The sequence below is a fragment of the Anomalospiza imberbis genome, chromosome Z (genome assembly GCF_031753505.1).
Source record: "Anomalospiza imberbis isolate Cuckoo-Finch-1a 21T00152 chromosome Z, ASM3175350v1, whole genome shotgun sequence".
Lineage (NCBI taxonomy): Eukaryota > Metazoa > Chordata > Aves > Passeriformes > Viduidae > Anomalospiza > Anomalospiza imberbis.
Genome location: NC_089721.1, coordinates 27,487,215 through 27,631,393, shown reverse-complemented (window position 1 = coordinate 27,631,393; position 144,179 = coordinate 27,487,215). Strand labels below are relative to the sequence as shown.

Sequence of the window (144,179 nt, the reverse complement as noted above, 5' to 3'; positions counted from 1 at the left end):
AGTATCTACTATCAGTAGTGGCAATACCAAAAATTATCAAGTATTTGTTGCAAAGGTGTCAAGCATCTCCTGAACAGCACTGTTAAAACTTTTTTTGCAGACTGAAGAAATGTCTACATGTTGATAGGGATGAGTCCTGTAGAGGGCTAATACACTTTAGAACAGCTAGAAAGGATTTACTTAGGCCACCCATAAAGTGAAAAAGTGTAAAAGTAGTTTTTATCTTGTCATTTAGCCTGAGGTCTAAAAATATTTCGTGATGAGGTTATGACACGTGTCCTACAAGCAGAAGCTCACTTCTTTACAGGGGAAGTACCTGGCTGTTATTAAAGCTGGATGGATTGTTAACAACACAGGTGCCCCTGTAATTTCACAGCTGCCTGGAGGGTTCATCAGGTATCTCTTCATTTAAACATCAGCGAGTGCCTGGAGGCAAAACCATATGGGATGAAAAAGGCTGTCTCAGTAAAGCAATTTCTTACTTGTAAATCCTACTAATTTATGACCCTGTGTTAATTCCTTGAGCTCTTTGAAGAACTATTATATAAATCTTTTTAACTGCATTATCATCTCTTGCACACAAATCATAATTTATTCTAAGGACTTCAAAGGTCATCAGTTATCCTGACTGCAGCTCCAGACTGACATGGCAATCCATTAAAAACAGACTTTTACCAACAAAGTTTTTCACTTTAAATTGCCAGATGACTGAAACTGTTAAGAGGTCACTTTCAGACAAATAGTCATCATATTTTTATCATCTTTAAAATCCTCTGTTAAATTCTACAGTCTATTAAGACAGTAGCCATCTTCCCCATGGCCTCTATTATTCAAGAATTATTCAACAACCTCATTATGATATGTAAATGTATATTTGACCTTGGTGAGTTCCATCCTCAGTATTATCCCAAACAAACTCTTAGAATGGAGCACGCATCAAAGAATAAGTTCCTGGTTTGTAAATATATTCAGAAGAAAGGCACCCTTTTTAATGTATTTCAAGCAACATTTCTTTGTTGTTCAAAAAAGATCTTCCTGCTTCATATCTGTTTATACCCCTGGTTTGAATATGCTCTCTGTATCAAAAGGGCAAAATGTCTATAAAAATATTTTGAGTGTTTATCATACAAAGTCCGAAACATACCTCCAAAGGAACTGGAAAAATGTAACAATAAAAAAAAATCCCAAACAACAACAACCACCAACCAGAAAAACCCAAAAATGAAAAAAGAAAAAAAAAAAAAAACCCAACAACAACAGAAAACCACCAAACAAACAAAACCGAAAAACCTAAACAATAAAAAAAACCCCAAAAAATTAAAAAGGCTTCAAATCTAATCAAACAAAGAGGGATTTACCAAATGGAAAAGGCAGCTGTAATGGCTGAACTATTTTTATCAGTATTCTAACAAATAACACCTCCTGTGCTTTAAATATTTAATGTGAAATCCATGGATTTATATAGCTTACAAAATGCCAGAGGCTTATTATCTTTACAGATTGCATGACAGGAATATTCATATAATTTGATTCCACTTTTTAAGACAACAGGAATTCCTCCAGGTGCTAATGGTAGATAACTTGTGTGCTGCTTCAATAATCTACTAATTATAGAATCCCTCAGGTAGAACAATGTCATTAATCTGATTAAATTATTTATATTTCTGGAAAGCAAAATCTTATTAGGTCCTTGGCATTTGACTGTGTATATTATGCAGCTGTGTTTGCAGTTTATGGTGTGGAGAAAAAAGATCTATATTTTACCTAACCATCAATGTAGCTGGAAAAAGACCAGAGTCTCTTATATCCTAATTTACATTGCTGTTCATAAATTCCAGCGCATACCCTGCATTGCATAGGTTGTCCATTTAGAGCACTATAACACTTCAGAGAATGAAGGTTTGTTGTAGGCATTTATTAGGCACCTTATCTTCTCAAGAGTAAAATAACAACAGACATGGATGGATTCTCATCCACCCACTTCATGGTAAGCACGCTAACACTAGTGAAATTATCAGACACTGTAATGTAAGATCAGGATCAACCAACTGCCAGAATTAAAGCGAGGGTTTTAGTTTTCTACTAAATATAGGAGGACCAACAAAAGCAACATATGTTTGCAGAAAGCACAGTCTGATCTCACTTCAGTAGCCTTGATTTTAAAACAGGAAGGAGTGTAGGGGATTGAGAGCTGGTATTAACTTGTAATTTAGCACATAATAATGACACTGAAACTAGATTAATTTTAACTTAGGGAAAACAGAAATTTTGATTAGTTCTTGTAGCAGATACTTTCTGCTGCAAGCATCATCACAACACATGGGATAGATAATGTGTTTTTTTATAGAGAAGCAAAAATTTCCACTGTCATCTCTGTACACCATTGTGCAATATATCTAACTTCTACTCTGCCGCATGCCTCCATTTGAAACTTATCTTCCTAAATTTCCATGACAATTAGACAAGTATAACCAACATAAATATGTTCCCATAGTAAAGCAATAAAAAACAACAGTAGATTTTAGTAATTTAAATATTAATATATTTAGAGATTTCTTAAGGATATGGTTTGGTGTTGCACCTGTTTTAGCTGCTTTATCATACAACTTACATGTACAATAATTTACTGAATAATATAAAGCTGTCTCAGTAGGTCTTTATTCTGCTAACATTTATTTACAATCAACATAAATTCACATCCATTCACAGCTACAGACAGGCTTAAATGTTAGCAGTATCCCTTCAAGCAACAGATTGCTGTTCTGCTTTTATGAAAAACATCAACTCATGATCATTTATCTTCTTGCCCTTCTAAACTTCTAGAATATTTAAGTACAAAATAAACTCTATAGAAAAAAGTTGAGAACACTGCTGTCCCATTTGGTGACTATTAAAATAAATGATCTAACAGTTCCTTCTTGCTTTAAAAATATATGAACTTCTACATTTCAGATTTTGCCAAGAATTCTATTTTTGATATTGGAAATAACTTGTACAGTACATACTCTATGTAGGCAGCCATTCTAAATATTGTAAAGCATTATTATAAAACATTGCAAGTCCTAACATTACCGAATAAACTAGAGGGTTTTATTCCTTTATATGAATTACCAAGGATTCTTGCCAGTGCATTACTGTCCATCTATCAGACTTCTGAAAAGGGATTAGAAGAAGCATCTTCACATATTCAGCTGCCTCTTCTAGCAAAAAATAGTTTCAGTTTGTGAGTCATCTCACTTTCTGGCAACAATAACCCAAAAAAAGTGTGATGACATATTTCACCTCTGTACTACACAAATCTGGTCATATAAAATGTAGGATGTTCATCACAGCAAAAGTGAGAAAGAGTCCTCTTCACCCTTCTATAGCAACTCCTGCAATGTGTCATAGCAAAAGGTCGCCTTGCATAAAGCACAGTCTTTGTCTCAGTCCAAATTCACTTCTAGTTGATCTGGCACAGTATAACTGAGATTAAATAAGCATCAACCATTTGTACCATAAGAAAGTTCAGTGCTCTTTTTATCAACAAGTTTCTGATGTGCTTCTTTAGAACAGACTTTCCCAGGGGAAGGCAGTTTGCATGGCCCAGATCTGAATGATCTGGGTACCCTAACTAGCACGCTCCTGTTGATTATGTTGGCAGATTTCCTTAAAATCTCTTAAGTGACATAAATGCCTGTTTTTCAGACACGTCCTCTTGAGTGATTGCCAGAGGAAATTTACAAGCCATCCTGAAAAATGCTAAAGTGATGAGTCTTCCATCTGCCTTAAATCACAGGGGTACTAAGCATGTTCCCACAATCAGTTCACTGCTCAGTTGGACAACATTCTCAAGGTTTGATGCTTTCTTATGCATAAGAAAGTCCTCTGCAAAGAATGAGATATGTAGATACAAGCACATTATTTTTGTGATCATCTTCACCATTCCTCAGGCCAAGTATGTCTGATTCATGTTTGCTAGATAGGGCATGCATCTGTTAAATAGGCAACTTTATAGAGAAGATAAAAAGCATGCAATATCTCAACTTCAAGTTTAAAGACCTCATTTTCTCCTTCTCTACAGCTACTGTCGTATCACAAGGCTTTGTCCAGCATATGAAATGTTTCTGCAAAATCTACTGCTACATGTAGTGATAAAGATCCAAGTGGGTAGAAAAACAAGATTATTCAATGCTGAATGAGTAATAAAGGCCTGTTAAAAGCTCTCTGCTGAAGGATTTGAGAGTCTGCTCTAGCAAATACTCTTGTTTTCCTAGGTCCACTAGCCATCAAATTCCAAAGCAATGACTTTCTTCTACCTCTAAGATGTTATATCACACATCAGAAGACATATTGAGATTCAGAAGGCACTAAAACTAGCATTGGTTCCTGTAGCTGTTAGTGGGAAGGAGAAGATTATAAGAAATGACAGAATCACCTGTAGATAATGCTGCCACATTATTCATAGTTCTCAGGGCAAAAAGGATTTTGGCTTAAGTTATCATGCCTTCTTATCTAATTTGAATGGCTCTATTTCAGTCTTTTTGTAGGAAAGATAATGAACTTCACCAGGAAGATAAATACAAGAACCGTGTTATTTCAAAAAAATTCTAAGGCTCCACTTACAAAATTAAATTTGCTTTTGCCCTACACAAAGGGCCATTTCTGCTTATCCTCAAAAAAAGAAAACTAGTAATAGAATTTTTTTAAGATTTAATTAACACATAATATTGTTTTTCTTTCACTACAATTTAAATAGATCCTAAGTTCTCATGCATGTGTACTCCATTACTGAAAGTTAAACTGCAAAAAGCAGACCAACAGTTCTTCTCACCTGAATACAAATAGAAATACTAATACACCTCCTAGGGGACAAAAAACTGAAGGAATGCAAGACAGAATAGCAAGGGCGGGACTAATAGATAATCTATTTTAACATGCAGAAATTTCTTTGGCTCCAGTACACTACAATGGCTTGCACAGCTGAGAGGTCTCCTGGGATGAGAGATGGGAAAGAGGGATTGGACAGAATGAGGCATCACAATGCCTTGTCAAAACTAGATTTCAGGTGTTAACCTTTAGTGAGATATCTTTGATCTTCTGGTGATCCATGATGTTAGTTCAGTGGTGGTGACTAGAAAGGTGAGCACTCAAAAATATCTGCCAGGCCAGAAATACCTGCAGTATAAAACATCTACTCACAATGGGTATTACAGTTACATTGTTTGTAGGAGGATTACTATTGCAAAAGGTTAGTATTTTGCTTTTTTTCTATATCACTATGTACTTGACTATGTATTATTTTTTGGCAGATTAAATAATTGTGTGTAAATGGAAGATATATAGAGTTGTGAATTTTAGAAATAACTATTCTTGCAACATCAGCAACACATACAAAATGCTTGTTCCTCCTATTCATTAAAAGTTACAACCTCAGGTACAAAATCATTCACATTTTAGTCACTGAAAAAAAATCTAAAATCTGATTATCAGAATTTAAATATGCTCAGGCAGGTCTAGTGCCTTCAGCACAATGACACCTGATGTCCTTTATAGGATTTAACAACAAATATCAGCAAACGTATATGAATGCATTAGATGTCTGACTGTTCTTTTTGTGTCCATCATTCTTAAGGCTTCTTTTCCATCCAGTAAAACAATGATATCAGCATCACTCAAATTCACTCTTGGCTTTCTGCAAGTTTTTTAATCCATAATGAATATTGTCCCTCTGTCTACTTCATTCTCCTGATTAAACTGGTATGAAAATCAGTAAAACAACAAGTACTAGAAGCCCTGACTAAAGAAAGCTGTCATCTCAGATAACTATAGCCCATTGCCTAAGAATCCACTGGATTATAAATTCAATAACCATTTACTATAAAAATCACTATATCACAGAACTACAGAATTCATGTAATTCAGAGACAATGCAAAACAATATAAATTGTAAGTGTACTTGTGTATAGTGGGTAAGATAGGGACATTTAATTTCATTCTAAAAACTCATCTCAAATGTATATTTTTATTACTTGATTTAGTCCTCACATGCTAGCTGAATGCAATGCTTATTAGGTTTTGGGAAAAGAGGGGCTAGTCAGCCATATCTGCCAAAGGAAAAAGAAAATTCAATAGTAGTAGGAATGTGGACTATGTATATTTTTATTACTTTTTCTGTCTCTATCTTTCATGGTTGTATAATCAACTATTTATAAATATTGTCTTTTCTCAGAATGCCTTCAGCAACATGTAAATACAATTTCAATGTTACAATTCATTCTTGGTGCGTCAGATGATTCTGTAATACTCTAAGCCCCGACCATTCTTGTGTTGCTCAGAAATATCCACCAATACATATATACAACATAGAACTATTCAGGTTAGAAAAACCTTTAAGATTGTTATGTTCAACTATTGTGCCAGCACTACCAAGTTCACCACTAAACCATGTTCCTAAGCACCATGACTATAAGTCTTTTAAATACCTCCAGGGATGAGGTGACTCAGCCGCCTACCTGGGCAGCCTGTTCCATCGCTTGACAACCCTTTCTGAGAAGGAATTTTTCCTGATATCCAATTTAAAACTTCCTTGTGGCACCTTGTGTCCATTGTCTCTTATCTAGTTGCTTCCTACTTGAGAGTAGAGACTACCCTCACCTCACTACACCCTCCTTTCAGGTAGTTTTAGAGAGTGATATGATCTCATGTCAGTCTCCTTTTCTCTAGACTCAACAATCCCAGCTCCCTCAGCCACTCCTCAGAGGACTTGTGCTCCAGACCCTTCACCAGCTCAGTTGTTCTGCTCTGAACACACTTCACCACCTCAATGTCTTCCTTGTCATGAGAGGCTCTAAACTGGATTCAAGGTGTGGCATCACCAGTGCTGGGTACAGAGTGACAATCCCTTCCCTAGTCCTGCTAGCCACATAATTTTTAATACAAACCAGGATGTTGCTGACCTTTTTGGCCACCTGGGCATACACTGGATCATGTTCAACTCTGTCAGCAAGCACCCCTAGGTCCTTTTCCCCTAGGCAGAAATCTGTAGGGCTGCCTGGGGCTGTTGTGACTCAAGTGCAGACCCCACACTTGCCTTGTTGAACCCCATAGTGTTGTTCTCAGTTTCAGTCCATATCCTTCTGCAGGACCTTCCTACACAACAGCAGGTCAACACTCCCACCCAGCTTAATGCCAAGCTGACTGAAGGGGCACTCATCCAGGTTGTTGATAAAGATATTAAACAGAACTGGCCCCGACACCAAGTTCTCAGAAACCCCACTAGTGACTGGCCACCAACAGGATGTGGCACCATTCACCAACCCTCTCTGGACCAGGGGGTTTTTAAATCAGTGAAGAGTGCACTGGTCTAAGCCATGACCAGCCAGTTTCTCCAGGACAGTGCTGTGGGAAACTGTATCAATGACTTTACTGAAGTCCGTGTAGACAGATCCACATGAACATGGCTCAGTGAGTGCTTTCACCAGCTCCCTTAGTAGCCTCAGGTGGATCTATTCTGCCCCCATAGATTTGAGAGTGTATGTGGGCAAGCAGGGTGCTGACCATTTCCTCCTGGACTGTGGGGCCTTTATTTTACTCCCCATCACTGTCTTCCAGCTTGGGGGGCTGGGTGCCCTAACTAGGCAAAGAAAGCATTACAAGCCTTAGCCTTTTTTCCATCTTTAGTCGCTGATATGGTAATGGAATCATCTTCCTACATGGCATCCTGTAAAAGCTGATCACCCTGTGCTACAACCACACACAAAGGCTATACCTCACCACATGAGTTATTTTCTAATACTTCAATTGAAGTGAAGAAGCATAAAAAAGGATAGCAAAGAAAGCTCAGAAGTAGATAAGAAGCTAGCTAAGAAGCTAGCTCAGAAGTAGATGAGAAGTAGCTCCTAGATAAGAAGGGAGGTTTAATTCTCTGACATTACTGTCCCCAGTGGTGCACTTAATACAGGTGTAATTAATTCTAATTCTAATCCTGCTCAGTATTTGCATATTAGGGACAGGCCTAAATCTTCTCTAAAAAAATGTAAAATGCTATATATCTTTATGTCTAGTATTCATCACATTCATGTTTATTTTTCAGGAGTATTTGCACTGTTTGGGATCATTTCTGAATGAAGACTGTGTGGTAGGTTTAGTTCAGAAATTTCCTGATAAATTTTCTGCTCCATAAACCACCAAAAGATCTAAAAGTTTTCTTGCCACTTATTTAAACTGATGGCCATTTCTGAATGCTTCTCAATATCCACCTAAAGGACTAGAGAATGGAGCTCCCAGCCTTAAGATCCCCTTGAATTTTCACTGAATGTACTGACTAAAAACTTCCTTCCTGGAATGGAAAAAAATATGACCCTCTTCCCTCCGAATTATTAAAACTTTAAAATTATGGGGTTTTTAGGCAAAGATATGGGAAAAGGAATACCAGTTATTTGCTAGTGTATGTCTGTGTAACCAGGCAACAGCAATGCTAGCACAGCAAACGAGAGCAGAAATCCCAGTGAAGTTTCTTCCTGCTCTTTGAGCACTTTTGGTGCAGTTCTGGGCACAGCCGGCAGGGGGCGCTGCTGGCTCCCGGTGGGCAGAGCAGGTGCGGCGATTCCCCCGCGCCTGCAGGGGGCGCTGTGGCGCGGGTCCGGCCCGGCTCCCTCAGGCAGTAATGGCAGCTCAGGTGAGGGGAGATGGTTTCCCTTGTGAAACTCATGGGGAGTAGCCAGTCTCAATGCCACTTCGGGTGATGACCTGGACTGTAGCAGGAACCTTGGAGCAACGGGCTGGAACAGCAGAGGCGAACAGATCCAAGGGCAGCAAATCAAAGTGTAGCAATATTGTCATCACAGCAGCAGGAACAGCAGTTGGGTAGACCCTGGGGGGTGGGGTGGAACTAAAGTGTAGTGAAAACCTTGGTGCAACAGCAGGAAACAGCGAAGGCCAGATGTGGAGGGAAGTCGAGCTAAGTGTAGCAAATGACCCCAGAGCAGCGGCAGGAAACAGCAGGGACAAGCAGATCCAATTGGGCATCAATGGACCTTGGCGTCACTCATTGGCAACTGGCAGCAATGGTGAAGGCAGGCAGGTCCAATCAAGCAGCAGTTAATGCCAGAAGCCAGTAGAAACAGAAAAAATAAGAAGACAGACCCCGGGAGCAAATCACAGGTCAGCCCCATCAAGGCACCTGCTCCCCACACCACATATGGCTGCTCTCCCCTCTGATTGCAGAGAGGAGAAAGGGCTGAGCCCAGCCCCTAACCCCCGGCCAAGTCTCGGTTAGTCTCCGACATCTCATGATATCACTGCACTTCCCAAGAGAAACCCCACAGTCAGAGAGCTCAATCCCCAGCTAAGAGACTGCTGCAACCACACCCCTTCCCCTCTCCACCCCCAGGACCATCTCAGTGGAATTTGAAGATGCCCAGCCATGTTTTTGTCTCTTAATACTGTCCGTTCATGATCTCCAGGGCAACAAATGGGAAGAAAAATTCCCTGAGAGAAAGGAAAAAAAAGAAAAAAGCCTAACCCCCAGCATGAAAATATTTACTTTTCCTTTCTGTAGTAAAGTTTGGAATTTCCATTTTTGTTTCAGAAAGCTAGAATTTTGACTTTAGGACCAGCTTTACCATCTTATGCCTGAAGCAGACAAATCATTATCACAAGAAAAGGAACACCGTGGAAGAGTATTTTCTCTGCAATTCACCTTTCTGAATTCTCCCATGGGTCTATTTGGTGTTATTAAAATTAGAATTTTAACATAGTGGTCAGACCACACCCTTGCCACATTCTTTGCCTCCTTCTCAAGGCTGTCTGAATGGTGCAGGCAGCTAAGATGTGAGTAGGCACCTGATGCAAGGGGGAACTGGGATCTGTTGACCCGTTGTCCTAGATTGTAAGGCAAGTTGTATAGTATTTGCCATCTGTTAGAGGTGTGGCAGTCATCTTCTGTTAATTGGGCAGTTTTCTTTATCTCTTCCACAAACCAATCCTCCCTCTGGGAAGACATCTGCTGTTAATGGCCTATTGAATGTCACTGCATGACTGATAAAAGTTACAGCATCCCACTATGAGATGATCCACCCAGAGGGAGGAGCTAAGCATTCCTACCTGGATATCATCTGAGATTTCAGGACAGCAGAGCAGCTTTTCCACTGGATTCCCAGAGGAACAGCTGGGTTTTACCACTGGACCTTCAAAGGAAGACTACACCCTTCTACAGGATCACTGTTCCAACAGAACCACATCTGTCACTCCAGGAGGACTGCAGCCGTTCCAGTTTGGACTGCTACCAACGCCCTGACCAACAGGGTGTCAGGTTGTATTGTGACTCTGTCAGTGGTTTTTCTTTTGGAGTACTGAATGTATTTTTGGGGTTTTTTTTCCCTTTTCCTATTAAACTGTATTTATGTCTTGGAGTCTCTCACTAGTTTTGCTTTCAAACCAGAACACCTGTCACCCTGAGTGCTAATGCAGGTCTTGACCAGGCAAGTTGGCTCAAGCAAGTCCAGCAGCAGCACCAGCTGCAGCTCAGGCAGCCAGCACTGAGTCTGCCAGCAGCACCATCATGAACAGGGGGGACCTGTAGGGACTTGCACAGCTCAGCTCTCAAAAAAGGAAATATCTAGCTCATCTGGCTATACTACTGACTCCCCCTTAGCAAAAAGAGAGCACCCTTCCTCAAGGCTTTTCACAACTGCTCACAAAAATCTGATGTAATCAGTACAGGAACCTTGAGAAGGGGTGTTTTTGGCAGCAGTCACCTCATGCATGGGGTCACCTTGCCGTGAGGCAGAGACACCCAGTTACATACTCTGGTCCCAGTTTATTTTCTGCAAAAGCAAAGCATTATGCTGCTCCACTGCTGTTTGTCTATTGTGCATCCAAGAGGGGACAAGACAGCTGCCAACTGGCACTAAACTGATTTACATCCAGTGGTGGACATGAATGAGAAGATGAGAAGATTCAGGGCTAACTAGATTCAGTCATAAGATTATGTTGGTGCTTATGATCATATGTCTGTGATAGGCATTACTCAGAGATACAAGTTGTGGCAAAAGGAGAGAGATCAAGATTATTGCAAAGCCCCAAACAATAAAAATAAATCCATGTTTGAGGAGGGAGATGCACACATTTCATCCTTGCCTAGACTTGACTCATCAGTACTCCTCACTCTGTGCAGCCTGAGGAACTACCCCAGAGCTTCCCTCCCTCTCCTTCACTTACAAACCATGTTGGCCATGGATTTACAGCTATATCACTTTCCCTGCACATGTATAGGCATATTGTGAATAGAAATTCAAGGACTATTGTTAAATAACTTTTTGTCAGCAAATACGGATGCAATCAGATTAGCTATCACCGCCTGACCTTACAGCCACACTACCCACCACTTAGAAACATTGCTTCTTTTTCATCATATCATTGATGCAACGAGGAATTATTATAACCATTTTATAGAGACACTGTGATTAGGCTGTTTGCTCACAGTCATCAGCAGATTCCACAGCCAAAGTCATGAAACTTAAAATCCCACAACTTGAAAAGTACAGAGTCATCCGTCATCTGTTTCCTTGTTTACTCTAATGCTACATGAGAGAGTTTCCATGGACAGTCATGTCCCACTGCTTTCTAAGCTCAATGACCATTTTCAAAATTTGCAAATAATGGAATAAGAGAAGGAAGACATTATAGGACAGGTTTATCTTTAAGCTTATGAACCACATGCAGATTAATTGCACAATAACACCTCAGGGGATTATACAAACAAGTATACAAACATTGTATACATTAAAGCAGAAAGGAAATCAGCCTTGTACAAAAGAAAAATACTTTAAAACTACAGCTATGGTCAAAGAACTACAAATACATTTATTTAGAAGTTTCTACTGGAAATCTTAATGAAACATCTTGGTCACCCTGGACAGAGCCTCCTAGGAGGAGTCTTCATGCTGCTCTAGCCTTTAAAAGCAACTGTATTACCAATGCTTCAAATTCCCCCACCTCTCACTCCTGCCCTTGACAGTACATGTAGTTCTATAAGACATTTCACAGATCAGAAGAACAAGATGTCAACTCACTGTATAACTTCCCTCTTAAAAGACCTAATTTAAGTATTAAGACATCTAGTTTCCAAACAGAATCTTAACCCTGAAGAAGGTATTTCCTAAAGAGAAAGGTGTAAAAATTAAGCCAGAAACTTGCTTTTCCAGATATACATGACCTAACTTGAAGACTTCCGCTGTTATACCGCATCAAAGGAAAAACACTACCTCCCGTTCAGTTCACAATTAGAAACCATGTGAAATGAGAAGGAGCTACATAATTTCAAAGTAAGTGTAAGTTAAGAAAGAGTTTCAATGCTCTTCTCCTGCCTTATATTGCATACAGATATTTAAAATCCAAATAATTTTCCTTTTATTTTTAAGGGGCTAAACTTTTGCTTTGTTTCAATGTAACAAGTACTTTGAAATATTATTAAAAGTTTGCACCATTTTTAATTGTTGCATAGCTACTTGATAGAAAAATAGTCTTTTGACCATTTATAAATTCTTCCTGCCCCTCTACTCTACTCTGGTGAGATCCCACCTGAAGTGCTGCATCCAGCTTGGGGATCCCCAGCAAAGGAATGACATGGATCTATTGGAATGAGTCCAGAGAAGGCCACCAAGATGATTAGAGGGATGGAGCATCTCTCCTATGAGGAAAGGCTGAGACAATTGAGATGGTTCAGCCTGGAGAAAAGAAGACTTTAGCATGACTTAATTGTGGCTTTCGAGTGCTAAGGAAGCTGGACAGGGGCTTTTTGCAAGAGCATATAGTGAACAGGACAAGGAGGAATGGCTCCACACTAAAAGTGAGTAGGTTTAGATCATATATTAGGAAAAAAATTATTTACTGTAAGCGTGGTGAGGCACTGGAACAGGTTGCCCAAAGAAGCTGTGGATGTCTCAGCCCTGGAAATATTTGAGACCAGGCTGGATGGAGCTTTGAACAACCTGGTCTGGTGGAAGGGGTCTGTACCCCTGACAGGGTGGTTGGAACTATATGATCTTTAAGATCTCTTCCAACCTAAGATATTCTATGATAAAAATAAGTAAATTATACTGGTAGAGCTGTCCTTTTTACATACTTACTATTGCTCTTGGTTTGTATAATAAGGACACATTTCATTTAAACATTGGGTTACAGTGAATAGTGTTGGGTGAACTTTAATGAAAGAGTTTAGCCTGGCTGATCTCTAGTGATTCATGAAGATAAGCTCATTATAACTTCAATAAGGAAACCATATTTCACACAAAGGAGCAAAAACCAAATGAAGATGTAGCTGGAGTGTCAGGGAAAATTACTGTAAGTACGCAGAATAACTACATCACATGATTCAGAGGAAAAAAAACACCAAAGAAAAAATACTTTTCTCATTTAAAAAACCCCACAATTTTTAGGACATTTTCAGGTGTTACAAGCTAGAGAAAAAAAAAAAAAAAAAAGGGAAAAAGATAGATAGAATGAAAAGAGAGAGAGATAAATCACCTATTTCAAGGCTAAGTGAAATTTTGGCAAATAGGATAAAGATTAATTATCTCCCTCTCCCTGCTTCTTTGTAGTTATTCTCTATGTAGACAACTTTTAATTGTTTGTGATCTGGAACCCAGAAACCTTTTTCTGCATCTAGATATCTACAGAGAACAGCAGTTTCTGGAAAAATACTTCACAGTAGAATAACCCAGGAAAAACAATGGAAAAGATACCGTAATCACTGTCCTTTTAGTGAAGCTTCTTATATTGTTTTTGCTGGGAGATGAAAAGTATCAGTGTATGAGATTTATGCTGGGAAAGGAACCCTCTTTCTGCACAGTTCAACCACATTCCAAATGAGCCCCACATGGTATAACATACACATCCCTATTCTAAGCTTCCCTCTTTTGCTGTGTTAAAAAGCTTTCTCTGTACTCTTTTCCAGCAGTTATGCACAAACCATGTTTTAACCTCCAAATCCAACATATTATAGCTGAGACCCTGCCTTGTTGTTTGCAGACTGCTCACACACCTCTTGTCTTTCTCTTTTTTCCCACCCTCCCGTGCTTGTTCTGCAGCTGCACGATATTACCATCACCCCAAGCACCTTTTACTATCATACAAGGGCCTTTCACCTTCTTGGAGTCACTAGTACTAGCAAGGTACTTGTTTGTTCAGTAATTCCTCAGGACATGGTTGACATCTTGCACTTTCTTCTATTTTGACATCAGGCTTTTCATTACTTTAACATGCTCCACATGGAAATCCCATTGATAAAAGTAATTTGAAGATAATGCAGTTTTGCTTTTTCTGTCTCTCTCATTTTTAAATGAAGAATTCCAAATCCCTGCAATTGTAATTTCTTTCACTTGGCACTGATGGGGCCACCTTTCAGCACTATTGTGTACAGAACTTCCCACTCTAACCAAAAAAAGGACATCATTCTAATAGCAGGTCATCTGAAGAACAGTTATCTCTTCCTCCCTCAGATTGGCTTCCTCATCACATTGGGATCTTTTGTGTCCATGACACAGACTTGTCAGGAAAATCTCATTAAGAGGGATGCTCACAAATGAAGTTGTGCTAATGCATAGGTCCTGGTGCTTGTTTATTAGCTTATTTATTTTCCCATGGGGAGATCCACCTATTCTTACCCTACAATTTCCTTCACCTTGTCTGGAGAATAAGAAATATTTGCAGATTTCAAATATATGCATAGCATTTCTGCCCTAACCTCTTTTAAAACAAGAATTCATCATTTAACCTTGAATCATTAATGTAACATTTTAATTTTTCAGGTAAAAGCAGCCTGAGATGCTCAGGTAAAAGTAAAATGAGATGTTGTAACCACAGACCCCAGATGTCCTTAGGAAATTCGAAGTGCTTTAGCTAAGCTGTTCTCAGTTTCAAGATTGTGGGTGTTTGGAATTAGCACTTGTCACATTTATCTTATGTTAGAGTTGTTACAAATGCATCACCATGACAAGCTGCCACTATAGATTAGCACTACCTAGCTTTTACATGGCATTTTAGATGTGAATCTCAAGCACAATACAGAAGATGGTAAGCAACGTGTCATTAAGCAGACAAATAAAAGTGAGAGACAGTGTGGTTAAAAAGCCTGCATGAGGCTGCTCAGGAAAGCCATTCCTGACAGCTTACAAAGGGGTCAGTAACATCCTGAGCCAGAATGGTCTCTCCCTGCCTGCCAGAAAACTTCAGAAACAACTTGGAGATATGGGTCCAGTAACATCCTGAGCCAGAATGGTCTCTCCCTGCCTGCCAGCAAAACTTCAGAAACAACTTGGAGATATGGGTCCAAAGAGTAGGGTTTCCATGCCATGCTATGGATCTTGAACCCTTGATGCTGCAAAAGAGTAAGGGCAAGGCACAAGGCATCTTGCAAGATTCCACTTCCACAGGCTGGCCTTCTCCTAAAATGCATTCTCAGTTTTTTTTCACTAGGAGTGCTTTTTCTGTTCTAGCATGCTCCAGTGGCATATTTTCAGACTCTATTCAAACCAGATCCTCTGCTGAAACCACTTGAAACCTTCCCAATTTATACTTGAAAAGCAAAGAAAGACATTAATCAAAACATGCTTCCATATGAAAATGTAAGTAACCGTCTAAAACTGCAATGTATGTCTTTAGCAGATGATTAAAAACAAGCTGGCTCTTAGCCAGCCACTCTACTCTGCTGTGCTGTACCGTATCTTTCTTCACTAAAGAACACTGAAGCTTTTTTACTAATCTCTAACACTGATAAAAAACAAGTTAAGCAGCAGACAGAAAAAAGAAAAAAAAAACATATTCAACCACCGTTTTGATAGAACAAAACAAAGGTACTTTATGCCAATTTAGAAACCTGGTGGTAAAAATAGCAAATTCCTAGTTTTTAAAAGCCAAAAGTTTTTAAAAGTATTTATTTTAAAACATCCATGGGAAAAGTCTTTGTCTTGAATAAACAAAATTCCAACTACATCATTCAAGAAAGAGAAATCTGTGAAGCAGAGCTGGATATCCAAACCTGAATTTCTTAGTTACTTGCGGAAGGAAGCAGATGAATCACATGCATAGAGGACCATGCTTAAACATCTCTGATTCTCTTTATGTCTGACATGTTTTAAGACTACTCAGAAGACATCTCAGAGAGGACTGCAGCACTAACATTGTTTACACTTGTGTGTGCCTCACCACTGCATCTTCTCAGTGACAACTAAACATTTGCCAATGCTAGCAAAGGGATTGATGTGACACATCATAAGTTTTCTGCTGTTTATCCTCTCTAAATCTTTTTCAACACTTTGAAGAGTGGATTCATGCTACTTCAGCCATAGGATATGGTTTAAAAGTATGGAATGAGAATAAATTGTAATTTGCGTACCTTGAGTGCAGCACTCAGAATGGAAAGCACTTTGAGACCTACTTTTGAGTTGTAGGACTTGCATGGCAACTTCAAGCTTCAAAAGAAGACTTATGTTTCCCATTTAAAATTATTCAAAGTATTATGAAGAAAGGGGCAAGATGGAGATGAACTTTCAAGGGACAAAAACAAAGTTTTAAAAATATGTTTCATAATCTTATTACACGGGGCTTCTAATTTGAAGATTTCATGTCCATATTCTTCGTGTAGATAAATCTGCCCATTTAACCCATGTTCTCTTGTGATGCATTACTTGTATTCAGAGTGGTTGTATTTAGTCCAAAATCCCCACAATGAAACCCGCTCAGGAATTTTGAGCACTAGGAGAAAGAGGAACCTGAGGACACAAAAGACTGCAGCATCTGACAACAGAAGGAATTACATTTTCAACAACAGAAATATATTTTCTATGGAAAAGATAACATGATTCTTGAAAAGAAATCAGATTTTCAATTAGCCTTAGTTACAAATAGAAACCCCCTTTTTATTGGTAGAGGGGCAGCAGATATTCAATGGAATTTCTGCAATTAATCATTACAACAACAAGTAACAAATTACCTAGTTAGATAGTGGTATAGAAATAATACACACTTCTAAAGGAATTACTTTTCAAATGAGCCGATTAATATTTTTCTTGTACTATGATTTTCAATTTGCTAGCCTCATAAATAATGCACTGAGTGAAAATGATGAATTTTAATGTCCAAGCAATTCTCTCACAACCTTGACATTTAGTGTATATACACACAAGGGCATGGACGAAATGGAATAATTCACTAAATCACACTTATATTTATAGACAGGATATTCAGTGTGTTGTATTAAGCAGTAGCTGTAAAAATAGTAAAGATACCTATCGATATTTCTATGTATGCATTGGTAAGTTTATACATTTGTTCCTGGGTGAAGGGCTTTTTGTTTTGATTTAATAATGTAATTTATTTTTTTCAAAATGAAGAAACTGGCAATAATACCATAGGTTTTGGTTAAGAAAGGAACTCTGTATTGTTTAGAGGAAGAGCTGAAAATAAACAAAATATAAAAGCAAGAATGTGATATTCAAAACCTTTAATGGTACATAAGGGGGTACTCAAACCATCCCACTCAACTTTTTTTTTTTTTTTAAAGGGAATGGGAAAAACAACAAAAGTATTCACAAGGACAGTGTAGGATTATTTATATCAGCAAACATGGGCATTCACAGTCGTCTTATTCCCTGAGCCAATATTTGGAAAACACTGTATTCTAGAAGCAGTTTCTAAAGCCTCCTACATCTTAGCAAGGCAGAAGAGGGTAAGGAAATTTCAGTCAGTATTATGACCTATATAAAAGAAATACAGTAAGTAAAATTACTTAAATGATACCCAAGGGATTACTATACTGAATAGATGTTAGATTTTTTGTCTTAGAGGATGATGGTTAAGGAAAATAAGTTTCAAGCTCACAGGGTAGCATTCTTGCTACTCTCTCAGTTACAAGCTTCATTTTTATTTCTGTGCCCTAAATCTTATTCTATAGATATGCTCAGTTTTTCACTCCTAGTTTCTTCTTTGTAGTGTCAAGGCTGCTTTCCTCCTTCTCAATTTTTTTTTACTTAACAGGTTCTTCAGCTATTGTTAAAGATCATCAGAAAGAAATTATTTTTCTGCTGAACTGAAAGTTGGAAACATTATTCCATAGAGAAATGACAAATTTACGCTTCAACACAAAAAAAAAAAAAAACCAAAACATAATTATGTGCACTTTGCTTGTCAAAAATAGCTTTTGTCCTGTGCTCTCTTAAAAAAAAATCAGTGCATGTTTTCCATTGAAGTCTAGCCTTTCAAAAAATTCAGTAATTTTCTACCAATCCTAAAAATTCTCAATGCACAAGAGATTAAAAAAGTTTCAATGCACAAAAAACTAAAAAAAGAGTATAACACAAATCCCACAAAAAACCCACATGAATCAAAAACTTGCCTTCATGAGAACATAACCGTCTAAAAGAGCAAGGTGGCCAGCATCACTGTTCTTCAGTTTCTTCCCACTGCCTGCATAAAGAAACTGAGTCCTCTGCCTAGTCTTTCTTCTTCTCTGGCTGTCTTCCCATAGTCTTTCTTTTCCAAAGCCATTCAGTTCTAGTTCAAATCTGTTTAACCAAAGCTTGGGGCAGGCTGCAGAGAGTCACATCTGGGGCTCACTGTCTCCTAAAATGTAGACAGGATAAGGCAAGCCTCCTTCATGTTCAAAATTATTTTCAAAGCCGTAACTTTTAGATGGAAGTGAGGATGGGTGGCAACAATAAAGGTGACCCTTTATTCATATTTTCTCCCTTTTTAAGCCCTTACCCAGCCTTGTGAAGGGATGCATATGGGTAAGGAGGCTTTGTGCCACATGTCTATGCTCTCGGGGTAGGCAGTGGCTCAAAACCAACACAAAAGTGGAAGAGATTGTATTTTGGCTTTCTGGCCTCTGGGAAGGGATTCAGCAGGACTGTGGTAATTTCCATGTGCCCTACTCCTTGGCCATTTTTAGGCAAGCTCTTCCTGTTTGCAGAAGAACAGTTTCTAGATCTGGGAAATTCCTCCTGTTCCTTCATCTCCCACTGTAGCAGTAGTCACATAACGAGTATATTAAAAACAATTTTCATATTAGGAAGAGTTAATCAAAGTATTTACACAATCCACACTCCTATTGATGTGGAACCCTCATAGCTGGCTGTCACATAGTACTAAATACAACCCATCAGGTAATTTCTGCTGTTGTTGTACAATGAAATTTTAATATGTATTTTCATTATTCAAATAGCCTATGTATTTCGGGCGTTACTTAGCCTTGGTTTTGTCAAATGCACCTGAAATAACATACAAAATCGCTATCACATCCTTGTCCCCCAATTATCACATATTTAATTCACAATTAAGTTCTTGCCTTTTGCCTTATGTTATCTTCAAATAGCAGTAGAGTTGCAATTAGTAAAATCTTGTAAAAGCACAGCCATACCCATTCAGCTTTGGCAACACAGAGCTAAAGTTGTACTGATGTGATTCAGCTTCCATTCTGGAAGCTGACAGCTGTGTAAGATGCCTTTCAGCACTGAGAACAAGGATTTCCCCTCCTCACTCGTACTGAGTAACCTGGAGATGTAATTTATGATGAATTCATACACAAAATAGTCAGTGGTTCAGTACAAACGAAACATAAGCAGACACATTTCTAAACCCATCCGTCATGCTGCTTACACAATCTGTTGATCCATTGAACAAATATATGTTGAAAGATTAGGCAGGAGTTGACTGCCATTCAGTAAAATAAATGTGGACTAGACTAATTTTCTGCCCGACTTGACACTTAAGGATTTGTATTAAAGGGGATGGGGAGGGAATTCCAGCCACCTAGATTTTTGGAATGAGATTACCCTTCCAAGAACCTCACACAGAGGTCCCTACCAGCCCTCTTTCACATACTGAATCATCTGTTTTTTGAATACATTTGCTACGCAAGCAATGAACTAGTATTAAAGGAGCACTAATTCTGGCTATTTAGTTGTTTTTTTTTTCTTGGCAGAAGAGAAGCAAAGCAGAAGGATGAAGCTGTATGGTGTACAGTTGTAAGTTAAAAGCACTAGCTGTGCTGCCATGGTCTTTGTTATACTGCTGTTTCACAGCACTCATGCTGCCTAGGGCCATCCCCTGGCATGCACTAAACCTAGTATTTACTCAGCTTCTTTTTGGTGACAGTCCCTCTAAAAGCAGCAGCTTTCCTAGAGGGAGACTCGTTGGGTTTTGTAAGAAAAATCCTTCACCAAAAGATATACTGGTTTTTGGAAATTGTGCCCAAAAGCTGCATTTAAATCATGATTTGTTGAGATTAGAAGTAGTGCCTAGAGGGAAACAAGCTTGTTTTATGATTCAAGTTTCCCAGAAGACTTGGGAAATACTGGCATCCACAGCAAGAAGGGCTACTGAAAGTTTAGGTGGGTGAGCTGACAAGAGCTCCAACAGGCTTAAACCACCTCAGGTAATTCATCATCAGAAAGCATTACCTTTTCTGACAAACAAACAAACAAACAAACAAAAAGAAATCCAATAAAAGAAGAAAGTTTCTCATGTGTTTTTACACAACTCTGAAATGCAATTTTGAATATTTCCACTAGGTCTTCAACGGACCCCTGAAAAAATATTGAAAATAAAATAGATACAGCTGTTTTGTCAGGCAGACCCAGCTTTTAGAAACATGGCACAGAAAAATGTGATACAATTCCAGATTCACAGCAGTCAATGTCAGCATTTCTACAAGTTTGAATGTCTGTATGCTTTCAAAAGCTTACCCAAAACCCCCTCCACTTTCCATTGTGAGTCTGAAGTTTGAATCCCACATGCTTCTGGGAATGTGTCTTACTGTAATGATTCCATCAGCTTGTACCAGGTGTATGTCTTGTGGTCCTAGGTCTCCTGGCAGCATCTCAGAGCCTTCTATCCCATGATACCTGAAATCGGTTTGTAAAGATATTGGAACAGGTGACAATTTTCTAAGCATCTTGATTCCAACCTCTAACTCTTGCTGCATTCTCACAGAAGACAAAATTTACCAGGCTGGATATGACTATCATTACACAACCCCTTGTCGTGCAATACTGTCTTGGACCAACACTCACATATTACCTTGAATGTTTTGCTACTTCACAAATCAAAACACCTTGCAAGCATCAGTGCTTGTTTCTCTTGTGTTATAAAAAAAGCTACCCCTTCCATTTATTTCTTTTGTTCTCCAGTAAAAAACCCAAAACCTGGTCTACCACTCCATCTTTCTGCCAGTTTGTTTAATTTACTAAGATTTACGCAGATCTTATAGTCTTATAGCACAAGATGCCTTTTTGGTTTGCTTGTTTCATCGAATAGAGCCTAATGAAATGCTGATTCCTACTGGACAGCATTGCTTTCAATACTGAAAGCAGCATGTCAGCAAAATAAGTAAGCCCATTGTTCCAGGTACAGCAAAAACTGTCCAAACATTACTATGGTTGATTGCATCTTACTGACTCATGTGCAAACACTATACTCTGAATAATAAAGTTCAAGTTCACTGCAGGGATGGAAGCATCTTAGAAAACAGAAAAGGCTTCACTTAATAATTGCCTAATATATATGATAAAAAACCCAGGCATACTTATTCATTACTGCTAGTAGTTTTGTATTTTCTTGGGGTCTTTTATTCAGATGGAATTTTTTCCTCCACTAGTAGTAGCTAATAGATTGTCTTTAAAGATTTAATTCTACCAGAATCAATTCACATAAAAACATTTTATTTAGTTTCTCAGAACTACTTCAGCTTTAGCCTATTTGATTAAACAAGATTAAATAAGACTAAATTTAAATTAAGTGATTAAATAAGAACTTCTGTCCCAAATTTTGGGTACTTTTAGCAAATCTTTGAAATAAGTTAGAAGGAAATCCAAAATAACAAAAAGGTATAGGAAGAAAGAATCAGGAAGCATGGGTAAAGACATCTATCTTATTTAGGACCAATGATTTTTATTCAATAAACTGATCCAGCCATAGGTAGGAACAAGGCAGCAACATTGGCTGAATACATTACAATTACAACTCCATAGTATTCAAATATCTAGATTAATCCCAGACAAAACATAATGTATTAGCTATCTCAAGATATCCTAAGCCAATAATTCAGAGTTGTACACTGATGTACTTAGAAAAATAGAAAAGGGAAAGAAAAACTAGACAAGAAAAAGAGGGGGGGCAAGAAAAAGAAAAGTTGAATAGTTTAAATCCTTCAAAAATAAAATAATCAGGCTCTTGAGATTAGTTTGGCAGACCAAGGCTTTTTAACCTAGCTGCTAAAATTATACTAGAAAAGAAAGCTACAATATGGTTCTAATTAATTCACTGGAGACAGTTTGCATTTTAAAGAAAACATAAATTTGACCATCTGGATTAAGTTATGGCAGATTGCTGAGTAGTTTTCTTCCTCCAGTCCCACATATATGACTAGCAACATCATATTTGGCACAGCAGTAATCTGTGATAGGCTCCATGGCTCTTTAGAAAGCCTGCTGATACCTGCTCTAAAATTGTGTAATTGAATGGCATTCATCATGACAAATGACAAACAAGGAAAACCTCTTTTGGTAGCTTCCTTTCCTTCAGACAGCCACTATTAATTATCTTTCTTTTCATGATGTCATAATATATACTCAGCAAGTACCATCTACAGATGGTAATAAGTCTGACCTAAGTCAGTTTATGAAGCCATTAATAACTAAAATGAGTATTTTGCACACATGTGAACACACACACACAAAATTAGCACCTGCTTATAAGATATATGTTATTCATGAGCTCCTAGGAGTGCAAAATATGCCTAGTTCAGAATAACTTTAAATTTATCACTCCTTCTCCATTCTCAAGATAGATGAATGTTCCACTTTTTCTCCCTACTCACCTAAAAGGAAGAACAGACAAGCTATACTTGTTATATTAGGGTCAGCAGACAACAATGCAGAAACCAACAAATAAAAGTACACGGACAGCACATAAGAAATTCTGAACTAGGAGAAACTGTTCAACAGCTACTGAAGTAGCCCAGTTCTCCATTCAGCACAATGTACTTGCTCTTCACAAAGCACAACAAAATTATATACAACTGATACCCAGGTCAGGCTCATCTCTAAAACTTTTAAATTTTCTGTCCTGGAACTTAGAGATGAATTTTCCAGCTGCTAAACCCAAGAATTTTACAACCATTTTCTTAAACAAAGACTGAAGTTTCAAACACACTTAAATTAAAATTTGCAAGGATAACAAAATGAAATCCTGTTTGAAAGACAGGAAGATGAGACTTGGAGTTTTACTCAAAGAGAGAATCCCATAGTGTATTAAAATACCTGACCCAGCAAAAGGTAAGCAGTAGCAAGAAGAATGTATTTATTATGTCCTAAGAATATAGGACAGGTCACCCCTGATTTCTGTTTGCACTGCAGTTAACCTTGAATTTCCTGGCGCAATTTGTTCATCTGTGTCTGCAAGCCACATTATTCATTGTGTTTCATCTGATAGGGCAAATTTTACATTAGCACCATTATCCTCACATATGTTTTGTTCTATGCTTATTACACTGGGTAAACAGTGTTTCTGCATCATAGGAACTGTAACTTACACTTGACAACTAGCAGTCATAATCTGTACATCTCAATGCCATTGTAGAGTACATGGTATCTAACTGGACAATTACACAATGGATTTTATAATAGCTGAAGCTACAAAGAGCTGAATAAGGAGCAGAAAAGTCTCTTAGGATCTCCTCTGGTCCATCATATTGCGCCCTGGACACATGTGCATATCTGACAGGACCAACAGGAGTGCTGAGTACTCCCAGCTCTTCTCCATTCAGTATGCCTATGAAAAGACTGCTATCCTTTTGAATCTACACTTTGCATTATTATCATTAGCTAAGCTCATTCCAGTGTTCCAAGTTCATTTTAATGTTCCAGTGACAGCTCAAGTTATACAAAGACCTTTTAGGACAACTTGAGCACAATAAGAGCTTTCTAATGCTTTTGCTGTTCACCTGCAAAAGAATAAGTCCTTCTCCGTAAAGTCAATGCTGTGTGCAAGTGCTATGTTTGAAGTTAAGGTAGAGTCATCTCAGCTGCTGCATGGGAGGGAGTGATTTATAAACAGAAGTGTTTTAACATTTCTCAAGGATGGAAACCACAATGGCATTTTTAAGATAAAAATTCCTTCTTCATATAATGAAAGGGAAAAAACCACAACATGATTTTACAGCCCACTCAAGACTGAGTCATAACCATGGAGGAGTTAAAATTACCATTTTTTCTCCCTACTTAAGAGAAAGAATGGTCCACAAATCATTTTTCCCATCAAGCTATTTCTGTTGGACAGGACAAGGCACATCTCTTTGGTCTGCACAACAAATGGAAAAGAGGCAGCAGTTCTTACTCCAAAAGTATTTTGAAAAAACCCCCCAAAAAAAACCCAAGCAAAAAATCCTCCCCAGAAAGCAGAGAAACCATAATGTGAATATCTAGGCACTGAAACAAGTTGTCCAGAAAACATTTGGTATCTCTATTCTCAGAGTTAAGCAAAATCCAACTGGACTTCAGATGGCCACTATTATTGCTCTTTCTTTTCATGATGTCATAACATGTACTCAACAACATATACTCATGCTTAAGACTTTCAAGTCTTAAGCAACTCAGCTTTGAAAAGGAGCTGGCAGGAGGTGAGAAGCCTTTAAGATAAACATCAGCATAAGGATTATGTTTCCTCCTTGGTTTTATTGAAGTAATTAATAGACACTAGGGAGCAAGAAAAATATATGGAGATAGGAGCCTACACTAAATAAATTAGGTAGTTTTATGGGACAAATACAAGATAATTGGCTGAAAAATAAATAGATTTTAGCAAAGACTGGCATAGATGTATAATAGAGGATACCTACAGTGGCTGTGAAATGTGTCATCCTCCCTTTGGTGGAGCAAGTAGGTCTACAGAGAAAGGCTTTTTTCCAGTCCATTGTTTGGTTTGGTTGTGGTGGTTTTGTTGTGGTTTTTCCCAACAAATTTCCTGCTGGATGCTTGAATTGGTAGTTATGAGATTACCTCCCTCCACTCACCGCAGGAAATCAAGCACATATTGATTGCACAAAATGACATTCATTGCAAAGCTAGCAGAAATGACAAAAAAGCTCCTTCTGCCAGTACAAGCAGATACTACCCACTGTGGCCTCCTAAGCTGCCAACACCCGGCAGATTGAGATTTAAAACCATTTACCTTGTTGCATTTAAAGAGGGTAGTCCTAATTTACCCATTCATACAGAATAGTCCAGCAGCCCAACCCATAACACTCACTACACAGATTCCTCAGGACTGGATATTTTGCTTATGTGCAACCCCAAGACAAACAGACATCAAGGAGAAAAAAAAAGAGTAGAGGAGTTACAGATGTTATAGAGTTCCTTCAAATCTCCATTAGAGACACTGGAAAAAGGAAACGTTTCCTTTTAAAAGCTCAAAACTGAAGCAGAAAATAAATCAGTGAAAGTAAGATCAAATTAAAGCTGTTCTTCTAGAAGGGAAAAGTTGATTGCTGTGGAATACTCAGACAATTGCTCAGAGCTGAAGTCGCTCTTAGTGTTTAATTTCTGTTTTCTTTCATTTTGCTTTTGTAATATGAATTTCTTCACATTGGCGTAGCAGCAAACTACCTCCCAGGGAGCTGGACAGACAGTCAAATAGCTAGCAATGTTTTCCTTTTGATTGAATGTCTTGCTCGAGGCATATTTTCAGGCTTTGGATGAAAGCATGGGAAATTGCTATTATAAGACTTTGACTTTTAAAAGCAGTGTAGTAGGGAAGACACTGCTATAGTACATATTGTGAAATGTTTCAAAGCAACATGGCAGAACACTATTCTGTCACTACACATGAGCATAACAAGTCGCATAAATATAAAACCCACTTTCAAGGATTTCTATGGTAGCAGACCTAGCAAAGCTAGAATGATTTTGAACAATACCTGTGTTTTTTTGTATCATTTGCCAGATTTCAAAAAATTAAAGAGCAAAGAATTTTCAGTAATATTACCAAAGGATAATTTTTTTAATTCTTGGAAGTAAATGCCATACAATGTTCAGCACTTAGTGACATGGGCCTGTATTACATCAAAACAGGAGCTTGTAATGTCATACTATACTTACGTCATGCAAAAAAGGCAGAGTCTTCATCTGGACAAATATCTGATCTGTTTCTTGCTGTATATTTTCATGTTTCAAAGTCTCCAGCTTGACTGACCAAGAGTTAATAATCAACATACTTGTGCTGGGTGTTTTCAGTCTTTTCTGTATACTGTGCTCCTGAACAGGATGGTGAAATTCCTTAAAAGTAAGGTGCTTTCCTGGGAACAGAGAGGACACCTGATGGTACTTACATAAAACTTGTTTTCATTAGAACAATTGCAACCAAGCTGTCTCAAACAAGAATGCTAAAATCTCTGCCAAAAGCACATTATACTTTACCCCGATTGGTAGCCATTGCCTGGTTGGATAAGACCATTTCTCAGGAACATCAAACACACAGATAAACATTTGCTTGGTTATTTACTCTTCCACTGCATTCTTTCCTGAGGGTATTAATAAAAACTCAGAACAACCAATAGTGTGTTCCAGCTTTGCTGCATTTTGTTCAACACAAATGTAATATGTCACCCAAATATCTTCAATCAAGTAAAGAGTCTTGACTTACCTTTTTGATGTTGCATCTTCATTGCTGCTCAAGTGTGGTATTTCTAATGTATCTCCATTTCTTCTGTAAATGGAAGTCTTCCCTGCTGGCAGAAAAACAATGTTCTCTTCCAATCCAATCCACAGTTACCTTCTTTTCCAGTAAACAAGCCCCAGATAAAGTCCTTTGCCCTGGTTGGAGAAAGGCAGCAGAGCCAGAGTGTGCAATTCCTTCCCCTCAGGTGCTTCAAATCCACTGCACAGCAGCTGGCTGCAGGGAGGTGAGGGAGATGAGAAGTTCACTATTAAATTAGTGGACACCCCCTGGGTGGAAGAGGCTGTGACCAGCCGAAGACTTGGTATCACCCCACAGACCCCTTCACTTCTGTTTTTTTCTTCACTTGTCGCTGGATCATCTTGGGCAAGCCCAGATCCCCCAAAAATACTTGATGATGGGGCTGTAAATTATTTATTTAGCATTTTTGGGGCTTATCCTCATTCACACGAGATTTATGCACAGTCTTTTGATCCCAATTTCCCGACTGCTGATACTCTCCTCACTTGAATTTCTCCCAGCAACCCTTTCAGCAGTCCTCAAACATTACTTCCTTTTCTGCACCTCCCCATCCCTCAGCTTCTTGCCCAGTACTCCAGCCCCAGCCCTATCTCTAGCAGCACTGGGGTTGCCTAGGCAAAACGGAGGCCAAACTACAGCTACCACCCTGTATGCATACTGTTGCTTACATTTCTCCATGCCCAACCTTATGAGGGGTCCACCAGAACATGGCACCTCTGCTCGTCCAAAACCTTGTTAGCCCTATCTTGGAGGCCACTGGTCTCTCCCAGCTTCTGGTCCAATTGGTTCAAAGGGGAGGCTTTGCTCTTCATCTTCATTTCCTCCACCCTATTTCAACCTACCCCAACACCATCCCAGCATGAAAAGCCTTAAGAAGGGCTATAGTTATGCTATATGCTTTCTTAGTGCCTTTTCATAGCAGAAAATTGAATCTTTGATAGAATATAAAATAAAAATGTTGTGAGAGTTCACAGAAATAAAGGCTTTTTTGCTAAATGGACCAAGCAATTTTGGATTTTTTTCACAGTGTCAGATTCTTAAGAGAAAATTATTTCTTCAGAGAAAATTCTTCTTCAGTTTACTCTTAGCTAGAGTATCAGAAAGGTATGGTACAGGAGAAAGGATATTATCAGAGTTCAAGAATACTCAGATACAATTTTTTCATAAAAATTAAACACCCAGCAAATGCCATTGATGAAGAACTTGAAAAAAGTTGTGAATTGTTTCAATGAATAACCATGAATATGATGCCGGGTACAATGAATTGTTGAAAAAAAAAAAGGTAAAAATTTTTGCTGAGGCTAGAAAAAAATGACACTAGCACAAAAATAAATGTTCACCAGCATGCTGTTGTAAATTAGGATAATTTCATGGTTCTGCACTTGGAATATTGGAAATTTGAACAGAAATGGTTAAGAAAAAGCTGCATTTTCCTAGTGTGGCAAGTGAGAGGCATTACCCAGAATGGCATAATTAAAAAATAAAATCAGCCTGATTAAAGAACTTGGATTTTGTTTTTCTGATGTGTTCTTGGCTGTAATAATGCATTATGAAAAACATGCTCTGACCAAAGTAGGACTGACCAGAACCTAGACTGACAACAAACTCTCTTTCAACTAACTACAGGAAATGAAAGCAAGCACAATTTAGTGTCCTTGTCTTTTGCTGGAGCTCATCAGCTGTTACAGGATAAAGGGTGCTATTTATTGCACAACTTTTCCAGTCATTAAGCATTGGCCGAGAACTAGTTTGTCAGGAGCTGTTTTTTTTCCCCTGCCAGTCCTCTTTTAAACTAACCAACTGTCCAGAGCAGCTTTTGGTGTACTCCAAATTCCTCACAGCACAGTGAATTTTGGTCCTTTCCACAGGAAAGCAAGAGCTTGCAGCTTTGAATTTATGGAAAGAAAGCTTCTGCCTTTCATACAGAATGATTAGTTACCTCCTTGCTCTGTACAGAATAACAGGTTTGGCCTCAGAGTATGCATGCAGGTAACAGTGCACATAGTGCCATCAGCCAGAAGAAATTAAATTCTGAATACTGTATCACTCAATGTAGTTTGTTTGTTACAAGAGAAGGCATATTCAGTGCTTAGACAGGGAAGATTTTCTGTGTCCTCTAAATGTTCTTTGCTCATCCAACATATGTATTGAACTGTACAAAAAACTCAGTTTGTTATTAAATGGCAAGGTTTATTTTGAGAATGCAATTAATATGTAATACCTTGGAAGATGAATCGCTATTGTAAATACAGAATAAAGGCTGAAGCACCACAGCTCTTTTGTTCCTGTATTTGTGTTTTACAAGAAAAGACACACAGCACTAAACTGCATAACTCCCATAAAAGGTGCTATAACTAATTTAGAAAATCAATGCCTCAACGAATTAGCATTTCAGACTGACATATGTGTGCATTCATGATCATAAGAATTCAAAACAGCAGTCCAGAGAGCCCCACAACATGAAGTTCTCTTGATCCCCTTTCAGCTACACTTTGAACTATGTGCAATACCTTTTTTGTCCTGCTGCCTCTGCCTCAGCTCAATAAGGCAGGCCACTAATTTTCTCTAATCAGCAGTGTGAGTGTTCGTAAGCCCTGCTAGCTCATTTACAACAGTGGACACTAATACAACAGGAAATGAACCTATTGGTTTCACTTAGATCCCTGGGCAGCTGCCAGTTACCAAGAGATCTCATCTGAGTTTGAAAACAGCAATGCTCTTGACTGCAAAATGAGTTTTTCCCTGCTGCTGCTGCCCTCCTCATATTCGCTTCCGATCAATACACCATTCTGATTCACAACCACATCTTCCTCAGGAGGCTTTGAATCAACTAAGTACAATTGCAAGCTCAAAGAAAATACTGACATTTATTTTTATGCTTCAAAAAAACCTAACCCTACATACCCCCTCTCTCAGAATTCACAGAAAAGTTGAGTCTTTTATTGAAAGGCCCTATAAAACTGAGGTAAAGTACAAAATTAGAAAGGTAGCTATAGTGGAAATGTCAGAGGATGAAACTCATATATCACACCATAAAAAACACATGGGAATTGGTGTAAACATGGCAGAAGTAAGCTTTCTAGCAGCGAGGAATTTAATGCTAAAATCTACGATAAGTAATGTGTATCTCATGGCATTTTACAGTTCACAGTTACAGAACAAATCAGATCCTTTTCATTGTAACTGCTCCAAAATCAAATGTATAATACGTATACACAAATAGAATTAAATAGCCAAAAAGTTGTTCCTAGTCTGATCAAGACTTGACTGAGAAGAGGTATCTATTAATTTTTTTGCAATTAGCTTCATAAATTACCTTTCAGCTTTGTCACTAAACTTTTGAATTTGATATATACTAACATCATTTAAATACATAATGGGTTTTTTGCCCATCTGTACAATGAAATTTTTATACAGCGCTCCAAAATGTCTTCTCCCATCTTCAATGAGAATGAGCTCTGCTGCTTATGCTTAAGCTTCCTGGAACAGGCTGACTACAAGCATAGCTAGGATAATAATTCCTTTCCTCCTTCAACCACACATAATACAGTCTTTATTCAGCAAAGTCGTTTCACACCATGCCAAAGGTCAGCTTTTGCTGTATTAATAGCTGCTCTGGGAGGATCAGTGTTGTGCTATCCTACATTTTTTCCTGGGTCTGGAGATGCAATTTCCTACAATCTGCAGGCAATTTCCCACCAATTTTCTTGGGGAGCTAATAGGCTGTGACAGGAGATGGAGCTAGCTAGCAGCAGGAGGCTTCAGAAAAGATAAATTGCATCTCTGCCACCTAACTGGGCAATCTAGAAAGACAAAGTTTATAGCTTTGTAGTGTTATTGGGCCCCATGCTAACAGTAAATCGTTCAAGCTGCTATCTGAATTTCATATTCTTTTCCTTCTGAATTGTTACCACCACATATCTCTTTGTTGCATTTTTTCTACAAATGACAGTTAGACATAGATCATGTGTGATTTCTATTTTAACTGCCTTTTAACTAGACAAGCCCTGCTAAATGGTATCCACATAAGAAAGAGACATATACAGTGTCTCTATCAAACAGCAATATTTTGATTATTTTCATACTTGTTAAGGTTCAAAGCAGACACCTATGGAAAGGGATTAATTTTTAAGCTAAATTCAAATGAAACAGATGGAGCAAACTATGGGAACATTAAAACTGAGCACACTTACTGTCGTAAGAAAGTCCCACTGATACATAGTACAAAATGAAATCAATAAAAAAAATCCCCAAATATAACTGGTACTTTCTCCCTCTACTCTAGCAGGTTTTGAAAACTAAGAAGTTAACCTGAACAGTCAAATCAGTTCAAAACCATCCATGCAACCATTTACTTTGCAGATTTAAAATTAGTAAGACTAGTAATGCTCTAAGAATGTATTATTATCATATACACTTTGATAGAAATGAAACTGATTTAAAGCTGCTCACCTCACCTAAGATTACAAAAAAAATTCATAACTAAAGAAAATTATTCAAAGGCACATTGCACTAGCAACTATTGCAAGTGGTATCTGTCACTGTACGTCCCCTTACTGTTATAGCTAACCCAAGGGATAAATCCTGTAAACACATTCTATTACAGAACCCTGTATATCTGTATGTTTTCTTCAAAATATAGAAGAACAAATTTCTGAAGGCATGGAGGTTATAAAAAACAATTAACAATAGTAATGAAATTATTATAATTAGCAAAATTTGCAAGGTTAATATTTTTCCCCTTCCCCTCTGCCCAAGAATAAATTAGGTAGAGTAAAAACAATCCCATCTAAATTATTGCTGTCCACTGGGAGACAAAATTAGTACTGAGATGTATAAAATTTTACTATAATTCAACCCTAGGGATTTTTTTAATTACTTAAGTAATGAAAAAATGTAAAATTACAGTGTTGAAATATTCTAACATGCATTTTGAAACTCTCACATTGAAACCACTTGTCATTAATATCCCCATTTCATATTTGTGGTTTTTAATAAGTTACAACTAGATAAAATACTGAAGAACCAGGAAGAATTATAAATAGAATACCAGGTCAATAACTTGTACCCAACAAAGAAGAGTATCTACATAAACAAATAAAAAAAGCTATGAGAACTATTCAAAATCCAGAAGTATTTCCTTTAACAAATTCACTGGTAAAAATACAAGAGTATCAGGACTTGAAAATCTTGAATTTGACAAATGAAAATGAATTATTTAGCTATACAAGTCTATAAACTTCTTGAAGTACACATTCAAAAATTCAATTATATCATATATTTGTGAATATTCACTCAACTGCTGTCAGAAATACACATCTCACATAATTAACAATCAGAAAGACAGAAAAATTAGAAGCATTATGTATATATAACTCATTAAAACATCTCTAGAGATCTAATGTATGTCCAGGAGGAAACACAAAGGAGCACGCTAGTAAACTGATTTCTGTATGAAAAAGGAAACTTATTCCAGTAAGTAAATTTAATGTGGCCACAAAAGTTGAATCACTCCAAAGTTTTGTTGCATGCATGGCATGCTAAGCAAAAACCAGACTGACATTAAGAACATTTGCATACTTAACAGCAGTGTTTGGCTGATTCATCAACAATTAAAAAACACTTTGAATTTGCAAAGCCATCAGATTGTATATTTATTTGAAATCTAATTTTAAAAAAATCTTGTCCAACTGCAAAAAGCCTCCAATAGCTGACTATTCTTTAAGAATAAAGGGCATCTTCGTTGGTCTGCAAAACTCTATGCTACAGCAAACCACAAAATAAGAGTTATTAACTTATCATAATTGCAGCCAGGTTTTAAAGTAAGGGGGTAATCCACTGTGGATCGCTGAAGGAAGTGTGACAAAGACTGTGAAATGAGCAGATGATTTTATTTTAAACAAATTAGGCTCACTACCAGGAAAGTAACAAGGATTTCTCAATTTCCAGCTGCTGTGGGTTAACTTTCATTTATGACCCCTTCATTCTACTTGTTAACTTCTTTAAATTGCCATTAAAATCAGTGCTCAAAGGAAAAACAGCATTTATTGTTTGCAGTTACAGGCTATCATCTCCATTTTCTATGTTAATGACAGAGTATACAAAAGGGATAATAATAACAGTATGTTTGATTGCTTAGTCTCCAGACTGTGTGTTATCTTCACCTCAAACTCATATTTGGCAGAAAACAGGATTTTGAAACAGGGTTTCAGAGATACCTTTGTGCTGTGAACATAGCAAAGGCAATCCTTGCCAAGATGTACACAATAGAAATGTTAAATTCCTTGCAGCATGTCTTCTATGAATCAACATAACCGTACAAAATATGGGCAAAATTACATGTGAAATTATAGGACAGGAAAAATCTCATAATTTTATGTTTTACCTCAGAAGCCAAAACAGAATTTTTTTCTAAGAAGAGTCAACTATGCCAAACCAGGAATTCCATAAACAGTAGAAGTATGAGTATAGAATAATGCAGCTATCTTGTATCTCAGTGCTTGCTTTAGTAAGGGAAATCATTACAGTGGACACTGCCCAATATAATTATGCAGCTATCCACTAAAATATTTAATCAGATTTTCATGTATATATCATTAACAGACAACTAAATTCTTACGAATGCATAGTAGAGCACAGAGCCAGAAAGAACATGGACTGCTGTTCAGCTTCTCAGAATGAACTGTGAGACCCAGACCTAAGAACTATGGGGGAAAAAACCCCAAACAACCCAAACTCCACAAAAAATCCCTGCTCAGATTTGAAAATGGTAAGTAACATTTGTCCCCACAAAAGACAATTTTTGGTATTCAGTTTTCTGAGCAGCACTTTTAGCCTCAAGGAAATAGAAATCCAACTCTCTCAAGAATTAATGTATCATAGAAGCAGTAGGTTCTTTGCATCTTCAACAACATTCTACCCTCTGAAGACTATTATTCATTCTTCTGATTTCCCTTCATGTTTTCTTGTTGTATTCAATTAATACTTTTTACAGGAATGTCAGAAGAAAAAAAGAAATCAACAGACAATTGTGAAAAACCACAAACCAAACCAAAAGGCCCCCAAGCCTACCCATGTGCTTAAAATATGTTCAAAACACACTTTTTGCTGATTTAGAAAATGTTTCAATGAATGTCTGAGCTCTCCAATATAACTGAGTAGAAATGCTGGGTAAATTTCTCAGAAATGTCAGTAAGATAGACCCATAGGACAGATTTTTTTAAGCACCCAGTTCTTACATGTCTGGTTTCCCTAGCAAAATATACCAAAATATACCACACGGCACTAAGCACTTAAGCTGCAGTGGGATATTTGGGAGCATGTTGCTGAAAATGGGATTATCAAGTGCTTGGAAGCAGATCTTGAGCCACAGAAATAAAAGGTAATGGTAAATGTTGAGAACTGGCTGTGAGTTAACTCTCTTTTCTCTTAGGATGAGATGACTAGATGTTCATGGATATCAAAGAAATGTCCACTTCTGGTTCAAACACACAACTCAAGTGTCCTTGAATAACTATGCAGAAACATTTGAACAACTTTATAGAGAAACAGAAGTCAGTGAACTCTGACTGAAATCTCATTCTAGGTGAATTGCAATTGCATGTTGGATTACACCTAAAATGTATGTGTTTCTATGTTCTCATTTTCCCTTGTCCTGCAGTGTGACTAGGTGTCTAAGGTGGCTAACAGTGTCCTGGTTTGTGTCAGCAATAGTGTGGCTAGCAGGACTAGGGTCGGGATTTTCCCCGTCCCTGTCACTGGAAAGGCTGCACTTCAAATCCTGTGTTCTGTTTTAGGCCACTCATGACAAGGACATTGAGGTGTGTTCAGAGAAAGGCAAAGAAGCTGGTGAAGAGTCTGGAGCACAAGTCTTTTAAGGAGTGAGGGAAGTGGGATTGTTTAGATGGAGAAAAGTCTCAGGGGAGACTTCATCACTCTACAACTCCCTGAAATGAGGTTGTAGCAAGTTGGGTATCACTTGGCCTCTCTTCTCAGCCACAGAATAAGAGGACACAGCTTCAAGCTGAGCCAGGGGAGGTTTAGGTTGGACCACAGGAAGAATTTTCTCATGGATAAAGTTGTCAAGCATTGGAGCAGGCTGCCCAGGGAGGTGGTAGAGTCACCCATCATCCCACAGGTGTTCAAGAAATTACTGGAAGCAACACATAATGCTATGGTTTAGTTTACATGTAATGTTCAATCAAAGGTTGGACTAGATGATCTTGGAGGGCTTTTCTAACTGAAGTGATTCTGTCCATGAATTTCCCTGCCATGAACTCTCCTGCATTCTGGTGTTTGTCAGGTTCAACTCCGGGTTCCTTCACCTTCCCCATTATGTAATGAAGTATGTCATGTCTGTCTGGCAGGACAGAATGAATTGGCTGAAGTCTTACATAGACCTATATTCTCATATTCTTCCTGTGTGCTTCTGGTAGAAGAAAAAACCAAAATCCTTCAAAGAGACAGCAGAGTTGGAGTCAGTCCAGATTATCCAATGAAGTGATTTAAGGGGTAAACACTTTATCAGTAGTGTGAAATCAGAAGTCTGTACTCCTCCTTAGCCCAAAAACTTCAAAATCCACCTTTCTTAATTAACAGAATGGAGGAATTTCCCCATCAACTCAAAATTGCACCAATATAATAAAAAAATATGAAAGACTATTCTAACTAGACTACATAATCCCATGGGCTCCTAAGTGGGCCAGCCATTCCACAAAATTACAAACAAACAAAAAACCCTATCAGGAATTAAACATCAAAACCAAAAATCAGTTTGTCAATCTGAGTTAAAGCTACTTGAGTAACTTAGAAGCTTCTGAAATTCTACTTGTATCACCAGTGCAAAATTATGACCCAAAAATGATGGTCAATCATTCATACATAGAAGTATGTATGAGACTAGATGACAGATTCTACATTGATGTTTATATTAAAAAATAACACTTGTTATAACTGTCTGTGAAAATGATGTTGATTTAGTGCTCTCTCTTTCCTTTGAAATGCCAAATGAGTTACAAAGAAAAAACGTAGATGAAAATTCTCTTTCAGATACCCGTGGCTTGTGGGCTAACTTGGGGAACTATCATTGCTTGGAATTATAGCCAAAAAGAAAGTCTGACACATTGACAAATACATTGTGTGGCATGATACCATGACTTTCTGCACAATCGATTTATGAAGGGTTATAACAAGTGCACATATACAAAATATACATATTAAAGCTGACAAAGGATTTGTTCAGTTGAATTGGTACTACCACAAATCCCCTCTTCAACACTTATTTTTTGCACTGACATCCAAAATGTCTTTTGTAAGGACTCTCTGCTTCTATCCAGAACTAGCATTTGCCAGAGTGGCATTCAGACATCTCTGAATACTGAAGGCCACCCAGCACACAAAGACTATCCCAAAAAGGGGCTAATCAAAGGAATCTTTTAGGACTGTATTTGACCCCCCACAAAAAAATTAATTACCTATACAATAGTTACTGGTGCACTTCTCTTTCCAATATGGTTTTCCCAGTGCCTTTTCTGTTAGTGATGATCTTGTTTAGTCTGTTTCTTCATTCAATAAGCAATTATTTCCACCCACTACTTTACACAGGGCTAAAAGAACTTACAGAAGTTTTAAGCTTCATAAGTTTTACATCTTTTAGGTAACTGCGTAGACAGATATGCTAGGAGTTCAGCAAATCTATTTTTCGTTTAAAAATACATCTGCAAGTAGACTATGGTTTACTGTCTGACAAAAGAAAAGACTCACAATTTTATAAACATTAAGTGAAATCTGAAATAACAAATGGAGAGAACTACTCATCCACAAGTATGGATGATGCATCCAGAAGCTTTCAGATGTATCCACTAATTTTCAGACACAAGGCTTAAAGATATGATGGGGGAAAAAAGGAATTAGTTTCATAATTACAATCAAGAAATACATGGTACAAATATGATTACATTCATTCACATAAATTTCTGATTCCATAACTGCTCTGACATTCTGTACATTCTAGAAGCCAAGAAAACAAGGTATCTTATGATTTTCCTGACACTATGATTTTGAACCACCTGATTGACAAGTGTGATCTTACTAGCAAGCCCTATGTCACAACATATAGCAGACCAATTACACTTGTGGAGTTTTTTTTTGTGTAAGATTACTTGCATTCTTGGTTCCTCTGATACTGACTTCAGAGAACAGCAAAAATATACCTATAAAGTAAAAGCCAAGGTGATAGCAGTTTGGCAAAAACCCAAAAGGTCCTAACTAAAGCAAATTTGCGAGTGCTGCTAAAGTCAATGATCACTGCCAGAGCCAGATGTTCAGAGAAATTTCAATATGAAAAGCGTAAAAATTAAGTAATCTTGTAAATACTCTTGTTTTAAAACTTTCTCTTTTAAAAATGGCATAGCACTTCCCAGTATTTCAGTGTAGCAAATATAGTTAATTCTTTGGAAAGCCTGATGATTGTGCTTTTTGCCCCACTATGTCTGAAAGCAACATGACCAGCATCTAAAATGTCATTTTCATACAGTTACAAATTAACACCTAAGCAAACATCAAAGATATATATATATATATAGATATATATAGATATATATAGATATATATATATAGATATATCTATAGATATAGATATGGATACATATTGATACAATGTTAATTTTAACTGTCTAGAAGACCAGATGATCCTGAATGGGTAATATTTTACATTCTGAATTGAATATTAATACGGTTAGGCTATTACAGTTCTAGATGCTATAATTTGATTTCAGTAGAATGGTCATGTAAACTGAAAAGAAAACCTGTGTCTCTTCAGACTAGAAACTTAGATAAAATTTGCCCCCAGATGAAAAATTCCTTCTCCAATCAACGCATCTGTCAGTCAAGCTTGTTTCTTCCTAGCTACGTCTTTGAAAGAGCAGGGACATAGGCCATCGTCAAATGCTAGCAAAATGAGAAAGCAGCTCTTCTTCTGTCAGTTTGTGTAATCTAAATTAATTGTTCAAAAATATCCTTCTGTTCATCTGTATTCTCCATTAGCAACATAAATTATAACCAAATTACAGAATGTAGGAAATGTATGACTCTCACCAGTGCAACAGCAAAGTTTGTTGTCTAGCACACAGTGGTAGGACACATTAGACTGAAAAAATGACAGTTAAATAAAGTGAACACATTCTCTCCTCATCCACTGCTCTTGAGTACACCAAGAAAACTTGAAGATGCAAAGCTTTGGTAACTGGCTGCTTATCATGGCTCTTCACAGATGTCACACAGTGATGTGACAATGGAAAAGACTCAAAGATTGCTCAGCATGAATACATAGAGTCTACAGGCCTGTGTAACGTGGGACACTCAGGAAAATTAATTCTTACTAATTTGTAGAGTGGATTAGTTAAAAATCAAAATATTCCTTTGTCAATATTCTCAGAAGAAATTAAGAAAGTTTAACTTAGTTTAGGTTAATTCACTTCACTTTCAACCCTGCAAGTAATTTAACATCTTTAAACAATCCCCTGTAAACTCACACTTTTGGTAATTTAGTTAAATTTACCTGAGAATCTAAGTATAGACAAGACTTTAAAAAGGAAATGGTCATTAACTACCACTTCTCTGTAAAACATGAAGGATGCAATTTATCTAATCACAGACATCCTCATATAACAAATAAAGGCTCTGATGTACTTAGTTGAAATGTAGTCTCACATGAATTCTGTTCAGCTGGGGGAAAAAAAGGACAGGGAAGTCACCTCCTCTTCTAGAGAAATGACCAAATGCGTTATGATGAGGCACATATTACTGTACCTGCCAAAGAACATATACATGGGACATCAGAATAAACTTAACTGCAAAGCTTCATGAAATGTTCAATTTTTATATTTACACTATAATTAGTACAAAACTGCCTTTAAGTTTTCTGTAGAACAAGACAATATCTACTGGACTTGATACCCTAGTATGTCAAATCAACTACTCTGAAGTATGATAAAGGAATCTAAGAATAGTTATAAAGAATAAGACACCATTTTCAAACTATACATAGTGTTTGCATTTGCTTCTAAAAAGGTACTTATATCCCCAAAAGGTTTTTAATTTTAAATAAGCAGGGCAAGCAGGGAGGGGGCAAGGGGGAAGACTGGTTCTTGGTACTAAAGCCTTTACTGTAGTAAACTAAATATATTTACAATTTATACAAATGTTTGACCTTCAACAAAAATACAAAAACATATCACAAGATGCAAAACCAGGAAACAAGTTCATCTGAGACACTGCTGCTCTACCCAGGACAGAATGTAACTTGAACTGCAAGAACAGAAAGGTATTTATCCCCCATATTCAGGCAATGAGAAAAATTTGCATGAGGTCACAAAAAGAAAAAAATAAAAGGCTCCAACATTCTTCAGTAGATTTGGCTTTTAAAAATTATGTCAAAAACCTAGGCTACATTTGTCCATCTTGTTTCTGTGTTCCATCTGGTCCACGTAGCCAACACTTAGTTGGTGGATGTTGCCTTCTATTTTGAAAAATCGGAGTAGTTTCATGGCAAGGTCTGGAACCTCAACACTTCTGTTCCTTTCAAAAATTCAAAACCTTTCTACTTCTACAAACAATTTTGGCCCAGTTCAACCTCTAAAAGAATATCCCCATCATATTTTTCAGTAGATAACTTCATAGACTGTAGCCTTTTTGTCTCCAGAGCCAGTGACTATATACTTATCATCCACAGAGATGTCACAGCTAAGCACTGATGAAGATTCTTTGGACTAGAAGAAAAATAGAAATATATTACATCATTGAAAAGAAGTCGTTTACCGTCATTTCATCATCTCATTTTAGGTAGATGACATATGTGAAGATATCTGAATCCACTCCTGGAACTCTGCATGTTTGGTTTTTTTTTCCCTTAAAAGCAACATCATCCTCACCTGGAAGATACTGGCTCCATAAGGAGTTCTCCATGCATTAAGAAGGTTATCTTTCCCAGTACTCACAAACCATTTACCTAGAATATAAACAAGAAGGATTACAGAAACATGAAACAGACATCTGACAAATTTTGGGTTTCCAATTCACATAAATGAAAATTTTAACTAATTATCCTTATAAAAGCTCTTACTATGCATCAGTACAGTACTTTTGCTTACAATCAGTGTGGATGCTCAGCACGTTTGCAGGGTGTTACATACTATGAAATCCCTAAACTTCAAACAGAAATAGCTTTTTACACATGAATCAATACTCACAGCAGCCTCTAGACAAACAGATGGCTGTTTGTAGATAAGTGCATTTGAATTCATAAAGCAGAGATATTTATGCATTACTTCAGAAACCAAGATGTAACAATTCATGACTATGAAATAACTAATCAGTAAAACATGAATTAAGAGCCCTGACCTCTAGTTCTATGTTCAGGGCAACTTACCACAGTAAGCAAACTTGAGTGACAATACACAGCTCTCATGAAGGTGCAGCTGATACTTGTCTGGTTTATTTACATGTAGTACTTCAACATTGCTGCTCTCCATTCCCACAGCTAGCCATTCACCAGTAGGACAATAACCAAGGGAAAATATCTGAAAATTATACCATATTTACACCTTTCAATTTTTTTCCCATAGATAATTTTTTTCTGCAGTTAAAATTATTTGGGAAAGGGGAGAGAGAGAGAGAGAGAGAGAGAGAGAGAGAGAGAGAGAGAGAGAGAGAGAGAAGGGCAAATTCACGTAGTTCAATAGCAAAACTGCAGTTCAAAATTCAAGTAACTAAATAACCCCTGTTTTTACATATTAACTTAGAAAAATGAGAAAAGAGTAGTGTCAGGCTAAAATTTTCTTCTGTAATCTAAGCACATAAAAAAGTTTCAAAATATTGTGTTGGGAGCAGCCAGAAGGAAGAAACAGAAAAATCTGCCAATAATACTGACTCAGTCTTACATTTGATCCTAAGGGTTTCCTTCCCACCCCACATATTGCCACAAGCTGTAGGAAAATCCAGTTACCTGTGATGTGAAGTCATGCTGTTGTAGCTGTCTCCCTTCTCTCAAGTCCCAGGATCTGACAGTGTTATCCAAACCTCCTGTCCAGAGCTTGGTACCATCATTAGAAATGTCAATACAGCTGGCTCCATCTGTGTGGCCCTGGAATTGCCTGATAAAACAAACCAGATTGAATAATGATTTCCTGCCAGAGCTCAAGGTAAACACTGTTGTGGTGTTAGTTTTGGACTCTGTACATGTGTCATCTGTTCTGTGTCTGATGATGAGCAAGAATCAGCCCCTCCCTCTCACTGAGCATTAAATACCAGTATTTAAAAAAAAAAAATTTTCCAGGTGCTAGAGAAATGATCTGCATCATGGCTAGCTGTATAAAGTCAAATATTTCCTATCAGGCTTTGAAAAAAGAAAACAAAACAACAAAACCCCCCAAAAACCCAAACCCACTTGTGAGAATATTAAAGCAGAGTAACTTCAGTTAAAACCACTAAGGATAACTCAAGATAAAATCAAAGCAGTCAAAGAATAAAACCTCCAAATTCAGAAAACAGCTTCTGTATTTTTCTTTGGCTGCAAGTCAAGAAGGTAAATAACAAGCAGATATACTAATAGAAAGGGATCCAGATAGAGATCCAGATAGTTAAACACAACCATTGCTGAGTCACAAAGTTTTATTCTCTGTGGCAGGAGATTAGAAAAATCTAAATGGAGCTGTTTGTTTTATAACCTTCTCATTAGCAACTCCGAGCTTTCAGCAACCAGAAGGTCATCTCAAGTTTTTCTTAATCCTTTGGCAAAAGCATTCTGAAGCTCCTGCATTTTTCATCAGCAATTAGCTTTAGCAAAGTCCTATGCCTCAGTGTGGAAGGTGGAGGGTGGGTGGGGAAAAGACAGCTAGCTTGGGAAGGAAGGGTATGAATCACCACGAGCTGCCACAGAAAGGTCACACAGCATGTTTTGTTTAGTAGCTCTGGTTGCAAAATTCCATGTGCTATCAACCAGCAAGATCAGCGCACAAATGGTGGGAACACATACAGAAAACATTTAAAAAGCAGGACACTCACAGATGTGTATAGATGTCATAGAGTGCGCCTTTACAGGGACTAAGCATGCACGTGACAAAGTGAAAACTTTATATAACTTTATATAACTTTATATAACTTTTTAGTTATATAACTAAAATTGTATTTATTGACCTAAAGTTCAACAGAAAGTAAAATCTGCATGCGCATTAACATGACTCTCTGCATGTAATTTTCAGCTAATTATGGATATACAGAAGTTTAACTGAAACACAGCAGACTAAGCATATTCTTTAGTTTTTGTGTCCAGAACTTTCAAGGTATTATGGCCTTTCCAAAATTAGACTCACTCTTCTCAAAATATTGTAAGCCATCACTGCTTTGGTAAGCCTAAACTAAATTTATCTTATAGTAAGCCCCTCTGCTTTCCTAAAGAACTGAGAGGATCCACCCTTTCAATCACTTTTGTAAGATTAATTTTACTACTTACCATCACTAAATAAGAATTGAAAATACTCTTTTTTACTTAACAAGGCTTAAGACAAAGGAAAAGAACAAACCTCAAAGCATTCCCTAAAAGGCATGTTTAGTCCATACCAGTAACAGAACAGCAAGAACATTGCTTGTAGAAAGCTGCAGACCAATCCCAAATAATAGAGACCTGCAGGCGCTTTTACATTGATTACAGCAGGTTATGGACAAGCCCTGAAAGCATATCTTCCAAGACTAGGCTGAAGCTACTAAAACTAATTTCTGCCTGACTTGGGTGTAAACCTCTCCTCTGAATAAGAGACACTATTTACTTTGCTGTTATAAACCCTATTCAGGGAGATAAATATTTATGTAGCTGTCCAAAGAGTAACTTCTATTAAAATTTTCTGTAAACAACGACTCACCTGACCAATGTCTGATTGTGCAGATCCCACACTGCAATGTTCCCATCACTGCAGCAGGAAAAGCACACCTTGGAGTCAGGGCTGATAGCCAGAGCATAGCAGGCAGGTGCTGAGGATGTCAGCTCTGCTTTTATACGAGGAGTTGGAGCTGCCAGGTCCCATATGGATAATGTGCTGGCTTCCCCACCAACTATGAGGGTGCATCCATCAGGCAGCAATTTACAGGAGCGGATGTAGTTATCTCTGTTCTGTACAACACAAATCACCTCAGTTACATGCCTGCCAGTAATGACCACTAATATAATTCTCACTGCATCAAAGTTTCAAGCAGTTTGGTACTTTTTCCATTACCAAAGTATGAAGAGGAGCCAGCAGATCCTAAAAGGTTGGAAACACCTACTTCTCATCACTAATTACAAACTGCAGCTGCAGAAATTAAAATTGCAGACTCCTGTTGCCACAGTCTACTCTGTTTCAAATGTGACAAATGGCAAATTTTCTATCTCATTACACAAAAACAGAGCCAAAGTAAGCTTGCTTTTCTGCAAATGTACTCCATCAGTGAAGGTCACCAACAATAGAAATATTAAAGCAAATGACCTTTCATTTGGCATTTAACAGCCCTATATGAAAATGTTGTTCTAGTTTCATGCACTTCAGATTTTTGAATCTTTCAAATACTATTTTGCATTCACAGTATTAAAGTTGAAAGATTAAGGATTCCTGTATTGGTCCTGTATTTATGTTGGTCCTTTGTTGTTCAACATGATTCTTATTGTACATATTGATCTCTCATTCATGATATTATTGTTGATTTGGAGGTACTGCAGGGGAGTTAGTGACAGAAGACATTTCTACCTTTCCTTATTACCACCTTGCTTGACTGGCAACAGTTTATTACAAAATTGATGATTAAGATATGTAACTCAAGACAGAAAAAAACACTCAAAGAATTAGTTAACAGCATTTCTACTATGGTATATTTCTTTTAATTTACAGGAAAGGAGCAGTAAGTAGGGCACTGAAAACGTTGACTTAATCAGTCATTACTGCTCCCTAACTAACATGAAGGCTCTGCAACCAGACAGATATAGCTGCCACAGAACAGAATATCTATTCAACTTCACTATTAGTACTCAACAATTACAAAATGATAGCAGTAAAGAAAGGATAAAGGGCAAAACCCCCTACCACATTTAATTGGATCTACACTGAAGCTGGAATTTTCATTTACAATACATATTGCTGTGCTTGACAACATTAGGTCTTCTCAGTTAACACTGCACAAACCTCTATGCTGCTTCTAGTGAGAAGCATCTCTTACTGAGCCAGTACCTTTTTTGAGTTAACTTTTCAGCTACCTATACTATTGTACCCAGTCCCTTTTGTATCCTGCATCTGTGAAAATAACTGGTCTATATGTATAGCTAGTGGATCATTAACAAAATTCATAGCGAAACTTTAAGCGACCTTTGGTGGTGACGTGTCACATTATTTCAGCATGTAGCTGCTATCATCTTACAGAAATGAGATTTTCGCTCCTCGTGTGAGTGAAAGACCTAGGAAGGTTCTCTGCAGCCCTGCATAAGACAAGGTACATTCCTTTTAAACTCACGCACAAAAATCATCAGTATAACTAGAAAGGGGAAAAAAAATTACGTCTTATTTAAAACATGACATACATGTTCTATTCAGAAATCTGATCTAATCTGTTATTTGACCCTCAGTGATAATTATCACTAAACAAACCAGCACTATTCTCTGTAACACCGTTATGTATTGAAGAAAAAACAGGACATCTGGAAACAGATCTGCCTGCTATTTCCTTCTAATATGAACAAAATCCAAACAAGGACTTTTTTTGAGGCTCTAAGGAGAAGCTACCCTTGTGCATAAATTCCTGTTCACCTACCAGGCAGTCCAGCTGAGAAACAGGGCTCTTGTTGCCAGGCTGACTGATGTCCCAAACCTTGACACACCCCTTCCCACCCGTGTACACGTGTCTCGTCGGGTTGCTGATGGTAACTGCACACACAACTTCCCCATGGTTCAGGGTGTTGATCTGACGGGCATGGCGAGGGATTCCTGGACCGATGAGGGCATCAGGAGGGAAAGGAACTGGCTGCATCTGACCATCTGCAGTAACATGAAAGGAGTAGGCTCTTTTGGGGAAGGGAAAGAAAGAAGACAAAACAATTTAAAAAAATCAGCCATTAAAGAACTACAATGCAAGAAAAACACAGTATTTTTAATTTTAGTTTTTTTGCCAATCATTGCGTAAAAATCAGAACTACAGTGCCAGGTAATACAGCCAAATGAAACCTCAGATGGAGACAAAGATTCACAATAGAAATTTTCAGCTTGACTCACCCGAAGTATTTGTGTAATGGGGAAGCAGGTTAAATTCCACCCTTAGCTCTAGAGACCAAAGTCATGGCTGCTATCCCTTAGCCACTTAAATAATCAAAAGACCTTTTAGCCCCTGGTTTCTAGCTAGCAGCTGCAAGTCTCCTCATCACAAGTCTTGCAGCAGCAGTCCCCCACCAGGCACTACTCTCATCCTTCCATGAGGCTTACACTTGTTGCCTTGCAGTACCACAAGCCAAAGATTTGCTTGATTCCTGCACCTCATCTGTAACATCACCACTGGTTGTGCTCATATACCCCTCTTTCCAGCTGGTAAGTAGTGCTTTAAACTGAAAATAGAAACACTGAGTGGTTGCACAAATTTCATCAGAAAGCTGATATCACTTTCTCATAAATATGTTTTCTTGAATATGTACATTGAAAAACCAGAACGGCTCGGTTTTCCAGGTACTTTTGGCACTTCAGAAACACCTTTTATTTGTATTCATTGCATGATTTCCAGTTTGTGGAAACTGAGGGCTGAGGAAGAGACATTCTAGCACTGAATAAAAATACTACTCAGGGAGAGGACATGAAATTATTTTTTTCATGGTCACTGAAAAGTAAGTCAGCTCTGTTCAAGGACAAGGGCACAAATACCATCTAATAATGGTTTCAGGTGCAGGGGGGGGGTCTTTTTTTGCTTATTTTAACTACTAATGAAAATACTACTGTAAAAGGCTGTTTTTTGTTACACTAGTGAGCTCCTTTTCTGTTACTTCTGTTGTAAGTGCATCCATAGCTCATGCTTTTGATGCTGTTGTTATATCTAGAGCATTCTTCAAAAGAGGCTAAAGTGGATAAAAAATGGTGTGAGATGATTATTCTCTTTTTTTCTTTCACTAATAAGATGCCATCCCCCTACTGAAACATTTATTTTTCTAATATATTCTTTTCTTCAGAACTTCCCTTTCTTTTCCAAATCTACTTTTTTTTCTCAGAAATCTTCAATCACTGTAGTTCAACTATTAGTACTCCATCCATCTTTCAAGAATGCAACAATAGGTATTTCTATTAAATCTTCTGTCCTGAATAATAAGCTAGTATTTTCAAGGTATTTTATTACATGTTCCCAAGTATCACACAGTTTGAAATGAAGAAACAAGGAAGATGCCTGGTTCTGGAACAGACATCACAAAGCAACTAAATCTGCTCTGCTCCTGGGCATAACATATTCCTTTGAAAAACCATGAGGAGAGATCAAAGAACTCCACAGCTCTTTCATACAGAAACTAAGACTGGAAACAGTCAATTCATGCAATATCACGTTTATTTCTTAAGTGAAGGGTAAAAACTGGTTAACAGTAGCTGCTCTTAAACAGAGGAGAAACAGTGACATGTATGCAATTCCTGTACTCATTCATCTTTCATGGCTGGGCATATAAGCAGAAAGCTTACTCAGAGAGTACACACAAATAGAGAAGGAGCAAGCGCAAAAGATGACATCTTTTTTGGCACAGAAATGTCAGGAATGGGAAATGTAAGGTAAGAAAGGAAGTGCAATGTTCACTCCCTTACATGTACACAAGGCACACAGTATATCAAATGTATTTTGTCCCATGTGACCCTTTCTGGCTTTCTGTATGAAGAATTACAGTAATGATAAAGGCTTAACTAGAAACCCATTCCTTTCTGTGAAGAAGAAGAGAGACAAGATTGTCCCAAAGTAGGCATTCACTAAACAGATCAGACACAGGACAGGAGAGGAAGCTGAATAGGAGTGGCAACAAGGTTGCTTAAGGCTGAACTGCTCAGGTTCATCTATGGAATCGAAAAAGTAGTTACAGCATTAAGACACTGAAAAGCTTTGCCCCATCCTGGGCTCCAGATCAAAGTCAGTTGCAGAGTATTTATTAGCAGTAAGAGTACACAGAACTGTACAACTTTGACGTTTCAGCCCGCCCTTGCTTTTATCATGGACTGAAACAAAACAATTAAGCATGTATTAGACAATTTTTTCCAGCATGTCAAAGATTAATAATCTACTTGTCCATGACTTTTTTTTTAAATTTGAAGGTTACAGCTTAAATGTTCTGTTCAATTCAAATTACCTAAATAATTAGTGTTTGAAATGCTTAGGTGCATACAAAGAGCTACTCAGTTCTTGCTGAGATGAGGTGTGAGGGAGACAACAGAAACATTTTTCAAGTAAACATTTTCTGTTTACTGTAGAACTGTAGTGACTCTTATGCTTTGAAACATCAGAGGCCTACCCAATGTATTTTTTAATCACGTAGAATTTTACTATGTCTGTGTTTAAACTGGGGCTATACTAATCATAGAAGCAGTCCCTCTTTTTTAGCCCTTGCTTCTAAGAGTGGTTGATCAGGATGCAGGATGACTGAGTTTGATGGCCTAACAAACAGACCAGCAATAATTTCTCACAAGCCAAGACAGCTTTTTCTACAGTGCAACTTATCTGCAATCCACTGTAGAAAGAAATGGCTACGCTTTGCCAAATCCCTCTGCCAAAACAAGCACCCAAAACAGTAAATGCTCCTGTTTGCTTGAAGGTATGTCACATGTAATGCTAACATCATCACTGCCAGCATACTTCCAGTATGGTAGTCTAGTGACTCGTCTCTGCTAGGTATTATGGTATAACTTTGTTACACAATACCTTTTAACCTCTAAAAGGCTTGCATGGTTTGCCAGACTGACACTCCAGACACTCCCTGGACAAGGAGAAGTGTCTGTCTCCAGAAGAACGCAGGAGACCACAGTAGTGCAAATAACTATTTGCAGCTCAAACATTGCAGCCCTTGGCTTCCTCTTCATCATGAGAGAGATCCTGCTGCTTCTGGGAAGGACTATACTTACAGTTTCACACTTACAGAAGATTTAATTTTTAGTGCACTAGACATATTCACATGCCTCAATTCTCAAAAATGACAAGAATTTTCATTATCTAACCTCAAAGGAGTCAACAACTAGCAAAATCTGGCAAATTCTTGAGTTCCCTAAAGCTCAGGATTTCTTAACAGGCACCACTTGACCACCCATTTTTCTTTAAGAACTGACTATGTATGCCAGAAACTGCTGTTTAGTCTCATGATTAGCACAGTTTTCTGTCTCACTCAGAGCATTCTGTCTGTGTGAAAGATGGCTATCTTTCACGGATTCCATGATTAGCCCTCTTTGGTCAAAGGAGAGTCCTTCCTTATGTTGGGCTAACAACAAAGAAACTTATCTTATAAAAATGCAATTAAAATTTAATATAAAATACACTAAAAACATATCAAGTAATACATATTAACAGAATATTATGACAAGAACAATTACAAGACAAACTTCTGTGCCTTTTGCTTAGAAGAGTTCTGAGAAATAGTATATTATTTCTGAATAATGGAAATAGTCTTCTGAATTACTGCATCCAGAGACTTCTCTCACATGTGTCAAAGCAGCACTGAGAACCTGCAGAGTTCCTATGCACAGCAACATGGTTAAGTGATACTAATACAAACCAGTCTCTCAGCTTAAATCTCCAATTTCCCAATAAGTATACAGCAAGTAAGTATCATCTGACATGCTGAGGAGAGTTCAGGATAATTAATTCACTACCCAAGAATATAGCAAATTAACTAAACTACCTGCCAGCTACTCTAAGTATTCATATTGATGTACAAATGCACATAATTCCTGCCTACTAAAGTAACGTCTTAAAAAAAAATCCCTCAAAAACTTCCACTTCATCCCTTCAATTCAAGCAGACTTCTTTAACTAGCAGAACAACACCCCTGACAGCAAAACATGAAAGCAAAACATCCCTTCCATCCACGACTGCATTTTGCTTTCAGCTTTTCTTTGCCCTCCAGCTAATTTTTTATTGTAGATATCACAAGAAACAGTAAATATCTGAGTGTGTTGTTTCATCATATAGAACAAAATGCCAAAAAATAACGATAGACATATTTGTACACAAATGACTAAATTTTCGTCTTCATACACGTCACCAAATGATTCTATTTAGAGATAAATGGCAGGGATGCACACAGCACTTAATCTCTTATAATACAGTAAAATTAGCCTTCCTTTACAAAATTTCTCATTGTACATTCACTGTAAAAGTATGAAGATCTGAAGAACAGAAGAGAACTGAAATCAAGCAATTCCAAAAGAGTATAGTATACCTCTCCACAAACACAGTGAAAAGTCAGCTTATAAGTAGAAGGAGGAATATTTAACATTTACCACATAAAGTTTCCCTTTCCTACTAAAATAAGAAAATATTTTCAGCAATTTTCACTGTCCAGGAAAACATGCTGAGAAATATATTTTTCCTCAATACTACCATTAATTCAGAATTTTAGACAGCAGGGAAGCAGTACTGTTGACATAAATCTTACCACTCATCTTGAAACTCTGTATTTAGTCCAAAATCCAGCTCTTAGAAGGCGTGGTTCACATAAACCAGAAATCCATAAGAATGTTATTTCAGCAGCTATAGAATACTAAAAGCTAAGTACTTGTTAGAAAGACTGTGCAAATTAAAAAAAAATTAACACACAAAAAACTCACAGTCCAGGGCATATTAAAATGCATCAGAACAAAAGCATTCGACTCAGACACCACTTGTTGATGTCCAAGTGGGTTTTTAACAGGTTACACATTTTTCAAACAAGCAGGTCATTAACAGACCTCAGAACATACAAGGCTTAAAAAACCTGTGTGCTATCAGAAGTGTCTGTTCTTTAGAAAGAAGGGAACATCATTTTCTCTTGGGTGAAAAAACATTATAACCATAACTGTTGATAAAAAATGTGCAGCCTAAAGCATATACATGAGTGCGGATTCCATAGTTAATTTGAAAATTCTCTGTACCACTTGCAACTAAAACTTCACATCTAATAAAACAAATTCAATGTGTCACCATATCAGCAATCAAGAAAAAGGCTGAATTTGAAAATAAACAAGGCATACTCCACCATTTCACGCAATTATATCTGCTCTCTAGAGAAACTACAGGAGAAGAACCTGAAGTAGGTAAGATACTCGTAAATGCTGCAGGTAGCAGACAGCATCTAGCCAATCAAGACTAAAACATGAGATTGTTTTATAGCTGTCAATGGAAACACGATTCCGTGAATTTATGGAATTTTAGGCTTGCTTCACTAAGATGAGCAAACAAGTAATTTTAGAAGATATACACAAGTAACATGACCACAAAAAACCTGAAACATTGCAGAACACATTCAGTGAAGTGGCGACTAGGGAGAATGTATCAAAGTAGGCAGTATATGAAACAGTGTGAATAAAGCTGTAAAAACATTAAAAAAAAAAAAAAGCAACCCCCACACAGTTCCCACCCCCCCAGTAATTTCGCTAAATTACCAGGATACAAATTAGAGCAGTATACATATGCTGTCCTTGAACACTGTAACAACTAGAACTCAGCCACAGAAAATTTCTGTGAACAAAATTTCTGAACAAAAATAGGTTTTGCCAGATTACAATATAAAATATTACAAAGCAATGAAATCTGTTATTGAAAGCTTATGGATACATTTGTTTAGAAGAAAAAACTTAGAGCCATTCGATTATGCAATTTTTAAAAATTATACTTTTTATTTAAGTATGGAAAATTCGATGAAAGTCAGCAAGACTGTATCTGAATTTTGAGCACAAAGCCTGATCCTTACTGCACTAAATTTAAATACACCACATTTGATACACAACACGAACTCATTGAGCCCTCACTTGGCTAAACTTGTCAACACACCACCAACTTTAAGTACAACCCAGACTTAACAGGTTTCTCACACTGTCAATAGATAGCTAAGCCTGTTCCCAGAAGCATGGTGGATAACCACAAGAACACATTGAGGATGGCTTTCCAAACTAAGTCTGCTGCTTTCCTATTCTTATAGGAAAAGATCAGAAGAATTTTTTTTTTTTTGCCTGTAATCTGGTATCCTTTCAAGGATGTTTGCAAGACATCACAAGGTATCACTAGTCCAAAATCAAAGCAAACAGAAATGTGTGAGGATATAACTTTCACCACAGCATCCTAAAAGTAGCAGTTTCTAAATGTTTCCTGAAACTGTAAAAGGAAAAATTAAATGTAGATTGGTAAACAGACATTATGTAACATGAACATCCTGCACAGAAAATCCAACATGTTAAATAAGTTTCAAAATTATGTAAGTACCTAGGTAGAGAAAAACTACGCTAATTGCAAGTTCCTGTTGAAAGAGAAGTCAGGACTGACTGCCAAGTGTGAACAAAGAACAAGTTCTAACAGAGTGTTGAAAAAGCTGTTAGGAGTTCTCTTTACTTCATTCTCTCCAGAAAAACAGCTGAGTTAAATTTCCTCTATTAGTACGCGCGTAGACTACTTGCCTAGAAATACCTAAACATATTAATTGAGTATTTTCAGAGGTCATACATGCTTATGAGTCTACTGCACTGGTTAAGTTCAGGGTCAATGGTCTACCAAAGCCAAATTACTGAAACATCTCATGGATGCTGCTGAACTTATTTTATTGAAACATCAATAAGTCACAGCATCACAGAACCATTTTATTTAATAACTGCTTCACCAATAATCAAAACTTCACCCTCCAATCCACTGGCACCTTTGGAAAACTATAAATGTTGGAGTCACAGGAAATAAAGTTAGTCTCTTCAGCATGACCATAGCTGTGGTGTGTCGTTTTTCCTTGTGTCCTCTAGTGACACCCTCTAAATATTGCAGATGTTACCAAAATTAAAAGTTACTTACGGTTTTCCCCCAGGAATCCCTGCTAGATTTGGAGGGATTCCAGGTACTCTCATGTGAGGAGGAGGATCAAACCCAACCTGACAACAAAAAGTGAATTAATCTCACACTTGGAATTTCTCATCCATTTCTCAGCGAGTGTCTTCTCTCCACTCCCAAGATATTATGCATATAATCAAAAGGTGGCTTTTACCCACAGTATCTGATAACTGCATAACCCTCCACTGCGGGGCAGAACCCAGACCTTTTCCCTGAGCATTCTTCTGATAGAAGCACTCATACAAAAGCAGAAAATAATTTATCATGCATTCACACACTGAGCATTACCCAGCAGTCCTGGTTAGCAGGGAGAGTCCTGTGTTAGCCCTGGAATCAGAGTCCATATCAACTCCAAGCTATGCTAGTGCTTTTCCCTCCTGAGAGAGCTAGCATTGCTCAGGCTGGCACAGTGTGGTGCTAGAAAGTAGCTCTGGGCCCCACCTCGGATCTCACTGCCTCCACAGCATTCTGTGTGGGCACAGCAGCTGAGAGATCTCTCAGACACATTGTGGGGTGCAAACAAGCTTGTCCACAGCTTAAAAAAACAACATTCTCTTTACATACTGCAATTTCACTGAATTTTTATATCTTGAGTATGTTTATCAAATAATCCAAGCAGAAATTCTGGACAAAAAGACTTTGTTTTTCTTCTGAACATTATACTAGAATAAACATTGTTATTGCTTTAAAAAGCTATTTAAAATTTGCACATTTTCACACAAAAGCCCTGTTTACCAGTTTGAAAAAAGTGGTCATAGAAACAATAGTGAGAAGTCGACAAGCATAAATCCAACTTTGCAAATTTACAAGTAGGTAAGTTTGTCTATGCAGAAAGCTGCCATCAAGCTCATGATTAGAGAATCAGGCCCCTAAGTTATTCTGTGTGACAGCCACTGTAACTACCAGGTTCCATTTACTTACTACACCCACAACGGCAAGTATTCTTAACACACCTGATCTCAGAGCTCCAAAATAGGTACTGACCAACTTCTCAGGTTGATTTCCGCAAAAAACCCCAACAAAATACAGGGACAGAGACACAGATAAAAAGACTTTTACATACTTCAAGATTAATTTGTTATGTCTATATGGAATACAAATATGGCTCAGCAACAAAAAAGCAGATGTCAACAGCTACAGTGAAATACTTTATGTGTACCAAAACTACTTTTTCATTTACAGCAGCACAAAATAAGTTTTTGGCATTTATGCATCAGTTAAAACCCTGATGATACATTAATACACTGAAATTCTTTGTTTTCAAGGTGCAAATTTGTTTCTTCAGCCACACAGCAAAGTGAAGCATGCAGTGAAGCTGTCAAGCCTCTGGCACTGTTATGAGTTGGGAATTCTGCAGTGCTAAATGAAGCATGCAGCTTTGCTCAGTGAACCACAACTCACAGGACTGAGATTGCATACAACGTATGGCCTACCATAGGAGATCGTCCATAGGCAACCACGGCAGCTGCAGCAGCAGCAGCACTCATCTGGGGTGACATATTGTGCAGACTGGCATAGGCTGCCCCTGGACTGGTTAATTCTCCATTCATGCCAGCATGAGGTACCATTCCAAATGGAGCAGGGTATGGTCCTGGTACTGCCAACGGTGTCCGCACACCTGCAGCTACAGAATAATGAAATTAAGTGGGTTTATTTGTGTATTTCTGCATACAGGAAAGAAGCCCTTTTTTTCTCCCCTAAAACACCCTACCTTCCCCTCTCACACGCTGTCAAGAAACATTGCCATAATCTGTCAGTACCAGCTCTTTTCAAGGTAAATAAGATCTACTGAAGTCTGAACTTGCTGATTACTTCTAGCAATCTCTCTAGCATTACCTATTTCCATTTCTGTAATATTCCTCTGTTTACAATAATCTCTTCTTAGCCAAATTAAGCAGTAAAGCTGACAGACATGGTTTACACAGCTCATGTCTGAAGCAACTGTGTGTACCAGCCTGAATAGCAAAAGTAAACTTCCCCCAGCATTTGTCAAGCTGTGCACTGCAGCAAATATTAGTAGACTCAGACAAAGATTGTAGAAGAAATTGCATGCAGAATAAGTACCAGAAACTTCTGAGAAGTCTTTTTATATTACATTCGGTCTCTGGATTATTTGCAAAAAAAGATAAAGACAAAAGTAAACAAAGACTAAGAGACAGAAAGATATTCAAACTCCTGATAATCCAAACATCTGCTTCTCAACAAGCCCTCTCTTGATATTAAGAACAAAGCAATATATTTATTTAACAGTCACATGTGTAAAAACAAAGATTAATTTTGGAACCATAAAAAACCATGAGGTAATGCATTTACCAGCTTGGTTAACCAGAGGGTCCATTGTTGGAGGTTTGCCAAGGCCTGGACGGAGTCCTGGAGTTGCACTAGTGCCTGGGGTTGGCACATCACCTCGAGGAGTTGGTGTGCTGGATTTCAGAACAGGCGTGCTGGCTTTTTCATGCTGGTATCATTAAACAAATTAAATGAGTATTATTTTTAATCCAGGCCATATTATACTATTTATCACAACAGCAGTTGGGATGCTGGGCACCTACTACCTAGCCCCTTAGCCAATTTTCATAAATCCACACAATGCTGACAACATTAACTCGTGAGAGAGAAATGTTGACCTTTTTGATTGCTGCCAAAATTAAAATAATAAAAATAGAAAGTTATTTTCCCTCTTCTACTGACATATAAAAAGGAATGCCTGAGCTCCTTTTTTTCTTCAGAAAAATACAGTATGCATTACCAAACCACTTTAGTTTGAAATCATTAATATCTCAATTATTATTTGACACAGAAAATCTGACTGCAAAACCAAAATATCACCATAGTTGATAGTATCAAAAAAACCATGGCACAGAGAATCAGATCAAATTATTAGTGATACTACAAGAAAAAGCTTCCAAGGAATAACAGCCTATTTAGAAGAGCTTAACAAAAAAGCCTGAAGAACTTCATAGTGACTATATACAGGCCATGTTAAACCATAAGTTATTACTTAAAAAAAAAAAAAATCAAACCAATGCTTAAGCCACTCTTATTCTGTGTAATAAATTTGCAACTTGTTTGGCAGAAATGTAGGAAATACAAGAAATCAAAACAAGGCAGAAAATACTGCTGAGAAAGAAAGCTCAATAATACTTTAAAGATCCAGAAAAACAGTAGGCAATTTCAGCCTCAAATGTTTAATGAGAGGTAATTTGTACCAAGTAGATGCAGAAGAGTGGAGAGTCAGATTTTACAAGAAAGAACACTAACTGGAACACTGACTGCTACCTACCAGACCCATTTCCTTGGATTTGAGGGAAGTGGAACTTCCTGAAGAGGCTGTAGATGCTGGACTGCTGGAGGCATCCTTCTTCAGTAGGCGGGCTTTATCTATACCGTTCTCACGTGGTGAATGAGTGGGACTTGCCCTTGGGGAAGAAGGATCCTAAAACAATGGGAAGGGAAGAACAGTGTAGAATTGTGTCATAAACTGGTATACTAACACCACTAAGGAGTCTATGGAAGAAAAAAAACATAAAAACCCCACCAAAGTAGAAAAATTTAAACAGCAAGTTCAAATGACAAGCCTTTTTGTTATCTTTGTAGAAAAAAAAGCTGAAATCCCTTCATCAGCCTAGACAAGCACATAAAGTCACATAATATGCAATCTGTTTTTATTTTACACTGTAATCATAAATCGTTTTCAAGCACAGAGCTTCCAAGGATTCCTAAGTACAAACTAAAGCTAGTGTGGAAAACGTGGAAAGAACAAGGAAGACCAACAGAAACTGCAGTAACTTGACGCAGTTTTTATCATGTACGTTCTCCATGCTCTGCTAGTTGCAATAAACATTTCAATAACCTCTTATAGATGATAAAGACCTTGCTTATCTCTAACTTCAGAAGAAGAGGCAGACTCATACCTTCACAGATTTCATGGAGTATTTTGAGTTGGACGAGCCCCACAAGGATCATCGGGTCCAACTCTTAAGTGGAATGGCCCATACAGGGATCTTTATATGCCATAATACATGTCACATTTTTGCTAAACACCATCCATAATTGCCTTGCCACTTACATCTACAGGAAAACTGAAATCACCCCTCAGGTGATTATTTTTCTCTGTTCCAGAGGCACTCTCTGCATTTACTTTAACTTGAAATAGCCAGCCCCATGAGTTACAATGCTATCAGAGCTCTGCAGGTTCTCCACGCTCCTCTGGCTCATAAGAATAGCACCAGGGAGAAATCACACCTCACAAAAGGACAGTAAGTCTACTGGCTGATTATTAAGCAGTTCATTGTAAGCCGATCTTCTGAAAGGATTACTAAAATCACTAGTTGGACACCCATTTTTCTACTTGGCTGACATTGTTTGGGCACCCTGGGCTACTGAGGGCACTTCTCTCTCTACCAGCTTCTCTTCGTGTACTTTTCACAGATCTGAAGAACCTCACTACCATATTCAGGCTTCTTAAATCTGTGTGTTATATGAAATAAAAGATAAAGAAAAGGGAGGACCGATTCCTTTACCTCGATGCCATTACCAAATCTCAGCCCTGGAGAAAAACAGTGTCTACAATCTCTGGAAAATCTTGTAAACTAACTTCATTCTAAAAAAAACCAGCATTTCTGGAAAATGTCTTTAACGGAGGAGATTTAAATACATGCAATTTTTAAGGTAATTTTTTAATAACAATCCTACTATGAAATACAACTTTAGATAATGTCTTCCTTTTTCATTCAAAGACAGAAGTTTGAAAACCTCAGCCATCCACATGCAGTTCACCACAACCCTCTACACTACAGAGCAGCTGGGAAGTGTCATAATGTTAGCTGCAGAGAGAACAGACCTGGACAAAGCAGCAGAAGGAAAAACTGAGACGGCAACCAGATAAATCTCAGAGGAAGACATAGTACTAATAAAAAGGAGAAGTTGTGAATATTTTAACATATCCACAGAGGATTATTTTTCTTCTAACAACTAAATGTACTTTTCCTTTCACCTTTAGGCAAATGTCAAGACTACAAAAATGAAAAAAGTTACCTCATTGGATACATCTACAACCAAGTTATCGTCACTCTTGTCCCCATCACTGTCCTATTAAAAATAAATAAATATAGTGTTCATTTCAATTAGTACAATAAGAGCCCAGACAGAAAGACTATGCATCTACTCAGACATTTTTTGTTTTTCCTAAACAAAAAGCAAAAAACCTTTTGTTAAGTTATTAGCAGTAGGGAGAATAATTAAAACAGAAACACAACACCTTATTTCTGCTATAATAGTAAAACCCAAGTAAGGCAGAACTAGTTGAAAAATGGGGATCTCACTGCCAGTGCAAGATGGTCCAAAACCTCTCTTTTATTACCATAATAAATAGTCTTATCACTAATCCTAAAAGAGGAAGGTACTCTGTTCATACACTAATCTTGTGTTAATTTAGAGAAAGTGCTGTTTGCGCATACCTGGAAAAACACCAAAAAAAACAGATTTCAGGAAAATGGAGCTTTTTGGCATGTTTGATGAATCATCTTCCTTAAAGTGATAGTACCATTTTGCCCCTTTTTTTCAGAAAGGCAAGTTTTGAAATCAAAAGTTCTGGGAAGAAAAAAATTCAGAAATACCAAGGAATTTCAACATTTCTGCCCAAGAAAAGCAAAATACTTGTATGTCCCTAAACAGAAATATTCTACTGCAGCTTGTCAAACTGCATTTTGATGGTTTCATTTAGATTGATGTTCACCTGAGCTGGTCTACTAATGATTGCTGTTACTGGAGTGCCTCCTGGTCCCTCTCTCCAACAGAGGCCAGGATGCCCCAGCAGACACACTCTGATACAGAGGTCTAGTGATTTCCACAGCACTCCAGAGTGTTTCAATCAGAAGGCAAGTCTTAACTCAAAATCAAACAATGAAGCGAATGTCAAAACTTTAAATTTTTGTGGGAGCAAGTCTCATATTTCCAATAAAAGTACTTTTAGTTAAAAATCTTCTATGCAAACAAACCAGACATACAAGGCTGCTCAACAGTCCTCCATCTCTTGCTTTCACAGTGTCTGAGCTTTCACATATAACACTAAATACTTTCTACCACTTCAGGCCACAATGCTTTAAAAAAAAAAAAAAAACAAAAAAACAAAACCAAGCCACCCAAAACCAACCAACTAAAAAACCCAAAACCAACCAACCAAAAAAAAAAAAAAAGCCCAAAATCCAACTGAAAATACTCCCTAACCAATAGGTAGTTTCAACCCTTCCCTTCTGTTAACAGCTGAATTTTGCTCCAAGAAATAACACAAACATATTAGGGATCCAAATGCGCCACTGGACACAGAATGGTCACTCTATTTGCTACCAGGAAGCTGTCTAATCAAAAGGTGAAAACAAAGGACAGGGAAGATTTAGCTCTGTTTATCTGCAACCTCTTGAGAAGTATGAAGAACCCAGAGTGCTAGAACAGGTGGGAGAATGTGGGATACTGTGGGAGAAGGGACACTTGTTTGCCAGAAACGCCCCTCTGAAGGAGGACAAAATTAGTTGCAATGCTATGTTTAAGTGAACCCTAGTGACTTTGCCATCTTAATAAATAGAAACTTCCTGGGACTATCAAAGGCATCTCCAGTAACTTCTACTAATATCAGAAGAGTCTCCTCACTAATAAATCCATGAAGTGAAACTACATAGGTACTAATATGAAAATTAGTCAAAAGTTAAAAAGGGGGAAAAATTTCACTTTTTATTCTTATTCCAAAAGCTACAGGTCCTACAACTCATTTATGTCCCTTTTGACACAAACAGTATTTCCTTGTCTCTACAAGGGATTCCTCTAAAATAAGCTCAAAATCAGCAGATCTGTATTTGCTTAATTGGTGGACCTTCAAAAAAATCATCTTCAAGATTAGAATAAATCAGGAACTTTCAAATATCCTTGCTTTGCTCCATTTTTTAACTTGATGCTGCTTTTAGTTGTAAAATCCATTTCAAACAAACAGAGGGCAGAAACATACTTAAAATGTGGATTAAAAACTGCTTCTCCTGTGCAATAGCATCCTTTACATTTCTTTATGGTAGAAACAGAAGACAAACAAGTTAAACTTTATCTTCCTTTTTATATCAAGCATAGCTTAAGAATGCTTAATCTCCAAATATTTAAAATGAAAAATGCCAATAGAGTATCAAATCCTTAAAGCTACGGGAGTAACATGGGGAAGTTTGCCAAAACCTTCTGTAATTAAAACATTATAATTAGAAAGTGGTGGAATTACAACTTGTAAAACCACTAACAGTACTAAAATATCTAATAGCTGCTCAAAGATATTATCCAAGAGGAGAGAAATTAAAATTACCCTACCAAATACTGAGAAAATAAAATGGCACCTAATTTTCTCTTGGGTTTCAGTAACCAAGAACTAATTAGTGATCTGAATCACATAAACCAGACAATTTGCCACATTATTGGTATATCAAAGTACAGTATGTTCTAATAGATTTGAATTTTGCTTTTCTGTACTCTCACACCAGTCCTAGTCTCTTAGGCCTGTTTAAGTACCATCCTGTGTTTTGGCTGAGAATTTAGACTTTAAGTCAAAAGCCTATGTGAACCTTCTGATGTTCACACACATCGTTGCACTGAAGTGTCTCTTTAAAGCCAAGCAACAAGCAAGCTAGTTAAAAACGCAGAACACAAAACTCTGAACTTGCAATATTTCAATTTGCTTTCTACTGAAATTGCCTTATCAGCCAGAAGTAAAATTCAGTAAGTTGGTACAGCTTGACAGCATATGCAATTTGTAATGGTAATTATAACTCAGCACGGTAATAACTACTTATCATTAAAATTTACCAAACTCCTCTCAATAACAAAATCCTCCATTTCAAACAAACCTGCAGTTTCTTGAGGAGTCCAGAAAGAATGTCACTCAAACTCTGAAAAATGCCCCAGAGCACACGTGAATACCAAACAGCTACTCCAATTGAGGACCAATTCTTCACAATATCCCAAACTACTGAGACACTACTCTTCCCAAAATCTGAATCTTGTGCCTCTCTGGCACATACATTCATGTACTACTTCAGCCATACAAAAGTTGCCTTGTTCTTCACAGCTCTTTTACTCCTCATGCAAGCACAATATGTGCAAATAAATTAATCGTTTCCTTGACACAGATTTGCTTACATAGTGGCTGGAATCCTTATCATCCACCTTTCTCTTTTTGATATCATTGGCATAGTCAGGGCCATTCCTGCGTTTATCTGTGCTTCGTAGACTGTCAGGGACCAACAAAGAATTACTCTGCAAAGACAAAAAACAAGGTTAATCAAAAATTCCTTTTAGGATTCCTCCATATATTCCTAAAAACTCAATTTTATGTGATAGATGTTTTAGAAAAGTGATATGTACTTAGTCTTTTAATTCAATTTAATTCAAAACAAAGTCCTCCAGGCAAACATGTACAGCTTCACGAATTCTAAGAAGCTTGGCTTTTCATTGTTCAACTTATCAAAAGTTTAGTTCACTTGTCAGTCACCATCTATTTAACTAATTTATTCAACTGAATTTATTGTTTAGGAGAAGAAGCTGGCTTGCGGTTTATTCATGAGCAAGTAAAAACGATTTTATTATTTTTTAATGTTCAGATTACATATAATAAAAATATTTACTACATAATCTGATTTATCAGTCATTTGTAGAACATCATAAATAGATGAGGCTTTGATAAAAAGTATATGCTGAATATGGTTATGCAATAATCAATTGTCAGCTGGAGTAAACTCCAATTGGATTCTTTCAACAAATGTATTGCAAACAAAGTTCAAATATTTTTACTTTCAGCCTAACATTCACTACTAGTGTGAAATTAAGGCTAAAGTGTTGCTTAATCAGACTTGATCTGAAAAAAACGAGGCCAACACAGGCACACAAAAGACAAAAGCAAAGACTAATCTTTTCCTCAAACTACACGGACTGTTTTCATTCATGCTAAATTATGCTAAGAACAAACTGTTGACCCAAAGAGCATTTTTAGACATTTTTCAGTCACATGACGATTTGATATGCCTGCGATTCCCGATTCCCATCTCCATCTCAGTTCCAGCTAAAGCATTAAAATGTGTTACAATGAGTTCTTTTAAGTGCAGGATTAGCATATGCAAGAGGGCAATTTGTTCACTGATGTGTTAATGCTGTGAACAATACTGAATGGGTTGAGAAAAAAATCTCCTTTCACAAAGAACTGGTAAGCTTAGATCCTAAAAGCCAAGTACATGCTTAGATAAATAAATACAGGCTCACATAAATATATAAGTAAACACGTATTTACATCCATACACGTATCTCTCTCAAGAGAGAAGTCTAATACCAATATTAACTTCAGTGTAAACCTTCAAAGGACATATTTAGATCTACCCAAGAGCAAGAGATATTTACTTGTAATATATCGTAAACTCATACAAATAGCCAGAGAACTGTGCACTGAATAGCTTCCCCTTTAAAACCTGAAGACATCAAGATAGTTTTGCTCAGACACAAATGCTTAGCCCCAGGGAGAAGGACAAGGAAACAGGGTACATAAGGCAGTCTGAATCCTCTTTTTCGTAATTCAGAAGCTGCACTTTAAAGCCAACTCTAAGCTCTTTTATGCATGACTATTCAAGCTAAACAAATGCCAAAGGGCTTACATAAAGCATGTAGGAGGGTCTATTGAAATTCAGTATAAAGAAGCTCAAAATAATGTCTTTACCAAAATGTTTTGTGGCTAAAAGGTGAGCTTGTTGGATCATTGAACTAATTGCCTTGACAAATACATTTGGAATTTAACCCCTTATCTCCTCCCAGATGCACACAAATTCAGGGATTCACTAGTCTGAAAACCATTAAAACTAATTTTCAATATTTTAATGTTAAATCCGTCATGCTTGTAGCAGTAGAAATATCTTAAGAAGCAAGATGTCAATTAAAACTTGACCAGAGGTGTTTTCCTCTTAAGGAAGAAAGTCTTTTGGTTAAGAGATAATTTCATTAATAAAAATAACTAAAAATATCTATTTTTCTACTGAAGAATTTAGATTAAAACAATTAAAGCAAATGCAGTAAAGAGAATAAAGTCAGCTCCTTACTTAAATTTTCAAAAAAAAAAATGCGACTAGCAGAAAGGTGGCAAAGAGGCAACATCTGGAAAATATTTAGCAAACCTGCTATTTGGAGTTACAGCTTGCAAAATTAGACAAACTATAGGCTTAACTACAATAGCTGATTTGTTTTCTTTTTTAATTTAGTCTACCTAGGCAATGTTGACAATATTTTATACTGTTTGTCTTGTGGAATTTCAAAACTGTGAATTGTAATGTATGAAATCCCAACTCCCACTGTGTCCTAAACACCAAACAAAGATTATAAGATTTGTTTTTTCTCCAAAAGACTGATGGTTTCTCACACAAACATGTAATTATATCACAAGCTTATTCTGCAAAACATATCCCTTATGTCATATTTACACAACCTTTCTATGACTTACCATATTAATTTTAACCACTGATCCCTGTGATCAGAGCATCCATGCTAGGAAGCTGTTGTAGAGCAGCTCATTTCCCAACAGCTACATCAGAAATTGCAAAAAAGATTGTGCTCTTTTTATGGCAAAATCTACGAGTAAACTCAAAAATTAAGAAGTTCCTGCTTTGTTTCCCACAGAAGTTCAAGAAAGTTCTAACAACTGTGACTAAAATCAGGTAAATAAAAAAACAGCTTGCTACTGTAAACTACTACCATAATTCAAACCAACAAATATGTAAGATTTCATTTAACGATGTGAAAATATGAATATTTTAAAATAGTGCAAATAGTAAATCCAGAATACTGAAGAACAAATTAAATAAATGAAAATACAAACAAGAACTGGTAAAGACATGATCATAAAAGCCTTGGGCTATTAATATCTCTCACCCTTGTAATGTTAAGGTTCAAACAACAGTGAGAACAGCATGCTAAAAGCCACCTTTCCTCATTTTAGCTCTGGTAGAGTTTGTACCTGCTGTATGTCCACTATCAAACAGAGTCAGGCAGAAGACAGCAGCAACAGCTTCACAACATTAAAGTATTCTTATCTTCTATTTAGAAGAGTAATCTGTTTAGTTCTCCTAACTAGGTCAACTAACAAGTGACTTATTTTCAAAAGCAGGACAAGAATTTTTGATTTGGCTATAGTTTTTTTAAATAGCTCTACAGAAATTTTCAGCTAGGGATAGATTTCAATAATGATTAAGCTTATGCAAAAAGGGCAAAAAGATATATATACAGGCATAGTTTATATCCTAAAGAGAAACTGCATCAATTGTTATTTTGTCTTAATTTCAACAGATTAGGTACATGACTGAGGATACTCCTTTCATACCTAAGAGTTCAGTTTATTAAGGATTACCAATGCAACATTTACAAATCATGAAGCTCAGATCAGAGCAAGTTTTATGTGTTCTCCTGTCAGAATTACCAGACCGCATAAATGCTGTACAACAAGCAACTTGTGATCCTAAAGCAAGTCTGCTGCCAGCAAAAGTTAAATACTGAAATCACCAGAAGGCAAATGTGGAACAAAAACCTAGTCCTGATGCATAGAAAGAAGGTATTTTCCCTACTAGGGATATAATGCACATTATTCAAATGCACCTCTTTGACTGCCACACTGCTCCCCACAGGAACCACTTCCAAACCTCAACTATGTGTGCCAGAGGTGCAGGCTGAGAGTATCTCATTTATCCCATTATACCACTTATAATGCAGCACAGACAATTCATACAGAATAGTACATAGAGAACCGACAACTGACTTTATGCTGATCATTACATCAATTAAATAACAGTACTTACAATACATCTGTGCACATGGTTCAACTGCACCTGGTCCCAATTAAGATGTTCTCTAGTGCTGGGCTCCTTAGTCCTCTCGCTCCCCTTTTCCCCAGTGATGTGCACACACATAGGCTTGCTCTGTGCTTGGTCATTCCCTGACTTGCTGTACATCCATGCCAAGGACAGCCATCAGCCATCACAGCCAATTACCACAGCTAACAACTTGGGCTTGCCTGCTGTGTTCAGTAGAGTCTCTGTGTTTATTTTATTTAACCATGCACAGGACCTCTGCCCTGCCACTGCACCACACACGAGTGCTATCTACAGATATGCACAGATAGACAGAACAGGTGCAATTCCTTGCTGAGTAGGCAAAACAGGATCAAGTCTAACAACTACACACAAAATATCAGTTGAGTCAGTTAGGACTCACTGACAGGAATATAGTAGATGCTGGAAGATGGACTTTAATATCCCCCAGATAGGCATAAGAAGATTGGACTCAAAGCTATTCTACTCCAGAATCATTAACTTCAATTTGTTCAATATGCTTATTGAAAACATGCATGTCAAAAACCCAAAAGCTGACTTATGAAGTCAGTAGGTTTTGTGTCCAATTACTCCTGATGGAAAGCTACTTGACCTCACCTTTTTTTCAAGCACCATTTTCATTTATATTGATTTTACAATCAAAAGACATTACAAGGAATAAGTTGATTTCAGTATTTTCGAGCTACTGTTTGTCAAAATCAAGGTATCCATAAAAATTTTTACCAGACCACCTCAACCCCATTGTCCTTTGTCATCAACCTTATGCTGCCTTCTATCAGCTACAAACTAAACTGCAACATAGCAACCCAGAGCTCCTCCATATAAGCAACTACTGGAGACATTCTTTCTTCAAAAAGTCCAAGAAACAAACTTGTGGTATGCTGATCAGTACCCTAAACTTCCATATAACAATTTCTATGACTTTCTTCTCCCCATTAAAAGAATTAAAACACAAAACAAAAACAGCTTGCACATATCTTCCAAAAAGTAGCACTCAGTTGTTCATGTCCACCTCCAAGACTGGGAGGTGAAGAATAGGATAGAGAGCTCAGAGTACAGAATATTTTCCTACTGTAGGAAAAGAGCATTTGCTTTACAAAACAATAGCAATATTTACACAACAATGAAGGCAAAAAATGTCTGGGAAAATTTATTAATACTTCCTAGGTCTTAGGACCTAGGAAGCTCAGTATTTTTCATGAGGACAAAAGATAAATACCAACTAATGTAAATGCTAAGCACACAATGAAATAAGACTTCACTGGGTGAAAATTACTACTGTTAAAACAGAGTGCATTTAAATTTCTGTGCTGTCCAAACAGTATACTAGAATAGTGGGAAGACAAGTGATAAATGAACACCAGTTTGAAAACTGCTGCAAGCATGTTTCCTAAAGAAAAAAAATGCAGACATCAAAGTTTTTTTATATTGATATCTCAAAGCTTTCAGTTTCAGTTGCAAAACTTGCTTCCTTTGCCTGGCTTCACTACCTACAGCCAGAATTTGCCACATTAGAAGGGATGCCTTCATTTGCACAATAACACGACCCAGTTTGGTATGGTTAAGAGATAAATCAGCCAAAACCAGCCATAACCCAGTAGGCATGCAATTTAAATCTGACAACATAGTTTTAGCATTCATGTAGGAAGTATACTATAATTACTAACTTATATGTTACTCATTACACAAACCTGCATTTACCAAAAAACTTTTCTTCGTTTTACTTTCTGGAACTTGAGCTAATATATAAAAGAAAAATGTAGCCCTTCCTATTCAGACATAACAAAAGTAGTTAAACTGGTCAAAATAAAAAACAATGAAACCATGTCTGTATTAATTTATAAATACAGGAATTTCACTAATTTTGGTCTATTTCTACACATACAATACATAAATGCTTATTACTACTTATCTAAGGAGACTTTAAAAAAATCCACATCTAATTTAAAAATTAATATACTACAATCTGTCACAGTACACTTTATTCTAAAGTTATGCCACAAAAACTCAATTTAAAACCCCATAGACATGCACTAAATTTTAACTTTTCAAACTGACATTTCGAACTGTTAGCTTCTACTGATAATGCCTGAAGGTCATGGTAGACATGCTTGATGGAAATCATACTGTAGAACTGCACAGTAACACCAAACATCATGGTGAATTTAGGTAAACACAAACCTGGGGTTTGTGTTTGTTACAAACAGCCTGGGGTTTGGTGTCTTGGATGATGAAAGCATGCCTGTCAGGATTTTTACCAGCACCATTACTTTTAAAATGTTATTCTGAAAATCAATTTGATTTTATCTTGATGATCCAGATGTTATTAAGTGATTTCAACCACACATAATAACCAAACAGATCTGCTGCTATCCCTTGTGTACTTTGGACCCATTTCCTATTATCCTTAAAAATATATTTTACATTAAAAGAAAATTCTATTAAAAATACAAGAGAACTAGAGAAGTTTGAAGAGCCCATAATTTCCAGCTGATCATTTTAGACACAGAGTTGAACTATCTCTTGAATTATTTTTTCATTGAAGGTGTCCTTTACTGTTAAGTCAAGATTTTGATGTAACAATGTATTTAAGCAATTTTAAGTTCAAGTTCACCTGTATTCAGCTATTAAAGTTTAAGTTAGCTATGCAGTATTATCCTGCACTGAGACCAAAAAAAAAAAAGCTAGAATGACCATAGTGCAATATCCAAAACTTAATATATCCACATGGCAAAATTCCTTTATGGTATAAAGCCTCAGATTATTTAAAAGTTAATTACTGATAAAACCAGCATAAAAACAGTCTGCTTCAAGTAATAAGCAAGCAATCATCAGTTAGACATATGGATATGGAAGCAACTGCAGCAACAATTTTACATAGTTTAAGTAAAATTTACATCTATAGTGAACAAAGCAAGTGATACTGCAACTCTCCCACAACCCAAAAGTGAGGTTTAATTTTTGATAGTTTTCCTTCCATAGGCAAGAACTGTTCTCAGCTACAAGATTAATTCAGAGTCCAAATTTCACAATGCTAAGCACATGATCTTAAATTCAAACCCTTGACCAAAGTTACTAAAAATTAATTAAACCAAATTACATGATGCACAGGGCAGGGGAAGCTGGGACCAGGGCAAGGACAGGAAACATAACAATCAAATCAAAACACAGAGCCATCACTAGCTAGGGATTCCTGCAGTCAACTAACAGCACTCAAAGAAGTATGTCCCACACAGAGCAAAAAGCCCTCAATAAGTCAAGAGACTTCATAAAAACCCAGCTTAAAATTATTTTTGCAGATATGCTGTGATTAATAACACTGAGCAAGCTGAAATGAATGCTTCTTGCTTAGTAATCTAAAACTAAAAGACTGCTGCAAAAGATATGCAGATAATTTCCAGTAAATAACTGTCAAGCAAGCCTTGTATATATATTAAATAAGCAGCAATAAAAGTCAGAAGTTTAGTACTGTACAGCTATCTGTCAAATAACTTTTCCTAGTTCTTGTCTTTTGTAATTGAGAAAAGGAACAAAATAGAGCCCAAATTCATCTCTGACATAAACAAACAGAATGAGCTTTGTTACTTGAATTAAATTGCACATGACCATCTCTGACAGATTAATACAGCAATATCACTCAAAACAAAACAGCATGTAAAGCAGCAAGTAGTTCTTTAGAGGGCTTTTCAGCCATGGCCAATTCTATTACAGCTTATGTCTACAGGAAAAAAAGTATCACGGTAGGAGTTATACCTGAAGCACAAATTAAGCAGTAAATACATTAGTATGGCTTAAACAGATGCAGTTAAAAAAACCTCCGAGGGCCAAACACCATCATGACACATTTAAAATTCTTGCATTTAAATTTCTCACCTCTTCTCCAACTCTAATATCTGAAAATCATAGAGACTAAAAATCTTATCTCTGGACTAAAAATGCTGTATTTGCAACATCCTTTTTGATTTGCAGCTTCATGCCCCCTTTCTGCCTTCAACAAGCAAGCTAAATTTCAAGTTTACCTAAAAGCATTCTGTTCAGAAACAAGACTCCTTCATACAGTCCATCAAACAAATGATCTGGTGTTCTGCATAAACCAAGACATATCTTAACAGAAAACACATATGCCTTGCATCATAAAAATAACTAAAAGGAAGACAAAACAGACAAACAGTACATCATCTAATTATTACATTATTGGAAGTGGAAACATTAGCAGGAATGTTGGTACTTACTGTGCCTGGCTCTCTGTCTGCTCCCGCAGTAACCAAGAAATGGACAGACATGCCCGTTCACACACAGAGGCAAGAACAGAAATAAAAAAGGGGGGAAAAATTAGAACACAAGCCACAAACAGTTTTAAAATGGCTTTTATTTATGTAAGTCATTGCACATTCCTAATACAGTGATTTCCTGAAAATTACAGTAATTTGTAAACATGATTTACAGTTTAACCATACACAAAGCCTAGTTTTATTTCATGACAGAATAAATTATTTTCTTTTCAAAAATTAGTCAAGTGCAATTTTGCCCAATATGAGTACTAGAATTTAAGCTTATGAAACTTAACAGATGCAACTATCTAAATCTTGAACACATTTACTTCAAAATTTAAATTCTTGTTCCCCCTACTTTCCCACCCACTCATTTAACAACATTACTTTCTTTGAAAAAAATCACCATTATGCAGTTTAACAATTTTCCACAATATGGTGCTGGCCACTGCTATTACAACTAAGCATTTACCAGGATGTCAAAAGGCCCTGCAAAGTACAGAGCAGGTGACACCTAGCGATCCCCTTTAAAATATTGAAAAATTCCAAGCTGAATTTTGCTTCAGTGGTTTATATGCAGACATTTTAAAGTTTGCCAACAGTTTTTTTTTCATTCTATATAACTTGAATTCTTTAGAGATGCACATAATTTGCAGCAATGCACAAATTTGACAATGTCCTAATCAGGCCTGCCATGCCTCTCACCTCTGTGGTGGTCTGCATCGTGATGCTTCTTGTCATCTTTTATTGTCAAATGAGACTGCCCACCCAAAGCACTGGAGAGGGCAAGAAGGCCAGCACTGCTTCCAAGTGGAGGGATTCCTGGAGGCTGAAGTCCTGATGGATGCGGCGTTAGAGGCACTGGAGGTCCATGGCCATGGGAGAGATGCTGAGCCTGCAACTGCTGCTGCTGTTCCCAGTGGTATCATCATCCCCAGAAGAACAATGTACAGCACATAGTTTGGGAAGGATAAGGCAGAAGTTTGGTTAATTATAGAGAATCTACAGTGGTTTCTGACATTTATTTGCTTCCTCTTAATCTAGCCCCACTTTAACCCACCATACTCTATACACTGCATTGTACCATGCTGTCTGAGGACAACTCTGCTCACATCCCAGAAAAACTATCTGGATACTTGTTTTGCAGCCTGATGCATAAGTTCAGCAACTATAGGTTGTTTTGGGCAGCTACTGCCTGCCACAGCATCTCTGGCAACAAAGAACAGCAGCAGAATAATCAAACACCTTTCCCTTTCTAGAGAAAGCTGCATCACTGCTCTGAAAAAAAAAAAAAGTTCCAGGGGCAAGATTAATTTAAATTCACATCCCTCTCTTCTTTCAGTTTGGAAGCAGCAATTACCTTTCTATCCTGAATATTCAAGAATGTAAAAGATATGATGAATTTCATATTTAGTAAAGTTTAATTTGCATTTTATTCTAGTCAAGGTTTTTAAGGGAAAGAGGGGAAATGATTTAACATTCTGTTTAGGGGCCAGCTTTGAGCTGAAAATCCAGGTATTTTAGATGGCATGGAATTCTCAACAAGAAACATGGTATTAATGAATACCTGTTTTAAAAGGAGCTTGCAAGATCAAAATAATAATGAATGGACATACAACCCTGTAACCAATCTGCTAAAATAATCTGTAAGTAATTTTAGAAACAGAGTTTTTACATTATTTTACATGTCTTACCCATAGTTTAAATATTAAGATATTTTCTAGTTAAAGCTTCCATGGTTTTATTAATGTTTACCAAGTTCAGCTATCCATTTAATTTGCCTAAAATGCTTAGCACTGTTTTTTGGTTTTTTTTTTTTGTTTTGTTTTTTTTTTTTGGTTTTTTTTTTTTTTTTTGGTTTTTTTTTTAGAAAATGAAGCTTCAAAAGCACCTTTACTTTAGTCATAGCTCCCATAATCTGCTCCAGGTTAACAGGTATTCTGCCTCTCTCTCCTGCTTCCTTCTGTCTGGGCATATGAATAGAAGACATAACAATTCTCTCCACCTTGGCCACTCTCCACTATCCCTCTGTTCAAGGAAGATACCAGGAAAAAGCTAGAGTGCCATCCAATTCATGGGATCGAAAAGGAGACAAATAAACATATGTCTGAACAGGATGAACTCAAGCTTGACCAGGTGAATGCTAGTGGTCCTGTAATAACATATAAAATTTTTACAGTACTACTGGCAGCTACTGAAATCATGCCTGGACTGCAGCTTACAATATTTCACACATTGTACCAAAAAAACTGAACTCAAAAAATGCAGAAATATTTTATCTATTTATTTAGGTGTGAAGTCTTTTCAAGACAACCTGTCAACAATACCTGTACAACATCTACTGGCATAGGAATGAATTTACTTATTACTATTTATATATATTACTACTGAACTCCACTTTTACTTCTCATAACCCCAAGACACGCTTTGAGGTGTTTATAAAGTTATGCAGACACAGGGGCTGACATTCAAGAACTCTGCACTGCACTTGCTAATTTTTCACTTTTCTGCTGTCCCAACTGTCATGCAGCAATCATTTACTTATTTTGAATTACAACACAATCTTTAAATTTACCACAATCCCGCCACAGTCAATTCTATAAAGCCACACATTTACCAAATCTTTCTCGCACCACATATCAGGAATTAATTTTTGAATGTTGCATAAAAAGCCATGCTAGTCTACACTTCAAAACATACATCTAATAATCACCCTTTCCAATATGTTTAGAAAACAAGGTAAAAGAGAATTTATTCTTCTAATTTAATGTGTTTACAGAAGGCAACATTTTGAAGGAAGCATTAGGAATCATTTTGATCTTAAAGTAGTTAATACAGTAGACCATTTTCTACAGTATCAATCAGTTTTTGCTAGTGAAGCTTCTCTTAACTGAAGAACTATCAGTCAGGAGCACTGTAAGGTCTGACAGCACCACAGAAGTTTGGTTTGGGGGTTTTGCTTGTTTTTTGAATCCAGCCTCTAAAGAACAATATGACATCCCTCTCCACACTTAACCAAGACTTCAGTAGTTTCCAGCACATTTCCTCACAACAGGTGATAACCTGTTGTTTTGGCAGCCTCTCTCAGAGATGGTAATTTCTTCACCTCCTTCCTCATTGACCATTTCAGCCAGGTCAGTCATCTGCACTCTAGCTCTGAGGCAACTTCAATCAGCAGTACTGTGCAGCATTGCTGGCATCGGTCTTACTTGTCCCCAGCTGCACTATCACCCCACATTACCTAGTTTTGTGTGCAACTGCCTAAGAATAAAAAGTGATTCATTCCTTCCAAACTGGTTTCATGAAGAAAAGCCTCCTCCCTTCTCCAACAATAAACTCAAACTAGCTTCTTTTGCAGATTGACCACCAGAAGGTTAAAACAGGGAACATGAGTTAAATTGTTTCCATTCTTGTCCCTACCATTTGGAAAGTGTACGAAGATAATGCTTATTCATCTTTCTCCTGCTTCATTTAATTAGCAAGCAACTTAACCCACTTGATTTCAGGAAGCATTAACATTTTAAGGTTAACGTTAACAGGTTAACATTTTAAGAAATGTTAGGGGCACGTTACCTACCATTTCCCTGGCTCTGGTTTGTATCCTACATACCACACATTATGAAAGTCTGAGAAATGAGGAACAGATTAATGCTCTATAAAAGGTTCTGAAGCTGAGAGTGGAAGGGTTATGTCCTGTGGTCACTGGTGGTATTGCACACAAATAGTGGGGAGCAATGGGCAAGGTGTGGTGTGAGAGCTGCAAGTGCATTGCAAAGCTGCTCTGCATGTTCTTGTAGCTTTGCAGATGGTTATTTACCTGTAAATATGGCACTACATGAAACTGACTTAAAACTGAAATACTGATCATGGTCTTTTAAGTCACCAAATTTATGTCATGATTTCATGTTTATTTGATGTTCATTGCTGTTCAGGTCTTTTATATACTGATTTATTGCTTATGTGTTATTTATTCATAACAGGTTTGAAGTTCTCCCTAAGAGACGAGGGATCATCCACAAAGATGATCCTTTCCAGAAGTTCATATTTGTTTTATTAAAAAAAATTTATTTTTAAAAGCATATTGTATTATCTTTGTAGAAGGGATAAAAGGACTACGTGCTGCACACAAAGGAAGAAAATAAAGACCAGGGGGAGGAATAACAGCAATGTTCACCAGATGCATTCAGTAACTAAACATTTGCTATAGTAGATCCTACAAACTATTATGTTATACATATAATCACTTTCCCATCACTTCGAAGACACTAATGCCTGTTCTGTAACCTTTTAAGAGCTTAGCAGCAGTGAGATATAAAATGGAGTAGGCTGGCAGCAGTATCATGGTCTACTAGGCATGTTCATTAGCAGTTAATTAAAAACTAGACATCTGCCATAAGAAATGTGCTCAAAAAAGGATGAGTAACAGGTCTGTCATAGTACCAATTATTACCATTACTTGCAGAGTAAAGACTGTGTCCACTTTCAGAAGAACGCGGGAAGGTAGAGAAGAGCGCAATGATGCATACTTAAGTGACTGCACTTAAGATAATTAGCCACACAGCAGCGATTTTAAAAATATCTGTAGTTCACCCACCATTTTGTTGCAAACCCAGAAGTTCTTAATATTTGCAAAGGGAGAAAAGGAATTACAAACTCATATGACTGTACTGTTTAGATGTAGGTTTTACTGCCTCAGGTTTTTATTTCCCAGTGTCTCCATAACTAAACCATAAAGACCTAAAACTTGGCATATAAAAAACAGCGTTACTGTCGCTGAGCAAGCACCTCCTAACAATTTTAAAGGTATTCTTAAAACCAGTATTGCAAATATAACCTTTCAAAAAAGGAAGGAAATCAAACCTATGCTCCTGTCACATCCCAGTTTTCCCCTCATCCTAAAAAAACAAAAGCCCTGTATGTACAAACCACAGTACCAGCAGTCAAATTTGGCAGGAGGAAACTCAATAGACACTCTAAGCTGTTAATTAATACTTACATTTAAATTTCTGTAAGTACCTTCCAAAGAGTATTTCAGCTGTAGGGTAGAACATATTTCAGGACAACAAACAATCAGTTGGAAGAACGTATTCACATTCTTCTACAAAATGACAATATCCATGGACATGGGAAGAGTAAAAGATACCATCTACTTAAGGATTCTTTGAGGCATGTCTTTGATATGGCCCCTCACAAAATTCTTGCCACTCAAAGAAATAGTTCATTATTACATGGATGAGGAACTGTTTGGATGACTGCATCTGAAGTTTCAATGAAACTAAACCCAAAGAGTCAATGGCTTCACACCTCTGTGGAAAACAGTAATAAGCTGTGTCCCTCAGGAGCATAAAATGTGACAAACACTACGCAAGACCTTCATCAATAGCACAGGAAATGGGACTGACTGTGCCTTCTGCAAGTTTGCAAATGACACCAAGCCGTGCAGTGCAATTGATTCACTTAAGGGAAGGGGTGACATCGAAATGGACTTTGACAGGCCTGAGAAGTGGGACCATCTCATGAGGTTCTCAAGATGCTCCACAGGGCCAAAGGCAATGTCTGGCACCTGAGCTGTGACAATTCCTAGACTGGGGGATGAAGGGCTTAGGAATGGCCCTGCTGTAAAGGACTGGCAGGTGCTAGAAGATAAATCATTGGATTACTGCATCTGCAGCCCAGAAAGCCAACTGTATCCTGGGCTGCATCAAAATAATTTGGCCACCAGGTCAAAGGAAGTGGTTCTGTTCCTTTTCTTCCCTCAACATCATGAGATGCTTACTGGAGTACCATGCCCTGCTCTGGGGTCTACAGTGCAAGAAAGACATTAACCTGCTACAGCAGGTTCAAAGAAGGCCAACAAAAATTATCCAAGAGGGCTGGAACACCTTTCCTAAGAAAAAAAGACAGAGTTTTAGTCTGAAGGCTCCAAGAAGACCTTACTTTGATCTTTATATACAAAGTGGGTCTGTATGAAAATTTTTACCAGGGTCTGTAGCTACAGAACAAGGCTGTGGCTTTACAATGAAAGGTGGTAAGTTTACAGTGGACACAATGACAAAACTTTTATGTTGTGGGTGGTGAGACACTGGATGCCCCATCCCTGGAAGTGCTCAAAGTCAAGGCTGGATGGGATTTTGAGCAACCTGTCTCGTGGAAGATGTTCCTGTCCCCGTAACAGAGGGGTTTGATTTGATCTTTGAATGTTTCTTCCAATCCAAACCTTTCTATCATAGGTAAACAGATTTATTTATGAAATACCAAATATGCGCTGCTTACTGCTCCATTTTCCAATTTTGCTTTGGCAGCAGCTGTCATGTTTCCTTCTTAATGCTTCTACATGTTTCTTTTTCCTTGATAATATCACCACACAAAGTGTGTTAATAGTCCCCACAAGACACTTCCTTCTGACCTATTTCAACCTTAATCTTCAGTATCACTACAGCAATTTACAAAACTAAGGTCTGAGTTTGCTTTCTTTTGCTGACTGTATGCAACTCTGAAGAGTGGCTGATACACCAGACAGCTGAGATAACATTTACAGACAACTCAACAGGCTGGAAAAATGGACTCTCAGGAAACTCATGACATTCAACAAGGGCAAGTGCAATATCCTACACCAGGAGGAACAATACCATAAACTCATATATGTTGGGATCCACACAGCTAGAAAGCAGTTTTGCAGAAAAGGTCCTTCCATACCAAACTGTGCATGAGCCAGCAGCAATGTTCCCTGGTGGAAAAGGAGATGAATGGCATCTTGGGCTGCATTAGACAATGTATTGCTAAGTCTAGGGAGGGGATCCTTCTTCTTAGCAACGTATTGCTAAGTCTAAGCAGGTCTAGGGAGGGGATCCTTCTTCTCTACTTATCACGGTGGGAACTACAGCTGGATTACTATACCCTGTTCTGGGTTTCTTCTTACAAGAGACATGAACAAAACAGAGAGCATCCAACAATATGTCTAGAGATGGCTAAATAGTCCCAGATCTCTCAGCCCCACCTCATATGACATACCCCAGTCCCTTACCTTTATAGCCCATCACCGTATGGCTCAATGAAAGACAAAAGGCAATGGGTAGAGACTAACACATAGGAGGTTTGTCTTGAACATTAGAACACACTCATTTTTGACCGAGCCCTTGCACAGGCTACCCAGGGAGCTTTGGAGTTTCCACCTTTGAACATACTCAAAAGCTGTATGGACATGGTCCTGCATAACTGCCACTAGGCGGTCCTGTTTCAGCAGAAGCATGTAGGTCAGATGACCTCCAGTGGTCTCTTCCAACCTTACCAATTATGATTTGCAGACTGCAGAATCACAGAACACCTGAGGCTTCAAGGGACCACAGGGGGACATCTGGTCCAACCTCTCTGCTCAAGCCAGGTCATCCTAGAGCACATGGCACAGGATTGTGTCCATGTAGTACTTGAATATCTCCAATGAGGGAGATTCCAAAACCTCTGGACAACCTGTTCCAGCACTAGGTCACCCACAAAGTAAAGAAGTCCTTCCTCATATTCAAATGGAACTTCCTGTGCATTAGTTTGTGACAGTGGCCTCTTGTACTATTGCTCGGCACCACCAAGCAGAGCCTGGATCCATCCTCTGACATCTTCTCTTCAGATACTGATAGACAATGATGAGGACATCATTGTCACCTCAATCATCTCTTCTCGAGGCTGAACAGGCCCAAGTCTGTAAGCCTTTCTTCATAAGTGAGATGCTCCAGTTCCTTTATGAACTCTGTAGCCCCCCTGCTAGTGACAGGCCTGCCACTAGACCACATGCCAATTCTCACTGTTTAAACAAGTTTTAGAAAAGTGAGTCAGGTACCACTATAATTTCTTAATTTTCTAACCACCTCCTTTGAAATATTTGTTTATTTTGGTCAATTGGTTTCCTTGCTTCCTTATCTTTTAAATCCTCTATTCTGACAGGAAGAAAACCACACTCTATGACAGTAAACAAACTCTAAAGTGCCTCCCACTTCATGTCTAGCTAATGAGCCAAGAATGTGAGTTTGTAGAAGTTGTTTGAAAACTATCTTTATGTGAACAAGCCACAGTGCCTAATGTGGGAAGAGAATGTCCCTTCAGAAATAAAGAACAGTGTCTTCACCAAGTCTTCTCCATCTAAAAACCACATGAAATGCCATTGTACTACAGAAATTTAAGTCCATAAAACGACAACATTGACAAAAGCTATTCAAAGCCGTATATTTCACACAAACAGATTTTGTGTGGCAGTGGCATGATTATTTAATGGCCCAACTGTCTCATGGGTAAAATCCTGTTCCTTTTTCATGCTTTATTAAAGGAGATGTATAGGTAGTGTCTTGGGGTCCTCACACTGATTTTCCATTCCCACAAAAGCAAATGAAACCCCACAACTTTGCTGGGAAGAAAATTTATGTCAGAAAGCAAATATCCAAGTCAGAAAGAAGATGTAAGTTAACTCAAGTCTGTTGAATTTCTGAACAGAAAGCTCTTCAAAGTTTTTCCCATTTCCTGTTTTCACTTGTTCAGACAACACAAACCACACTAATAAGTATGAATTGCACAACAACATTTTTAAGCAGTGAAGAGTTGCATAAATTGCTTCTCATAAAACAGAAAACTGATATTATATTGGGATAAAGGCACCTTGCCATACACATTCCCCAAACATTCCTTTTTTCACAAATTAATTTCAGCTCTAAGGTAACTGAAATAAGACAGAGAAGCTGTATTTCAGTGCTCCACTGTAAGTACAGTAATCTCTTGTGTCACTTTAACTATTAAAATAAAAAAAAAATAAGATACAGAAAGTCCAGCAACATGCTCAAAGTAATCCATGAACCTACTTCAAAACAACATGAAGCCTAACTGGAAGCCTGTACCCCAAGGTTCAAAATGACACCACTATTGTTTAACTTGCTTATTAGTGACTTGGACAAAGCAACAGATGCCTCCTCAGCAGGTCACTGATGACACAGAGCTGGAGCAGTAGCCATACCCCAGAGTGCAGCCCTTCAAAAGGGCCTCAAAAGGGTGGAGAGATAGTCAGAGAGAAACCTTCTGAAATTCAACAAGAGCAAATACAGGGTTCTGCTCTGGGAAGTAATCACCCCAAGCACCAACACAGGCTGAGGCTGATCTGTTAGAAAGCAGCTCTGTCGAGAAGAACCTGGGGGTCCTGGTGGACAACAAGCTGTCCATGAGGCAGCAGCGTGTCCTGATGACCAAGAATGGTGTCCTGGGATGCGTTAGGAGGAGCAGTGCCAGCAGGACAAGGGAAGTGATCTGACCCCTCTACTCAGCCCTAGTGAAGCCTTCACCTGGTGAAATTATTAAGGTGATTAGGGAAATGGAACACCTCTTGTAAGAGGAAAGGCTGAGAGAGCTGGGCCTGTTTGGCCTCAAGAAGAGACGATGGATGGGTACTCATGAGTGTCTTGTCAGTATCTGATGGGAGGGTATCAGTGGATGGATCCAGGCTCTGCTCAGGGGTGCTGTGCAACAGGACAAAAGGCAATGAGCACAAACTGATGCAAATGAAGCTCCACTTGAACACAAAGAAGAACTTCACTGTGCAGGTGACCGAGCACTGGTACACAGGTTGCCAAGAAAGGCTTTGGAGTCTCCCTCAAGGAAGATATTCAAGAACCATCTGGACACACTACTGTGCCATGTGCTTCCAATCTTACCCATTCTTTGATTCTGATTCTGTACACACGTATTCTTTGGCTTGCATTCTGAAATATCTTCTGCTTTTATGAGAAATTTTGAATTTTTTCAACACTAAGAGAAAAAAAATTCTTCCAACACCAGAAATGCTTGGGTTGCTCTTAATTACATGGCCAGTACCAGTACATACACAGTACTTTTGCTGAATCACAGGATCCCACTCTTAAAGTTTAATACTATAGCTAGTTTTACACCTACGGAACTAAGAAACAGGTCTTCAATGCTTCCCAATGTAATTCAAAACACATTTAAAAATTAATATTCAAGAGTAATTTATTAATCATTGATTAGTTTCCACAATACCACTATACATTGCAAGGGAGAAAGGACCCTTAGTACAAATCTGAGCAGCAACTCTTGTCTTCTCTGGGCCTTCCTGTCTTACTGTAAACAGCTAGGTTTCACTGCTTTTCCTCCTGGCATCTTCAAGGGCAAGCCCAGGCATCAGAATTAGAAAGGTAAGAGATAATAACTTCATATCACTTTTGTTAACAGTAAATGACAGGTGTGGGTGGCCCCACCCAAGTGATTTGCCACCACACCTAGTGAATAAACCCATCAGCTGTTTTTCCACTAAAGTGACCAGCAATTAACTATTTAACAAATTTTTAGCAATAATTCTTAAATGGCAGGATTTCCCATTATCATAGACAGAATAATCATATAGCACTGGCAGCAGGACTGGCGTTTTCACCAGAGTAGGTCTGCAGTAGCAGCCTCTCTAGGCTGTGGAGCCTCTGTGCACATAGGCAAAGCCCTGCAGCAAGGATGCAGGACATCACCAGCAGATGGAATTTTTCCAGTTCACTGACATCTTCTCCCCAAGGTGCATTAACACTCTCCTACCATAGCTGCACCCACACAAAGGCTTTTGCTGATAGAAAAGGGTTTTCTTCCTTCCCCTGTGCTTTTAGGCAATGCAAGTCAACCCAAAACTCTGTAGGTTGTACCACATGCAGACCCACTGAAGTATGAGTAGAGCAACACAACAAGCAGTCCACAAACAAAAGAAGCCCTTTTGCTTGTCTAACTTTTTATGTATGTACAAGCAAACCATACTTTATATTACATATACACAATATTTTACATCTTATTATATCAGTAATACATCGTTACATACAACTTTTACTATATATTACATGTACTGTTCTGTGTATGTTACATATATATTGAGTGTTTATACTTCTATGTAAAAATACAGATCTTCAGTGTGTTTGTACATATAAAAAAATGTGTATTCCAGGGCTCATTTAATAACAATTCCTATCTCAAACACTTCATAGCAAAAAAAATCCCAAAAAACCAAATAGAACTGAGTCAGAAGACCATGTTTTTAAGGGTCCTTGTATTAATTATGTTATTTACCTTGTTTTTAACTTAGATAAAATCTTTTTGTTGTTTTTTTTTTATTTCTTAGGCTAAATTCTGAAGAAATAAGGGATAAACAGCAAAGCTGAAAGGAACCAAGAGAAACGGACTGCCAAAATAGAAGCGCCAGACAAGCCTTTTGTAAAAAACAGATGCCACAGGACATGAGGGCAGAATCAGAGTCACCACAAAAAAAAATTATCCTTGCTTGGAAAAACATGTCACCACCAAAGGACTTCCCAGACTCTAAAAGAAAGTAACAAATTCAGAACCACAGTCTAAAAGTGGCAGAAGATGACCTTAAAATCTCCTGGTCCACACAAGACAAAGGTTTTCTGAAACCAGTCATGTTCCTCTATCACTGTCAGTGTAAGTCAGCTCAAGAGCAAAGCTTTTCTTTAATTTTGGACATGTACATATTGCCTTCTCTGAAGGCTCAGATGCAAGCCTGAAGTCTCTAGAATGAAGCTGTCAGCACACACTGCTTCTGCTCTTCAGAAACTGCCAGCACATTTCATTTCTGTGGCAATCATAAATTCCTGCTATTACTCACCTTCTAACCTCAAATCTAGAATTTGCCTTTTTAGCTACTGTTAGCATACCACCACCATCCAACAACACTTCAAAAGCATGCTACTACTGCACAGTTGCCAAAAACAACTAGTTCAAGCATGCACCAATTTGGAAATTACTTACAGATATTACTCCAGAGGGTTTTATTACTGACGCATGATTATCTCAAAAAGTATTTATTTTCATTCCAGGCTCTTTTAGTCTCCAGAAATTTAACTCTTGCTGAACATGACTGAAATTATTAAGTGGCAAGGCTTTTTGTAAATTAAATTCCAGAAGTTAAACAGAGGATTTGAAATTATACTCACTATCATTTTGTCCCAGCTACTACTAACTACAAAAATATTTCAGAAACACCAACAAATGAAAAATATGACAGTCATAAGAAAAGCAGTGCACCAATCTTTATTTAGTGTTCCAAGACAAGACCAGAAGCTTGTATGTTTTCTCTACATACCACAACAACTTCAACATACCAAACAACAATTAATTCTGAACATGCATTTAAGCACTTTTGCTAATTCTTGCTTTTACTTTCTCACTACTGCTGCTTGTAAGTACTCAATCTGAAGAGCCAGTTAGCCAGCACCTTTATAAATAGTACAAGATACTGTTTCAGGTAGTTGAGTATTATTTTCAGGCAATTAACTGTTATACAAGATAGCGACCTTGGTAGTTCAGCAAGTACTCTGAAAAATTCAAAAATAATGCTGTTACTACATAGCAGAAATTTTGCAATTGAAACAAACTCTTACACATATTGAAAAGTTACTGTGGAAAAATACTGCGGAAAACTGCGGAAAAAACAGTCTTTGTTGTGCCTTTACTATTTCCTAAAGTTAGGCTAACTGCCTATGCTAGCCTCTCTATATTAAAGAGTAAGGAAAGCAAGCTTCTTGTCTAGTCCTCCCACAGAGCCCCTATCTCAAGTCTGTCCTGCCCTTCTTCCATGAAAAACACAGCAAAGAGGTTGCTGTTTTCTTGTACAATTCCAATGTTTAATATTTACATACTTTTAAATATTAAACATTGTGTCCCCATCTTCTTCCTCCACCTGCATATTCCTCTGCACCCCCCTACTCTCAAGGGACCCCATTATTGACACTGGCACCTAGTTAGATGTATATTTTGCCTGTGCAGTCCACATCACTCCCATCCATGTAGTGGCAATTAGTTCACCTCAGTTTATCAGTGTTTTCTTCTCAAAATCTGTATGGTTCATTCTTTGCACCACTTTTACTGCAAAGCAGGCCAACCTGCAGCTCTACATTGTTCAACATACTAACTCCCAACAACTTCCTCTACTCCTACTCATGCTGGGATGGGACAGCTCCATGAACATAACCATCCCTTCATCCTTACTCAACTAATTTCTTTACATTTCTCCTCATACACAGTCCAAGCTGAATTTTTCTTTTGTCTGCAACAACCAATTCAGCTCTCTCACCCAACTCCCTCCTCCCAACAAATCATATTTCCAACTACTTTCCAGATAAGTACTGAAGGTTACATCACATTTTATCTCACCCTGACTCTTTGTCTACTCCAATTCCCCCATATATCTCACTAAGCATGAAAGAAAAGCAGACATTTGTAAAAGAGAAAAATTATGTATATCTCTTCATTTTGTCTCCTTTTACTTAATAACTTCATTTTTATGAATATTATCCACTTTAACACTATCTTCAAAGTAGTTAAGCTATTCTGCTTATACACTTGAATCGAGAGGTGAGTTGAATCACTTTCTAGAGGAAGTAATACTGTCCTCTAGGATTAAATAACTTACGCTCTGTGCCAATTACATATATGAATACAAAAGCGTACTGCTCCACTACATTCTGCAAATTCTTGCTTTCAACTGCACTATTCCAGCATTTGTATCCAACTTCAGTCCCTTGTATTTCATCAAAACCACTCTTTCTAAACCAGTCTAAACCAAATCTTTTGGAGCCAAGTGTACACAAAATTAATCAATCAACTCTTCAATATCAAATCCTTCTATCTAACCCTTCCTGAAACCACATGTTCCAATTAGACTTTTTTTTTCACTATTATCACACACATTTTACCGCCAAACTTATTTCCCCTCTGCTGAAAAACAGACCAGTTTTGAGATCTACAGCATTTAAAGTGTACAAACTATATCCCCAACACCCACTCAGTAAAAAGGAATCTAGCAAGAGGTATCAACTCACATTTGGTACCTCAGATGCTATCTCATAAGAATCTGCCTTCTCTCTGCACTTGCATTTGCAGCTGCATATCTTCAGGTTTTAGCACTAGTTAACAGTATTTTTGTTTAACTGTCATACCTTCACTCCTTCCCTGAAAGCTCTTAGGCTTCACAAATTTGCAACTGTATACTCGGTCTCACATTTGACATGTAGTTTAGATACTAGATCTTGATGAGAGTCACCTGAAGTTCTTTTGTTTTTCTTTCTGGGCAAGATCCAAGGTGAAGCTTTTTCCATCCATCCCACACGAAGCCTTGCAAGACAAGGGAGGTCTGGCCTGCACCTCAATTCCATTTGACCTTTGGACACAATTTTGCCCTCTCCAGAATGACTGAGAATACCTTCTTCTGCAGAAAATTGTCTTGTTGAGACACTACCATCCTTGTTTAGATACTACCTTCCTCTATATTGCTGCTCCAAGATTCTTCATTTCCCATCAGTCCACAGTGACTGGGTGTGTGGGGGTGGGGTATCAAGAGGAAACCAAGTTTTATTAACACCCACTCTTTCATATTTTACACACTTTCTCCCAGATTTTCTATTTTGAGTAGGTCAAGCTACCAACACATATCAATACCACTTCCATATTTTTCTCCAAGTTTAGTGGCACTAACAGCAAAAATCTGACCATCGCTTGGGGACTGGTATTTTGAGAACACACACTATCATGCTGACAAGTACGTTCCTCCCTCGCTATCTACTTTAAACTGGTAAACTAAGTTGGGAGCCTTTGTATTCTAAAAGTGACTGCCATGAATCCTATGATAAAACTGTGGTTTCTATGTGTTCAAAAATATGATCAATAACCCAGGATGTTGCTGCACAATAGAGCTCCCATTGCCAGAGTTCAGTAATTTAGATTTGCAGTTACGGAGTTTATGTTAAAAGTGAGGAGAGTGTCTTGTTCTCGCTAGATCTCATTTTATCTAATTTAAAAGAACTAGGCAATTTCCCCTTCCTCAGCACATAATGCAGATCATGCCTGAGAAGGATCTCAAGTAATGCTACAGCTCCTTAGCTCTTCCCTTGCACTAAATTCTGCATTCATTTCTGCTCTAGTCTGTATTTCTATTTTATAATGAAACATACAGCCTAGTTATTTATAGGCTTTCTAAGGATTAACTACACACTCATAAGAATAAACCCTCAAGAGGTTAACCTCATCCTCTTAAGCTTCATACACTACAATCCCAGAGATAGCTGGCAACCACAGCCAAGAGAGAAAAAAATAATCCCACATCTTGCTAATCCTTTAGCCAATCACCTCATGCAACAGTGGAGAGGCCTCTCGGAGGCCAACAACTCAATCTGTCTCAGGAGAACTGTCAGTCCAAAAGATACATATTTCACTAAATCATTAGCAACCCACCTCAACAGGAAAAATAAGCCATACCTGGCTTCTCAGTGGTATGCTGAAATCATGCATCAAAATTACAGCACTGAAGAAAGTTTCCTGTTTGCTGCTTGTATTTCTCATTCAGATATTTGCATATTCTACTCATAAAACTAGTTTATTGATGATTGGGAAGTAAATCTAATCTTCCATTGTTCACACCTAGACATACCAATTTAACTGTCACTTATACTCACTAACATGAATCTGTTTTTTTCTAGACATATCTCAAGAAAACAAGCCCACAAAAAAACCAAGCAAACAATGAAGCAAAGCACAAAAAAACCCCAAACCACACACAAGAAAGCCAAAACAAGCCTTCAAGTTACACCATAGTAGTCTACCTAATTCTTTCATACCATGATCTAGATTCTTACTTAACTGCACAAGTGGACACTGCCTGGAGCTGCAGCAAGACCAAGGAGCTAATGAGGGCACTTAACCTTTCAGTTAGGATTTCTGCTTTGTTCATTATTTACCAAAATTGCTACTACATTCTAGTCTAATACAATAAATATTAAATGGTGCTATTAAAAAAAAATTGAAGAGACTGTTTAGCCACACTGCTAACCCATGGCTGACAGTAGAAGCCTTCAGGAACATGTAGGATGAGTCTAAGGCCAGGAGTATGACTGTTAATAACCAAATATCATGCTGGATTTTTTCCTGAAGTAAGAATTTTTAATCAACAGAGAGGATTAACACTGCTTGCAAGCTGAGTCCAAATATATTACTTTCTTAAAAAAAAGTGTCAATTTATTCATTCTGTTTTGTACATGCTTAATATACACCTATTCCAAAGCCTGGCTTTTGATTTTGTAGTCAAATTCTCTGAAAAATCCTGGTCCTGTGAGACCATAAGTCCCTATCCTCATAGTCTGTCCTCTAAGAGGCTTCCCTCTTTTCAACTGGAAATAAAAAGTATGAAATAAATATAGTTCAAAATAATTTTGTATTTCAAAACATTTTCCCCAGTAATTTAAAAGTCTTTGTTCCCTTCCAGAATTCACACATTGCACAGGAGTAACATGACTGTCTCTAACTGAAGGAAGCGAACTGGGAAACCCTTGAATCATCTGGTGCCAGGAAACAATGGCCCTTAAGGATAGAAAGGAAGAGGGGAAAAAAGGCAAATCCTGGCAAAAATGCAGAATTTTATTTACTTAAGAGAAACCAGGCAAGTTAATACCAGCTAGCAAAATGAAATTTCCCTCCTATCCTCAAGAATTATCATATGCATATATTTTAGGTAGTGTGACACCAGAAGCCCCTCGATCGCATCTTCTACTATTACAGATTGGTCCAGCCTATTTGAATCCTGAAAAGAAGTTTGATGATCTTTCATGCCCATAATAGGTGTCTAAACCGTTAAATTACTATATTTTTTCTTATCTTGAAAGACACTGCACTTTAGCAGCATGGCCCTTCCATTGTTCTTTACACTAAGTCGGGCCCCTGAACAATACTGACAGCTGCTATCAAACTGTGACGTGCTCACCCTCCGTGCAGCTGCTTCTTGTAGGAACAGACAGGCTTCTGATGTGTTCTCCCCTCTGGGGAAAGGGCTTGACACCCTGAGTGCTCAGCAAGAGGGAGCAAAGGTCCACTGAATTGTCAGCCTGATTTTATGCTATTCAGATTTTCCAGGACATACACTGTCCCTTTCAAACAAAACCAAGCATATGTCAGAGCATGAAACTTACTGTGCAGCACAAGGTAACTATTGATTAATAAGACTGTAAAAGATCACTGGGACATACATCTAATTTTAGCATTATGTAAATGCATGCACCTACATGGTCAAACAAATTTTGTGCCCAGCAGGTTAATTTCCTCACTCACAGTTTTGGATTGGTATGGCATCATAAGACACAGGAAAGTGTTTCTTCAGGTAAATCTTAGATGATTATAAAACAAAAACTTTAGAGCCTGGTATTCCTGCTTCCAAAGAGCTTCCCTCCCTGCTCCCCCAAAAACCCCAAAGTTCTTAATTGCATGTGGTACTTGTAGATCCTATGGGTTTTAAGACTGTATTGTGCAGACATTAATAAGAAGTAGATTACATGCTTGAGATAGCAAAATTTGGTTTGTCTAAGTAGCACTATTTTAAGGCAAAAAAGAATCTTTAAAAATATGTTTTAATATGTTTCCTTTTACTGCATAAACTGTTCTTTAAAACAAGTTTATAATGAAGGGTTTTCCATTCCATTTTCATACTTAAGAAACAATTTGTTTTAAAAAATGTAAGAAGGTACGATTCTCTAATCTTTGCTAATCAAATACCACAAATATACATGTGGTATTTCAAAGATCAAATCAGGTATTCATAAACTAATTCATTACACAAGTAAAGCAAAGAGGAGATTCTGACAAATACAGATGTAATTGTGTGGGTTTCTAAGATGTGATTAGCAAATCAACTAAGTAACAGTCAAAATTTGATACGAAGGAAAAACAGCACAGATTTGAAGGGGGGGGGTATGTTTATGCAAAGCTAATCTGTCAAGTGTAATAAAGCAGCTTGAATAAAATTTAAGCTGAAAATCCACTGAAGCTCCCCATTTCAGTGAGGAAAAGCTATTAATAAGAAATGAAGGTCACCCTCCCAGTTTATTTCACCTAATTGACTGCCAATAGCTTACCACAGGCAAACCGACTGCAGATCTGCAATTGAGAAACTGATGAAAGGAGCATTTTCAAGCTGAGGCTCATTCTTTTAATCCTCCCTCTCTCCTATTTTTTTTTTCCATCTCCAGTTGGGATGTAATTTTAAGCACAGATGGATTAACTGGTTCCATTGTCTGTAGACGTCATTGGACTATGGCACTGTTAATCCGTACAGCAGCATGTCTAATTATCATTACAAAGTGTCTGAGGGAACTATAAAGACCAGCAGGGCATCTTCTCACAAGCAATTAACATAAATTGATAAATGAGTAATTTGAATCCACTCAAGGCGCTCACATATGAATAAAATCAGAAAGGACAGGTTCTTGTTTCGGCTACTTCTTTCACTTAGTCAGAAGGGCAGAAAACATGAGAAATATTCCAGACTTAGTGGCAGGGGAAATGAACTCATGCGGTGGAAGGAATGTATAGTTCAAAAAGTTCATTAATACAAAGCAAATGACTTGTGATTGACAACCAGTCACAAGCAAGTAGTATTAACTTTTTTAGCATATTTAAAAGCACATTCTTGGTGAAAGGCTATTAGAACACTGTGTCAGACAATTAATACTACTTCAAAAGCAAGTGAAGTTTCTATTCAGTGGCTTACTAATTTAAAATTCATGAAAGATTCACAAGAAAGGGAAAGAGAAGAATGAATAGTAGTATAAGCTCCAAGAACTCAAGTGTCACAAAAAGCATGAGGTAAAAGTATCTAGCTCAACTGACATACAATACCCATAAATAAACAAGCAACTCTCCTAAAATTATATTTCTTGTAGAAAAAGTTTTGTTACATGCACCACCACTGGCCAAATTTATGTTCTGACAAAGTAAACTACTACCTTTATCTCTGCTAAAATCTGTGTGAAGCAAAAACACTCCAGCCAACACTGGGCATCAAAACAGTGCTAGATATCAAAACATTAAGTTTATTTTAAAAATAGCAAAGCAGTAAGATATGAAAGCAAGTTATACACACTGTAGGAGGTAGACCTGGAAGGCCACGTACCCCGATGATGGCATTCAATTCAGCCATGGTCACTTGTTTGGCACGTTCTACAGCTTGGGCCACTTGTTGCTGATGCTGTTGAAAGAAGAAAGGGTATAAGGAGGAATTTGTGTTAAGGTATTACCACACCATATCAAACCAGGATCACAAATACTTGAATAACCAGTTTGTCTGCAGAAGCCCACATAACCCATTGCAAGACATCTCATGCAGGTAAAAGGTAACAATGCCCTATTTTTCACCTGTTCAAAAGGAAAGAAGAAACCTGAAGGCAGCCAGCTTATCTCTTCCCTAAGTCCCTTCATTATGAGTTGCCTGGCAAATGAACAATCATTTTTAATTGAGCTGACAGGACAATGTCCACTTTAAAATAGTTTCAATTTTAACATTTATAGACTCTGTGCCCACATAGCAAAACCAACTGAAATTTCAAACAAGGAAAACTGACCACTGAAATCAAGAATTACAAACTTTGTACAAATGTAGAGTATGAAAATAACAAGCTTCAAAATGTAACAGCAGCTGCCCACAACATGCTAAAAATCACAGTCATTCAGACTAAATGTAGGTCTACAAACTTAAATAGTGTTTTGCGTATGAGCTAAACACTCACCTTTGATATAAATTATGTAGAGAACATAAGCATGCTTACTTCACTAGATCTACATTTGACAACTGAATATTTAATAAACAATCAACATGATTAGAAACAAAAGCATTTTCTTGTATTGCTACTATTTTACAGACTCCCACTCTCCTCAGGCAATGAATGAGGCTGAGCCATTGTCACTAGTTTGAACTCAGATTTGTAAGATCAAATTAGCAGGGGGTTTGCATACTTCAGCTATAACAGATGTTCCTTACACTTGTGTATTGTGATAAAATTAACTTCTTAAAACTAGCTAATTTGCAAACAGAAAAACAACATAATCACAATTTAACAGCTGAACAGTTTTACTTACTTCCTGAGACAAAAATGGGATGACTTGTGCACAAATTGTATTCAATCTCTTCGCGATTTCTGTCTACAGAGTAAAAGTATTTTGATTAAAAAGCTGCATTTTAGGGGGTTGGACATATTAACTAGTATACAGGATTATATTAACTTCAGACAGTGAAGAAAGTAACAAAATATCACCTATTTTTCATACTACTGCGAATATAAATACTTAATATACAATCCCAGTAACAGAAAGAGATTTTGTTAGCTACTCTAGGACATCTGCCATGTCTAAAGCACCTAATCTGTACACACATTCAGGCACAAATCTGGTCCTTGTATATAGTTCATTAATAAGCAGATCATTTTTGAAATCCATTAACTCCAAGATAAAGCCTTTTAAAAGGTAGATTTATTATTACTCAAATTATCAAGCAGTGTAACATGAAGGTAGCAGGAGTAGAAGAAAAATGTTTCTTTCATGATCAATTTTATCTGCCTATTAGAAGGTAAAACAATGGAAATGTACCATCAGGAATACAAAAGAAACACTAAAACAGAAGTGAGGAAGAATGGAGACAAAAAGCACAAACCTCTAAAATCCATATTGAAAGAGATTTAAAATAATGCAAACAAGGAAAAAAAAGAGATCAGAAAATGTGATAGCCTATAACAGCAAATTTGTGAAACCATGAACAGCAGGAGAACAAGGTTAGGAACCAGTAAAGAACAGAACAATCCTTCAGGGAAATCAACAGAGATTACAGCAGGACAAAGAGTTTGAGTCCCACTTTTCAGCAGCTTTATATATGTTGTACTTCTGTATCTCCCATTTTGTCATGTCAAACCTGGACTCCTGGTGGAGTAAAGAGTACTACAGTGGTCTTTTCCATTCTGTCTGGGCCACAACCATAAAACATCTATAATTCCATGTTTAGCTTTTAGTACTAGTACTACATACATAAGAGCAAAGTCAATACTTTGAAGTTACCAGCTTAACTGTTACTGGTTAGACTTAACTACTACCAAATCTGTTGGTATTTTTCTGTTAAAGGGAAAAAAAAAACCAAAACACATGTACTAATGGGCATTTTTCCACATACCTAGTATATCTCTCCAGAAAGCAGGGTACATCAGCTGTGGAAAGGTAGTCTGTTGCATAGCAATCTGTTTGGATGTTTAGGATCCAAGGACTTAATTGCCATAGACCAGTGGGAAACAAAGTTAACTTTGTTTTTCAGGAAGGAACAAATATGAATCATAGCAAGTGACAAGAGGGGATAGAGAAAGAATAAAGTAAGAAACTCATTCAGTGTCTACTGCAAAGTTCTTTGGCCTGTATGGGCTACACAAAAGTCTTCCTATTCTGAGTTAATGTCCTTATTGTTGCTATAAGGAAACAAAATGCAATCCTATTTTTAGTAGAGTCTCTAAAACATGCAAGTTGTCCATATTATTGGATTTTTCTGCCCCAAATCCCAAATATCTGAGCTATACTGTAATAACATAGCATACATGACATCAAACAGTAAAATAAAAATACAGTATCATGTGCACCAGGTTATAATTGTCTTCCAATTAAGGTCAGTTAGATATTTATTTTCTAAAAATAATCAACTTTTCCCCTTTCTACACCAATCTTCTGTTACTGTCTCAGTATTATCACACCTGATTTAGTGTCAGAACAGAAAAAAAAAGTGTATTCTTCTTAGTTTATCTTTACCAAAGCTGGGCATCATTGATGACCATATATGAACAGCAACCTTAATTCAACAGCAGTGCTAGATAAACTTAAATGTACATGCCATAAAATAAGTTTATTTTGAGATTTCTTGCTGTTGTTACAAGAGCCAGCTAAGAGACATCTACACTGAAAACTGAAATGACTATTCTATTAATCATAAAAAAGGTCTGCTTGCATTTAAAAGGCAGTTTGTCTAAGAAAGTTCACACACATTTTAAGTACTTAAAATTATTTATCTACTATGTAATTTTATGCACCTTCTGTTTGCTGCCCTCTAATATTAAGTAAAAAAATTTCATTCACAAACACGTTAAAAATATTTTTGTTGTCTAGCAATTTGTCGAAGTTAAGTTTTAATGCACAATTTATGTAATTTTGCTGGTTGTTTTCAGAACTGAGAAAAAAGGGACATTTGTTACTTTAAATGTAAATGCAACAGTTCAATAGACAATGCCAGTTTCCTTTTTAAGGTGAAATACCCTTGAGTATGCATGAACCAGTGCCTGTGAGTGTATACACATTCAATCTGGAAAGCAAAACCCCCTTCTGAAAGAGTCAAGGACAGTTTTGCTAATCAAGACTAGACATCAGTAACTGGTGTCATTAGAGTAAGCCCCCAGAACTGGGGCTCATGAATTTGAAAGTCTTAAAATAAAGGTACTTATCTCCTATTTCTAGAGGTCTTCAAATATAACATAACTATTACCTAACTGCTAATCTTGAGACATATAAAGAGGTCCTAAGGATGAACAAACAAAGGAAACTTTGCAGAAAGCTGCTCAAACATAGACAAACATGACTAATTGCTCATGTTCTGTGGCTCCTTGGTAAAGCAGGCTACAGAAGCCTGCATCTCTCATGAAAGTCCTCTGAGCTCTAAGGCAGCTCTTAGCAAAGCATCTGAAGTGCCCTTAATTGCTTGTGTTCTTAATGCAGAGCCTCTTGAATACATTCATTTTTAATAGAGAACTTGAGTGTGAGGTCCATCAAAGAATAACAAAACTACATCATTCACTGGTTCTTGCTGCTGTAATGATTGTCTTTTGATTTATTTGCAAATGACTAGCTTGTCAGACCCCTGACTGAAGTGCTACCCTCCTTTCTGAAGTCTCATTAAAAATTAACATGAAGGAATTCAGCTGCATTTTGTAAAATTAAGTTGAGCTGATGGATTTTTTTCTCTTCACATGTGTAACTTTTTTTTTTGCCTCCGTTCCATTTAGTTAAGGACTTAAATGTTTTGACCTAACCATTGCCAAACTCAAGTGTTTGTACTTAAGTTTGTCTTGCACACTTGTTAAAGTGAATTCTTAACATAATGACAAAGAACAAAGCAGCCAGACTAGTTACTAAATATAACACTCATTTAAATAAGGCTTTTTACTATGGACTTAAGCTTGTGTGTAGAATTGAATTCTGTTTTCCTTCTGCATTGTTAGAAAAAAGTATTGACCTGTTTTCCTTTACAGGGGTCTATTCCAGATAATTCTGCATTTTGATAGGCTGTACTTTCCAAAGTGCCACGTAAAGTATCATGCCTAAATTACCACAATTTCTTGAAAAGGACAGATTTTTGCAATGAAATAAAAAGGAAGTATTCAAGTTATATTTCACAGCAAAACAAACACCCATGTGTATTTTAGCTCTAATGTAAGAAGCCCTAGCTTATGGGAACCAGCAGTTTAACTTCTGAGTGAAGAACACAGACTTTCTCTGATGAGAATTAGTTAATCCCCTTTCAGCTTCAGAGGTTTCAACAGGAGTAATTTTGGGTTTGCTCCAACCAGTGTCTACCAATACTGATCCCAGTACTAACTTCAGCTGTAGGATCCATGGTGATTTAAGACAAAAATTAAATCTTACAACACATTAGTTTTAGCAATCACTTCACTGCAACAGCTGCTCCATTATTATTGCTGAGACTCATCAAAGCTGTCCAGATTCTATTTTACAAAGCAATGCTTAGCTAAAAATGTTCATTTTATGACAGAAGCTTGTTGTTCTTTCCTGCACTGAACTTCCAGTATCAAAGTTAGATCAGATCTAAAGCACTGTTCTATCACCAATTCTGAAGGATGGATTTATGTATCCTTATTTTTTACATTTTTATTTATGCTATTATTTTGATCCAATTTTGAAAATCAAATTTGTAATAAATTCAGAAAAATTCAGCTTAGTAACAACATGATTAAAAGTAAAGCAAAACCCACCAATGTTCTGATAATACCAAAGAAGCATGTCCTAATTAATTCCCTTCAAGCCAAAGAATCAGAGAATCAGCCTTTAATGCATGGAAAGGAATATACTATTAAAACACATTCACAAAAGCTTTAGAAGGTAATTCTTAAGCACTCTGCCTCTGCTTACACTTTCAAGGCTTAGAAAGCCAAGTACAACACTGAACTCCTCCTGGAAGGACAAAATGGACTTCCTGCCATTTACAGCATGTAACACAGTAATCCACAGGGGAGGAAAGGTCAACATCGCACTTTTGGTCATTACTGAATCATTTGAGATTATCTGTGGTGGAGATGAGAAGAAAATCGAAGCCTATGAGAATGCTGCAAATGGCTTGACCTTAGCCCAGTTTTCATCTCCATCTGTCTATAAGGCATGTGAATAAAAGCCCTCTTTATGGGACATGCTTAGCCTTTTTTTTTTAATCCCTGCTGCAAGCCAGAACTTATTCAAATACCCAAAGACTTGTAAAATGCAGTAAGAAACTGTATATTTTAGTCTTGTGCTGAAGTTTAATATCCATTTAGTGTTTTAATTTTTCCAACAGAATCACTGAAACAAGCAATGCACTTAAATGACAAAGCCTTTACTCTTTTTGTGATCAAGATCTTCAAAAACAAGAGAAAGCAGACACATTCAGAGAGCAATTACAGTAAAAAAACCTGTACTTCGTTGTTCTTCGCTTTCTATATTTCACTGCACTTAGTGCTGCATGCTTTGTTAATATTTGCTATAGTGAGACTCTAGCACCTCCAAAAATTAGTTGCTAAGAATTCAGGGGATGAGGGGATGTTGGAATTATAATTAAATCTCAAAACCTAAACACTCAAAAGCTTCAAATTATTAAGGCCAGCATTCTGTGAACTTTGCTATTCATGAGATATTGAATCCAGGTTAAGCACAGAGATATGCATATATTATGAATGCCCTTTTATTTAAAATTAATACACTACATTTCATTTTGGCAATGGCTGCAAAAGAAAAAAATAAAAATAAAGGCAACATGCCATTTAAAAGTTTAGGCCCCCATAGTATATCAATGTCAAAGAACAGCATGTCAAGCTAAGATTCAATTCAGGTAAGTGCCACTGCCAAATTTTCTTGTTCCCAGACGTGCTTTAAGATTATTTTATTGCTTAAAATTTAATTTGTTCCAACTTGGGTTTCCATGACAACGTCAGCTAACCCTGCAAATCATTTGGGTAATTGGATATCTTATCTTTCTATTGCTCTCAAATCCAATGATTCTGGAAGAACTGCAGCAGCCAATCAAATTTATAGGCCTCCTGAGTAATAGACTTGCACAAGTAGCCACATCCATCTCCCCTTTTACTGCTGTATTAACCAACCTGTGACAAACTGCGGAAGTTGGCCTTCCAACTGTATTTTAAATTATAAACACTGTCATCACTAATACTCTTACCAATAGGAAGGAATGAAATGGTTTATTCTCAACAGATACTTGATATTCAATCTGACAAGAAGCAATGGGTAGCATTCATTTCAGCAACAGAAATAATCTCTGTATTTTGGGCATAAACTTCGGTTTAGCATGACATGTAATTAATAAATACAGTTTTCCTTCTGCCCCATATTTGTACTACTCATTTTAACTGTGAGATCAGTCACCCACAAAATGATATTAAAATCGCAGAAGACTGGGATGAAAAATCTTTAGCATTAAAAAAAAACCAAAAGACCACTGTATTGCAAGTGGGAGTAGAGAAAGGAAGAAGTAGCAGAAATATTAACGGAATAAAAATTCAAAATTATAAAGCCACAGAATACCACATAGTTTCCAAAGCTAAATTAGAGAGCTTTAATTCAGTACCTAAACTACTTTTATCTGAATCCTCTTAGATGTTCATTTAAATTACAGAAAGGTCACAATAATTTAAACATAAGCTACATAAGATGCATAAGACAACAGCTACACTTGCCAAATATCTACTACAGATTTGGATCACATTCAATATATTTCAGATGTCTAATTTCAATGCTTTATAAAAATAGAGAGAGGCTGTGTGTAACTCTCAATGAACCACATACACAACTGCCCATCCCATTTACAGCTGTAAATCCTGTTGAAAGAAAGCCAACTGGCAACAAAGATTCTGTTGTCAGGATGTCGAAGTGCTCCTTTCACATATCTTCACTATGTCAAGACTCTTCTTAAACTTGGCTAAAGAGGGCAGTTACCACATTTCTCCTTTAATCTAACTTCAGCCCATCTTGCTTAAGCACTCACAACTACAAAAGGTGTGTTTATCTAAATTTTAGTTTCATTGTTTAGTTTCCAAGCCTAAGCTAACCTTAAATACACACAGAAGTATTTAAATCTCTAAAGTGAGCGCACAGCTTTGTTTTAATTTCAGCTTGTTTTCCAGGACACAGAGTTCCCACTTTTATTTATATTCCAAGAGATGCTGAGAGAATCAAAGGCTGACTCCAGTTCAGAAGAGGTCTTTGCCACCTTTGCCTCCAGGGACACAATTTCTTTGAACCATATTGCAGACATCTAGATAACTGCCAAACATCTCAACAACTAATCAGGCAAAAAACATTACTATAATACAAACTGGGAAACAACCAGCTTGGTAGACCACTACATCAGGTAGCTAAATAAACTCACAGCAGACATCCATCCAGTAGGAGAATAGCCCAAAGTATCAGGAGAACCAAGAGGTTTTTGGGAGAAACATAAGCTATCAATGAGTTCCCCTCTTCTCATCTGACTATGCTCTAACGAGTTGTTATGGTACTCTATAAGCAGCATGGTCTCCAAAATTATCCAGCACACTTTGCAGTAATATCTTTAAGGTCACTAAGAACTTGATTTACCCTGGACAACTAAGCAACACTGCACTACACAGTAACAAGGAGGAGCGACAGTGCACAGAAAGATAAAAAAGCATAAAAAGTATAACCCTAACTGCTACACTCCTACCAGGAAAGAGCACCAAAGGCCCTTCATTTAGTTTAGGATGTTATTTTACAACTGTTTCCCATTTTGCTCTCACTCCCATTAGACACATTGGAATTTCTGCAAATATCTTTTCAGTACTTGTCACACTGAGCCACTTGATTGGAATGGCAGTAGAAAGTCAAAGCTCTTACACATCCGGAGAAGTACCTGGAATAAGTTTCTAAAAAATTAGAACATAAAGTTTCTCAAACCAAGCACATACATTTACAGTATGCAAGTCAATAACAAAGCTCCCAGTCACGATTCTGTCCTAATCAACATTCAAGTAAGACTGTAACAGCAGTACAACTAGAATTTATTTACTAGAACAATAAGTATGCCATCCAACAAAAGAGAAATATTAAGATGAGGGTCTGAATTATGGGGCGAGGGGGTGGGGCGGGAAATAAAATCATTATGCAACAATCAGACTTGAGAAATAACTACCAAAGTAGGCATACCAACTAAGTCATATGTACTACTTTAAATGAGGTTTCACCATTTTAAAATACTCAGTATAGTCACAGCTCAGTTTCAAAAAATCTATCAAATCAGAAAAACAATTTAAACACTTATTCATATCAATACTTCAAGTGCCATCAGATGACTCGCTAATGGATAACAAGTTAAGAGGACTGACAGCTCCTTTGATAGTAACTAGTGGAATTACCCACCACATAGGATTTGCAACGAAGGTGAACATAATGGGTATTTTCATTGTGTAGGGAAAAAGGTTCACAAATCTTTCAGGAAAACTTTAATGACAGTAAATTCCTTACCCATTTTATTATTTTTATATATATACTGTTGCTTACAGAATAGAAACAATAGTAAAAAGACGATCTAAATTGCATTCTAATAGACAAGAGTGCCATAAAAAAACACAGCTCAGAAATATTTTTCAGCAGAAAACATTAGAATTATGCAAAGTCCAAAAAGGTAAAGAGAAGAGAGAGGAGAGACAGAGATGAGAGACAGAGAAGAGAGACAGAGACAGACGATGTTAACTAAGATCTTTGCTAAGAATCTGACAGTCATAGCATTATTAGAAACAACAGTAGCAGCACAGCAAAAATGTCATGGGAACAAGGACAAAACTGTGTGATTATTAAACCATGTAGAGATAAAATAATTTGGAGTTGTTTTTTTGAAACTAAGAAGTTCTGCATTCATGATAGGTCTAGTATTTTTTAGTGTTTCCCACTAACAAGCATAAAGATCTCTTCATTTACTCTAATCCTCAATTTGCAAAGAGTTTCAAGCTGAGAAAGACAGAATATGCTAGAGAATAGCTTCAGAACTCACTTTACAGTGAATGGAAAAATGGACTGAAAAGTAAAAAGGACAGGGATAAAAGCCCATAGCATGCTCAGACAGGAACATAAAAGAAAAGGAAATAATGGGCCTTAGGAATGAATCTCTCAGTCACGGAGGATCAGAAGTTGAACATAAGTCAATAGCAGGCTGTTGCAGAAAAGGCTGCCACTGCAGTAAGCCATATTGTAAGTAAACCTTCTATGCTACTCAGCAAGGCATTTCCTCCCCTGGAGTACTGTACTTCAGCTGGGCATCACCATTCAGAGAATGAACACTCGACTTTAAAGGTATGCAGGATGGTTCTGGAAGGCAGGGGAATGATTTGCTCTCCTTACCCAGGGTGAAGAAAATGCATACTAAAGAGCTGAAGCTACAACAGAAAAGACTGAAATTGTAATTGAAGAAGCACTTCAACAGCAAGGACATAAAAGTAATCTACTACCTGAAGAGCTTGAGGGTTGTCACTACTGTTGAAGTCTTTGCTAACAGATAGAACAAGCATCCTATCAGCAATGGCACTGGTATAGCTGATCCTGCTAGAACACAGGAAGGCACTACGTCTCTGCTAGTGATGTAATTACAGAGTGTATGTTTCATTTTGAATAAACAACCTAAAAGCTTTCCATAGGTCCTGTTGAAAATTTTCCTTTGTTTAACTGACAATTTATAATCACCATTTGAGGCTACAGACAGCTAGCCTAGCTTACTGTCTGAAAAGTAATGGCTGGAAATCTTATAACCAACCATTTTACAGCAATAGAAATTTTACAACATTTTACACCAATAGAAATTCAGAATGACCTTACACCTTAAAGAAAGATGAATGTTTAACCTTCTTTTTAGCGAAACAAAAAACTCTGCTGTAAATAGGAGCTGTTGAAGCAGAAGTACAAAAGAATGATCTTTCTTTAAGTTATTTTTCCCACAAATGCATAGGGTTTTCATCCCTTCTCCCCAGCTTAATTTAAATTTCTATACTTGAAGTTGAGAACATCATATCTTGAAGCAGAGAGCATAGCATTTCAAGGGGTTTAGAACACTTAAAAACAAATTCATAAATTTCCACAGATCATAAAACCCACCCAGTTTCAGACATCTTTTTTCTTAAGCTAACAAAAGCAGGTTCTCATGGACTTAATGTCTTATCAAGATGCAGCTCAGCAAGCATACCCATTCCTGATCCCATTCTCCAAAATGAAAGCTGTCTTTTATTTTCACTTGCTAATCCATAGAAGCCTTTAAAATGGCACAAATAGAGATGGCAGCATTTTGTTCTATAAATCAATTTTATCCTCAGCCATCAACTAGATGTTCCAGCACACAAAAAGATCAGTCCTTCCCTTCTAATTCAAAAATCCATACTACCATTGCCCTTGCAAACTGCTAAACAAGCAGTATCGGCAATGCACTTGTGTTCTGTAATATATTTACTGCAAATCCCAACGGCTTCCCTCCTAATGCAGTTTTCTATTGTGTCTGTTCTTGTCAATACAGTGACTGGTCACCTTACAAGTAAGTTGCTTTGACCAACTGTTTAAACATCAAAAAGCTTCAAGACAAAGAAAAAAAAGACCAAACAGCAAAAAGAGAACATCCACATTGCTGAGGGAGAGGGACAAAAAAGAAAAAAAATCCAAAAACCCAAACAAACAAAGAAGTCGTAAACCAAAACACAATTTAACCTCAGTTTTCTGTTTTGTTATCACATAGCCAAAAAGGCTAGTTAGGTGTTCAGATCACATATGAAGTACAAAATACTTTCAGACAGGCAGCCCTGACACAAAGCTTACCTAACACCCCTCAAAGAACTTTAATCTGTAATTTAATTATCAGTGCTAATTTGTTCATAAAAAACAAATGCTCTGAAGAACATAAAGAAAAGGTGGGAGCAACTTAGCCAATCCCCAGTTAGTAACTAGACTCTTCTAATACACTCTGCAATTTCTCATTAGATACAGACTATAATAATCATAAAAAAGTTCAGGGACACTCACCAAACACATTAATTTCCAGAACTGATTTCCCCATACTAGAAAGTGTTTTTTATAAGTAGGCTTGCTAACAGCTGAAATAAGACTCAACACTCAAAACAAAAGAAACCCAAACAGCCCACCCACCTTGATGCTGTCAAGATTCATATAAACCTATGGAAACAATATTAAAATGTCTAACTTGAAAATATACTCAAAATACTTCCAAGGAAAATTGGAATCAAAAAAGGCTTACAGCATTATTTCACGGGGTTGTAGTATTTTAAATTTTTGTTTGTTTGTGCAGCAGTAGGGCTTCTTTCTTAAAGGAGACAACCTCAGGAAATAACTGATTTTTAAGTCTAACCAGATTTAACTAGAGTTTGGCTAAGATTGAATTCAATTTCAACAAGCTCTAATCCACTTTTCAATCACCTCCAGCACTATGCCAGAAACAGCTCACCAGTGAAGTTTCACAGGAGCCTTTGCTGCAATCTGTTTTACTAATATGATCAGCAGCACAGCCTGGAAAGGACAGCAAGTGGTGAGTAAGAAAACTTGTTCCATAAAAGAATTAGAAAGAAAGTAAATACAAAGGCTGCAAGGAAATAAAAATACATTATTTTATCAATAAGAAAGTAAAAGCAACGGCTAAAGAGACCTTACAAGAGTAAATGGGCAATGAAACAATTGTACATAACCAAGATTTACACACAATAGGAATAGACATCCCTAGCCATGTAAAATTATGGTTCTTGAGCTTACAATTATCATTCATGAGCAAAAACTCAAATGTGAAAGGAGTCTCCAGCAGTTCAGTATTTCATGACAGTCAAAAGGAAAAACTTGGAAATTTTACTGAAGAAGAAATAAAAATTTAAAAAAAGACCCAAACAAAAACCATCCAGAAAACAGAAAAAGGTGGTAATACAAATCTCTCATTCACCAGCATCCTGAGAGCTGCATATAGTTCTAGTTCCCGTTTTCAAACGTCTAAGTTAAAAATTTAAAAAGGTTGAGTGAAAAGCAAAGAAAGTGACCAAAGAAAGCTTCACAATTGTTTAAGCTGGGAGTGCCCAACCTGAAAAGGAGTCAACACAGATGGGCTGCAAGAGTTTTAACATTTTGACTCCATTGAAAACACAGCTAGCCATCAACAGCTTCTGTCTTGAGAAGCAGTGACTATCTAATAAAGACAGTGGAAACCAGGTTCAAAGCAAACAAAGGTGGGGAATTGTCCTAAATCAGGAACAACTTTCTCCTCATAACAGCACAGTAATGGTGGAAACACACTAGAAAGCAGTTTTGCAGAAGAGGGATCTGGAGACCAACTTGAATATGTATCAGCCCCACACTCATGTGCTGATGAAAGCTACACCTCATGTGAAGACATAGGAGAATGACTGTAACCAACTGGCTGATTGAAATAATTCCCCTTTCTGTTCCCCTTGTTTGGCAAGAAGAAAGATGTTGCTAAACTGGAGCAAGTCTCTAAGTGTCACCAGTAATATGATCAGACACTCAGAGCACACATCATACCAGGGAGAAAATAGATTTTATCAGCTTCAAGAAGAGGATTAAAGGGGAGACAAGTCCTCATTGCTGAAAAGAAGCGATTATGGAAAAGACTATGTCAGCTCCTTCTCAGAGGTGCACAATAGAAGAACAAAAGGCACACACTGGTTACCAGTGCGGAAAGGCAAACTCCCAGTTGGTGAAGGATAAAATTCTTCACAATAAGGGCAGGTCAAACACTAGAAAGTGTTGCCCTGACATGTCACGCAATATTACCTCCAGAAAACTGTTTTAAGTAGAAATTTGATACTTACAAGAACACAGGTTGCAAATTCAAGTTGACTGTGGGATCAACTTGCAAGTACTTTAAAAGCCATACCTCCAAGTAATCATAAGGAGTAATCTGTTAAACTAGCTGTTTTGACAATTAAATGTGGACAAAACTATGAATTCTCCATTTCTTTGTTTTTCCCCTTTATGAGAGGAACTATGTAAGCAACTGTTGTTCAACTATTGTTTAAGAATCCAACTAAGAAGTGTAATACAGAATGTGACAATAGTAGTGTTTGACAGAATTGCCATTAGATGTCCCTAAATCTTACCCTAAGTTGAAAAGTAATTTCATTAGTTCCATTCAAAGCTGTTATCATTTTTAAAGTAGGTACTGTGCAGTCTTCTGATAAGTGCCAGGTGATCCAAAATCGGTTTTAAAGGCTTTTACTGTATGCCAGTGGTGATCTATCAAGTCTAAAGGATCCTAATTTTCAATTTTGCATAGGAGACACTGCAATTTTAGCACTTTGCTGCAAACACTTAAGTAGAGAGGGACAAAAGGCAATTCAGATGCTGTTTGATTTTGTATAACAACCAGCAGAAGGAGGAAAACCATTAAGCTTTCCCCACAGAATCTGTTGTGACAAAAGGATATTGCACATTCAGAAAGCATCTCCCATCCTAAAGTTACCAGAACTCTTTTTTCCTTCCCTCCAACTGAACAGATACACAAAGTACATCAACAGACATTGCAATGCAAGCTCCAGCAATACAAGGGAAATATAACAATGTAGCTGGTAGGAATAGTGTTCCTCACTCTGACTCTGTGAGGAACCTGAAATCTGGTAGACTAAGTCTAAAATGAGAGATGATCAGACCCTATTTAACATATGTACAGTGTTTACACTCTGACACGCTTTTGAATTAAGTTCTATATGGAGGTGACATAATAGATGGTATCTGACAAAATGGTTATGTGAAAGCCACATGGAGATGTACTTCACAGTGCCCTGAATCTGTCAGAAAACTCCTTCACAATAATGTTGGCCTCAAGCTTGAAACATGGTTCAAAAGTCACGAAAGCTGAGGTAATTACTCTAGTCTTTTCTCCTCTTTAAAACTGGTAACTCTATTTGTGGTTGAAATAGCTAGGCTGATGACACAACTGCACTCATTTAGAAACCAAATATTTGCAGAATAAGTAAATTTTTTTCCAGAGAAAAATACTGTCACAATCAATCCCACCATTTTCTCTTTTAAATAAAAACAGTTTTTGCATGTCTTTTGTGGCTGTGTCAACTGTAAAATGCTCTTGAAACATTCACTGCACACCACCAAAGCCTTAAGGAGTTTTTCATTCCAATAATTTAAATGTAGGGAAAAAGAAGAAAATTAATTTATCTTTAAATCCTTTTCAACATTAAAGCCATCCTGCTCAAGAGCTGCAGAGAGCAAACTAAGCTTCTTAATTCCCTCCTGTTTAATTCTCTCCTGAAGACTGATGTTCCAATGAGATATCATTAGAAGATTTTGTCCTTTGCCATGAAGCATTAGAAATGGTTCCAAAGAACATTCCAGGATAAAACAAATGTAACTCCTGTACAATTGGTTAACACAATGTAGCTTTAGAGTTTGTATACTTTTCTACAACAGGCAAGCTACAGAATGACAGGTCTGCATCCAGGCAGGTCAGAGATCAAAAAGAGCCACCCAAAGAGAAGGAAACCTTGCTATAACTGTTGGGATAGCAGAAACTCAGACACTGCAGTAGTTTATAAATCTAGCACTTGGTTTAGCACTGCCAATTTTTTTTCCTGTGGCTACATGCCAATGAACAAAAGATGATCTTGCACCTAACCAATCCAGACATTAAATGCACAGGAAACCTTATCTTCTGACTTATGACAGAAGATGACAAGCAGAGCTGGAGAAAATAAAGACACAGTGCCCTAGGAGCCAAGGGCAGCAACTTTAGGTACAGCAGGATTTTTAATACCCAACCAACTCTTCATCTTGGCACTAGCAGTTGATTCATCTGCTTTGCCAGCCACAGATGTCACATTGGGGAAAATCTCACTTGGACAGTATAACACAGAAAAGAAACTGAAGACCACACAAAGTTCTTATTCATTCTGTCTTGACACATATGAAAACAACATCTAAATCAACACACATCCTACCTAAACAAATCCTCAGGTAGTTGTTTCTGTTTTAGGGATGTAAAATTTGGTCAGTAACTATACACCTTAAAATAATTTCTACGAATATGGTGTGTCTACATAAAACATGCTCTTAATAAAAAAATCTCTGGAATTCTTAAATTAAAGAAGTTTAAAAGCCTATGCAGAAAAAGAAGGAAACAAACAAAACCGAGTCTAAACCAGTCACAAGTGTGTCAAAAAGATTATTTCCTGATCACTATTCAGCCAGCAGGTTGAAACAAAGCAGCACCTTGATTTAAGCATACATCACACAGTTAAATGCTGCAAATGGCCAAAGCTAAATTTGAGAAGGAAACCTTTCTGTGGCCATTTCTGGACTTAAATGCCACATATTCAAGTGAAAAGGTCTGCTGTTCGCATATGCAAAATTCACCTCAGTTAAGTCCGTTTATAACAACATTCAAGTCTTGACTAACTTTATTTTAGTTAAATTATAACTGATTACTAAATTAAACAAAGACAGAACTGCTGGCACAAATCCATCAGTACAAGAACTCAAACTCATTTACATGCAGGCTAACTGCAAGTACTTAATTTTATCTAAGTGACTGTACCTTAACAGTGATGTACACACCACACTCCATAAATAAACTCTGCTGCAGTGTAATTTTGTTTTTCAAACAGCAGCCCAAGCACTCTGAAGAATTTCACACAGAGCAAGTACAGCATCCAAACAGGAGGAAGACCTTAAAAATGTTAAAACTTGTTCACTGGAAAGTTTCTCCATCACTGCATTTTCCAGTAACAAAGATGTTGTCAGAAATGACAATTTTTCGTGTCCCCTGATGATGCCTTGCTAGCATTTGGTTATAAGCCATAAAGCAGGAATCATTTCAGCCTGTCAGGAGTCTAGCTAATGCCCAGTTTCCCCCTAGAGAGAATTCCTGTCAAACGTAATGAGAGCTCCAAAGGCCCTTTCTACAACATAATGAGCACTTAGGCCATGCTGGTGATCAGCCAGCAAAAAGCATCAATTTGAGCCTGGCTACAACCTTGGGGGTAGACGTCACCAGTTAATAAGAATTATGATTACTATCTGTCAAAAGACTCCTCAGAACTTATCATTAGCAGTGGAAATTCAGAAGAATGTCATTGTTAGGATATTTTTTTTTTTTGTTTCCTGTAATCTAAGGCCACCTACATACTGAACTGCAACACCATTTGGCATCCTCACTGGAGGCATCTAAATCAATAACCTTTAACATGAAGGTGTTACTTTTACCAGAAATTAGAATTACTTAACATGTAAAAGCATAATATCTGAGACTCATATCCAGAGAAATGAATTTATACCTTCAAAAACCTATTATTTTCTTAACAGCACGCACAGAGCAAGCATGCACTACTCTCCCCAGCTACAACTAAGACAGATATAATGCTCTGTCATAAATCTTAAAACCTTCCAAAGTATCACCGCCTACTGGGTACACAATTCTAATTGCCATACATACAGGACATTAAACCTTTATACATATGTTAAGGTCAAAGTGGGAACCTTAGTTCTCACCCACTTTAATCCTGTGGGTTTAATTGATTTTACTTAAAGTTAATTCCTAGTACACTAACCAAAATCACACATTCTCTTCAAAGAGCTCCTGAAAATAACATCTATTTTGCAGCAAATTATCTTCCTACACAGATACTGGCTTCCTCACAGGTTATAGTATGCCAACAAGTTGTTGAAGAGAAGAAATGCAAGAAAGAGTCTTGAAAGCACAAAGGTAAGAAAAATCACCTCATCTCACAGAAAAACTGACATTCTTCTAAAACACAAGCCACAAGAACAGTTGTTAAGCTACAGTACAAAACCAAGTCAAATACTAAGCTTGCTGTTCTATCTGGTTATTTGGTGCATTATTAAAAAAAAAAAAAACTTCTGAAGGGCAGAGCAGCAATGAGGAGTGCATCCCGCAACTTCCATGGATTCTGGTAAACTTTGTGCTACTTCTTTTAATGGCATTTTGAATTGAAACAAGCAAAAACCCTCCAAAACCTAAAGAATACCTACCCAGATTTGCAGATAGAAAGCTATCATGGAATTACAATGCCATCCTACTAAATGTGCTATCTTTAGGGGAAAACAAACAACAAAAAAAAATTCAAAGAGTTCAGATTTACAAAAGCAAAATTCAACTCTGTAATTCACTTGCTTAATGAATGTCTTTGAATATACTGAAGATCTGAAGCCTGAACTAATCAATTTCTTCGCTGTGCCCTAGTCGGTCAGCCATGCTCTTTAATTTAATGAAACAAGAGTTTTAGATGAAATAGCACATACACATCAAGAAAGAATTGTATTGTTGCACTTTGAAATGTGTCCAACTGTGCAACTTCATCTAATGATAATTTTTTTAAGAGGCCATCGATTTCTGAAAGACTTATTGTACTAGCATCTTGATGAAAAAGTGAATGTCAGCATATCTACAGAATACTTACGCCCTGCCATTAATGCTTTATTTGGCAGACAATGACTACTCAATTGAGGGTCCTCCGGGCTGTGCAATCATTTAGCTTTTCTTCTCTTATGAGGTCCTTAGTGTCTTGTTCCAGTTCAATACTCTTTTTATTCACCATTATAGTGGCCATAAGTGTGAATTTTATGGGAACTTGCAAACTCATAGTCATAACTAGAGCTTTCCAAGTCACTGATCTCTTCATACCTTTATAAGGCAGGGATTTGAGTAACTATGACTACATATGCTACACAGACACAGGATCAGTTCTATATGTCAGCACCTCTACCAGTAACAAAACAAACAAACAAAAAACCTAACCCAAAAAACCTCGAACTTTTGAAGTACTGAACTGCATTTTTAAAATCACAGCTACAAGATCTGTCCTATTTATGCCAAAGTCTTTCAGAACCAATACCAAAAAAAGTGCTGCTGCTTAACCTAATCTACACCTCATCTGACAGGAGGTAGGCAAAAGACCACTAACCAGGCTACAAATCAGGCTATTGATTCAGACACGATACCATCATCTGAGCATAAACAGCACAGCTATATTTAAATGTACCAGACAGACTGCAGATTTTGCAACTTAGAAAACAAAATGTCTTACCTGCTTGTGCATTTCAATGTTTAATCCATACGACATTTCATAGTACTGCAAATAAATGAGTATACATTATTTTCTTATGCTGACTTACATTGTATTAGGAGATATTCACTGAAATAAAGATAAAAAACAAATATACTTACCATTACATAATGCCTCTGCATTTCCGTCTTTTCGCTTGCCAGTTTCTCACATTCCAATTTAAGGCTACAAAATAGATCATGCTTTAATGTAACGTCATTTTTTCGGCATCTACCCCCCCCATTTGTATTTTGACAGAAGTTACTTATTAAAAAAAACTCATAAACTGACTTGCAATATAGAAAGACTTAATCATACTTGAAAGTAAAAGGCCAAAGAAGAAATTTAAAGAACATTTCATGAGTGCTGTATGAGGCCTGAAATGTCTACAGAACCTAAACATATCCATTCTTCCTACTTTGACAAAGAGCTGCTATTAAGTGCTGCAACTTACAAGTTCGAATAGGATCTGAATTTCCTGTAAGTAATTCTCAGGAGTAAAAAAGATAAAAATAGAGGCATTTCTTTCTGTACAGCATTTACTAAATGACTGCCAAGTAACATCACCCACATTTACAATTACAACTTGAGTATAACTGTTACCTTAAATACATTCTAGCAAATGTTACCTTGCTTGAAAACTGGTAATTCTGACTCTCATTTACTGGTGAGTTTCTTTTCCATTTTTGTTTTCATAAAAAGAAGTAAGTTGTATTTGCACGTCTGATCACAAACCATGATATAATTCTGACTACTTTCACTGAGAGCCTCAATGTTCCCTTTGTTTTCTATCAAACTGATTTTTTTTAAACACTTGTGAGCATCCTATGGAACAGTTAATGTGCAAGCAGTATTTTTCACTCACAACCACAAAGCCAGATGTTTAGAGGTTAAATTGTATTTCTTAGCAATAAATGGCTTAAGCAAGTTAACACTACAGTATCGTAGGCAAAGGAGGAGGAAGCATAACTAAAACCAAGCAATTTCTGACTGGGAAACCTGTAAAGTTTTTACTTCTCTCCAAATATTCAAGGTGCACATAAGTACAAAATCAATGAAGATTAATGCTCCTTAACACTAGATGCCCAGTATCAAAAAGAACCTGCACCCTAAATCTCTGAAAGGACTTCGGCAGCAAGCACAAACCCAAAAGAGCTTCTGAAGGGCAGAGCAGCAACGAGGAGTGCATCCCGCAACTTCCATGGATTCTGGTAAACTTTGTGTTACTCTTCTGAGTACTTTTGTGTTTTAACCGTCCTCCCTGGCTCTTAACCACAGGACGCTGGCATTTTATTAATTTTTGCATTAACACCACACACAAATGATCAAACAGGAGAATTAGCCTCCTTAGCTGTGCCACAGAACCGGCGCAGGTCTTCTCGTGATACACTGAAATGACCCCTCCACATACGGGTTCCCAAGACATAGTGTATTTTTTCAAATGCACAGAGGTGCCGAACGCTCCAGTTTCGACAGTTCAGTTTTCGCAGCTGCCCGGGGAGCACGGGCCCGTGCAGGGCAGGGCTGTCTCCCCGTATGCGCCCAGTCCACCCGGAAGCCCGCGTCCGGTCGCGGACCGGGGCTGCCCGCGCGGAGGCTGCCGCGACGCCGCACGCCACCGCCTGGACGCGCCCGTTCGGTGCAGCCCCCCGCGCCCGGCCGGGGACCGGGCGATAGTCCCTGGTCCCGGAGCGGCCCGCCGGCGCTCACCTGTGGTACTGCGCCTGGAGGAACTGGAACTCTTCTTTGATGCGGTCCAGCGACTCCGGGATGGTGAATTTGAAAGGCTGGCCCGCAGCCTGGTGCGGAGTCTGGCGCGGCGGCGGCACGGGAGAGAGATGCACGTTCAGATACTGCGCGGCCGCCCCGCGAGATAGAGGAGGAGGCACTGTCCATCGCGGCCGAGCCGGAGAGAGAGAGAAAGCGCCCGGCCCGGTCCACCCCCGCCCCGGGGCGCTGCGCACTTGTTACCCACCTTCCCGTCCCTCATCTGCGATGGGACCGAGGTTAACCGCCCTCCGGATCCGACCCACCCGCTCCTGCCGCCGCCGTCTACATGAAAGCGGGAAGTGCCGGCTCCTCCCCGCCGACCCCCGCCGCAGAGGCGCAGCCAGCCCCATTCCGGGCGCTGTGTTCGGCGGATGCTGCCTGGCCCGGCGGTGATCCCCCGTCCTTCCCAAGGCAAGTAAATTGCCCACTCAACAAGAAGTATTGGGGGCCGCTCCGGCAGGCAGGATTAGCAGCTCGATCCCGGAGAGAATGAACTTGTGAGGGCGCATTCCTCTCCCTCCCCCCAGCTCCAGCCGAGCAACCGAGCTGGAGGTGCGCTCCGAACCGCCCGGTCCTCGCCCCGCGCCCCGGACCGGCGGCCCAAGCCATACTTACGGGGTGCCGGCTCTGGGGAAACATGGCTCCGGCCGCGGCGGGTCTCCCTCGCAGCGCGGCTCTCGCGGCGAGACTCCCCGCCCTGCCCCGGCTTCACACCCGGTGCGCCAAGGGGACCGGAGCGGCGACACCCGCCGACGGCCTTCCCTCCGCCGCCGCGAGCAGCAGCGGGGCGAGGCGCGGCTCAGTGCCCCCGCCGCGGGGACATTCCCCAGCCGCAGCCTCCTTTGTTGCTGTTGTTCCAAGGAGGGCTGAAGGTGGCCGGGGAAAGGCGGACGAGCCGCACTTGGGACGGTCACCAGCGCTCCGCGCTCTTTCGGCGGCGCTTCGACCGGCGGGCGGCGCCCGCAACGCCCGGGCGCGGCGGGACGGGACCCGACGGGGCTCGCGGGGTAGGCAACAGCCACCCCTCAGCAGGAGCGAATAATCCCCTTCACGGACTCGCAGTGATCGATGCGATTGTAAGGCCGGAAACCCCAGGCGGAGGCGACTCCTCTCTCCTCTTCTGCCCCTTGTCAAAAGGGGAAAATCCAGTCGGAGGGAGGGGATCGCAAGTGTCCGCGGCGGGACCGTCGCAAGCCGAGGGGGCGAAAGAAAGTCTCCAGGCAGGCACGCGTTGCTCCCAGGCCAAACCACAGGCAAGAGACTGAGCGATGAACAAGGGAGGAAGGCAGGAGGAGGAGGAAGGAGGCGGGCGGGGGCTCTTGCACAGACGTCGCCGATCGGAGCAGCTCCAATAGCACATGCACTAAACGCTGGAGGGCAGAGGAAAGGGTACCACACACGCAGCACAGACTCTTCCGTTAGTTGCAGAGAAGTCCTCAGGACAAAAGGAAAGAAAACCCCTCAAGATGCTCGCTGGCCTTAGCGTCCAGGCAACCAGCCCCGTTGGGGAAGATTAAAAAAAAAAAAAAAAAAAAGAGGAATGAAAGCGTCCGTTTGAGGCTCAAATCAGACGGGAAGCTCCGTCTTGCAACAGCCACCACTACAGCCTCTTACAGGCGGGCGCGTATCTGGGAGCTGCGCGTCTCACCAGAACCCCCCGAGCGCGATACATCGCGGCGACATCAGCAGCATCATCCTCATCCTCTCTCCCCTCCGCGGTGGCCCGCTGCTCCTCGTCGACCCGGGATAAAGTTCCTCCCAGCTGAAAAATCCGAACCCGAGCGTACGGGAACACCACCGGCTTCCTTTGCCCCGGCCCCTCCTCGCCGGCCAAGGGCAAGGAGAAGCTGAGGCGGCGGCCTGGCGGGCGGCGCTCGGCGGGACCTGAGCGCGGCTGTGGCCGAGCTGGACACGCCGAGCTCGCCCGCACCGCTTACATTAGCACGCGGTTTCACACTCCGCCGGCTAACCAGCCGCGCGGCCCCGCCCACGCCGCCGCGCGTGGGAGCGGCCGTCCAATCGCCGGCCCCGCCACCAACGTGGGCCCGTGACGCGCCGCGGCCCCGCGGCCCAATGGCGCGGGCCGGAGTCGCGCCGCCTCTCGGCGTTCGCCGGGCCGCGTTTCTGCGGCGGAGCGGCGGGAGCTCTCGGAGCCGGCCAATGGGAGGGCGCGCGGCGCCGCGGAGGGGGGAAGGTCGGCGGGAAGGAGAGCGGGGAGGCCGAGCTGTCCATCAAAGTAACGTGGGGTCCTGCGCGGGCGCGGGGGCTGCGGCAGCGGGCGCGTGGCGCCTGCGCGCGGCGCCTCCGCCGTGGCGGCGGGGCCGCCGCGTCCGACGCGCGCATCGCCTGCGCCGCGCGCCCCGCACCGCCCGCACCGCCCGCACCGCGCTGCCTGCGCCGCGCCCCGGCCCCGCGCTGCGCGGCGACGCGCGTTGAGTGCGGCGGGGGGGTCGGACGCACGGCCCCACCTCGTTCGCCAAACGGCGGCGGCGGGGCCGCGGCACCTGCTGACAATGCACCTTGGAAAACGCCGAGGGGAAGGATAAGCCCTCCCGCGTGCTTGCGCGGCTTAGGGCACGCCAACTGATGTGTTGGTTGGAATGACACTCTGATCAGACGGAACTTGTCCTTTGGGGAAAACTGGATTTTTTTTTAAGAGGGGCCTGATAGAGGAAAGCTGTCAATAACTTTAGTTTATAGGCCCACTTGAGATAGATGAGGGTCAAACAAATTCCACAGGCTGTGTGTGCTTGTTGAGGAGATGACAAATGGTGACATAGCTTGCAGTAGGAACTACGCTTAAAAACGTATCCTCTATTAGCAAGCACCTTAGTCATAGCAGAATTCCACAATGAAGTGTGAAATACCTTTGGACTTAAACCAGTGCCTTAATACACACTTTTGCTGTTGGTATATCCTTGTGTGCTACCTAAAAAGAGGTCTTAGAATGTTGAACCGCATCATTTAAACATGGTAAGGGTAATGTTACAGTCTGCATTTTCTTATAATTCCCCACTAGTCTTTACAGATTGCTTCCTTAGAATTGTATTGTGCTTTATCTTGTATCCTAAAGAAAAAACATTCTATGTTTAATATTTGATAGGAAATCTAATGTTTTGCTATATCAAAGTAAAGCTTTACGCATTCAGAGTGATAATTTCTCATTATTATTCCCAGAATATTCTGTATTCCCAGTTTTACTTAAAGACATCCAGCACAAAAGGGAGTGAAACTGTCTGTCTTCTGCAGTGAAAAGTTTGGACTTCATTCCAGGACGGCAGAGTTTTGTCAGTGAGCACTGATACATCTGTGTCTCCGTGCATGTCCGTATACGTGTATATGTCTGCGTGTAATGGGGTATATATATGTACCTATAGGTGTACATATGCTTGTGTGTTTCTGTTTATGTATATGATGCATATGTGCAAGCATCCCGGGGAACACATAAATAAACATGTGGGCTTTTAATGGTTTCTAGGAGATGAGGCAAAATACCCTTGATAGTGAGCTTTTATAGATTGTGGTTCCCAGGACAGGAGTGTGAACTTGTCTGGTGTTCCACCTGCATAAGCAAAGCTTAAAATCTTGCATTCTGTTCCCAGCTCTTCCCTTGTTGTGTTGGACAAGCCATCTCATTGCTCGATTCATGGCAATGGAAAGCTTAATTACTTAATGCTTATTAAAGTACTTATATCTTCAGATGAAAGGTGCCATAAAAATGCAAACTATGATTATATACTTTGTGTGTGTACCTAGTAGCTATGGAGTCTATAATAACGTAACACCTAAGTTTTGTTGTACTTTGCTTAACCTGCTGGCACAAGTTGTTAAAGAGACATTGACAGATATGACATTAAAACAACACTATGTTTTGGAACATAAACAAAAGGAGTTTGGTTTTTTCTTAATTGCTCACTTACATGAAAGTTGAAATGTCTTGTTACCTATATTTGTCAACATTAAAACATCCAAGGCATGTTTTAACAGAAAGAGAAAAGCTCTGTTTTCCTGCTTCTTATTAGCAAGTGCTTTTAACTTACTTTGATTCTGGAATCAGACACTTAAGGGCATTTTGAATCTTATCCATTATATTTGAGATAGAAGAGCTGTACAAGCAGAAGTAGAATCAAATGTGCTGTTTTTTTTTTTTTTTCAAATGAGAGCTACTGACATTACAGAGCAGGAATTATAGCCAACATGATCTGATGTTTAACTAATTTATAATGCATCGTCACTGGCTCATTCAAGCATAAAAAATTGGTTTTGTTGGATGGGTATAAATCTGGATTAATTCCAGGAAACTGAACATTCTCATTCCATGGCAATATTCACTATTTACACCACAGAAAGGCAGCAAAATATGGCTAAGCATGTTGTATTCAAGTAGGTAGCATTTTATACCAGATCATTCTGCCACAATGCTGTATATACTCTACACAATTCTCCAACTGGATTAAAAATACTTGTTTATAAATGTCTGTCATGTTTCAAAAATAAATATATTTCCTTCAGTATTAACCCCCAAACTGTTCTGTCCAGTCATCCATTTTACTCTGTTGTTTGAAATCAGTTGTTTTTTACTGTAAAAATTTTAGTGTCGTCCTCCTACCTCATAAAGCAAAAGGCCTAATCCTAAACTGGCTGCCAAAAATTCACACTGGAAGCAGTTGGAGTTTTGAGTAAAAAAAGCACGCTTGGATCCAAAATGTAGGTTAAGTGTACTGAAAGGATTTCAGATATAGCATCCATTCTTTAGCAAAACTATGATGTTCTGTTTATTGCAGTTTATTATTTTTTCCTCCACTGTTCACAGTACTTTTTATGAGAAATATTTTTTAACTTTGTGTAAACTGGCACATAAAACAAAGATGTTGATGATGTTAATCACTAGATGTTAGCTGCAGGTGGGCAGTAAACAATATAGTATAATTTGTCCCACTCTTCGACTCTCTATATAGTGAGAGCAAGTCAGTAGAAGAAGGAGTTCTTGAATTCAATAAAATTTATGCTTTCAAAGTTTTAGCTAGATCACTGGATTTTCAACTGAAAGAGAAACATGCGTGTGTTAATGGGCAAGGGGGTTGTTCTATTTTGTTTGTTTTAGGGTTTGGTTTGTTTGTTTTTAATGCCAGTGTGGTGCAGGTGAAATAGGAAAAAAACCCTGAATCATACAGTACATGTGGCATAGTAGTGACTGTCTATACAGTTGAAAGAATAGTAATTATTATAAGGACATACAAAACAATATCACTTTTTAAATATTCATTTATTTGTGAAGTGCAAATGATGTGAGCAGGGTAAAGCAATTACATTTCTAATTATTTGCTGTCTTTTGGCTAATAGCTATTCCATATCCTCTTAGTAATTTGATTTTTTTTAAATTAGTAGCTTTCCTTGTAGGTAAGAATGTTCAAAAAGTTGCACTAGGTCATTTTACCATTAGGACTGTATTCACTTCCCCCATTCCTTCAGCCTTAAAAAAATCCCTGAGCTGAATTAAAAAAAAAAAAAAAAAAAAAAAAAAACAAAACAAGCCAGTAGCAGATCATGCAGCAGTAAAACCTCAAATAGAATCAGATCCAAGGAATCCCTTGTGGCTTCATGCAGTATGGAAAATTAGAGACTGCAGGAAACCAAAAAAATTAAACTGGGAACATTTGAAAAGAAATGACCGGGCTTTATGAAAATGACACATTGACTGGCCAGTGTGGTTTTTTTATGGACAGTTTCTTTGTTGAGGCATAGATCAAAGAAACCTGCATATGTTTTCATTTTGTTCTAAGTCTAACTAGAAAATTACATCCAGATGTTTAATAGGCATTCTGTTGTTTTTCTGCATTGATTAGATATGTTGGTACTGTTTGCTTACAAGTGTAGCCGGATCATTAGCTAATGCAAAGAAATGTTTGTAGTGAGTTGCTAATTAGGTCTTTTGGAAACTCTCCATACTAAGGAACAATTTGTACAGTGGCCAGAAAAACTTGCGGTACTTGAGAAGTCGCTTTCCCTTCTGTGTCTGGGAAAAAACAGTCAGTCGCTTTCCCTAATCTTCTTTTGCCTACAGGGATTGCAGCTTGATCCCAGTGGGTTGAAGTGCAAATAAATTAGGAAGAGACCACACACATTCACATACGCACGCGCACGCGCGCACATGCACACGCACACGCACTCCCCACACACACTCCCCCCTCCATCCCCAATCTGCTCCTTTAGTCAAAAGTCAGTTGTACAATCTTACAAAAAGCTAGTCAAAATGGAGTGCTCAAAACTAAAATGTGTTAAATTCTCAACATTCATGTTATCAAATACACATCATATTTGAGCATACTTTAGAGACAGATGGGGAAGCCCTTTATGATAAATGAGTGTACTTGAATTCATTACTGTGGTACTTATAATTAAAGTAGCTCTTTCTCAACTTCACTACTTCTGCAGGGTACTTCAAGACAAAGCTTGGGGAAAGTGTATACATGGATGACAGAAGGGTGAAAGAGGAGCAGAAGAACTTTAATCATCTGTGTTTTGTTAAGTCCGAAAAGAGGTCAGATGTATTACCTGTTTACAATATTGACAGAGAAATTGTTGTAGACTTCATGGCTCTGGCCTGATAACCTTCTAGGTGCAATGTCACCTTTCAAAGGCTGCTTGACAGTGTCAATGACCTTTCTAATAAAGACCACTTGCTAGTGTATCACACTTCAGCCCATAGCAGAATGAGGCCTCCATTGCAGGAGGTGACAACTAAAGGAGCAGTTTGTGTCTATTTTGTACAGTAAATGATCATGGTATGGTCATACCAGTTCCCTGATCCTGTCATCACACACATGACAAAGTTTTACTCCTGGAAATAGTCCCTTTGAAGTCCATGAAAATACTTGCTTGAAAAAAGATGTCTTTGTGTCAGACTTCACCAGATCAGGGCCATGCATACAGAATACTAGGTTGTGTACGACATACATATGCAAAACACGTGTTTTTACCAATGTCATCATGCAAGTGTAGAAGTTTTATCGGCCTTTTCAGGAGCTGAAAGGGAAGGTTGCCACAAAATTACAGTTAATCATTGCACTTCAGTGGACTAGTTGTGGTATACTATTTTTCCTTGCCTGGCAATATACTAAAACTTTTCCATCCTGTTTTAGTTCCAAATATATAGTCTTTTGACAGGAATAATAGGAAGTTTTCCCCCCACTAAGCTGTCAATAACATTAGAAAGAGTCTACAGATCACGAAAGACTCTTAGACTTAAAACCACAGGGGAAATAGCATTGAGGCAAATGATCTTGTGGAAATGATGCTTTCAAAACATTTGTGGAAATGGCTGATGGAAGTTTCATTGTACCAAGAAAGGGATTGTCTGAGAGGGAGAGATGGCTCCAAGTGCACTGGCATTTCAGCAACTATCTTGCTGCTGCTAAGGTCCTTTACCCTTGTATCTGTTCTCCACGTATGAAAGCAGCAGCCTTTAGGAATCTTTAAGGAACAGATGTGGTACAGAAATATTGTGTGGAACTATGGGTCTCTGTCAGCCAATAGGAAGCAGATTCATCTGAAAGTTGGCTAGAGTTTGGCAGCTGTTTCCTGTAATACCTCTGCCTCTCAGTCCTTCAGAAGAGGTTCTTGCCTACTGAGGTTATAAATGCTGTATGAGCTGCTCTTATACCAGCCTTCTACTCCAGACCTCAGATTTCAGTCTGGTAGAGTCTAGATGAAAGCAGATTGTCCTGTCCTGCTGTCTCTTCATAAAGCAGATGCTATAATGTGCTGGCGTGCTACAGCTGCAACATCTGTGGAGATGGTCTTGCAGTACTGGTGGCAAAAAGGCATTAAGTCTGTTTCTAACTTCCCCCATGCCCCAAAAGCTCTGGGCTCCCATATTCTTGTGGGAATGAAATTAACAAAAATATTTTTTAAGACCCAATGAGAAGGGGAGAAATTATGTGAAAGAAGTTGCTGCACAAGGACTGTGATGGTAGTGATAGGGAGGAGAACTGTGGAGAGGAATTAAATCGAGAGGGAACATATCAGTACCAGTGTCATGGAGTTCTTAACAAATGTAGAAATTTCCTTAGTAAAACACCATTGAACTTCAGGCAAAATTCTAAACAGTAACAGTTGCTCAGAGTATAATAAGGAAATAATTAACTGTCTGAGTCATCCAGCACTGTCCACCTCTCTGATTTTCTACTTACACTGCCCTTCCACTGCATTCAGTGCAGGAGTCTCAGTTTATATCCTGAGGGGCTAACATGTAATGAGAAATGTGATTATTAATAGAGTATATCCATTTTCCAAAATGCAAAATAATAAATTCCACCATGTGACACACACATAGAATTGTCACTAATATGTATCAAGTCATCAAGTGAATGTCTACATGAAGCATCCAATCAAAAAGGCATGACTTGCAATTATCCATCTATTCTGATACACTGGTATGCTCATAATCATTGGCATCACCCAATAAAAAGTTGGTATGAAAGTAAGGAAAAATAGATCCACCCCAATCAATTCCATTTATATGTTACTGCCTCTAAAATACTGATATGTTTTTTGTTGCAGAAAACCACATCATTATTACACAGACAGTAGATAATCATGGTTAGCAGTAGAAATATATGAATATTTAGCAGTAAGAAAGCATGATGAAGAGTTAATACTGCTTGTTGAGGAGAGAGCAGCCACAGTCACAGTCACTAAAAGGATACCTTTTGGAAACAAGAGACCTAATGAGTACCTAGGTGAGGTATTGAATATTGCTTGGGTGTCGAGGGAATGGTGGGGGCAGGGATGGGTTGTGTTTCATTGTTTCAGGTCTCTGTTTTTGGTTTGGGTTTTTTTGTTTGTTTGGCTTTTTTGGGTTTTTTTGGTTTTTTGTTTTCTTTTTTTTTGGTTGGTTGGTTGGGTTTGTGTGTGTGCCTTTTGAAAAAGAAGGGTTTTCCATCTATCTGCCTGAGTTCAAAAGCAATGAAAATTATGCACATATTCATAATTTATTATTATAAATTCAATAGTTGGTAGTAAGACATTTTCTACCTAGCCTCTCACGTTTTCTGCTATAGTTTTACTGTCAGTTAATGTGCTTATGCATGCTCAGGTGCTCAGCTGTTTGAGTTAAGTAGTATCCATGAAGAAGAAAATCTCAATGCAACATGACCCTAGAGCATAACTCAGGAGAATGTCTATGCCCTAAAGCTGACAGTAAATTGTACTTGGGAACAGACTGAATCTCATAAGTGAAACCATTATATCTTCATTAATTTTGCAATAAAATAGTTTGCAAATCTCACCCATGTAAACCCCAAAAAGCAGAGTAAGCAGCACAAGGCATACAGGAATAGAGGTGTATATGCAGCATTTAGCATTATTATACTTTGAAGTAAGTGTTTTTATATTGCACATATTTTGGTTTTGAATAAGGTGTTTCACTTGATACATTATTAGTCCTCTGAAGGTGGGACAATATAGGAGAACTTTTATAAATTCTTTTCACATCTGCAAGTGAAATTTCCCATCCCCTCCTCTCCTTTCCTTTTTCTTTTCTTAAACTATCAATTTCACTGGAAGGAAAAAGAAAGCAAATAAATGTAAGGAGAAAAAAAATCACAGATTGTTGAACTTTAGGTCAGTCTTAGTCTGAGATATAATGGGAAATGAAGAGACTATGTTCTAAAGGATTTTTCTTTAAGTGGCTCATATAGGGCTCCTGCTGAACTGGTCAGATGGTGCAGACAAGGTTTGCACATGTCTTTAAATAAGTTTTGAGTATTGGTTGTTTCTCTTTGAACTAGCCAGCCAAACCACAAGACAACTTCTGAATTCTCAATTGAGTGAAACTCCCCACAAGCAAATTGCTCAACAAAGTCTGGTGTATTTTGCCCCTGCAATTGAAAACAATAGGAGAGAGAAACATGTTTACTTTTGTCCCAATTTACTTCTATCCCAAGGTGTCGGACACTTCACAGAAGGCCCTAGGAGTGCAACAGGTCATTTACGGAGTATTGCACCGGGATGGTTTTCTTCTAATGGTTTCCCTTGAATGTGGGCTGCCAGCTGCAGCACAGTCATAAACTTCATCACCTTAAACCTAACCCTAACCCTAAGCTCTGCCTCACACATTATCTTACCTTGTTTAATAGCATAAGTCAGGCTGATGTGTGTCCCCATCCCCTGAGTCATAAAGCATGAAAGACTTTAAATGAATGACCTACAGGACTAAGTATAGTGCTCTATGCATTCAACAGGTCCCATTCACTTCAGATGAGGTAGGATTTCATCCTAGATATCTGACATGTTTAGTAAAATACACTGAATGCCCTAAGATATACTGAGAATTTTCCTTTCTCTCAGAGAGAAAAGCAGCTGTCCAGAATGACCTATGTTGATGTAATTGTCAAGCACAGCTTTCTTTTCAAGGAACCTGGGCAATTGCAGAAATATTGCTGAGTGTAGTATTTTACTGTAAGGCATATTTGTTCCTCTTTGTCCACTCTTTCTTATTTTAAGGTCTTTCATAATTTTGCTGCTCTGCATTAATATCTTCTTCTTTTGCCTACTAAAAACATAAGGGACTGGTGTACTTAACTTGCAAAAAGAAGTACTAAAATATGGTTTGTCTGGAATACAGTACTAAAAAATATTTATAAGCAGCTCTTGAGTTCACAAAAAACCCAATTCTTTCTCAAGGTATCCTCCTGTCACTTGCTTTTGTTTGGGTGGGGTTTTTCTGGGTTTTGTGTGGTTGTTTCTGGGAGGGTTTCGGGAGTGGTTCGGGTTTGTTTGGTTTGGTTTGGTTTCTCATTCATTTGGATTTTTTATTTAACAGAATTTTTTAATGGTAATGTAACAGAACTTTAAAAATAGAAATCTTCAAATCAATCAGCTGATTATATTGATAGTGCCCTGAACTTTTTTATATCTGTTCAAGACATCTACAGTAAATTTCCAGTAAAAATGAAGAAAACATTTATTGGCATAGCAAGTATTTGAAAAGCAGGAGAGAGTGGAAAATAGAGTTTAATTGAAGTGCTGCTTTAGATATTTGGTTTCTTGGATTTTATTTTTTCATTGAAAATATTTGAGAGACTATTTCATGATGTCTTGGGCCTAGTTAGATATTTTCTTACTGAGTGAGAGATTATTACAGGAAACTGGGCTACTAGGATCTGGCCCAATTTAGGAAGATTTTTCGTCTATAGAAGGCAGAATGTACTGCCTTAAGCTGCTGATTGAACTCCATCTTCTATCTAGTATGTGACTATTAGTTGCCCACATGGGAATAAGATATATCACTTGAATGAAAAAGTGAATATTAATGCTTTCCCAAATTTTCTGGAAAAATATATTTTCTAAATATCCTGAACATATGAAATGATAGAAAAACATATAAATGCTATTTCCAGCTTTATCTTGCCTTAGCTTAGCAAAAAGGTCAACTCACAGGTACTGTTTAGGGCACTAAGTGTGGTATATACAAAATTATGGCTAAAACATAAAATATTATATGATACAGGGTATAATTTTGTTTCTTGATTGTTTTGAAAAAAAAATTTACTGTTCTTCAGTAAATAAGAAAGTTGTTTATGCATATATATATATACATGTAATTACATCCGTGTAAACATAGACATGTACATGAAATAAGAAATACTGATCTGTTTCATTCCCAGGCAGGGCATTCAGTGAACCTGAAGGGCTGGGAAGAGAACCTTATCCAGAGGTGTTAAACTTATAGTTTATGCCATGATCCATTGAACTCAAACCAAAGTAACCTTACTTTTTTTTTTTTCCTTCCTTTTCCCATTCCAAATGATTATTCACAATGCATGTTAACAGTCTGGTTAAAAACGTTCCTTTTAAGAGCATCAGATGCTAGGAAATGCTGTTGTTTTCTGTTTTCAGCATTTTATATCTTCTGTTCCTTAGTATAAATGGCAAACTGCAACTGGCACCTGAAAAATAGTGTTAAAATGCATTGGAAGTATTGGCATGACATTGATAAATGCAAACAGCTTGCTGGAAGGCATATCACCTTCATTTAGATCATCTGTTTGAAAATGTGTGTATCTGTGAAAACAGACATAATGTAGTTTTTACCACAAAATAAATACATGGACAACAATTTAAATTAAATAATAAATTTCTGTTGATATCTTGAGAGGGAAAAAGCTCCTTGGAGATAGTTCTGTAATTAAGAGTCCAAAAGACCTTAACTTGTTAATCATGTGATAAGGAAATGGTGGAATATTCTTCTTGCAAATTGAAAATTCCTGTTTCTTTTTTTTTCCCCAAAGTTTTATACAAAAATAAGGCAACATATATTGTTTCATTTTAATAAACAATTTGATTTTATTAAATGCAAAATCAGTGGTAAAAGTGACACCATATTAACTGATTCAAAGTTATGCTTTAGACATTTTGTGGGTTTTTTTCATACACGTCACTCTGTCCATTTCTGGGGCTATATGATTCAGTCAGGTGGGTTTTAACACCCGTGTTTTTAAATACGAGACTGTGTTGTTCCACTTTTCCTCTGTATACATAAGTCTGCACACTCACATGCATTCACACAAACAAATATATCACAAATCAAAAGATGCTTAATGAGTATGGAGATGAAAAGTCACTGGGATTTGCAATAAATTTATGCAGAATAGAAGAAATTACAAAAATATTTTGGTTGTGTTTTGGTGAAAAGGATTTTCTGGTTGATCCTTTAGCTTATTAGATGGGAGGCTGACATGATGTTTTACATTTATAGATGGGAAGCAAACAAGCTGTGAACTTATCTTCATCCTTGAGTCTGGTTAAAGGAGAGCATGAGAATAGATTGTACCTTTGTCTAGGTACAAAGGACAAACTGTGAGACCATGTAGATATCTTATGTGTGGTTCACACTGGATCTGGTCACCAAGAAAAAAGCTGTACTCAGTACCAGACTAAGATTTTTGTACAGTAAAGATTTTGTTTATACCAGATTAAGATTTTTGTATAGTGTTGGAGCTTATATAGAATGGTGATATATCTGCATTTTCTATTTTAATTTAAAGCTCTCCATTACTATTTTTAGAATATTTTATATTCTTTTCCACACACCATTCTCTCTTTTCTCATTTGAATTACCCCTGCTGCCTACTTACCAGTGAGAGGGGAAAAAGATGTGTCATTCAAGGATGAAGAAAATCCTGGCAGGACATACTCAGAAGTTATATCTTGCTCTTCAGCTGGTGCACAGCAAAATGAAAGAGTCAGTGGTTCACCAGGAGAATCCAAAAACATCCGCTGTGATGTAGTCCTCAGGTTTTATGAAAGAACACTGAAGCCAGTAAATTCAGATATTCCTGCACCACTTCGTGTGTATGGCGGTGTTGGTTTGGTCCCACAAAATATTCACTGGTTGGCTGCTTTTTTAACATACCAAGTAACACTCTCAGGTTTCAGGGTAAAAACAACATATAAAACCCTGTTTCATCCAGTCTTGTAATTCCAGATTGGAAAAAAAAAAATCTGGTTTGATCTCTATCCCATTTACTTTAAAGGGAAGTCAGAATGTTTCTGTAAAGCAAAGAATAAATTAGTCAAATAACATTTCTTGTTATATTAAAAATATTCTAATTCAAAATTTTGTTTTAGTCAGTCTAGATCAAAGTGTCTGTTGTTTTGTTACCACTTAAAATTAATCTTTTACATAAATCTGCTGAATATTCATATGTTAGAGGTATTTTAAGAAAAAGGGTTTAGTCAAGTGGAGTTAATTATTTTGCTGCAAGTAGGTTGGGTTCAGTCGTTTCTCTGCTATTTGTAAACCCAACCTTTTATCCATGGGTATCTGAAGGACATGGGCGGGGGGGGTGTCACTGAGGATAGGGCTGGTTATGTGTCTAGTGATTCTTTCCAGTTCAGTAAGAACTTAAATATCTAGCTACAACTTCCTGCTAAAAGTCCTCTCATTTTAGTTCAAAAAGAAGTCTGTAGGTTGTAAATTTAGTATCAAGGTTCCATAGGTGTTGAAGGTCATTAGAGGGAAGCAGTCACAACAACAAGGTTGGGATTTATCCCTTTTGTTTTTTCTTTTTCCTCTAAAAGGAGCCTTATAGAATTTTATTCTAGGGCCATATCTCTTTCAACTAGAATACAATAAAAAATGTGGCTAAAAATCCCTGAGTATTTCTTTTAAAGTACTTCTTAAATAATTGCTTTGGAGTATTTTGCTAAGTGCCTAGCTTTTAGCTTCAATTACCTGATTGTTGTGTGATCTATATAGGAACATATTTATATTTTTCTTTCATGTCATCAAAGACGTGCTTTTATGGGGCAGAAACAAAGATTCATGTGACCAAACTGTTCTCCACAATTTAAAATTATTTTTCAAAATATATAGGTCTATGCTTATATTGGTAGTGGAAAAGATTTAAGATAGAACTGGAAGCATGCCAAAATACAGCAAAGATACATAAACCTACTTTTCAATTAATGGTCACAGCTGGGTCACTTCCAGTGTCCATGCTATCTCATTTAGAGCTTGTTATCCACCATGCGCTGGATATTTTGGTGAGAACTGGTCCTTGAAGCACTTCTGCAAGGAAAAAATATTCTGTGATTACTTGTAGTTTTGTAGTACACTGACTTCCCTTCTGGAGTAGGGGTGAACTTGCTGTAATAACCACAAAACAACCTTGAATAAATGAAGAAATACAATTGGGTGCTAATGATATATTAATATAATTTTCAAACAGCACACTCAGACTTCCACTGGAAAAAAGCAATTGTCAAAACATTGAATTTTTCATGTAGTCGAATTTTTCATTTGGCATTTACAACTGCTGAAATACAGGAATACCAACCATACTTTATTGATCAATGCAAACTGCTGAAACGGCACTAGTCCAGCAAAGTGCCAACATGAGAGAGAACCAACACCAGCCTTTGGGTACACTGTCTTAGCTTTCCACAAAATATAAGGATAGGAAATAGGTACACCAATAGGTACACCAAGAGGAGAAGCTTTCTTTTTCAGAAGAGAGTGGTGTTGACATTCATCATAAAGGAATACTGCCAGTGGTTCCATTCTCCTTGTGTCAAGGAGGATGGTATTATCAGATACTTTCACTTGGTAACTGCATAACAGTGCTTTAAATGTGGAACAGTTCTGTGCAGGTTCCTCTGTACTGCCCCAATTTCATCTACTTCATGAAAAATTTGAGGTGTGTAGTCAGATGTAACCACAAAGATAGCTTTTGGATATTTGTTTTTGCAAATATTAAGATTTTAGTTAGAAATTCATGACAGAAAAGAGGTGCAACTGAAAAAAATATTAAGAGTCATCTGGTGTACCCAAAGATTTAGCAACTAAGCCAATATGAGAAGAAAGAACTCCAAGCAACATAAACCACAGCTTAGTGTTCTTAAACATCTAGATCTAATAGAACTGCAGTAACTCTAAAGGTAAGGAGACACGTCTGCAGACAGATAGATTTCATGCTACCACCACATGCTACATTGATAATGTGTGGTAATAAGCCATGTCTTCTTTCTGGTGGAGTTTCTCCTAACCTTTGACCAAAAACAATCTTCTGCTGGAATCCAGTGCAGTTTGGGGAATATAAGCAGCCATTTCTGTACAGAGCGCATGGTTTGGTTTATGTAATACTAAAAAGCTCTGTTTTATCTATACTTAATTGATAAAAACTATGGAACGTATGAAAAAATCAACTTACATTTCAAATCAAATGTATGTTGAGCTTTCTCATAAAGTCAGGCATTTCTACATGTTTATATGTATGTTTGAAATAATAAAACTCACTTAATGTACTTCTCTTTATGCTGTAGTTCAGGTCCTAAATTATTTACAAAAGTAACTTCTGTAATTTTTTTTTTCATATTAGCCATTTTATAAATCTTGACTCAGTTTTCTTAGACCTGTGATGTATCTTAGTGAGAATTAATAAGTCTTTCTTAAATAAGAACAAAACCCAGTGAGTTGCTGTTATGTGGTAGAAGTCAGACTAAATTATCTTTCACTTTGACAATACCCTATCTACCACAACACTCTTTTGAACCTCTACCAGGTGTACTTCATCTAGCTTCTAACATCTGAAATGTAGTATACTGAGGAAAAGCAAAGACCTATTCTGCTCCTAAGAAAGTCTGATTATTTTTGATGGGCAAACAAAACTCCTCTGTCAATCACATATGATATTTCCTTAGGACTGAGACTTTTTATAGTAGTCTCGACTAGAATTAGTAGATTGGTCAACAAATGGTCACAGCTTTCAATATTAACAGTCTTTACTGTGTTTCCTGCTATGTTATTGCTGCTACCTTAAATTTGCTTCCATGTCTTTCAGAAATCAATTACTTTCACTCTCTTTATTAAAAAAAAAAAAAACAAAAAAACACTATGGAGACCCTGGGGGGAGGCATTTCCCTGGTTTAGGGAGACACAAGAAGCTTCCCTCAAAAAGCTGTTAGACTCCATTTGCTCCTTTCCCTGTTCCTCTGTCTGTTCCTATGTCCCTGAGCCACTTCCTCCCTCCTCCCTGATTGGCCCTTATCTTTGTACTGCCCAGAGACCAGGTTCACCCCCCCACCCCTCCAGACGGGGTAGTTAGAGCTGAGACATGTGTGTGCTGGGGGAACTCTGAACATCTCACCGCACGGCTGAATTAAACATCTGTGGATATTATGCAAAGGCCCTTTCTGCTTCTTTACCCTGGACTTTACTAGCAGCAGTTCAGGCTGCTACAAAACACAAACAAAAAGCCAAACAAAACCCCAACCAACCAATCAAACCAAAAACAAACATAAAACCCGACAAAACCCAACACAGAGCCTTGTTAAAGAAGTGCGAGTGCATCCAGATTACAAAGAGACATTGAAGTTCTGCATCTTTGTAATGTCATTGCTTCTTTATAACCTGCCCCCATGATATCTACCAGCAGATATGCACATTAGGAAGTTGAAAGCACTTACTGTTGCATCCCGGGTTGGCTCAGTTAGGGGTTTTAATAAATGTTAGTTAGATCGGTTCTATGTACCCCTATTTTCGCCTTAAAATGGTTCGCTCCAGGCTGTCTGCTATAGGAGCTTTCATATGTCAATCTTGTAACCATTTCCTTCTTCCCCTTGGAAAGTTCTGTATCAATCACACTACCTCTGTAATCCCATTTGTCCCAGGACGCTGTACACACCCCTGTTATCTTCCCATAGATTGCCATGGTCTGTGTCACTCCCCTGTTGTCTGTACCCATTAGGCAAGGGGAGCTTCCGCCCCCCCCCCCCCCCCGCAATTTAATCCCCTGTTCCCTTTGCCCCAATGCCATTTTTGCCCATGCAGGCTTGGGAACAGCTGCATTGTCCACCGCTGCAGCCATGCGGGAATAAAGAGTTCTCATCCATGTGGGCAGACTGCGCCATCTTCTCTCACCCTTTGTGTCGCCTCAGTGTCTGGCTACGGCATGGCAGACCCACGCAGAGGCTCAGCCCTAGAGCTCCGCACACACGCGGTGGCCCCGGTCTTGCTGAGAAGCAGCGTGCTAGCCAGGCACCCCCAGCTGCCCAGGACCGGGGTAAAGAAAAACTGAACGTCACACTTACAATTGAAAAATTGTTTTTAAAAATATCTTTTTTCCTAAAGGAGAGTGTTTTTTTATATTAAAATGGTCTGGTAAACTTCTCTGAAATTTTTATAATCCCTTGAGTTATCATTGCATGTGAGAACCATTGATGCACATTGGTATGAGGAAATACCTGGGAATGACTTAGTAGCAGAGAAAAGTTGCAATGTCTGCCATGCAGTAGCCCAAGGACATTAACTTTTGAAAGATCTATAGTATTCCATGGGCTAAACCTTCTGGAAATAAATATTGTGATTGGAAACACAGGTTACTTCTATGTCATCCATACACTCTTGAAGTTTTTTTTTTTTTTTTTTTTTTGCCATTGTTCAAGGTTTCCAGTTGAAAAGATTCACTTGCTGTAAACTTGAAAAACAAAGATATCTCTCTCTCTCTTTTTATTTTCTTCTTATTGGAAGAGGAAGGAAGGAAGGAAGGAAGAGGAAGGAAGTATTAAAAGGCAACAAAAGAGCAAAGTAAGGTATTTCTGAGAAAGCACACCATGCTTCTTTTGTAGCATGCTATATTCCTGCCTAGTAAAAGAGGGAAAGGCTGTGGGTGTGGTCTACCTAGACTTCAGTAAAATCTTTGATTCTGTGACCCACAGTATTCTCCTGGAGAACAGCCCATGTCTTTGATAAGTGCACTCTTTGCTGGATAAAAATTGACTGGATGGCACACTCTGGGCCCCGAGTGTTGATGAATGGAGTTAGATCCAGCTGACAGCCAGTAACTAGTAGGGCTCCCCAGGGCTAAATGTGGAAGCCAGTTCTGTTTAATATCTTTATTGATGACCTGAACAAGGGGATCAAGGGCACCTGCAGTCAGTTTGCAGATGACATCAAATGGGAGGAGAGGGTCATAAGGCTCTGCAGAGCATCTGCACAGGCTGGATCAATGGGCCAATGCCATCCAATAAAGCAAAGTGCCCAGTTCTTCGCTTTCATCACAAGCATGCCTCCTGATCCCAGTCCCCTGGAGGGACATATCTCTGTGAAAATTTCAAAGCAGCAGCTGTCAAGAAAGAAGGCCATAAATGTATGGTCTTATAAAAATAAAAACCATTCCCAAAATCCACAGATAGCTGGTGGCTGAATAGGCATGGTGAGGCATGTGCCTGTAGGCCTTGCCTGTTAGGTGGAAATACCTCTTAAGACTTAGAAAGGTTTATGCAGAGATGGCAGGTAAGTCCTAAAGAGAAACTGGAGACTGCGTAGGCAGGCCTCAAACAGTAGAAATATAACAGGAAAATGTCAGGTCCATCATCTAAATAAAAACCAGTGCATACATTTCTCAAAGTGCTGGAGTATATTTAGGAGCTGTATGAACTCAGACACATGGCTGGCAGAAAAACAGCCTTGGTTTCTTGTGCTAGATCTGTCAGATTGCAACTATTGACCAAGGTGATGAAGTGGCCTCTCATTCAGTTTGCAGATGACTCCAAGTCAGGCAGGAGTGTTGATCTGCTGGAAGAAGGAAAGCTCTAGATCAGAATAGATCCATGGGCTGAGGCCAATGATATGATGTTCCTAGCTTGCATCCAGCATAGTGTGGCCATCAGGACTAGTTAAGGGTTCATCTCCCTGCATGTGGCACTGGTGAGGCACACCTTGAATCCTGTGCTTAGTTCTGGGCCCCTCATGACAAGAGACATTGAGGAGATGGAGCATTGCCACAAAAGAGCAATGGAGCTGGTGAAGGGTCTGGAGAACAAGTCTTATGACTAGGCACAGTTGCTTGTTTAGAAGTTACGTACCTGAAAATTCTGGCCCAAACTGTTTGTTAGTGCAAGGAAAATAATTATATCTCAATTAAAAGAGAAATGTCCACAAGTAAGTAAACAGGCAAATGATTGCTACTGCAAAACCTGTAGCATGGGCTGCATTCCTTTTTAACCAGTAGCATACCAATAAGAATATGGTTTATTATCTAGATTGTCAACTTTTATCCTTTGTGGAACATGTGCTGTTTAAATAGAGTATTTTCTTTCAGATTTTCAAATGGTGATAACTAGGGTATAATTTGTCTTATTAATCCTTTCAGGTCGCCTTGTTTACATGACTAATGTTCCTGCATCATGCATACCTGATGTCAGCCCACAGCTCTGTTGCCTCTTTGTCTTCTCAACTAAGCTTAAAATCAACAAATAGCTTTTCTATCTTTTCAATCTTGCATTTCACCTCACATGCTATTCAGATTTTAGAGGGTGTGTGGAACTCCTTTGGAAACAAAGTAGTAATTCTTGTTTACCACTGAGAGAAACAATTGCCTGTCTCTCATTTCCAGTAATCTGCTTCTATGAGTAAACACGGTTTTTAAAAAATCCTGCCTTCATACAAAAAGAATTAACTTCCTTAGTGCTCAAACCTTTTTATTAGTAATAATATACCTCTGTTTCTATTTGTTGTAAGATCCATCCCAGAGGACAAGAGGAGAGTATGGGAGAGGAGGGGAGGGAAGGAGGGGGGAGGGGAGGAGCAGGAATAAGAAACTTTTGTAGTGCTCAGGGAAATGAGAAAAGATTATATGTGATTATGGCAGAAAAGGACTGTCTGGATCACTGAGTGAGTCCCTGCTTCCATTTGTGCTACACAGTGAAAAAACATTACATGAATAATAAGATTAAATTGTTTGTCTTGAGAATTCCATATTTAATAGTTAAACAAAGTGCCCATGTGCAACTTTAAGTTCTGAGTATCACTTTTACAGCATGGGACTTCATTATGTTATATTACAGTAGAGTTTTGATTGATACTTAAAATAAGTTCAATTTATTTAAAAAAAATAAAGTCTTTGAGACTGGGAGATCATTTAATTTGTAATAAAAAATTCAATAGATAAAAGTTTCCTTATGAACCTTGTATTTACTTAAGATATTTTTCCTAATCATATTTTTAAAAACACTTTTCTTTTAAATATTACAACCCAGTTTTTGATTCCATTTGGAAATAATTACTAAAGCATCTTGTTTGCCTATTTCAATTGCATGGAACCCATTTTTCATGAGTTTTAGATTGCCTATATTAATTTATATTTTCATATTTTAATTAATAAGGTTGTGAAAATTTTGCAGGCCTTACAACATTCTTCACCATTGGCTTCTCTTGTTTTCTAGAAATAGGAATTGCTTAATGCTGTAAAAATAATAAATTCTTACATGGATGATTGCCATTTCATACCACAAAATCTATGCTCACATGACTGTGCTTCTGTGTGCCTTTCACAGAAAGTCATTAATGTCTCCTTTTTATACTGAACTGACGTGAGGTTTATGATCCCTTTGTAATAAACACAACACCACAAAGAAAAACCAAGAAAAACCAACAGAGACTCACAATCTGAAATTAGACTTTACATTCATCCTTCCTAGAATATTTTTTCTCTTTTAACAAATAAATAAAATCTGATCAGTGTTAAAGATGCAATGTAGAGGAAGAAAAGGGAGCAGTAGGCTTGCCCTGTCTTTCTGTGAACTGCACAAACCAAATGCATGCTAAAATTCCACATCCTGCTGTCATAGGCAATCCAGCAATGCACATAATGAAGAAATGCTGAATAAGCTCTACTTGAATTGACAACACTGTTGACATCCAGATCAGCCATTATTATGAAATCTAGTGGCAAAACATAAAGTGTGTAGTTATAATGTAATTATAATTTCATCTTTATTAGACTTTATGGAGGAGTGCAATAAATTTAAAATGGGAAAGAAGTATGAAAGGAAAAGAAATTCTGAGTTATTTGTATGTCTATTCTAACTTTGTCTTTTGATGGTTTTTCATTAATTGGTCAGCTACTGCATGAAGACTAAAGCTCTGCTGATCTAAAATCATTGCTTTTTAACACCAACTTTTACTGCAGCAGATGCTGTGTTGGAAATTAAAGGGCTATGCAGTCAAACATCTGATTAATTGTGTATTATCTGATGAATAATCTAATAAATCGGTCTTTCTATAATTTTTATCTGCACACATATGCTTTTTTATTGTTTGTCCTATAAGAACTAGTTTAGGAATGTTAAGGAGATTTTCCTTTTGTGTAATTTTGATTTGTCACACTGCATAGAAGGAAAGCAGTTTCCTAGTTTTCGTCCTGTTTAAAACAACTTTTGAAAGTCGCTTTTTGTTAGGGAAAATATGAGGGTACTCTCACATATACAACAAACCTCTTCATTTCCTTCCCATAGAAAACACCCAGTCTGAGTAGTGTCATTATAAGGGCATTCTGGCAATGAGTGGGAGACTGAACATCATAATTTTCATTTCTGTTTGTATGTCAGCCTCTCAGGGTCATGTCAGCAACGGTGCTTTTCTTACTGTATGACATGTTCAGAAGAGGAGTGGCAAATGGAAATACTGCTCTGAATCAGAAAACTGACACTTGGGAATGAATTTCTGGCAGATACTAGAAAAAATATAGATTTTAGAAATAATTTTCTGTAGGCAAGGAGTCTTTTGAATAGAGGAGCAAAATTTACATGTCATTGCACACACCCATTCAATTTTGTCCCCACCCACTTTCTCATGGAAAAATGTCATTGATCCTCCTAGGGAAAATGACAACAATGAAAGTTACTTTTAAGCACAGCAACAGTATCAGATATGAGACTAGTTGTCCATAGTAAAAAACTACTGTTTCCTTTCTAAATAGAACACTGTTGCACTGTACCAGGACTGCCAGATGGTTATTTTTCACTATGACAAGGCTAATCTAGGCTCTGTGCAATGTAATGCTAGGTGCTAAAATGAAGGCCACAGTTACAGAGATTTTGAAGAATGTAGGAAGGAGGATGATTTAAAGGGTCTTTGGACTTTAAAAATTGTTCCAATATTTTTCGGTTACATTTTCCACCATTTCAAGTGAAATTGTAGCCTTAATTGTGGTGTCATATTTTAGTTAAATGGTATGCTCTGTCTCACCCCTTGAAAATGTATGGTTTATTCCAAGCCTGTGATCCTCCCCTGCAGTATCCTGTGTCTGTAATCCCATTGGCCCAATCTGTTCCGCACCCACTTTGAATCTCCCTGTTAAGTGTGCCGGGGGGACAGTTCGCTCTCTTAGCCAGCTCTCCCTGGCCACTGCTCTCTCCCCCTCCCCTTTCCCCTCTCTCCTCCTCCCCTTTCCCCCCTCACTCCCCTTTCCCCCCCTCTCCCTCAGAAGCCATGCTGCCTCCCGGGGGTAGGACCCCCAATAAACCTTCATCTAATCAGCACCCTCAGAAGCCGTGTGGAGTCTCCTTGCCTGCCTGCTGCTACCAGAGAACTCACAGCTTAGGGGGGGGCTCCCCGGGGCCACCCCCACGGGGTCCGCCCCCCCGAAAAGCACCGCTGCACTTACTTATACTGCAGTGTGATGCTTTGTTGAATTGTTTAGGGATATTGCCAGGCCCTGAGCTGGGGCCACAGTTCATATGGGGATTTGGGACTTTTGACAACCCTTGGGCTTATACCATAAACTTGTTAAATATGCAGTTTTGTGTTATGCATTCCAGCTACTGGTACAACACAAGTGAAAGGTGACGCCTGTGGACAGCCTTAGGGAGTAAACAGAGCTGCCTGAGCCTGGATATAGGGAAATTTCAGGACAGTTTGATGTTTTAATTTGTGTCTAAGTCTGCTGCTTAGGTTTTGGATTGAGAGGCTATATTTCTTGCAAGGAGCACATACATCCACAGCTAAGGACATTAGCCTTTTCCTTAGACAGCTGGGAAAGCCAGAGTCTCTTAAGTACATTAGAGGAATAGAGGAGAGAGAGAGGAAGAGTAGAATTTCATTCCCTGTTTTTCCAGCATAGCACTGTTTCAGTTGAGCACCAGTCATCAGAATTTCAAATCTATTCTCATGTGAGGATACTTTTTTTCCTTCTTTGATTCAGCATATGCAAAAGGTCTGTATGACACAATGTTCACAGGTTATAGGGCAGATAGGAACACCTTTTTTTTCCTGGTCAATCATTAAGTTATAAGACTTCAGTCAGCGTGCATATTAGGCAATTATAAATAATTAAAACAGTCATGTACTTCAGAAGTAATGAAGCTTACCATCATGCTTTCAGTGAGAAGCTTGACTTGGAGCTTCTTTACTTTTTTGGACAAACAAAATTTCCACTCTAATGTTGCTATAATGTTGCTTTCAAGTATAATTCTTACATATATTTCATTCTAACTTGTCATTCTTGGGGTGGATTAAAAGAGATCCTAGCTGCATTTCAACCTCTATAAGTATTTCTGCATCTTCTGATGAAATACTATTTTATAACCACAACAGCAATTCTCTGAAGATACATCTAACCCTTCCACAAATAAGGATATATTTCACAAGACGTTTCTTACTCACATAGACTCTGGCCAAGAAATGAACTGTTGTATCAGAGCTGGTGAGCTGTTCCTGTCTACCATATTATTAGCAAACTTTTATTTTGGGAATGCATTTGTTATAAGCCTACTCATAAAACTTTGATGGGGAATCCTGTCTTATCTCCACATTTTCTGGGTAGAAACTAGTGAGTCAGATCTTCCAGGATTACACTAACAGTAAATGTGGAGGCCCAAGGCCCAATAACAAAGGTAATGATGGAAACAGTCTCCTCTGAAAAACCATTGTTCACCTTTTTTAATGTGCTTGTTTATATTTTTCATGACTGCAGCATGAACCAAGCAGTTGTTAAAAGAAAGTACATACTGAAATCAAATTTCTATGGGGTTGTACTAGGGCTTCATTTGCCCTGAGGATGCAAACTTCATGTAAATCATTCAGGTACTGAAGGACTGTGGATGGTTTTAAATCAATTTTGTCCTACGAGCTGCATTTAAGTAATAGCTTTTCAGTCAAAAATAGTTCCTCCTTTTTCCCCTTGAAAGCATATTGCCAGCATAATAAAACTTAATTTTGTGAGCTTTTACCCACTCTAAGTATTTTATAATATTTTCTTAGAACAAGAAGCTGAAATGCCATCTGGTTCCACCAGTCCAGTTTAAATATCAATGATTTAGAGGTTTTGTGACATTTCTTTATAAATTATATACTGATAAAACACTTCCAACAGAAGTGATCATGCAGGACTTCTGATCCCATTACTGTCTTTTTCCACACTTCAACTTTAGATTGGCTGAGTATTTGTTCTATTACAACAGCCCTGAACTATGCAGTCCCTTGCAACTGATACATCTCATTTGCCTCTGTAGTGGTTTACGAATGTTGTTCCTAAATCTCTCGCCCCCATAATCTTTCTCCCCTTCACTCTCTCCTGCGACGTTGCGCTTTTCTTCCCCCGGTCCCAGGCAGCGGGGGTGTCCAGCTAGTGCGCTGCTTCTGGGCTGGACCGGGGCCGCCACATGTGTGCGGAGCTCTAGGGCTGAGCCTCCGTGTGGGTCTGCCACGCCGTAGCCAGACGCTGAGGCGCGACAAAGGGTGAGAGAATGACGCACTCTGCTCACGTGGCTGAGAACTCTTTATTTCCCACGTGGCCGCAGCGGTGGACAATACAGCTGTTCTCAAGCAGCATGGACAGAAAATGGCGTCAGGGTACCAGGAGCAGGGGATTAAATAGGGGGCGGGCCGACAGGGGCAGAAGCCCCCCTCGCCCAATGGGGACAGAGGACAGGGGAGTGACGTGGAACACGGCATCCTATGGGAACATAACAGGGGTGTGTACAGGGCTCCAGGACAAATGGGGTTACAGAGGTGGGGTGATTGATACAGAACTTTCTGAGGAGAAGGGGAGTGGTTACAAGATTGACATGACCGAACTCCTGTGATACAGCTTGGAGCAAACTATTATGAGGGGGAAATAGGGGTACGTAGAACTGGTCTAACTAACATTTATTAAATTCCCTAACTGTACCAACTCAAGATGCAACACTCTCCCCCTCTCCTTTTCCCCTTCTCCTGTGGCATGCTGAAGAGGAGAATTGGTGACACAAAAGGTAAAGATCATGGCTTGAGATAAGACCAATTTACTGGAAACAGCAATGAGATAAGAAAGGGAGCAGTAACAGCAACACAATCAATAATGAAATCTACAGGACAGGCTAACAATTTGAAAGTGATTGCTTGGAAGTGGGGTCCCCCTGTGCTTCCTTTGCTATATTTAGTTAAGCAGAGTGACCCTTCTCCCTGGAAGAGATTTCCTTATCCCCATCATTGGCAATAACATGAGGTAGTATAGAATAACGTCCTGGTCCTGACTCCTCCAGGGAAAAATGAACTATGAAAGCTGCCTACCAGCAAGAGATCTATCATTCTTTATCTGAGGGGTGAGGAAAGGAATGGTGTAGAGTCCCCTCAGAAATATTAGAGATAGAATTGATGCTGAGAACACTAATTCAGAATGAACATTTTTTCCTGGAAATTTCTATTTGCAAGGCAACCTCTCAGAAGCCTGCAAATTCAGTTTGCATGCCACCTTATGCCAAAGTGGTGCCAAGACTGGTGTGGCTTTTTTTCCATTGTTGCTTTGCAAGTGCAGTCCTGAAAACAAGAATTCAAAGAAGTAATAAAAGGAAAGAGCTTTGTTTCCAGCAAAATTCAAGATAATTCCATGAAAGAATAATGATTTTTATTCAGAGGAGGTTAAACTGCCAATGAGCTCCTAGCTAAAATCCAGAAAGAAATACTATCAGCATCAACCCTGGTTCAGAAGATTAACTTTAATGGCAAACTATTGCTCTGAATTTGTGCTTTTACTAGCAAATCCTATTAAAAAGCATTATATTACAAAGTCCATGTTTGCTTAGACCAACATCTTTTATTATGTGGGATTTGCCTACTTTTTCTCTTAGATAAATTTTTGTGGCAAATCTTTTTAACTATTGTTAATGTCTGTGCTTGTATAGAGTCCATAAGTACACATTTCTAATTGTATCCTGCTTTACAAGTTACTGAAAGTTAATGCTAAATTTCTGTGTCTTTTGAAATGGAGATCCTGTTTCTTTGGTTATAACTGTAAAGTCTAGCGCATACATAACTGTGCTAGGATACAAAAAAGGAATTTAAGTAAGATTTTAAAATTATGTTATTTTTCAATAATACTATTATGCTTTCAGTACCTCTGTTGTTTCATATGCAAGACTTTGCTGAAATAATCTAATATTATCCTACCTCCCATCTCGTTAGGTCACAACATGCTGAAAGAAGCACCAGGCCCATTTTCAAAGAAATAAGAATGATGCGGACATCTGAAGAACATTTTTAGTGTTCCAAGTCTGAATTGAACAAGTTCTTTTAAATGCTTCATTATAGTTGTTCTGACAATCATACACCAAACTACCATATGTTGCCAATAAATAAGCCTTCACTAGATAGTCATTGTCTCCTACAACCGAGATAAGCACTTGTTAATTAAACCTAATTAAGCCAATAGCATACATAGTAGAAACACATGCTAACTAATTTGCTAGCCAAAGTCAGCTTGGGCAAGTCTTCAGCTTTTGGCAGATAGCTGACATGTCAAAGCCATGTGCATTAAGGAGAAAAAAAAGTCAGGCTATTTGGGAAGAAGGATGTGAAAAAGGTTTGTGTACACAGAGAGAACCCTTATGTCTGTACAGATATAAGTCTTTTTCTGTGGCCTGAGAGCCAGCAACAGATCCAGTTGAGAGAATTCAGTCATAGAAAGTGTCTCAGAGAAAAGAGAAATCATTTCTCTTACCAGAAGTATTCTGCCATTGCAAACTCACAGCCAGCCATGTTGCACCTCCCAGTGAGTTATCCAAGGCTGGTTCACTGAAAGTACTTACTTATCAAATACTGTAACCCATTTAGAGAATACAGAGACCTTTTATAAAACCATATGCTCTTAGTTCACAGGTGAACTTTCAAGATCACTAGCAGGTCTCTTTAGATATTTTTTGTAATTATATAAATACTGTAGAATCTATCACCTGTCAACACATTGGCAGGCTACTTTGACATGAGAAACAACAGGGAAACATGCATATGCTACAGCTGTCATTTTGCTTTAGAGTTAACATTATTGACAAAAATATGACTCCACTTTATTTTAGTTCCTCAACCCCATTCATAATTTCATCTGTCTGGTTAATGTCTTATTCACCCAGTTATTTCAGCTAGTACTTTTGCAGAAACTCTGGCTGAGCTCTGTCACCTGGGGCTGTCAGTGTGGAGAAGACACCTGCAGTTAAAACTGCCTGTGGACAGTGGTGGAAAGGCTGTCTTAAGCAATGGGACACATTTGTGCTTAGAGGGTTAATGGCTTTTTCTGCTTATTGATAAAGCTGCCTGATGGTTCCCAAGAAACAATGTTTCTTCCTAAGCACACAGTATATAAAAAAGTGCAGTGGACTTACAGTTTCATGAGGTGATGTTCCTATGTTTAAATAATTCTTATTTTGACTAGCAAATTTACTGGTCCTATGCCATGCCTGCTGCCTTTTAGAAGCTGTGAGCAGCAATACACCATAACCAAGCTGAGAATATAACTTTGAATGTAAGAGATAGCCATAAAACAGACAAAATTAGAAACATTGACATGAAAAACATGATTCTGTTTTGCCACCTTCAATCACTGCAGTTTCATATCTAGAGGCAAATTTTTTGGTATAAATTGTTAATAAGACTGAAGAATAGCTAAATGATATGCATCTTCTGATATTATAGTTATCTTAATCTTTCTGTATGAATTCACTCACTCTTCCAATGTCTAATATGACATTTTAAGCCTAATTCAACAAAATGAAGGCTTTTTTTTTTAATTCAAAGCAAAATTTAATTCAGATGTCTCATATGCGGCCAAATATTTGTATGAAATATCTTGGGTTTATGAATATTATATTGGGAACATTTATTAGTTGGAAATTTCAATTAGCCTATATTTACATATGCAATATTAAGCCACAAAATTGCATAAGTTTCCAATTACTGTAAAAGAACTAAAATAATTTACAGTGTTTAAAGTAACAGCAGGGAAGTTACTGCACTGGAATAATGGGAGAAAATAACTTCTGCAATAGCTATGGATTCCTTAGAGGGCTGATTTACACATAATTCCCTTCACTCAGGAATCAAAAAAAACATTGCAGTAATTTCAAGTTTAGAATACAGTGCCAAGAGATGGTGAAGTTATAACCAGAAGATGAATTTGATCACAATACCATTTCATGGTGATGGAGTGTGCAGAAAAATGTGCAAGCAATTCTTCTACTGGAAATAATTTGAATTATTTTTCCTCCACGTACAAAAGGGAGATTAAAACAGATCCAGGAGTTTCCGCTGCAGTTACACCTGTCTAGAAGTTTATGAGCCACTAAATGCATGAATATACTGCAGAAAAAATTAATTACTAATATTTCTTTACTTCTGCTGATTTTTGCAAAGCAGCAAATGAAATAACTTTTCCAAACAATATTTTTTCCCTATGGTGCAATTTCAATAGATGTAAGGACAAGCTTAAGATGACAGAATATGTATTTAGGGTTATAGGAAAAACATTAGTACTCATTGTTTTATGATTTCTTTTTTTTCTCAGAAGAGTAACTGTAAGATAATCCTTAGCTCTGTGTTCTGCAGATTATAGCAAATCAGCATTTGACATGGATGATCTAAAATAGACTCTTGTTTATGGAATTAGTAGCTAGTTACAGAAGATTGTAGTTTGTAATGTTTTGGAACCAGGTTTAAGAAAGTTGTGCTCCTCAGTTTTTCTAAGGAATCTTCCTTGAAAGGTTCTCTCATTTACTTCATACTTAACTGTACATCACATGCTTACACAAACTATTTTAAAGCAAACTTTTTTCAGAATTAATTTTAAAATAGACTGCATTAGCTTATGTAAAGACTTGGTGTATCTCGTGCAAACCATGTGTAGGACTAAGTTCATGAATACAGAAACTCTGCTTGCAAAAGAACAGGTTTTGTTTTGAGGGGTTGCAGGTGCAAGATATGCTTAAAACTATAAGAATTTTACTAACCTCTTGTAGCGAGCGCGGGTCTCCAGGACGGTTTGGATGGATGAGAGATCTCTGAAGTCAGGTCTTAGAAGATGTGGTTTATTAAAAGGGGGGAAAGGCCCTGCTTGGAGTTGCCAGGCGCAACTCGTGGCAGGCCCAGGGAGAAAGGGAGAGGGAGAGAGAGGGAGCAAGGGTTCCAGGTGAGGGTCCCAGGAGAAGGTCCAAGAGAGCGTCCGGTCCCTCGGGCACACCTTATCAGAGGGCTTCAAGGTGGGCTGGAACAGGACTTGGGCCAATGGGGTCACAGATACCTGATACTTCAGGGGAGGGTTACAGGTGTGGGATGAACCATACATTGGGGGTGAGACAGAGCATTCCATTTGACCCTTGGTCCTATCTGCAGGTAAAGGGCATTGTTTAATCAGAAAGGGGGATTGCTTTCAGCCTGGCTATACTATTGTTTTCTAGTTATTCAGTAGTCAAGGTTTGTTATTTCAAATCTAGTTCTCATCTCAATGTCTGTATTTTCCAAATCTTTTGCCAGGCAATCATATTTATAAGGTTTTCCTATTTCATCTTCCCCAACAACCTCTGAACAATTTAAGTAATATGTGCTCACACAAAATAACTTCTTGCAAACAGGTACAGGTTGAATATAGTGGCCTTTATTGTGCCAATAATGTAATGTCCATTGCAAATCTCTGAGGGATATAATTGGATTGGCATTAAAATAGAGGCTTCTTCCTCCTCACTGCATCATTTTCATTTTGAATCTGAAGATTTTTCATAGAAACTTGACCACAGATTACATCAGAAATGTCCTTGTTTCAGGTCAAAATGACCATTCAATAGAAACCATTGTAGAGACAACACACATAGCATATGCATGGATAACCAGAGGAATAGAGCCCAATTTCACTATTTTGGCAGACAAGATTTTCATCTTTTTTTTCCTTCAGATTTTCAGTTCATAGATCTTTATATAATTTCTGGATTTTATTCCAAGATGAAGGCAAAAATAAGTCAAAACTTAGAAATTCTTGTGGGAATTATCTTCCCAGTACACTATTCTTCACAAGAATTTTCACTTTTCTTGAAAAATAACATAGATATTCTAAGATTGGCTATTACAAGTTTTCAGATTTTCATACTCAAGAATGCTATACCAGCCTTTTTCATAAAAATAATCTACCTGAAGATGGTAAAAGGATCACTGCTGTATGGTTAAATTTAGCTTGAGTAAACAGCTTGATCTCCATGCTTGTCAGCAGCTTCATCCTTAAAATAGAGTAGTAGTCTTTATTTAATCGGTGCTTGTAAAAGTCTGTTTTGGTCACTAACTCTTTGAAGATTTTTAAGAAATGCTAATAGATCTTTGTATTATGCATGTGAAAACTATCCACCTTGTAAAGCCCAGTCCTCCAAAGTCCTACCTATGAAAGCTTATTTAGTTCTGTAAGAATGCTCCTTTGAGAAGAAATTCAAAAGGCCTGGTTATAAAGCAAGGACAATAATTTTTAAAGTACAGTCAGTATTTAATTATTTATTTCCCAAGATGAAAATATAATCATCCACAAAGTCTGTGCTTTCTAAATTATTATCAGTATATAAAAAGGCAGATTCTGTGTGTTACGATTGTGGAGAAAGGCGGAGCTAGAGGCATGAATTGTCCAATAAAATTAAAATTAATTTTGCTTAACAAAACTGTTTTATCATCAGTTCGTTTTTGGACCTGTGATGATGCGTAAAATTATACAAGGATAATCAAGAACTTGATTTGACATGACAACCTTGATTACTGAAGCTAGAATAGCAAACAGCTTTCTGAAGAAGATCATCTTAATTGTAGACTTTATGTTACCAGTCACTTTCAACAAATCTGTTAACCATTTTAAAGTCTTCTTTAGGAAGGAAGGCCAGCATTCTGACTGCCAGGAATAAGAATTTTACAAGGAGGTGAATAGTGAGATCTGTTTCCTTTCCAAATGAGGAATATGTTACTGTCTGATTGTGCTCCTGAAGCTGACCAAGGAGCTGGCAGCAATCCTTGAACCAAACTGCTAAAAGCCTTATCTATTGCAAACCTGTATTTTGAAGAAGTTTTTTTTCTAGTATCAATGCACTGAAGAAAACCAGAGTCCTTTTGAATGTGACATATTGTATGACACATAGTAACAATTCCTGATAAAAGTAGTGCAACTGGATTATAAAGAGAAATTATTTGAATGCATTGCACAGTATGCTGTGTAACTGCTTCAATTTGTATGGGTCTGGCTGGGATGGAGTCAGCTATCAGGCTGGCAAGCATTATGGTGCTATATTTTGGATTTAGGACTGAAACACTGCTGAAAACACACTCTTTTGGTTATTACAAAGTAGTCCTTGCACAATGTAAAGGCTTTCTCTTTTTTTTTTTTTTTCTTTCTCTAACTCCACAGCAAGTAGGCTGAGGTCAAGCAAGAAATTTGAAATGGTTACCATCAGACCAGCTGACTCAAATTGGCCAAAGGGGTATTCCATACCATGTATTGTCATCCACAGCAATAAAACTGCTGTAGCAGAAGAAATTGTTGTTTGGGGGTCTTATGTTTTCTGGAATACCTGCTACTCTGACAGTGGCTGTGCATCAGTCTGCTTGGGGGAGGTGGTGATTGATTACCTTTGCATCACTTGTTTTTTGTCTTTCTTTCATTTATAAAACTGTTTTTTTTTCCTCAACATATGAATTTTCTTGATTTTGGTCTTTGTGCTGTCTCCCTTGGCCTACTGGGCAGGGACCAGTGAGCAAATGTGAGTGCTTGGCTACTTGCCAGGGTCAGCCCAACACAATTACACCTGCACAATAGTTTTCTTGCACTCTCAGTGACAAGTATTTTTATTGGAGAAAGAACAAATGCTTGTCTTTTGAAAACACGCAATGTACTTCTGTTATAAGTCATGGCACATGAAGATTACCTGATCCCTTTCTCAAGTGTGAGACTGTGTGCCTTCTCCCTAAACCTTACACACACAAATATATGTATGTATCTTCAAACAAACTATTTAGTCAAGCTGCTTATAATTACTATATCCCTGCCTCCAAGTTTCATCAGAAAAGAAGGAGATTCTGGGCCTACAACAGTAACCCTTAATCCTGTGAGTACCTAGACTGTTGCAAAAACACCTGATTTTTACCCACTAAAATCTAGAAAGCTGGATAAAGAATAACCTGGCCCTTCTATTTTTCAACCTTGAATTTTGACTTTTTTTTTTTAACTAATAAATTGACACCATAACACCTCCCCATATCTCTGAAAATTCATTTGTGTTTTCCCTGACATCAAGAATTGTTCTAAGCATGAAGAACATTTATTTGGTTTAGAGATTTTATTGATCATAACTAGTTTGCTGTGTTTTGTTTGGCACAACAGCCTTGGTGTGGTGGCTTCGTGGTTGAATTTTGCGGACTTTGTGCAACCAGATCCGCAGTTAATGATTTAGTCTGGCGATATTTCAAAAACAGACAAAATGTATCCATTTTTATTTTAAAGTCTTCTTTTCCAATTTGTGGCTTTCATTTGGGAAGCATTTTTTTTTAATAAAAGAGTATGACCTTTTACATATAAATAGCAGTAGCCTGCTAGGAATGAAGGCTTCTTTTTTTTTTTTTTTTTTGCAGTATTTGATGTTAAGAATTGTTTATATGTTGTTGTAATAATTTTTAAACTTTGAGAGTACTCTAACCTGGGACACTGTAGAGTAGCAATAATTTTTACCTGGTATGAGAAGACTCAGAATTTGAGAATGTGTAAGCACAGTGGGATACATAAACAGTGATTTGTACATTTTCTTTTACATCAAGCAATGCAAGCAAGCACCAAGGGCAAGACACAGTCCACCCTTGACAGCTTTTCATGCAAGTGTTGGAGTCTTAGATAGGAACCTCCTAGGGACAATGGAGTGAAGTTAGAAATTTGAAAAGATAAGTCATCTAAATCTTTGCCAAAAAAAGCCTTATAGTCAAGAGAATGACAACCTTGAGTTGCCTTTCTGTACTGTCTGTATGGAAAGCATAGGAAGCAAACATACCCGTAGACATGTTAGAGTAATTCCATCACTATAAGATCCATGTAGAATATGGATATTTCTACCATATTTTTAGATATCTAGACACCTTTAAAAAGATCTGGACTACAACTCCCAAAGAATTTGCTTAGATAACTGAACAGGCATTAGACTAACACCCAAATACCATGATTTCTGTCCTTGTAAAGACTAAAGAAGTTTGGACTTACTGACCAGGTAAATGCCTCAGTTGATAACATTGGAGCTCATTGTTGTCAGCAGTGGAATAAACTAAATAAAAATGAAAATATAAACAAATGTAATGTACTCTGTATGTTCAAGCCTGGCCTAGAGAAAAAGATTTGAAAAGTACTGGCACAGTTCACCATTTTTTTAAATACTCAGCGCTAAGTCCTAAGCCCAATTCACTACCATTTCTGATATGAACAGGCCTGCTTCTTTGAATTTAGGTTTTAGGTACTCATTGCATAATTACAATGTGTGCTCTTTGCAAGTGCCTATTTGGTGACCTTGAAAGGAGGAAATTTCTTACAATGCCAGTGCTGTATTTTTAAAACTAAAGAAATTGACAAAGAAGCCTGGTGTTCTGCTTTAAAGAAAGTCTGATTTCATGATACTTTACATTATAAAAAATGTATTTTTATTGATACAGAACATGAAATATTGCTATTACTTTCATATGGAGAGATAGTAAGCTATGCAAGGAGAACATGTGCCACCAAAGATGCGTTGTGCCAACACAACACAATGTGGTATCTTGCAAGATAACCTGCTTATTGATCAGCTGTGCTGCAGGGAAGTGGCATCACTGCATCAATCCAGTTCCAGCTATAATATCGCTGTATGTCACTGCTTCATACTTTGCAGTTCATGATTAGCCCTATCCATCCTAATACACTGGTGTGCAGTTTAGGTGAAGGTTAGAAAGCTTCTGGATAAAGTCAGTACAACTGGATAAATACCTAACACTTCTGCACTTATTTCTCCTACATTTTTCATTCTTAGATATCTTAATTGCCTTCAGCTGATCATTAAACAGCCATGAATGATATCTGCTATCTGTGGTTTTCTCTTAGCCTTAATCTTATATAAAAAGTACAGTCTTTGGCTTTATTAGGGTTCTGTTTGTTTTTAATATACCCATATAAAGTTTGTTTTGTTAGTGCAATCAAAGCACTTGGTCTTGGAAGGAGGAATAGATAACAGTAAAAATTGTGAAGACTTTTAGTTTTCTTTCTTTGTACTTTTTACTTTTATCAAACGCCTTCTGTGTCTCCTTAAAACTCTAATAAAACTGTTGAAATCAGGTTTATATATGTTTCAGGTGAATCTAATTTGTACAAAGAGGATTTCTATAATAACTAACAGGCTTTAAAGTTACTTTGTTTTATAGTACTGGCTGTCAGTCATGGTCTTTATCCTGGCATATTTCTCTTAGATACAGAGAGACTGTGCAATGAACATGATGAAGGTCTAAACATTTATCCTTTCTCCACATTCTCTGATAAATCAGCTTTATGAGTAGAGTGTGTTATCTTTATGTCAGCCTGTGCAGCTAAGCATGCAGATTTCCCCACAGACTGATGTCTTTAACCTTGGTATAATTTTGGAGTGTAATGCTCCAACTAATATTTGGCTCTCACACTAAGGCAAAATTCTGGATCCTCCTTCAACTCATTTGTAGTAGGCCAAGAGGGAAACCAGCTACAGGCAAGCATCCATTCCCATTACTGTCCTTCATGGGAATACCAAAAAAGATCTGATTACTATGATTCTGAAAGACATGAAAGTGACATAACCATAGAGTTACACTGCATCAAACAGCTACAAACATAGTGTTGAAAATCGGCATTTCTGTCTCCCTGGGATTTTTGAAAAATAAAAGCTAATCCCCAAAATGACTATACAGAGTTCAATTTCTGGAAGGTAAAATAGATGGGTTAATTTAAAAAAAAACATTAAAAAAAAAAAAAACAGAAACCAAAATATGGATGGGAAAATAACCTATAAATTTATATTATTTCTGAATTAGTCAAAATATTTTGTGTAGAAAATGTGAATGCAGAAGAGGTTGTAGTTCACTTCATTAAGGAAGCATGGAAATCATGTGAACAACAGTTCAAGATTTCATTCTTGAGGTCTCTAATTCCTGCTGAGCTGTTGGCCTTTCTCAGACTTCCAGGCTCTGGTTTCACAATACTACAAGGTTCACAAACCAAGCTATCTACAGAACCACAATCCAGCACCTTAGAGGAAAATGGTACAACAGGTATGCTACTCAATCTTGCTGGACTTTAGGCTTTAAAGAACCACAATAGCTGTGATGGCAAGTGAAGAAATAGCTTTGTAAAGGCATGCTGACTATTACATCAGAAGTTCATTAAAATTAACTTTTGTGCTTCCCGTGACACAATAATACCTCAATCAAACAAGTGTACTGAAAAATTTTTTTTTGGAAATTGTTAAGCCAGTGTCACAAAAGTCTCAAACTGACAGTCATAACAGTCATATAACAATACTTTCCAGAATTATTTTCCAAGTTAAGTGGTCTTTTAGTGGTTATTTGGATGAAGAGGGACAGTGAAAAGAGTTTTTCATATGGTCACATACACAAGTCAGCCCTGTTAATTGCTGAATTTTGAAAAATCCCATTGTCAAATGAAACAACATTTCTGGAAATTTTTTAGGAGTAAATGGTGTAAGTCAACATTAATCCCAGTCAACTCCAAGTACAACAGCAACAGAGTTAGCCTCCCTATTGGAGCACCTGTATAGTATATGAATTCTAAAAATATTGCTTAATTGCTAGGAAAATATTTCTATCTAAATTGATTTAAGAAGGTACACTGGGTTTTGTTTCTTCTTTGGACTGGTTTCCAGAAATCATCCACGAATAGCCTACAATGTGTTTGAATTACTGTGGTTGATTTTGAAATGATCAACATATAATAACTCCCACCAAAATTGTCCATGACTTGGCCATCATCAGTGCTTAATATGAATGTTGAGTAAATATAGAGTAAAGAAGTCTCTGGTGGCTGGTGATTACTACTGAGCAAGAAAGAGAAGCTAAAGGCCCCTTACATGGTAGTCCCATGGCATTAACTAGACAAGAAGCATTGTTCATAGGAGGAAAGAAAACTCTTGATAGAATTTTCTCTTGAGAAAATTGTATCAGAGAATACTGTATATCAGAGAAACTGTATCAGAGAAACTATATCAGAGAAAACTGTATCAAAGAAAACTCTATTTATCAAAGATTTTTTCATTTATTACCATAATTTTAAAGATTCAGATAAATTCAGCTGGACATACGTAGACTTCAAGCCTTCCTTAATGCTTCTTGATTGAACTATAGATAAAAGAATTTGCAATTGACCTTAAGTCCTTTATGGAGATACTTTGAGTGTTCTTTATAAGTAAGGTACTTTATAAAGTAAGAGAATAATTGAATTGTATTTGAAGATCATAACTATATTTGAATTTTAAAATTGAATTTCAAATATGTTAGCTGAAAATGAACTGCATCTTCAATAATTTTAGAATTTCTAATTGGTGTAAGAACTGAGCAATATGAGATACTGTGGTTAGACATCCAACCTCATTTATAGCCATACCTG

At 37.9% G+C, this 144,179-nt stretch overlaps 1 protein-coding gene and 2 long non-coding RNA genes across 8 annotated transcripts; 1 reads left to right on the top strand and 2 right to left on the bottom strand.

The window, feature by feature from the left end:
- Window positions 1-13,481: 13,481 nt before the first annotated feature.
- On the top strand, window positions 13,482-15,842 carry LOC137464767 (uncharacterized). The gene is made up of 2 exons (XR_010994410.1): window positions 13,482-15,166; window positions 15,242-15,842. It is a non-coding gene; the product is annotated as an uncharacterized lncRNA (long non-coding RNA).
- A 4,225-nt stretch (window positions 15,843-20,067) lies between these two features.
- On the bottom strand, window positions 20,068-27,476 carry LOC137464766 (uncharacterized). Its single transcript, XR_010994409.1, has 3 exons — window positions 27,402-27,476; window positions 26,680-26,928; window positions 20,068-20,885 (listed from the first exon to the last, which is right to left on the bottom strand). It is a non-coding gene; the product is annotated as an uncharacterized lncRNA (long non-coding RNA).
- An 11,119-nt stretch (window positions 27,477-38,595) lies between these two features.
- TLE1 (TLE family member 1, transcriptional corepressor) lies at window positions 38,596-107,758 on the bottom strand. 6 transcript variants are annotated; one of them, XM_068176267.1, is made up of 20 exons: window positions 107,590-107,758; window positions 106,915-107,015; window positions 105,327-105,390; window positions 105,187-105,231; window positions 87,902-87,964; window positions 86,910-87,014; window positions 68,675-68,879; window positions 67,931-67,947; window positions 59,980-60,096; window positions 56,848-56,901; window positions 55,094-55,246; window positions 54,124-54,268; window positions 53,244-53,434; window positions 51,775-51,851; window positions 44,560-44,809; window positions 42,648-42,895; window positions 40,736-40,883; window positions 40,160-40,310; window positions 39,663-39,739; window positions 38,596-39,500 (listed from the first exon to the last, which is right to left on the bottom strand). In XM_068176267.1, exons 1-20 carry the CDS (start codon window positions 107,611-107,613, stop codon window positions 39,393-39,395), a joined length of 2,343 nt encoding a protein of 780 aa, XP_068032368.1. In that variant the 5' UTR covers window positions 107,614-107,758; the 3' UTR covers window positions 38,596-39,392. The 6 variants fall into 6 exon arrangements, with proteins under 6 accessions (XP_068032368.1, XP_068032369.1, XP_068032370.1 ...); XM_068176268.1 differs by having other exon boundaries at window positions 86,940-87,014; XM_068176269.1 differs by having other exon boundaries at window positions 68,675-68,876; window positions 86,940-87,014.
- Window positions 107,759-144,179: the final 36,421 nt, after the last annotated feature.

What these genes read in the sequence shown, in the direction of transcription:
- TLE1 (XM_068176267.1), bottom strand. Translation starts at nt 107,613, where the DNA reads ATGTTTCCCCAGAGCCGGCACCCC. An exon ending in TGCAGAGGCATTATGTAATG is followed by an intron (nt 105,232 to 105,326) that starts GTAAGTATATTT and finishes ATTTATTTGCAG; the next exon opens with TACTATGAAATGTCGTATGG. An exon ending in TTTCTCAGCTGGACTGCCTG is followed by an intron (nt 42,896 to 44,559) that starts GTAGGTGAACAG and finishes TGTGTTGTACAG; the next exon opens with AACAGAGATAACTACATCCG.